General features: G+C 45.1%; 2 protein-coding genes across 3 annotated transcripts; both read right to left on the reverse strand.

Annotated features, from left to right (window-relative positions):
* Window positions 1-36,878: 36,878 nt before the first annotated feature.
* Window positions 36,879-99,152, reverse strand: ZNF652 (zinc finger protein 652). 2 transcript variants are annotated; one of them, XM_055327494.1, is made up of 6 exons: window positions 99,034-99,152; window positions 56,008-57,179; window positions 52,957-53,104; window positions 52,485-52,600; window positions 51,884-52,028; window positions 36,879-42,134 (listed from the first exon to the last, which is right to left on the reverse strand). In XM_055327494.1, the coding sequence occupies exons 2-6, from the start codon at window positions 56,914-56,916 to the stop codon at window positions 41,623-41,625; spliced, it is 1,830 nt and encodes a 609-aa protein (XP_055183469.1). In that variant the 5' UTR covers window positions 56,917-57,179; window positions 99,034-99,152; the 3' UTR covers window positions 36,879-41,622. The 2 variants fall into 2 exon arrangements, with proteins under 2 accessions (XP_055183469.1, XP_055183478.1); XM_055327503.1 differs by lacking the exon at window positions 36,879-42,134 and adding an exon at window positions 45,840-46,573.
* Window positions 99,153-132,919: 33,767 nt separating this feature from the next.
* PHB1 (prohibitin 1) lies at window positions 132,920-144,124 on the reverse strand. The gene is made up of 7 exons (XM_055334078.1): window positions 144,063-144,124; window positions 142,307-142,421; window positions 140,593-140,754; window positions 138,265-138,407; window positions 137,983-138,099; window positions 135,389-135,484; window positions 132,920-134,067 (listed from the first exon to the last, which is right to left on the reverse strand). Exons 2-7 carry the CDS (start codon window positions 142,392-142,394, stop codon window positions 133,855-133,857), a joined length of 819 nt encoding a protein of 272 aa, XP_055190053.1. The 5' UTR covers window positions 142,395-142,421; window positions 144,063-144,124; the 3' UTR covers window positions 132,920-133,854.
* Between the last annotated feature and the right edge of the window lie 55 nt (window positions 144,125-144,179).

Here is a 144,179-nt window from a genome sequence, read left to right on the forward strand (position 1 = left end):
CATTTCACCTAGCAGGGCACTCCAGGGTTATCCCCATTCTCCTACAAGGAAACTGAGGCTCAGAAAGACCAGATGAGTTGTCCAAGGTCATCCCTGGGGACATCCTTGTCCCCAAGGAGGCACTAGATTCAAATCAAGATCCTGGTGATTAACATCCTTTCAACTATTTCCAAATTCACTAATGGGGCTGGGGTGGGCAGGTAACTTTCTGTGGCGGCCTAAGCCAGTTCTTACTATCCACCTCTTGCCTTCCAGCCATGGGAGGACCAAAGCTCATGGGATATTTGTGCAAAGTGCCTTTGTGGAATAAATCTAGAAACTCCCAGGTCCCCCTACACTAAGTGTTTCACACAATCCTACCTCTCTCTCTCTCTCTCTCTCTATCTATCTCTCTCTCTTTTTTTAAAAAGATTTTATTTATTTATTCATGAGAGACACACAGAGAGGCAGAGATACAGACAGAGGAGAAGCAGGCTCCACGCAGGAAGCCCGATATGGGACTCGATCCTGGGACTCCAGGATCACGCTCTGAGCCAAAGGTGTAGATGCTCAACCGCTGAGCCACCTAGGCGTCCCTAATCCTACCTCTCTTAAACTTTCCCCTCTTGTTGTGCCAATGAACACAGTTGGACAGTTGGACAAGATGAGTGATCAGCCACATGTCTAAAGACAGGGACAGGAAGGGAAGGGGAATCCTACCCCCCACCTCCTCCTGGCCCCCAGCAGGGTGAGGCCTCTGCTCAGCACTCAGCTGCAGAACTTCCTCTCTTCCTGTGGGGTTCACCTTAGAACTCCAGGCAGTCATTCTGGCAGAGAGCTTATGGGGTCATCTGAGGTGACAGAGACAGGAGTCTCCAGTGAAGCCTGATTCAGGTGGCCAGGAATGGGGCTCTCAAGCTGGCCTTGACAAAGAGGGTGTGAAGGTTTTGGTGTAGAGCCGGGGAGGCCAGGAATTGGGACTAGGGACTCTGGCTCTCAGGCCTGGTGGGGGGTGGGGGGTGCAAGGCTGAAGCAGGAGGGGCAGATGGCCTCGTTCCTCCCTACACTCCACCTAGGGAAGGACGATTTTCTATCGGGTCCATAGTCCCCACAACAACCCTGGCAGATGGTATTAGTATTCTTTTTTTTTTTTTTTTTTAGTATTCTCATACCAATGAAAAAGCAGAAGCGTGGGGACATTAAGAAAGTGCCTTGCCCAAGGACGCTGTGTAGCAAGTGGTGATCCACCCAGATGTTCGGGTCACGACTTCTCTGTAGGAGGCTTCAGGGACCTGTTGACCACACAGGTGGGTTGGCGCAAGACGCCACGGGGACTGCCCCGTTCGGGCAGTTCTGCAAGTTCTATTGTCATTGCTCTGGGTCTAAGGCCTTGTGCTGGGGCGTAGGGACCAGAGCTGAATAAATCCCCTTTCAAGTCTCTCCTCTCCTTCCTAGACAACAGCCGCTAGTGTCGATGGAGTGCTCACTGTGTGCCGAGCAGTGTTCTAAAGGCTCAACTCGGGGGATCCTTGGGTGGCTCAGTGGTTTAGCGCCTGCCTTTGGCCCAGGGCGTGATACTGGAGTGCTGGGATCGAGTCCCATATCGGGCTCCCTGCATAGAGCCTGCTTCTCTCTCTGCCTGTGTCTCTGCCTCTCTCTCTCTGTGTCTCGCATGAATAAATAAATAAAATCTTAAAAAAAAAATAAAGGCTCAACTCTCTTCGTTCTCACATCAACCCTATGATCTCTTAGTTCCTCCATTTTACAGATGAGAAAAAGGAGGCACAGAGTATGTATGTAATTTGTTCAAGGTCCCAGAGCTCGGGAGTGGCAGAAGCAAGATTTGAATCCAGGCAGTCAGCAGCAGAGTTTCATTTTTAACCAGAACATCACGTGGCCGGCCTCAGAAGTTTCCAGAGTTTTGAGTTGCCCTTCTCTGTGGATGGGACTTGGCTGCCCCACCCCGACCCTGGTTCTTGGAAGAATCTGGCAATAACATAGGTGGAGGTTCAGATTTTCAGAGCTGCGTCCCGTCGGTAGCTGTGGACAGTCTCCTGCTCTCCTGGGCAGCCCTGCAATGCGGTATTCCTTTGCACTTTCTTTCATTCGACAGCTATTAACTGTGTCAGGTGCTGGGAGATGAGATCTTGAAGAAGACACAGACCCTGCCCTCAGGGAACTTCCAGTCTAGAGAGGAGACGCAGATAAGGGAACAGGCCTTCCCAGAACTGTGTCCGAGAACAGCGAACAGCGGGCAGATCTGCTGTACCTGTGACTACCAGGGCAATTCTGTCTTGGACTTCAGTGGGTAAAGCAGCTGGGACCTGGGATACCTCCGGGATAAGGAGGAGACTCATAATTCAGGGGTCAGGTTCCCCTCCAGCCAAGATGCTCCGTCTTGACCACTCTCCTTCCTTGTCCCACCCTAACTTCTGGTCCTGCCTGCTGCTGGCTTCCACTGTCCTCTTCCTCTACACCCCCTGAGCAGCCTGGAGACACTCCAGAACCACTTTCTTCCCACCCTGTATCTTTTCCTCCCTGCCTTCCCCAGTCCAGCCCATCTCCCACAACAGACTCACCCAGACAGAGCTGTCCACTGTCCCCCTCCAGTAAACCGCAAGGATGAGGAGTCATGTGGCAGAGAGACACATGTCTCTAAAACATGTAAAGACGAGGTGCAGGGGCGCCTGGGTGGCTCAGTTAGTTCAGTCTGCCTTAGGCTGCGCTCATGATTCCAGGGTCCTGGGATCAAGCCCTGCATTGGGCTCCCTGCTCAGTGGGAAGTCTGCCTCTATTCCCCCCCCCCCCCAATACTCTCTCATTCTCTCTTGCTCTCTCTTAAATAAAATCTTAAAAAAAAAAAAGAGAGAGAGAGAGAGAGAATGAGAGAAGTAAATGTGCAGACATCCTTTCTACTGCCTGGCAGACACAGCAGTTGGTCGAGAAAGTCCAGAAAGTCACCTCCTCCCTGCCCTGGGGTCACCTTTGGGGACTCAGAGAAGTCCTTGAGATCTGACTCAAATCCCACTTGCTGGAATATTTCCTCTCATTTGTCTTCCAAGGCACCCTCCTGTGTAATGGCTTTCAGAGACTTAAAATCTGCCACTCCGTTTCCTCCATTTTTTGCAAATGTCACCTTAAAGAGAACAAGGTGATTTTGCCTCTGCCTGCCTCGTGTCCCTGGTTATTTCTTGCATCCCTCTTCCACTCACAGTGTGTAACAGCCTTCTTTCTGGCTTTCAAATGTGCTACCACAGGCCCTTTGCACTTGCTGTAGCCTCTTTCCAGAGTACTTCCCACCCCATCCATGGTTTCCCACTGAGTTCAGGGTTATGCTCATCCATCTGTCACTTCTAAAAGGAAACTTGAGCTGCCCAGACACCCTCCCTTTCTTCTTACACACCTCCACAGCACCCTGGGCTTCTCCTAGCTGATTGAGTAATATCTGTACCCATAAGACTGTCAGCTTGGTGAGTATAGGAACCATGGTGTCCCCAGCACCTCGTGCAAGCCTTGATCTGGAGTAGCTGCTCAAAAAGGATTTGTTGCCTGAATTATTGTAAGCCTCTCAATCTAGGCTACTTGTGTGGGGTGTGGCCCGAGGCCTGGAATGATGGCACAGCAGGCTTCCAGGCTTAACTTGGGCTGTCTGACTGGGGGTATGCTAACAAAGAAGGGCAGGCAGCTCAAGGTGTTTTTACAGCTTCCCTTGAGCAAACAGCCCCACAGAGGAACCTTCTATCCCCAAGGCAGGTCTGTGCTGATGGGAGCTGGACAGGATACACTTTCAGAATAGGACACCCTCAAAATCAGAGTCCCTTGTGTTTTCAGTAGGCATCGTAGTTTACAAAACACTGTTTGTAATGCACATTCTTTTCCTGATGAGGAAAATGAAGCTGAAAGAGGCCAGGTGACAAGTCCAAGGCGAAACCTGAGTGCAGGTCCTTTGAAACCAGCCAGGCTTTTTTTTTTTTTTTTTTTTTTTAAGATTTTATTTATTCATGAGAGACACAGAGAGAGGCAGAGACACAGGCAGAGGGAGAAGCAGGCTCCCTGCAGGGAGCCTGATGTGGGACTTGATCCTGGGTCCCCAAGATCAGGCCCTGGGCCGAAGGCAGACGCACTTAACCACTGAGCCACCCAGGCGTCCCCAGCCAGGTTTTCTGAGCCAGTTGTATGCTCAGAGAAGACGCGCTGCCAGCCAGCAAAGATGCCAAGATTCTGGCCTTTAGGGCCCTTATTTGACGCTTTTGGTCTTTTCTTATTCATTCATCCATGCATGAGTGCAGGCATTCATTTGCTCAGGCAGCATGGGCTCTGGTCTTGCCTTCACGAAGGCCACAGTCCAGAGCTAGCGTCGTGAAGCAGGGGTCCTTCTGTGAATGGCCTGAGCTTATTATGGATACTTTTTTGTGTTTACATATACGTGTGTGCATTTTTCGTGTAAACTTTCAAAAGGTTCCGTGACACCACCTATCCTTCCCTCCCCTCTTTGCAAACAGTTTAAGAACACTGGTGTGATACATGCTCAGTATAAATGGACAGCAGCCCATGTGCCATCAATCTGTCCTGACTGTTTGCGTGACTAGGGCCCCGACACGTGATCATCTCTGGCCCAAGTGATAAACCTGGTGTCTGGACCACATGAGTCATTCGAGGCACCGCCGACCTGGGACAGCTGCTCTCAGCCACTGCTCTGGGGAGAGAACCCTATAGAAACACATACATGCGCACACACACAACACCCCCAGCTCTAAAACTGTTCCTGACTCCAGGGAGATACTTTGGTTTTTCCCTCCAATATTAGTAACACACAGTACTGCCCACAATGGCGACATTTACTGAGGGCCTGTGTGTGTGTCAGACTCTGTGATGCCTACCTCCTCTTTTTTTTTTTTTAAGATTTTATTTATTTATTTGAGAGAGAGAAAAAGAGCTAGCAAGAGCAAGAAAGCATGAGTGGGGCATGAGGGGTGGGAGGCAGAGGGAGAGGGTGAAGCAGGCTCCCCACAGATCAGGGAGTCCAATGTGGGGCTCAATCCCAGGACCCTGAGATCATGACCTGAGCTGAAGGCAGATGCTTAGGCAACTGGGCCACCCACGTGCCCTTCATCTTTTTTTTTTTTAATTTGTATTTAAATTCTAGTTAGTTAACATCCTTCTCATCTTTTTAAATCTCCATAGGAGGCCTCTGGGATGAGGAACTTGTCCAAGGTCACCCAGCTGGGGAGAGGTGGAGGTGGGCATGGGGTGGGGTTTGAGGAAAGCTGAAGGTGCTTAAGATTCTTCCCAGCGGTCAGGGCTCTTAGGTCCCCATGGGTATGAAGCCCATTCTGCTGGAATCATTCCTACCTTCATTCTTTTCTATAATTTCTCGAGCATCTTCTATGTGCCAGGGATGTGTGGAGGATTGGTAGCTGGCCTCCAAGATGGCTCCGATGATGCCCACATCCTGGTGTCCACACCCTCCTGCAGACTCCTCACACATGGTACCAGCATTGTTCTGAGTGACCCGTGGCTTTGGGCAGAAGCAAAGGCACAGCTCTCCCAGTGTGGGTTATGACAGACTGAGCTTTGTCTTGGGTGCCCTCTCACTCTCTTGCCTGCCCCCTTTTGGGGGTCACTGACCCAGCTGCCATCCTGTGGGCAGCTCACAAGGCAGGGAACTGAAGCCTCGGGCCAGCAGCCAGTGTAGGCCTGAGCCTGTCAACAACCACATGAGTGAGTTTGGGCACAGCCCCTCCAGCCCTAGTCAGGAGATGACTACAACCTTGAGGCTCTTGGCTCTTGGCTCACGGACACCATGGAGATAATAAACACAGTTTGAAGCTGCTGAGTTTTTAGGGTGATCGGTTACACAGCAAGAGAGAACAAGAGATACTCTGTAAACACAATTGCCATGGTTCTCACATTCTATTGAAGGAGGCAGACAGTGGAAGGAAGGAAGGAAGGGAGTGGGGGGAGAGGGAAAGAGCCCAGCATGTCAGATAGCAGGAAGCACTATGAAGACAAATAAAGCAGGGAAATGGCGGGGAGGGCGGGGGGAAGCTTTGATTTAAATAGGGTGGCCAAGGAAAGTCTGACAGACAAAGGGCCAGGTAAGCAAAGATCTGAGGGAGTGAGCCTTATAGAAATCTGAGGGGGAAAGAATGTCAGGCAGCACGAACAGCACGTGCAAAGGCCCTGAGGTGGGAGCATGTTTAGATCATGTGACCCACCCAGAGCACAGACTGTGTATATTTGGCCACTAGATTGACTGTCCTCACTAGGCCTGTCTTTGGCCATCTCATCCTATGGCCCCCAAGAGTGGAGAGGTGGCATACTGAGTCCCCACTGCTCTCGTTTTCTCCCTAGAAGGCTTGGGCCCTTGGCCTTGGCTCCATGGCTATATTCCTGGGAGTGGGTCTCATGTTCTCAGGAGATGGAAGTAGCATGATGTGGGGCAAATCCAAGTGAGACTGTAGGGCAAGAGAAATGATGGAGGAAATACAATTTGGATGCAGAAATACTCCAATTTCAAAGGTCCTCCAATAATGCACAGGGCTAATTGGTAGAATCATCTAACTGCAGCCTGTTGCTGTAATTGTAGGTTATTCTTTGCCATTTACTTTTTTGGAGCAAGCAAAATACAAAGTGTGTCTCTGTGCCATAGTAGAAGTGCCCAAGGCTGCCCATTTGATATGCACACCTGCCTTGGTTCTTTTGTTTTTTTTTTAAGATTTTATTTATTCATTCATGAGAGACACAGAGACACAGGCAGAGGGAGAAGCAGGCTCCCTGCAGGGAAGCCCAATGTGGGACTCATCCCGGGACTCCAGGATCACACCGTGAGCCAAAGGCAGATGCTCAGCTGCTGAGCCACCCAGGCGTCCCCGCCTTGCTCCTTGATAACAGATTTGTTGCTTGTAAGGGACCCATGGCCCGAGGACTGCTTCTTTCTGGGGCCTCTTCTTTCTCACCCCAGGGATGCCTGCCTTGTCCTATAGCACATCCTCAGCCCCTCAAGACTCCCCACAAGCGGGCCCACAGCCATAGCAACCGTATTTTCCAGATCAAGGTGGGCAGCCCAGCAGCAAGCCTGAAGTTATAAGTAGAGGACAGAGGGACAGGACCTGAAAATGAGGCTTTCTGGGCACAAAGTAGCAAATACCTCTCCAAGAGACCCACTCATCCTGGGGGGGGGGCAGAGGAATTATTCATTTGTTCATTCATGCCTTCTTTCAACAAATTTTTCGTGAACCTACTGTATGCCAGGACTGGGCTTGGTGCTGGAGAAACGATATGAGCAAGAGTTCCCGCTCTGGGAGAGCTTATAGTCTTCTGGTGAGACAGCCAGGTGCATCAGCAGGGGCCTGGTGATTCTGGCAAATATGGGAGGGACACCCATCCTAGTTCAAGGGGAGGACCAGAGAGGAATATATATGTGTGTTGATGTCAGGGGGAAGGTTCCATGAGAAGGAACTTTTTTTTTTTTAAAGGTTTTATTCATTCATTTGAGAGAGAGAGAGAGAGAGAGAGAGATAGTATGAGCAGTGGGGAGAAGCAGAGGGAGAGGGAGAAGCAGACTCCCCGCTGAGCCGGGAGCCTGACACAGGGCTTGATCCCAGACCCTGGGATCATGACCTGAGCCAAAGGCAGACAACCAACTGAGTCATCCAGGAGCCCCAAGAAGTGGCTTCTAAGCCAAAACCTGCAGGATGAGTAGGATTTAGAGGAAGAGGAGAACTGTGTCCAGGCAGGGAGAGAGCTTGTGCAAAGGTCCTGAGGCAAGAGAGGTGGTAGAAAGAACAGAAGATGGAGGGTCTAGTGAGCTTCATCCCTTAGGGCCACCGGGAGCCACAGGAGGTTTGGAGCTAGGGATCGACACAATCACGGCTGTGTTTCTGAAAAGATCACTTTTGTCGCTGTTATTGACTGCGCCTCCTTCTTTTCATGGCCCTGTGGCTGAGCAGGGGCCTGTGAGGAGACCACAGCCCAGGCCAACCCAGTTCTCAGAGTGCTGGCAGAGCTTAATGGCAGGCTCTTCTGTTTTCTGCATCCCCACCTCACCTCAGCAGACTTCGGGGTGAGGTTCGGAGCCTGCTATATTGGGCTCTCGTGGGTGAGGGCTCCATCCCGCCTCTGTCCACACTGGGCCGGCTTCACCCCGGATTGAGGGGTTATTTGTATCTTCAGGGTGGCAGGGCCTCCTCCCCAGAGCCGTGGAACCCAAGATAACAGGGCTGCCTGGGAGCTGTTTATGAAAAGGCAGCCCGGGAGGGGGTGGGCAGGGCCTGTGGGGCGGCGACTGCTGCCACAGATAGTCGGGGCGGGGAAGGCTCTAAATTACAGCTCCCAGAATAGAGGGGCCCACAGGGAGCGGCAGGGCATCCTACCAGGGAAGTGCTGGCGGCCCTCCAGGCCAGTCGGGCTCCAGCCTGTGGGCAGAGGCGGGGTGGCCACGGGGCCAGTGGCGGTGAGGTGGAGCCAGGCGGTGGCCCCTGGGGGTTGGGGGAGAACCAGCCCCGTGTGACCTTCTGGAAGGGGCGAGGGTGCTGAGCGGAGGACAAGGCTGGGCTGAGGGAGGGGCTGCCATCTTGCGGGCCCCTGGAAGAGACGCCCGGCACACACCTCTGCGGATATTTCCCAGAAGTGGGAGAGAGCCTGTACAAGTGACAAGCATGGCAGGGACCACCGCGGCAGCCAGTCAGGCCCTGCTCGGAGCCATGACAGACACCGGTGCGGGTCACTCTCCCCGGTCCCCCGTTAGAAGTCCCATTTTATAGATGAGGACACCGAGGCCCATGGAGTCAAGTACGTGCCCCGTAGAGCTAGTGAGCGAGGAATTAAGATGGGAGCTGAAGTTTGTCTGACTGGAAAGCCCCGGCTCAGAGTCAGGGCGCCTGTTGGAAGCCTTGGTCTCCCCCGGGGCTCGGTTTTCTCCTCTCTCGCCTGGATCACAGCCTCTTGCTCTGGACCAGCCTCCCGGAGCTCTAGGGATCACAAGGGGGCACTGTGGTGTGCCGGGAAGGGCTTCAGGTCAGAAGGCCTGGCTGAACTGTGTGATATCCCCGCAGGCCTCTGGTTCCTCATCTGTAAAATGGGGATGATCATAGGTAACTCATAGGGTCGTCTGAGTATCTAATGAGAATAGACACGCTTGGAAGCATTCGTATCTTTGGAGGCAGATTGTAAACTGGGAAGTGCCACATTTCAAGTGATTAGTAGTATGTGAAAGCCCAATACTTAACAAAGGCAGTGAGTTCCGGTTCACTAGGGGAGCTCGCAGGGTCTCCAAGGAACATCCTCCTTTACTTAATTTTTTAAATTTATTTTTATTTTTTTATTTTCAAAAATTTTAAGAAGATTTTATTTATTTATTTATTCATGAGACACACAGAGAAAGAGAGAGAGAGAGAGAGAGAGAGAGAGGCAGAGGGAGAAGCAGGCTCCATGCAGGAAGCCCGAAGTGGGACTCGATCCCAGGACTCCTGGATCACGCCCTGAGCCAAAGGCAGACGTTCAACTGCTGAGCCACCCAGGCATCCCTACTTAATTTTTAAAAAGATTTTAATTATTTATTTAAGAGAGAGAGAGTATGACTGGAGGGGAGAGGGGGACAGGCAGGCTCCCTGCTGAGCAGGGAACCCCATGTGGAGCTTGAGCCCAGGACCCTGGGATCATGACTGGAGCTGAAGGCAAACACATAACTGACTGAGCCACCCAAGTGCCCCTAATAATTTTTTTTTTTTTAAGATTTTGTTCATTTGTTGAGGGGGAGGAACAGAGGAAAAGAGAGAGAATCTCAAGCAGATGCTGCACTGAGCTTGTAGCCCAATGCAGGGCTCAATCTCATGACCCTGAAATCATGCCCAGAGCTGAAATCAAAAGTTGGACACTGAACCTGCTGAGCTACCCAGGCACCCTTGGAACATCCTCTTTAAAATGGGGAATCATGGGGCACCTGGGTGGCTCAGTTGGTTAAGTATCTGCCTTTGGGTCAGGTCATGATCCCAGAGTCCTGGGATCAAGCCCCGCATCGCATCACATCGGCTCCCTGCTCAGCAGGGAGTCTGCTTCCTCTTCTCCCTCTGCCCCTCCCCCTGCTCATTCTCTCTCTTTCTATTGAATAAATAAAATATTAAAAAAGAATAAGATGAGGAATCAGGGATGCCTGTTTGGTGCAATCTGAGAAGCTTGTGACTCTTTTCTTTTTTTTAAAGTCAATTTTCTGAGAATGATTTTTTTTTTAAAGATTTTATTTATTCATGAGAGACACACACAGAGAGAGAGGCAGAGACATAGGCAGATGGAGAAGCAGGCTCCCCACAAGGAGCCCGATGTGGGACTCAATCTAGCATCCTGGGATCATACCCTGGGCCAAAGGCAGATGCTCAACTGTTGAGCCACCCAGGTGTCCCAGCATGTGACTCTTGATCTGTTGGTGGTTAGTTCAGGCCCCATGTTGGGTGTAGAAATTACATAAATAAATAAAAACTTAAAAAAATAAAATAAAATGAGGAATCACCACCTTTGTTTATCCCTGGAAGATATTCAGTTTTCCTATGAGTTGTAGCTTAAAGCAAGGCACACCTGCATTTACAATTTTTTTTTATTATTTCCTTATGTATGTATATGTTTATTTATTGATGAGGATTTGCTGCCTTGAGACTGTATTTCTTCAACTGCTGTACCCAAGGCACTGATTTTCAGCTGAGGCTGAGGACTGCGCCCCCTCCCCCCATCCCCAAGTTCCCAGCACCAAGTGTTTTCTGGGCCAGGGTGTCTCAATAGGGAGACATAGGTTTGGGGTGGATGACCCTTGTTCCCAGGCTACTGCTGGCTTTCTGAGCCTCCTGCCTTCCCAGGTGGCTTACTTAACTGTTGTGCAAGATCCTCCGGTCTGCCCCAGGGGAAGTGCTGCAATGAACCTGAGACTGGAACTTGCTGATTCATCTGGGGAGCCAAGGGCAGAGTAAGGGGACTGAGTCCTGGAAAAAGAGGTGATACCTTGTCTGGCAGCCAACCCAACACTCCCCTCTTGCCTGGCTGCTTTCTCTCTCTCTCTCTCTCTCTCTCTCTCTCTCTCTCTCTCTCTCTCTCCCTGGCTCCATGTCTCTGGTGACCACACACCAGGCAGGGAGCAGCTCCCTTCCACCTGCTCACCCCCAGCCTTGTGGAGTCCCCTTCCAAGGTCAGGTCCTCCCCTCTCCCCATAGGAGCTTGACATCTGCCCTGCGGGGCTGCTTCAACTTGGCAGCTATGCCCCCAGTGAGGTTTATAATCAGAGCAGTTAGACTGCTCCCGGCCTGGTGAAATTGCACCAGATGTAGCTGGTTCCTACCGCTGTCCACAGAATCACAGCTCCTGGCTGACACGAGCATCCGGACTATCCTGGGGAGCTTACTGTGGAGAATTACCAAGACAGTCCCTCGTGCAGTCATTCATTCACGCATGAGTGTTTACTGCATATCTACCGTGTATCTGGACCTATTCCAGGCCCCGGGGGCACAGACAGTTTTGCCCTTTCCCAGCTCACATCTAATGGGAGGAGCAACCAAGCTGTCAATATATGGAATGCCAGAAGGTGATGTGTGTTCTGGGGAACTCCGAGCAGGGAAGGGTACTGAGAGGGAGGGAGGGATGGGTGATCCTTAAGGGCATTTGGAAGCCTCACTGATGAGGTGTGAGGCACAATGAGGGAGCCAGCGGTGCAGACAGCTGGGGAAGAGCCTTCCTGCATAGGGAACCAGCAGTAGGGGGCACCTGGGTGGCTCAGTGGTTGAGCATCTGCCTTTGGCTCAGATTGTGATCCTGGGGTCTCAGGATTGAGTCCTGCATCGGGGTCCTTCTGCATTGGGGTCCTCGGAGGGAGCCTGCTTCTCCCTCTGCCTGTGTCTCTGCCTCTCTCTGTGTGAATAAATAAATAAAACCTTTAAATTAAAAAACAAACAAACAAACAAGCAGCAGGAGGCCAGTGTGTGCAGGAAGTAGAGCGAGCTGGGGTAGGGGTGGAGGTGCTGGAAGGATAGAGGTATTGTCTAGGGAGAAGCAGGTTTGAACGATGGAAGTTCAATGCTGTGAAGATTTGCCTAAATACTTTTTTTTAAAAAGATTTATTTATTTATTCATGAGAGACACACAGAGAGAGGCAGAGACGCAGGCAGAGGGAGAAGGAGGCACCCTGCAGGGAGCCAGACTTGAGACGGGATCCTGATCTAGGATCCCAGGATCACACACTGAGCCAAAGGCAGACACCCAACTGTTGAGCCACCTAGGCATCCCGATTTTCCTAAATTCTATCTCAAGTCTCTCAAGCTAGTTAGTTTAATTAAGGTGGGCTAAGGGTTCAAGTCTTGATATGCTGTTTCTTCGACTCTGACCTCATCTCCCATCTCCAGGGAGAGTGGCTGAGCTTCCCCTGGAAGGCAGTGTTTCCTGAGTTTCTGCCCAGCTCCTGCCTTCTTTCTGCCTCTCCCCTCCCCGCCACCCCAGTCCCCCTGCCCCCCCTTCCCACCTCCCCCATCCAAGCATTCAAGGATGATCTACCTGCCTGCCCACCTGCCTCTACTCTCCCCTAGCACACACCTGCCTAATATCCTTACCACCTCTATGTCTTCTCTCTCTGGCTACACTAGAGCACAGGCAAGCGGGACAGAGTTTTAAACTGTGTGGAGTTTATTGCACTGGGCAGCACAGAGGTCTCCATAAATATGCCTGAATTGATTAGGATGTGGATGCTCAAAGCAGGCCAGCTCTCTTCTTGGGGACACAGGGGCTCCAGGCAGCTTCTATGTCTAGCAGCACTCCTGTGGGCTTGAGGGACATGAGGGGGGCTGGAGGAAGGAGGAGTGGGTTCGGGGGGTAGGTATTGGGGGGCTCACACCTGTGCTAAAAGCTGTGCTGGCTTTGCTGATTCCCTTCTCCCTCCTTGGATGGATTTGACCATCTGCATACCAAGTTCCTGTCACTTCTAGGATGCCCTGCAAGATGGGACTGTTGTCTTTCAACCCCGGGGTTCCCAGGGTGTACCACAGGGGCAGCTGTAAGGCAGGAGAGGCTCCGTGAGTTCCCTCTGCCCCACTCTCACTCCAACAGGGGAAGGAACTCTGTTTTTATTTCTTTTGCATGTGTGTTTCCCTGGATGGTTTCATTTTAGAAGAGGATTTCCTTCTAAGGACACACACAACACACACACACACACTCACGCACACAGATTCTGCAAAACATCCACGTAGCTGAAAGTGATAAAAACCCCTGGCTCTAGAGCTGACATTATTTGACCAGGTCTGGCCTCAGCCTCCTCATCTAGAAATAGGAGGAACATATAGAAATATTTCTCCAAGCACAGGATGGTAGCTGACTCGTTTCCTCAGAACAGTATTTTCTGATTTCAATGTTTGTGACCTGGGAGCAGATACTCTGATGATTCTGACTCAGGTAATCCGTACGCCATGTCTTGCCAAACATGGCTTTTACAGAAATTCCTAAAAAAGCATGATTTCTAGAAGGATATGTAAGGCCCTAGTAAGGGCAGTTACCTCTGGGGGAGGAGGGGCGGTTTGGAAGGCTTGAAGGTGGGGGAGGCAGGAAGACTTACCCCCACCATCTTCTCTCTTGTCCCCTGTGAATTTTGTGCCACATGCGTGTGTTGTTGAACCGCATACATGTATAAATCAATGGTAGTTTATTAGAAAAATACATTTAAAGTGCTTAAAGCATTATTCAAGCACAAGGTGAAAAACAACCACCCAACACCCCAAATATAACCCTCCTTTATTCCCACTGCAGATTGAAGCGGAACCAGAGGGAAAGCCAGCAACTAGTTCCTGAGGCCTTTGGGAGGACAGGGTGACCCAGCGATCTTGAGAGAACGCGCCGGGGGAGTCACCCAACCAGCTCACCCAACCAGCGTCTCCTTCAGGTGTAGCAAAAGATGGGCGAGAGGGCTGGTGAGTTCTGAGCTATGCATGTTTCCCTTGAGCGAGCTGCCAGTGATGGTTGAGGTGTTAAAGCAACAAAACAAACCAACAAATAGGCCAGGACACCAGGAGGGGAGTTGCTGCCTCCCACTGGAGTTGGGCTGTAGGCTTTATAGAAACTGCCTTGAGGGGTTGTGCTACCCTGTGTGCTGAGCGGGTGCCCACCTCCAGTGTCATTTCCTCCAAAGCACAGCCCACATCTTGTTGGTCCTGTGTGTCTTGCGCCCCGTGCCCCATGCACGTGCCTGAGAAGGCTCCCCGCGGCCTTTCCAGGCCTCATGGTGCTGCTGCAGCCATGGCACCTGCCACCCAGCAGCTGACAGCTTACATGCAGCTTACATGCAGCCTTTTCCATTCCAGCTGGGCTTCCTGTCACCCTGCCAGACAGGCCTTATCACCTTCATCCAGAAATGAGGGAATGGTACCATCTCGAATGTGTACTCTTGGCTAAGTCACTTCACTTCTCTGGTTCTGTCATCTGTAAAAGGGGAGCTGTTGTTTCTGATTTAGCCACATGCCAGGGAACACCTGAGAATCCAGGGGTTCAAAGAGGCGATGTGGTGGTTGGAAGAGGTAAAGGAGGGGCAGAGATCCAGTTCAAACCAGCTTCTGAACTGGAATATTTCTACAGCCCCATCAGCCTGGGGAGGTGGCCACCACTCCTTATATCACACAAGGTGATGTGGAGACAGTTGGAAAGTGTTGATAAACTCGCTTATTTTTTCTCTCTAAGATTTTACTTAAATCAATCAGAGAGAGAGAGAGAGAGAGAGAATATAAGCAGGGGGAGCAGCAGAAGGAGAGGGAGAATCAGACTCCCCACTGAGCAAGGAGCCTGACATGGGGCTCCATCCCAAGACCCTGGGATCATGACCTGAACAGAAGGCCGATGCTTAACCCACTGAGCCACCCAGGCGTCCCCCCCCCCCCACACTTATTTACTCTTGTTGCTTTGGGCATTATGAGGAATTTGTTAGGAGAGAGGGACAGGCAAAGGCGTACCTTTATGCTTATTTAGTGACCTTTTACTGTGTACTCCCGTGTGCATGGGTGCTGGGCAGGCAAGTCTAAGTATGATACAGAAAAAAGGAAGAACGTTTAACTCCTTACGGCCGGCCCTCGCCTGCCGAGAAAGTATCCAGGCATATTTCACAAGTTAGAACACTCATGTGGCCTTTAATCGCATTTATTAATGAGAACATGGGAGCACTGGTTCTCAGGGAGGGAAGCAGGGAGTGGTGGAGCCCCGGACAGGTAGGAGGCGGAGGGTGGCGTCATGCTACAGGAGGAAGGCGAGGAGCCCAGAACACGGTCCGGTCCGGGGCCTGGGTCCTCCCTCCTCAGGCGTGGAGACCCTTGAACCCTGCCGTTTCCCCACCAGAGGGTGCAGGCAGAGGAGGAGGGCGCTGGGCCGGCCGCTTCTGAGCCCAGAGCCTCACCCTGGGGGAGGTGACGGTGAGGGTTAGGCCTTCTCTCCCGTCTGGTAGTTCTGTTCGGTTCGGTTAAGTTCTCGTCCTGCGTTTCTGGCCACGTCCCGTCTCCCCTCAGTTTTGCCACCTCCAAAATGGGGTCACGGTCGGTGCCGCACCGCCGCTGGGCCGGGGTGGCCCAAGAGGATCAAAGGAGAGGAGCGCCGAGGCCGGCTCCTCCCCGCTCCCCCGGGGCCGTCCCAAAGAGGCGTCTGGAAGCGGCGCGAGCCGGCCAGTCTGGGAGGGAAGCAATCAGCGTCCCTCGGACGGGCGGGGGGGGGGGAGCAAGGCGCGTGTCGCACGGACACCCCCCCCCGCCCCGCCCCCGCCCGCGGCCGCTCCTCCCCGCGCTCGGATCCGGCTCCCCGCCGGGCGTTCCCCGCTGCCTGGCGTGCGGCCCGGAGCCCGGGGCAGGTCACGTCCGGGAAGGACTGGCCGGGCGGCGGTGGGGGACCCGGCGTCCGGCGGGCAGCGCCTCCCCCACTCCCCCGGCCCCGGGCACGCCTCTGCGGGCGCCACGTCCCGGCGCGGGAGCTGTCCCCGCGGTGGGGGGTGGGGGGTGGGGTAGGGGGTGGGGGCCTCCCTCCGCTGCCCGGCCGCTGGAGAGCTTGTCTGGGACCGCGGGACGACACCCCGGGGCGGAGGGGGAGGGTGCACGCCGGCCCACAGAGGGACCCTGCCTCGTTCAAGGTCCCCGCTGTGAGTGAGCCAGCGCCTGGCCCACACCTTTGTCGCCCCGCCTAGGGCCCTTTCTCCCACACCCGGCACCCAGCTTCAAATTAAATCAAATCCACCCTTGCGCTAAGGACAGCCAGACTTTTTGCCAAGAGTGGTTTGGCTAAATTAGTGAAATGCCAGGAAAAAAAATGGAAGGTTTCTAATAAAAGCCGTCTGCACAGGCAGGAAAGTTCTGAGTGCTCACCCACTGGCTCCAGAGATCACCTGCAAGCCTGTTGCAGGCTGGCAGCCTGAGACCCTCCTCCCCACCCATGATGGCATTTCCTTGCCTGGTACCTGGAAGGGGCAGATAATGCCCAGCTACCTGATTTGACCCATGCTGCCTGTGTTTTTTTCTCTCCCTTTAGAAGCTGGCAGGGGCTGGGAAAGTGGGGATAGGAGACGGACTAGACTCTTCTACTGTCTCATGCCTCTAGTTAGGGTTCTTGCATTTTACCCAAGGCAGATCTCACACTGTCCCCTGATTATATTTAGACGTCCCATAGTTCCCAGTCTTTCTGGAGGGCTAATTTAGCTATCGTCCAAACATACTTGGCACAATCTCAAACCGCGCCAAGGATGACCCTCTGCTTAAAAGTCCCACATCAAAAGTAGCTCCTCCTAGATCCTAGATCTGCCCTGCCCCTGGACAGTTCAGTGAGGAAACGGCCAGCTGCCCCATAGTGGTAGGTTACACAACTTAGCTTGGTCAAGACTTTCTTGGTCAGAGTAACGCAGAGAGGGAACTGAGAATCCCAGCTCAAAATCTAGATCTCCCTCAACATGTGTGTGGTTGAGCAAATCATTCAACCCCTCTAAGATATCCTCTGCCTCCATCCCCACTCCCTGTTTCTCTAACAGCATCTCATCTCACAGCATGATGACTGATCTTAAAATACGTTCGAGTGACTGGTCCACACTCACAGAAGGAAGAGAGGCCCATCTAACCTCCCCACCCCATCCATGTCATACCTATGTGTATAATGAATATATATAATTCTGTGTCTCAGAGATCTGCTTGAGGGTGTAGGAATCCTGTCTTTCGCCTCTCTCTGCCTCTCAGCTATTAGGGCCCAATTCTTGAAGTGAGCCTGGGGTCACCACAGACTTTTAAATAGGGAAGCCACGTTCACAATCATGCATCTTGACTCTCTTTTTGAGATTTTATTTAATTATTTGAGAGAGGGAGAGAGAGAGAGGGAGAGAAAGAGAGAGAGCACACACACAAGCGGCGAGTGGGGAGGCAGAGGAAGAAGCCGACTCCCCGCTGGGTGGGAGCCCCGTGTGGGGCTTGATCCCTGGACCTGGGATGATAACCTGAGCTGAAGGCAGACGCTTAACCAACTGAGCCACCCAGGTGCCCCCACTGACCTTCTCATTTTGAAGTGATTCCGTAATTATTAATTTGTATATTGAGTACCTGCCATGTGCTACTGCTGAAGACTGTTCTCTTCACTTAGGCTCACAGTGGGAGTAGGAGACAAATAAGTCAGACACTAGTTATAAACAATGTGAGAAATGTGACAGTCATGTGCAGAGTGTGGGAGGGACCAAGGAGGGACCAGCTGTGCTTGGGGAAGAATTCAATACACAGAGGAGGTGATAGCTGAGCTGGATTTGAAGGATAAATGGTTGGCCCAAAAAGGTACGTTGGGATAGAGGCTGAGTGAGGACAACAACCCTGTTTGTTTCCTGGGCTGGCTGGTGCTCTTTCTACACTTGGTCACTATTTCTATCACCTTGAGATGACTCGCTAGGAAATCTGAAGACCTGAATTCCCAGCTGCCTGAAGAGGAGCACCCATGCAGTAGTCTGGAAAAGGCCATGATGATGTTCAGCCTTGACCCCGCATCCATCAGCCAGACCAGACCAGCCTGGACAACAGAGGAGGACAGTCTCTCAGACAGACAGGCCATGCCAGGCAGCAGTGAAGATTTGAATCTTTCAAAATCTTGGCATAGCCTGGAGGGAACCCAGGGTCTGGTTCTGTTTTTCCTGGATATGGAGAGGAAAGGTAGATTCCATTTCTTTCTCTGCTTGCAGGCACCAGAAGTATAGCCTGGTGAATCTGAACAGTGGATTATTGGTTGTCTGTGTGTGGCTTTTCCACTAGTGGAGAAATTGTTTCCCAGACTTCCTGGTCCCTGCCATCTGGCATGGGGTACTCAGAGGAGGAAAATATCTTAGTACAAGACAAACCCAACTCAGAATGGCAACTTTCTGGGTTAAACATGCAATTATAGAATGAATATCCAAAAAAATTAAGTTGGAACCTATTGGTTTTTTGGATCAATCTCTATATTGCTTCCTCTCCTTTAAAATATGAATGAATTAGAATTTTTACATTGTTTTATTTTATTTCTGTTAAAGATTTATTTATTTATTCATGAGAGACACAGAGAGGCAGAGACATAGACAGAGGGAGAAGCAGGCTCCCTGCGGGGAGCCTGAGGTGGGACTGGATCCCAGGACCCCAGGATCACAACCTGAGCCAAAGGCAGATAGATGCTCAATTACTGAGCCAGCCAGGTGGCCTGAATTTTTACATTATTTTAAAAGACTAGAATATGAGCATTGGGTGTTATATGCAACTGATAAATCACTAAACTCTACCTCTGAAACTAATAATACACTATATGTTAATCAATTTTAAATTAAAAAAAGGTTGGAAATAAGAGAAATATGCAAGCAAAGGGATGAGCAAGGAGTGCTTCAGGGAGATCCTGGAACTGACTTACTGATGGGCATAGCCGCAGCAAGGCCATGAACTTGCAGTGTGGCTTAGTGGCCACTTTGCTCCAGGACTCAGTTTCCTTACCTATAACATGAGAGCCAAGATCCCAGGACTCTGGGATCATGACCTGAGCCGAAGGCAGACGCTCAACCGACTGGGTGTCCCTACAGAGTTCTGACTCTTGAACCTGTGGCTCACTGCCTGATTTATTCCCCTGCTGTGTGGAAAACAGTGTGCCCTGGTGACTGTATTGCACATCAGTCTAGAACACCAGGGTGAAGGAACGTGGTGAGGGTGGAGACGGAGAAGCATGTGCTCAGGGCCCAGACCTCAGTGAGTGTGTGCAGAGGGAGCATTGGGAGGGTGGTCTCAGGGACAGGCAGAGGGGCTGTAGGACGTGGTGGTGGGGTGGCCCGAGGGAAGCCGGGGAAGCAGAAGGGCTGGAGACAGATCTGCCTGTTGCTGGTCATGTGGTCTTGATGGAGCCTGATCTCTTGTCATTCCCACAAATCGTGGTTCAATTTGCGAGGTGGCTCTTGGGATTCACCAGAGTGGGTCCCCCACTTCGGGGGAGATTTGAGATTCTTCATCGTTGGTGTCTTGAGCTGAAGTCCCCAGCTCTCTCTCTGACGACGTGTCTCCGGGGTCTAAAAGCTTGGATCATAAAGAAGTGGAAAAACCCAAAACCCTTGAAAAGGGCACTGTTCTTTCACTCAAGACGGTGGGTGTGAGTTCTAATAGACCCAACCCAAACATGTCACATCATCCCCAAATACATAATTCCACTAATTCTCCTTGTGGTAGGGATCTGTGCAGAAAAATGCCTCCCCCCCGCCCCCCAACCACGACGAGGAAGGTAAATAAAAGAGTCTTAATTTGTAACTAGCTCATGTTTGAAGTTCTAATTTTGTAGCTTTCCAGGGCGAGCATTATTCTGTGGTCTAAGATTGTCTGGGATCTTATTTGCTACCCTGTTATTCACCTCAGCCGGCCTACATTCCTGTTCTTTAAAAGTTCTGTGGCTCTAGGCCTGCATCAGGCTAGCATTTTCCCAATGAGTTCGATGGATTTTAATCCACCACCGTTCTGGTCTCCAGCAATGAATGTCCTCTCACCTGGGCCCTGCAGGAGACCTAGCAAAGACCCAGCTGTGAAATCAGTGCACCAGTCAGAACAGCTCAGAGCCTTCCTAAACGGATTTTCACAAAGTCACAACTAGAGAGCAAGAAAAGTAATTTCCACACACGGAATACCCACTGTTCTCATTTTTCAGTTCAATATTGCCGACTCCGGGGGAGCATCCCTCATTACTCTGACTGGTCAATCTATCATTCCTCTGCTTCTGACGCCCTTGAGGCGGTCACTTCACACATGAGGGACTGCTGGGGGCTGTGCTTCTGCATTCATCTTGTGGCAGGCCCCTGTCCCCCTACCCCAAACATCAATGCCTGTCCATTTACCCAAGGAGGTGTGTGTCGGGGGTACTTCCCAGCAAAAGTCTTCTTTGGCTTGATCTGTGCCCACCCACTCAGATTGGCCACACTCTGTGGGTACCATTCCTGTCATCCACTGACAACAAAACCAAATGTGACTTACCTACCATTTGTGGTTATTAACACTGCGCATTAGCCAGCAGCACAGAATCCTAATCTGCAGGGTTGTGGTCCTGCATGGTTTTCTTGCCTGGTCTTATCTTTTACATCAGGTGCATATTAATGGATACCACACTACGGGTTGTTGGGACAAATTAGCTGTGGCCTTAAGCTGGGTTCCCTGGAAATGTGATTTGGGAATAGGAGGCTTACTGCTCACTCCACTACTACTTTTTTTTTTTTTTTTTTTTTTTTTTTTTTTTTTTAGTTTTTTAAATAAGTCCTCAGATAGTGATGCTGGCACAGGCCCTGTATCACTCAGGGCTCTACCAAAGAAACAGACCAGGAGGAGGTATCTCTCTCTCTAGCTGTATTTTTATCTTCATATCAATCTGTATCATCTATCTCTCTGGAGATTAGCTGCAACGAACCGGCTTGCACAGTTTTGGGGACCAGCCAGACAAACCCAAAATTCAGCAGGCAGGCCTGCAAACCGAACTCTAAGGCAGGAGGGAACATGGAATTTGTTCTTTAGGAAAACTTCAGTGTTGATCATAAGGCCTTTCAACTGATAGGATGGGGCCCACCAAATTATCAAGGATGTTCTCTTTTACTTAAAGTTAACTGACTATAGATGTTTTTTTGTTGTTGTTGTTTTGCCTTTTTTTTTTTTTTTTTTTTTTGACTATAGATGTTAAATAGCATCACAGCAGCATCTAGATTCACATTTGGCTGAATAAGGGTGCTTTAGCCTAGCCAAGTTGGTACATGGAACTAACCATCACAGGCCCTGTGGCAGGAAAGGCAAACCCATTCTTGGAACACATGTTGATTACAGTCATGGTTAATTGTTGCCTCATCAATTGGAAGGTATCCAATCCAATCAGTTGTCATCAAGTGGCTAGTTGATCTTTTTGAGGGATGGTGATGCCATATTAGGGGCATAGCATTGGTTTCTTCTTGAGAGATTGGTTGATAGTAGTACTCTAGATGAATTGTGGTGAGTGGGAGCTCATGCTAGTTGGCCCAGTTATAGCTTTCATTAGTTACTCCCACAGATCTCCATTCATGCACTTGTTGAGTGAGCACTGGGCTGACTGGTGACAGGGGCTGGTTAATGTCAGTTGGCCAGTTAGTCTACTTAGTTGTGTAAGTGCATCCTCATGGTAGATGCCCTCTGATGGGTATGAATGTGTAATAAGATCTTCACATCTCACGCCCATTCCCACAGGCCCATCCTCATGTCTCTTTACCATGCCTCTTTGCTCCTGATCTTCTAAATTTTGTTTCTCAAGCCTCTGGCCAACTACTCAAGCCATTTGCTGCTATCCATGTCTCTAGTATATTCTTACCTGGGGCTATTTTTCTTTCCACACTTAGTGAGTGTCCAGGTGTACTGCCAAAGCTCTACCCACTGGGAGGTTCCCCTCACTGCTGTTTTTCAGGATCACCCAGAGTAGGACAGTAGTGTAGGCAACATCTATTCCCAGCTTACATCCAGGAAGCCAACCCATCTATGAACCAAGCTCTGTGTTTTTACCCTCTACTTTCAGATGATTGTAAAGGACCCTCCACCTCCACTCCTGCTCCCGAGTAGCCATCACATGTGTAAGCTAAAGAGAGGTACCAGTGTCATAGTGGAGGATCGCATGGGTGGGGGGCCACATGGTTATGTAGCAGACTCACACGTCTTACTTGTGTCCTCTGTTTTTGCCCAAGTTCACTCCTGGAATATATTCTTTGCATCTCCGAGTGCTGCTAGACCCATGTAACTTTATGAATTGGTGGGTCTGACTGAATTGAGTTCGTGAGGGAAAGTTCTGGCTGCACGAATACTGATGGCTCTGGTCAGGTGTTCTGTTTCTATCAGGATCCAGCAGCATTCCAGCAGCTATTTTGCAAAAGGTTTCCAGTGATCTTCTGCAGATGGCATGGGCCCGTGTCTACATAATTCTAATGGGGCTTGCCATAATCTCCACATAATTTCTTCATCGATGCCTCTGATGTTACAGCTGTGTGGCCCTTCCCTGGCAAGTGGTAGGCCTGCTTACACCATGGTCCGGACCTGCTGAAGGACCTTTCCCATTCTGGACCTCACTCAAAGTTGGCATCCCTCTGTGCCATCAGCTATACAAGTTGAAGCAGGATTACTCAAGTGTGCAAAGATGCCTCCAGGATCCAGAAAGGCCTACCGGACATTGCACTTCTTTCTTTCAGGGGGAAATGCAGGATGAAGTAATGTGTCCTTTATTTTAGATCCCCTGAGTCCCTGGACTTGTAAACATTTCACTGGCACCACAGGCCTTACATCTTTTTTTTTATTATTATTATTATTTTTTTAATTTTTATTTATTTATGATAGTCACAGAGAGAGAGAGAGGCAGAGACACAGGCAGAGGGAGAAGCAGGCTCCATGCACCGGGAGCCCGACGTGGGATTCGATCCCGGGTCTCCAGGATCACGCCCTGGGCCAAAGGCAGGCGCCAAACCGCTGCGCCACCCAGGGATCCCTACAGGCCTTAAATCTTAAGGCTTACTTTCCACCCTCTAGAGTACAAGTGTCTTAGCAAAGCCTCAAAATACTTCCCACTTCTAGCCCATCCAGTCTGATTAACATAATGTCACCAATGCAGTGGATCACTGTGATGCCCTTTAGGATGTCAGGTAGGTCCCTTGGGACCATATTATATCAGAGTGTGGGAGAGAGGTAACACAGGTAGAGGGTAGGGGGGATTAGACCATTATGTATACTTTTATCTGTCTAAATGTAAATTTTTCCTGCCTCTCCTTGGCAGGGATGGAGAAGAAAGCATTCCCCAGAACAGTGACCACAAACCAGGTACCCAAGGCCACGACAATCAGCTCTAGCTAAGATAGCCCATCTGGCACGGCAGTTTCAGCAGGCCTACTACCTGTTAAGTTTGCAGTGGCCCATTTGAGGCTCCTCGGCTCTGTCTGGTTTTTGAAGGGGCCAGACTGGTGAACTTAACGGGGCAGTAATGGAGATTACCACTCCTGTCTTGTTCTTTTTTTTTTTTTTTTCTGACGCATTCTGTTCATCAGCTCCGCAGCTCTCTGCAGATCAGCACCCTTCCGCCCTGCCCCACATCTGACATGGCCACTCATGAGAATTGAACTCACCTGCTTCTGATGCTGGCTGCCATCTGGCCTCTATTATGTAAGGATCCTATGATCCCCATTGCCGTTGGGGAGTCTAATCCAACCTTATGCCACTTTACACCCACACCCCTTGATCCAAGCCCGTACCCCTGTCCTCGCTCCTATGGGTCCAGAGTGGCAGGGTCCTGCAACTTCAGGATACAGAGTCTTGTGTCAGAGTCCAGTGAAGAGACAGAAACCACGCAGTCCTCGGAAGGGGAGAGTTTAATATGTAAATAATGAAGTCTAACGGAACTGGAGTAATGGAGCACTGGCTAGTAAAAAACAAAGAGAACTCAGAAGTATATAAGAACAGCAGATAAAATGACCAGCCATTGGCCCTAATGCTGAGATAGAGCCCTTAAGTGGCCTCCCCAGGACTGAGACCTAGATCTCATTAAGAAGACACAGTCATGGCTCATCAGATGATGGCAGGAAAGTCGTCACGCTGAGCAGATGGGTCTTGCAGGAAATTTGCCCTGCAGAACTCCCCAAAACTTCCCTCTAGGGTGCCTGGAAATCTCTGCATGAGGAGATAGATCACTGGAGGGAGTACACACTGAAGTGCCTGAGGGGAGTGCTGGGGAGGCTGTTGGCCTCTGGGTGCTGCTGACTGCCAGGTCTTAGAACCAGACAGTGGATAAGCTGCCCAGGCTGTGGAAGTCAGATGCTGGAAGAAGCTTCAGGAGCTTGCCAAGAGTTTCACTGTAAAATGAGGAAGGGAGCCCCTTTCTCCTGCAATGAAACAAAAATTGACAACTGGCCCAGTCCTTTTCTTCCTTTAGAAAGGCCAACATTTCCCTAGCTAGGTTGTGACTTGACCCTAGTTACTGGTCTGGTGGCCAGGAGAAGAGGTGGGGTAGATATACAGAGAGGTGGACCGGCAACTGCTTTCAGCAAGAGGGGAACATTATCCTTTGGCCAGGAGGGGTGAACCACTTCTGGCTTCCCTGAAGGTTATAGGCGATCTGGAACTCACTGGACCCAGATGTCCCCGTTACAAATGTCAGAGTCCCACCCTTGCCCAACCAGACCCCTGACCTTGCCATAGTAGGTTCTCCGTGGATAAAAATTCAACCTTATCTGGAGCTCTGCTACTTTTATAATCAGGTTTTGGGCTTGATATTCAGCTTTTCTGCTTGCTGGCTGCAAAAGATGAGAGCTGCTCCTTATTTTGCCAAGGCAGTTAGTTTTCTGTTGCTGCATAAAAATGACCACAAGCAGGGGAACCTGGGTGGCTCAGTCAGTTAACCATCTGACTCTTGGTTTTGGCTCCCAGCTCATGATCTCAGGATCGTGGGATTGAGCCCTGCATTGGGCTCTGTGCTCAGTGCAGAGTCTGCTGGAGATTCTCTCCTTATCCCTCTGCTCCTTCGCTTGCTCATATGTGTTCTCTCTCTCTAAAATAAAAAAATAATATCTTTTTTTAAAAGATTTTGTTTATTTATTCATAAAGACACACACAGAGAGAGAGGTAGAGACACAGGTAGAGGGAGAAGCAGGCTCCCTACAGGAAGCCCGACGTGGGACTTGATCCCCAGTCTCCAGGATCATACCCCAGGCTGCACGCGGTGCCAAACCGCTGTGCCACCGGGGCTGCCCAATAATATCTTTTTTTTTAAAAAAAATGACCATAAGCAGCTGTTTAAACACCCTCCATTGATTATCATGCAATTCTGTGGGTTAGGAATCTGGGCAGGCCGGACTGGGTACTGCTTGGGATATCAGGTCAGCTGTACCATGAAACACAGCATTATCATGGAAGTAGAATTTCATCCTAGTAACAGGTTTCAGGGATTACAGTGTGGAATCTTGGGGGGCCACTTGTAGACTTCTGCCTACTACAGGCCTGCAGATTCACATCCCTCCCAAATGCAAAATACATTCACCTCCCTCTCCAGGTTTCCAAGAATCTCATCCTGTTATAGCATCAATTCAGAATCCAAAATCTCATCTAAGTATCCTCAGCTCAAAAGTCCAAACTTGCATCATCTAAATCAGATATAGATGAGTCCCCCTGAGTATAGCTTCTTCAGTGCAGCTCCTGGACACAGTTCCTCTCCACCTAGGGACTCATGAAACTAAAGAATTAGTTAGTTACATGCCTCCAACACTCCCAGTATATGGGGTGAGGGAGGCATAAAAACAAGTCATATTCTGGTTCAAAAAGGGGAAATGTCACCACTCTGAAGAACTTTGAAAATCAAGTTGAGGAAACTCTATTAGCTTGTAGGGCTTGGGAATGACCCTTCATGGCTCAAGACTCTGCTCTCTGGGCTCTTGTATCCACCCTCGGAGTCACTCTTCCTTTCTCGTGAAAGATAGCACATGTTTACTGCATGTTTGGTCAACTTGCTTTCTGTTAGTAAAATTTGGGGAATCCAAAAGCTTCTTTCAATTTCTACAGTCATTTTTCAATTCATCTGCACAAACTTTCTCCAGGTATAAAGTTTTCAAGAACCCATGGGCTTTGCATGGAATGTATGGGTATCCGTTCATTAGACAAAAGGCTCTCCCACAGACCTTTCTGGGATGATCTCTTCTCTCTATTTGACTTCTGCTGAGAAGGCTAAGAGGCAACACCCCCTAAACTTCCTTGAGCCCCCCCCCCGCCCTGGTTTGATTGAGATGATGAAGAATACCCTTGATATAAATTGAATTGTGTCCCCCTCCAAAATTCATATGTTAAAATCTTAACCCTCAGAACTTCAGATGATGACTTTATGTGAAAGAGGGCTGCTGCAGAGGTGATTAGCTAAGATAAGGTCAACCTGGAGTAGAGTAGACTCTTAATCCAATATGCCTGGTGTCCTTATAAAAATGGGAAAGTTGGACACACACAGGGGAGCGCCATGTACAGATGGACGCAAACAGGGATGACACTCCAACAAGTCAAGGAATCCAAAGATTGCCAGCGGTCCACCAGAGGCTAGAAGAGAGGCATGCGGGGATCCCTGGGTGGCTCAGCGGTTCGGCGCCTGCCTTTGGCCCAGGGCGCGATCCTGGAGTCCCGGGATCGAGTCCCGCATCTGGCTCACGGCATGGAGCCTGCTTCTCCCTCTGCCTGTGTCTCTGCCTCTCTCTCTCTCTCTATCTGTGTCTATCATAAATAAATCTTAAAAAAAAAAAAAGAAGAAGAAGAGAGGCATGGGACAGATGCTTAGCTTTGGAAGCAACCAACTCCGCTGACACTTAGCTCTTGGTTTTGTTTTTTTTTTTTTTAATTTTTTATTTATTTATGACAGTCACACACACACACACAGAGAGGCAGAGACACAGGCAGAGGGAGAAGCAGGCTCCATGCACTGGGAGCCCGACGTGGGATTTGATCCCGGGTCTCCAGGATCGCGCCCTGGGCCAAAGGCAGGCGCTAAACCTGGATCCCCACTCTTGGTTTTGTAGATGAGACAATACATGTTTATGAAAAAAGCCACCCAATTGGTAGTATTTCATCGTGGCAGCCCTAGCAAATCAGTACAACCCTTGACCTCCTGTGACTGGCCTTTGTATATTTCTCAAGTTTCAGCAAAAGGTCATAGAGGCACATACCTGAACTTATCTCTACACCAGTGTTCGGTGGACATTTTTGAACTTTAGTATCTTTTGCAGTCTGGATAGGCTGAGAATTTCCCAAATCATCACGTCCTGGTTCCTTTTTTAAGTTTACTCTCTTAATTTTTTTCCCTCTTCTTGCATTTTAATGTAAGCAGCAAAAAGAAATCAGACTTGGTCTAGGAAATCTCATTGAAAACATCCAGGTTTATTGCTTCTAAGTTCTGTTTTGTACGTAACCGCCAGACACAATCCTGCTAAGCCTTCTGCCACTACGTAACAAGAATTGCCCTTCCTCCAGTTCCAATAATGTACTCCTCACCTCCTTTTGAGTCCTGACCATCAGTGTCTTCACATGCGGGCTTCAGGGTACAGCACAGGGAGCACAGTCAGTGGTATTGCAGTCGTGCTATGTGGTGACAGGTGCACTTGTTGGTGAGCGCAGCATAGTGCGTAGACTTGTGGAATCACTAGGTTGCACACCTGAAACTAATGTAAACTGTGTGTCAAACCTCATTCAGTTAAAAACAAGACACAACAAAACACCAGCTACGGCAGAAGCAGCTGCCTGGCACGGGATGTGAAATTATCCTAAAGCATATGGGATGGAAGAGGCAAGTTCATTCCTTGTCATCACAAAAGTCATTGCAAGGACAGTGGAGCACCCGAACCGATCTGCTATTGTTTGGACAAAATGAGAAATCTTTGTTTTTCACTTTACAAATATATATCTCGTAATAGCATTTGCCATGAAATTTTTTGTTACAATTTTTTATCAAAGATTTTTTTTAAAAGTCCAGGTTTCCGCTAACAGTCTGCTCATGGAGAATGAGCCTGTCTCTAAGGCAGTTCAGGGTCGAACTTTTCCTCATGTTCTTCTGACCAGCAGTGTCTTTAACATACATATTTCTACTAATGGTCTGTTCAGAGCAATCTAGGCTTTTTCTAGAAGCCCAGAATGCTCCTCATAATTCCTGCAGCCTCCACCCACTGCCCGATTCCAAAGCCATTCCCATATTTTTAGGTATTTGTCATGGCACTCTGCTTCTAGGTACACACATCTGTTTTTATTTGCTGTGTAGCAAATATCACAATACAGTGGATTTAAACAACCCGAGGTCCCATGACTTTCACATTTGCCTTCCATTGGTAATTAAATGTCAGCCACTCATCATCTTTCCCTGCTGTGTCAGTGGCACTCACCAATAGCCTTCAGATTCTGCTGTCCTTAGAATTAGTCCTCCCCTCGACCTCTCAAAAACCTGTGATATTGCCTTCTCCCCACACCAAGTGCATCCCCTTCTACCAGTTCCCCACTAGTGAAAGTTTGAGCAATCGCACCACTTCACAAAAGCCTGTCAGTTCCACCTACCACTAGTGATGGGGTCAGCAGCAGCAGCTGCCCAGCGAGGGTCCGAAGTCCCATCTCGGACTCTACTTCCCCAAATCAATCCAGGCACCAACTCTATCAGATCAGGCTCCTTAGGAACTGACTTGAGTGCTGAGGATCAGAATCTGGAGAGGGCCTCAGATGAGCTCTGTTGGCACAAAGACTCTTGAGCCTCAACTCTGAAAGGGGGAGAATCTGGGTGGTATCCCACAGCATCCACTATAATTATTGTCTGTATCTCCTAATAGCTGGTATTTGTACTTTGTATTGTCTATTGCTGCTTAATAAGTTACTCCCAAACTCAGTAGCAAAGAACAGCAGTTCATCATTCCACAGTTCCTGCTGGCCAGGAATCTGAGCTCAGCTTAGATGAACATCTCTGGCTCAGGTCTCCCATTAGGTCATCAAGCTGCTGGCTCAAGGCTGCTGTGGCTGGCAAGCCCACTTCCAAGCTCACTCACGTGGTTGCTAGCAAGCTTCTGTTCCTGGCCACATCCTCCATAGGTGGCCTGTATTTTCATGACAGAGCAGCTGGTGATTGGAAAGAGAGGCCACGCCCAGTCTTTTTGTAACTAATCTTGGAAGTGACATCTCTCACTTTGGTCATATTCTATTCTGTAGAAGCAAGTCACTGAATCCAGCCCAACAAAAGGGGAGAGGACCGCACAAGGGCACGAATACCAGGAGGCGGGGATCACTGGGGCCATCTTGGAGCTGCCTGTCACAGACACGACCTGCCAGACACTGAGCTCAGCATTTTACCTGCATTGCTTTATTTAACCCTCACCATGACCTTAAGGAAACTGCTATTAATATCCTCTTTTAGCAGATGTGGAAACAGGCTCAGAATGGTTAGACAGCTTGCTCACCACCACACAGACTACTGTGTGGGAGAGAGAAGATGGAGCTCAGATTTGCCTTTGAACAGCCTGCGTTTCTCTTTTACTACAAGGTCTCCCTCAGTAACATCTCCAGAAGGATCAAAGTTGTGGCAGAAAGTTGGAGCTAAATAGGGTGTCACTATGCTTTCAGTGCCGGCATGGAGGCTGAGAGGTGCCAATCAGGGCTCTGAAGCCTGGCGTTCCCTAATGCAAGAGGTTCAGGAACCAGACTGGGAACACAGAAGAACAGGCCAGAGGACTGGCTGGAAGGGAACTCTGAAAATCAACTGTGGACATGGGGAAACCCTCCTTCCTTTTCAGTTTGCAGATGCTAAGTATGGACTGTAAATGGGGGGAGAAGGAGCCTAAAAACAAATGAGCTATAACCAGTATTCAGGTGTGGCCAGGAAAGGTTAAGCTTTTTGCATAAGGAACTGTGCAAACTTACAAGCTTTTAGTAACTAGTTTGACCTAAATCTGAGGGCTGTTCTAAGTTATCTACTGCTGTGTAAAAAAAACACCCCAAATTTTAGTGGCTTATTGCAATAATTTACTGCTAGTGATTCTTTGGATTGGCTGGGTGGTTATTCTGCTAGTCTCACTTGGGCTTCTTTTTGTTGTTGTTGTTGATTTTATTTATTTATCCACTAGAGACAGAGAGAGAAAGGCAGAGAGAGAAGCAGGCCCCACGCATGTAGCCTGACGCGGGACTCGATCCCGGGACTCCAGGATCATACCCAGAGTTGAAAGGCAAACACTTAACCACTGAGCGACCCCCACTTGGGCTTCTAAGCACACATTCGATCGGAGGGTCAGCTGAGCTGAAGGGTCTGCGATTTCCTCACCCACATGTGTAGAGCCTAGCAGGGACAGCTGGGACCTCTCTCTCCACACAGGCATTATTCAGTAGTCTAGCCTGGGCTTCTGGTCTCACTGGGCAGTCATATTCCAAGAAAATAAAGGCAGAAACCACATGTTATCTTCAGGCATGGGCTCCAGACCTTGCACCACATTTTTGCCATTCTACTGGTCAAAGGAGCCACAAGAGAAATCCAGATTTGAGTTGAGAATGACTACACCACTAACTGGGAGCTTACTGGGAGGAAGGTTGGGGACACATGATAATAGAGTGGGGACACAAGGGTATGAGACTCATCCAGGGTATTATTCCTTTTTTTTTAAATTTTATTTACTTATGATAGAGAGAGAGAGAGAGAGAGAGAGAGAGAGAGAGAGAGAGAGAGGGGGAGGGAGGCAGAGACACAGGCAGAGGGAGAAGCAGGCTCCATGCACCGGGAGCCCGATGTGGGATTCGATCCCGGGTCTCCAGGATCGCGCCCCGGGCCAAAGACAGGCGCCAAACCGCTGCGCCCCCCAGGGATCCCCCAGGGTATTATTCCTATTTACAGTGGAGATCTTGAAAGGGAGTTTATCTTTGAATTGTCATGAAGTACAGTTGACCCTTGACCCACATGGGTTTGAATTGCATAGGTGTGGATTTTGGGGAAACAGCACAGTACTGCAAATGTATTTTGTCTTAACGATTTTTTAAAAAAATATTTTATTTATTCATTCATAAAAGACCGAGAGAGAGGCAGAGACATAGGCAGAGGGAGAAGCAGGCTCTTTTCAGGGAGCCTGATGCAGGACTTGGTCCCTGACCAGGATCATGCCCTGAGGCAAAGGCAGATGCCCAACCGCTGAGTCACCCAGGAGTCCCTCTTATGATTTTTTTTTTGTAAAGATTTTATTTATTTATTCATGAGAGACAGAGAGAGGAGAGAGAGAGAGAGAGAGAGAGAGGCAGAGACACAGGCAGAGGGAGAAGCAGGCTCCATGCAGGGAGCCCGATGTGGGACTCGATCCTAGAACTCCAGGATCATGCCCTGAGCCAAAGGCAGACGCTCAACTGCTGAGCCACCCAGGCATCCCATCTTATGATTTTCTTAATAACGTTTTTTCTCTAGCTTACTTTAAGAATATAGTAAAACTGTATATACAGTATATATATAAAATATATGTGAATCGACTGTTATCCGTAAGACCTCCAACCCACAGGCTATTAATAGTTAAGTTTGGGGTGCGGGAGTCAGAAGTTATTTATGGATTTGTGATTGCACGGGGGGGGGGGGTCAGCACCCACAACCCCCATGCTGTTCAAGGGTCAACTGTAGTCCCAGTTACTCTCGTACTGGCAGTGAGGTGCAGGCCCCAGGAGAAAGGACCGCAATGTGCCTGTACTTTGAACCATTTCCACTGCAGGGTGCTGGAGTAAGCAGTGGGCTAATCTGTGTAGGGAGCTTCAGAGTTGGGATCTAGTCAGGATAGAAACATGGAAGGCTTAAGATGTTGGAAACTCCAGTTACAACTAATTCTGTATGAAAGTGAATTCAGGCTGCTGTTGGAATAAAATAATACACATTATACACTGCTCTAGAACAGGATTCTTCAAATTGCAGGTGGGACTTAATGAGATTCATCTTGAATTTTTAATTCACTTAAATAAATATACTTATAGATCTGTATATTTGACTAGCTAAGTAATGAGAAGACACATTTCTTTACTATGGGTCACAGTCAATGTTTGAAAGCCACTGATATAGTATATGTTGAGGTGGGGGAGTATCTACATCTACAAAAAAAAGTGTGTTTAGTTCATGAGTCAGAGTTTCGAGATGATAAAGAGCAAGAATGGTAATTCTATGATTTAGGACAGTTTTGTACCATTCTCTGAGGCCTTAAACAAAGGGAACTTGAACAGTAAGATTTCTTTCCTACATCCTTCTACTCCCTCCTGGAATCCTCCTGCGGGAACAAAACAGGGTGGATCCCCCGCGGGAAAGGCTTGTGACCCAAAACAGTTGATCTTCCAGTTGGCCAAGGTTATAGCTCTGAGGGGAAGCCTCACCCAGCATCTCACTACCTGACGCTGTATTAGGTCATTATTTGTTTATTGTTGAGTTTCTTCCACTGGGGACATGAGCTCCAAGAGCACAGGGTCTCCCTCCTGTTTACCGCATGAACTCCCAGTGGCTAGATCAGTGCCCAGCTTATACTGGGCACGCAATGAACATTCGAGGACGAATGAATGGGGGTAGGTGGAGGAAGAAGAACCTCAGCCCAAGTGCTGTAATTTCTGATCCTTGCTTTTCACCAAAGTTACTTTGGTAATAAGCTCTTTCCATCTGGGCTTCCTTTTCTTCAGACTGCTTTAAATCTCAACATGATCTTCTCCTCAAATACTGTTTTCCAGGGTATGTTCAGACTTTCACTCAACTGGACAGGGTAGTGTTTACCGAAGCCAATAGGCACTGAGGCAAGCAACCCCGGCAGATGAGAACCAGTCACTTTAACTGTGGCCTGCAGACCTGGAACCATGTCGTCCTTCAGATGGAGGTCGGAAGTCGGAGGTTGTTGGGTTTGTGACCTGGGCTGGACCAAAGGCCATGGATGACAGCAGATCAGGACTGTTTGTCTCACTCACGGGGGCGGGGGGGGGGGGGGAGGGGGGAGGAGGGGGAAGGACAATTCGCTGAGCAAGGAGACCTCAGAATGTCACTGACAGAGGGTGAGGAAGAAAGGAAGTTAAGAAAGACACAAAACAGATATGTTTTTTTTTTTTTTTTTTTTACTTTGAACATTAGCATTAAGTTTGTTACCGTACACATCCAAAGGCCCAGCATGTCGGAAATATCATGAAGTGGCACACCTTGTACCAGAGTCTCACAAGAATAAAATAGACAATGCTACATCGAGTGGTTAAAAATACACAAAAAAAGTAGTTTTAACAGTCTATAAATTTTTTATACTTAAAATCATGATTGAGTTGAAATAAAAAAAGTGCATTTCAATTGCTAAAAAAATAATATTGGTATAGTTAACACAAGGGGAAAATCAGTACGTTGAGGGATCTGACAGGATGCTGGAATAGAGATGACTCAGGGAAGCTAGGCTAGCTTGGGGATTCAGGGGGAGTTTGGTTCTGCCTCACCACAGCTGCCTGGGGCCAAGAGCTCTCCTCTCCCCCGTATCTTCCCCATCTGAAGAGATCCCATCTTACCTACCTGTCACCTCCCCAACTGAAAGACTCCTCTAAACTTTTTTTGCAGCAAGAGAGGTACCTGCCCTTACGCGAGTCCAACTTGACCTTCAATTACGTCTTCGCAGAGGTAGGAGAGGGACACTGCCCCCTTCTGGACTTGACACGAGTACCCCAGCCGCATGGTCTTAATCCTTGCGACCTAGCAGGCGGAACAGGGACCAAGCAGCTTCTGTTTTGTCAAACTCCTTTGGACAAATGTTCAACATTCAACAACAAGCTTTGTAAACCTAACGCTAAACGATTCCTGGCAAGCAAACTGGATTTTCTTTTCTTTAAGAAATGAGGAAAAGTGCAAGTGATTTCAGTACTGTTGGGGAAAACAAAAATAAAAACCAACAAGTTACACCTGACCACCTGTTACCTAAACCAATCACAGCTTCAGTTTTGCTGTCGAGTGTGGGAGTGGGTCAGACTTGGCCAGGCAGGAAAAGGAACCAGGCAGAGATTCGGTAAGAAGGCCATTCCAGGTGCAGATGCCTCTTGCCTCTACAGGGTAAACGGTTTCTATCGGGTGTTTGCCCCCAGTTACTACTGACCAGCCAGCCCCTTGAGAGGAAGATGTTGCCGTGAGAACAAACCTCGTAGTAAGGGCACCAATGAAGGTCATGGGCCCCAGGACAAGTCCTAACCCAGGACTTGCTCCCTGGTGTACCAGACATCCCCTGGAGCAGAGGTGAGAGACACTTCCTCCTTCAACCTCCAGTCAGCCCTGCTGCTCTTGTCCCTCTCAGAGATGTGATCCCCCTGCACTGCTGGCGGGATGTGTAAGAAAGAAGGGCTGCCTTCCTGCTCTGCACTTCTGTGCCCCCAAGGGTGGGGCTTTCCATCTCAGGGCATCATTGTTTAAAGCGGATAATTAAGATGCGGAACCCACAAGGACCTGTGACCGCTCATCAATCTTTGCATCCTGAAGGCTGAGCAACTACTGGACTTAGTAATAAAGGAAGATGTCTTAAAAACAAAGATCTATAAATAAGCACTGAGCCAAGAGAGGATAGTCTATGAGAAACTTTACAGCAGGATCTTTCAGTTTGAGAATGGAGAAGCTAAAGTACTTTGTTGCTCTCTTGTGGACAAAGCCAGTACTGCTGATGGAAGAGAATCACACAGCCCTTGACAAGAAAAGAGTAAGAGGCATATTGAAACTAATGGAAGATTGAGAGGGATTCATCCGCTTTTCAGAGGCTGCAGATATATCCTTTGGGATACAACTTTAGAAGTAAACACCAAAGTCATGCCACACAGTCTCTTTCTTTTTCTGTTTTGGAAAAACCTAATGAGTTGGATAATCAAGCTCAGAAAGGATATTTCCAGGAGTGTAAGAGATTCTAAAATAATGAACTTTCAAATGCAATTAAACACAGCCTTGAGTCCTATGCAGGATGTGATGTGACGTCTCTGTCTCTGCCCTTGTGATCACCTGGTCCCTTTTCACCTGTAAAAGGCAGGCAGGGAGGAAGCTGTGTTCGCTCAGAGGAGATGGATATTCAAAAACAACTTGATTCTTTGGCACATTTGAGTCAGAGATTGGCTCTCTGGCTGATCAAAACCAACGAATGTGAGCATTAAATTTCCTTTAGGACTGAAGCAAAATTCAGCTTCCATCCCTTTCTGCCCTACCACCATTTTTTATGCATCCCCCCAAATTGTTTCTAAGTAATTTGTAACCTCTCTGATCTCACTAGAGAAGCTTGAATATTGTGAAATGGACCCAGACACCTCTCAAGAGCAATGACCCTTTGATACCTGCACCAGGTGTGCCCTATTAGAGAAGACCTGAAACACGCCAACAATGAGTCTCAGGGATGTGGCCCATCCAGGTGAAAGCCTGCCATGCCTCTCCCCAGTTGGCTGTACTGCCTGTGACTTTGAAGAGAAGCCATACATTTCAAAGCAGAGACTTTAGGTAGTCAGTTACAAGGAAAGAGGCAAACTTCCAGGCCAGTAACGGGGGCTGTCAGGGCAAATGAAAGTGAAAAAGTATTTAAAACACAAAACTCTTGTTGCTTATTTCTGTAGTCTACTTTTTGCATTTTGTAAGCTGGTCTTTAAATTCCAAAGAGCCAGGGAGGCTTTCAGGTGTCTTGAATGTATTCATTACCAAACATAACCAATTCTCATAATTTTGCACTATCTCATCAAATAACATACTGCTGCTAGACAAAAGGAGTTAGGAATTTATTAACAGCTGCCTTCATAGACTCCCACTTTGTGTGGTTATTAGTCTTGAAAACCTGAGTATTAGTATTATTAACTTTAAGAAAAAGGGACATGGCATTTTTGGTCAGATAGGAAAAATTTCTAAGACCAAAATACTCAGTAGCTTTCATTTCCTTAAAAAAAAAAGAAGAAGAAAGAAAAAAAATGCAACCCAATTTCCTCATTTTAAAGAGTTCTTTTTTCTATTTGTTTTCAGCTTTGGAGGAGAAGTGAACAGGAGGCAAGAGACCCGCACAACAACACACACATCAGTATTGACTGTGAAAGATTAGCCGACTGCTACAATGATTTATCAATAAGGTGCTCATATCACATGGAGAACACACTGCAACCCCTTTTTATTACATCCTTCATATATTATGTATTAGTCATACTTTAAAAATTAATGAGAACAAGTTAGAAAAAAAGTTAACTGGAAGTTTCTGAGGGACAGGAAAGAAGGTAACTGGAAATTTCTGAGGGACAGGTGGGTGAGAAAGGAAGAAGGACAGCTAATAGACTTCTGATACACCCAGAGAGCAATTTTAAATTCATTGGACTAAACTAGAATTATGGGCACAATCTTTTGGAACGTTCCTGGAAGAGAGAGGGCATGTAGGAGCAGGGCACAGCAACAGCAGCGTTCAAGATCCTTTAGTCAGAAAGGAGAGGCATTCAGGGAGACCCACGATGCGGAGATGATATCCAAGAGAAGTGTTCTGTGACTTTAACTTTAAAGGAACATCTCACTTCTGGTGAAAGAAAAGAAAGTGAGGAGTAAGGATAAAACCTTTCATCATTAGTGATTTAATAGGTCAAGAAATAAGATAGAAGCAAAAGTGTAAAACATAATCTACAAGTGATGTAGGGAGACAGAACAGGTGTAGGTCCAGAATTCACATCCAAGGGTCTAGCTAGTTTGTAGAGCCCAACCAACTGGAATAAAGGTGACTTCCAACACTTCAGGAGAATGAAATAAGCCGAGGTAGGATTTAGACCAGGGAAAGAATGTTTCCGGGATGCTGGCTTTTTGAAGGCACTCAAGAACAGAGTGAAAGATGGAGCTGCAGTGAGCTAATGGGGAGTTGTGGGGTGGTGTGGACTCACTGATCTGTCACAAGGAAATAAACACAACTCCAGGAATGATGTGACAATACATATATTATCGAGTAATACACAGAGTAACAAGGTAGTAGAAATCCACTTCATAAGTAGTTTCTTACAACAAATATAGCTTCTACTTAGGGAATAAGAAAGAGAAGTCTGTTTTCTGGATATGCCATTCTGCAAAACAGCTGTGATTTAAATCAAGAATTGGATAAACGGTACACTATCTGGTTCTTTAAACAAATTTACTGAAGCAAAAGCTTCAAAGTTGGGACAACCAAGGAGTTTGCTTTTCCTTTGAATCCTGCAAAACCTATCCTCTAAGACAAAAAGATCTGATCATAGAGTCTATAAAAAGTCTAAAGAGTATAAAAGTATAGAACTATGAAAGTGGACATATTGATGGCAACTTTTATGGCTTCCATAGAAAGTGTGGAGAGGATCTCTGGTTTGCTTTATCGAGGTAGTGTCCAGGGCTGGAAGGCCATCGTTATTTAGTATAAATGCTACAGATGACAGGAGCAGGGTAGTTCGGTTGTTCTTATTGCATAAAAATGCCACTGTCTCTAGTGGCTAATGACCTTTCATTCCTGAAAAAAAAAAAAAAAGATCTTTTGGGAAATTTCCTATCTTGGTTTAGACAAAGAGAAATTAAAACCCAGTATTTATCTGCTCAATTTTATCGTCTGAAGAATTCTAAACAAGCTGGTTTTTGTAATGGTAGAATAGTTGATAAAATTCTTAAATGTAACTTATCCCGTTTTCATGAAATACTTCCCACATAGTCTAGAACAGCACTGAAATGTTCATCATATGGATCAGCAATGTAATAAAGGTTGTCACTTCTATACAGTAGTTCAAACAGAAGGGTTTCCCTAACTTTTGTTTTCTTCCTTCATCTTCCTCTTCTTTTTACAAAAAATCCCACCTACCATTCTGTTTCACTGCCTGAAATCTGCAAGATGGGGAGAATAAGTATCATTGGCAATGGATTTCTATCTCTGCCTGATCTTCTCATAATTTAAAACCTCCAGTGACATAAAAATTAAACATATATATCCATTCGACAAACGTTAAGTACTGAGAAAAATTTCAAGAACTAGAAAATTCAAAGTTGACAAGCATCTCTTTAGCGTATTTTGCCTTCAGTTAGTATATGAGGGACAATCAAATTATAGGGAGCCTTCTAACCACTATGAAAAGGTACTTCCAACAAATATAGTTTCTAAAAAGGTGGTACAACCATGGTAATGTCATGCTCAGTCATTAATTTAGGACAATTCATGTAAATGGTAAACTGTGAAAGTAGACATAACTGATTTGCAAAGATTTCTTTGAACTTCCATAAAGTCTTACATGGAGACTCCCTGCTTGCTAAAAATAAGAATCAATTCACAAATATACGCAGAGATGAAGCTACATGGCTTTAAACTGCTCATCTTATTTTCTTCATTCAAATTAAAAAAAAAAATCTAACTCCATATGAGCCTACCTGCCTCAATTGAGAAAGCAGCAAGCAGCCTTTCGTTAAGGCTAAGGAAGAATTTAAACTTGAATGACCAATCTATGAGAACAGAACAGAAAAAGAATAATAAAAAAATGCAATGTCAATTCAAGAAAGCCCTTGAGAACTTTCCTTGAGTAAGACTTAACCCTACCAGTGATAAAAGCCTTTGAAGAATGGTAAAATCAAGTAATGAGAAAAAGCCTCAACTGGATATCTATATAACGCTGAACTGCGGCCTTTGTTGTCTTTAAAAGACGAAGGACAGGTAAGGGCTGAGCACTCAAACTCCCCCGTTCTTTTTTTCATAAATGGTGAGCAGGCATGAAGTTCTGAAGTAACAGGTTGCTGTACTCTATGTCGGAGGGAACATACCACAGAATGCAACTTTCTTCTTAGTGAAGGACCCCAATCAAATTTCCAACCCTGAGTGTGAGTCTTGAGCGTGTTAAACCTGATGCACATATGTTTAAGGCTTAATCCTGTAGTTGTTGTATTCAGAAGCATGAATGTTGCGAATATTCTTAATGCATTTCATTATTTATATGTGATAGGACACTGGCGAGGAGTCATTATGTTCTGAGCAGTGTTCCTGAAGACCACAAATCCCAAGTCAGGGAAGGGATATTTACGTAGGGGGAAAAAAGAAACGAGAAGTTTCCAGATTGTTCCATAATACGTTTCACTATGAACTGTATTATGTGACAATGCTGATTTAAAAAAAAAATCTTTTTTTGCTTCTGTTAAGGGTGGTGGTGATTATTTGCTTAATACTTGTTTTCCTATGTAGTAGGCATTTTCTTATGGCTATATTCACTTGGATGAAAAATCAAATAAGACTACCTGAATTTTCCAGTGTATGATTATAGTACACTTCATAAAATGGTTGATTTAATGGTCTCAAGACTAGAATTCAGAATTGCTGCCCAATACGGTAAGTTTATGTAGAATAAAATAAGGTACTATAGCCAATTAACTAAGCTGCAATTTACATCTTTAAAAAAACCATTTTAACATTACAGGCTTGGCCATTGAATAATGATATCTCTACATGAAGGTTTACAGCCATCTACAAACTTGTCATGGAATGGGAAGGAGGCTGTGGAGTTAAGGGGAAGCAGCCACTAAAGAAGTAACAGTCACAAACAAGAAATTAACTTTCCTTATTAGTTTGGGTACCTGGGTGCAAAAACTGTATACAAAGATTTAAAATAATAACATTCTTTAGAAATTACATCCAAAAACAGGAAGAAAAGTAGGTCTTGAGATACTTTTATGCCTCATTCCAAAAATTTTCCTATGCTCATTACAGAGGACGAAAGGCAGTAATTGGAAGGAAAAAATGAGGAAATTTTCAACCAAAAAGCTAGTAGAGAATGTGATATTTACAAAATAGGGACTTGACCTCACTTGAGAGTTCCGTTTTTTCCTACCACAGAGCTAATCAGCCAGAAAAGTGCTTGAAGCATATCTGCACATTTACTATTAGAAATTAAAAATAAATAAAGCCAGGGTTCTGATTTAGGCAACGATCTAAGAGCCTGAGGAAAGAAGAATGAAGAAATGTCCACATTAAAACACAGAGGAAGAGGGAGAAAAAACAGACCCAGCTTTGGAACTCAATTCTCTGAGATGAAAAAAAAAAAAAAAAAAAAACAAAACCCACAATTTTTAGCTATATAGAGTCTGGAGAAATCTAATCAGTTAAATATGAGCAATAGGTTAGCCCTTCTAGTCAGCCTTTTCTATGTAAGCTCCTGATTGATCATGCTCTTTTGAAGCTTCTCAAACCTGAAAAAGTAACTTATCTTAACGGTGTTAGAGATGCTGCTCTCTGCCTGTGAACACTACTGTCACATAGTTATCTGCAGAGAACAGGGCAGCACAATGTAGGAATTTTCTTTCCCTTGCTACAATTTAAACTGTGATAGGATAGTCAAAGTCGTGGATCTATCTATAGGTGAACAGATATTTAAAAGCTCATAGTCAATTTGTTCTCATCCCAGCTCCTCAGCTACTGTCAGCAACATCATGTTTGTGATTTTAGTGTACTATTTTATGTCACAACCATTCTAGGAAAATACAGCAACCTCAAAGCGAGCAGTGTATTCTGAGACTTCCACTTGTCGTTGCCACGGGTGGAACGCAACCAAGCTCTGGGGAGAATGAGAAACGGACACGAGTGAGAGCAAACAATCCCCACTGCTGCCGCCTCCTGATGGGGAACAGCTCTACTCCGATTTTTAATACCTGCAAGCTCTAGGTGACTTCCCTGGGAAAGGTCCAGCTCCCTGCAAATCATCCCATTTAACATGGTAACCAAACCAAGTGAAACATGGAGGACAGGAGCGTGTCAACAAGCCTAATGTGCTGACACACTGAGTGTGAAGCCAAGGTTTAAAAGCTAGCAAGGACTTCGCCACGTTCTGCAAGCCAAGCCTCACTGTGCAGTAAGCTGGTGTCTGGAGATCCTCTCAGATACAGCTAGTCTCTGAAGCACCTTTGAGTGGTACGGATGTAAGAATAACTTTGAACGATAGAAGTTATATGCATCTTTAAGAATCACATTTTGATGATTATAAAAAAATTTTTTTTCCTATTTTACAACATAGGCCCAGCTACACTGAAAAAATTACACCGCTTATTGAAATACATTTCATTTTAGAAACAGACCACTAAAGAAGTCTATACAAAAACTCTAAAATAATTTCTGTAGTAAAATAAAGAGTGCGTTAGGAGAGCTACACAAAAAGAAACTTCCCGTCTTTCTCTATAATGCTGGATATACTGGGAAACGCAGCCGGCTCAATTCTGAAGCCAGCACCGAAAGCTGCAAAGAATTTGTTAACGATACACAGTGATACAATTAATGCTCTGGATTAATCTCACAGCCTTCCCGATTAGTACAAAGGAAACCGGGCCTGTCCCCTCTTTGAGGAGAAGTCCGGAATATAAAAGCAAGCATACCTCATCAGCTGATATGAAATTATAAAATTCCACAAGTCTGAGTATTTGAAATTTATAAAAGTCACCAGAAAATGCACGCATATTGGGCTTTAGTGCCGCGGTTCCCCTGGTTTAGATGACCGTTCCCTCCGTGAGCTCAAGGGTAGTCTCGTTCATTCTTGATGTGTTGATTCCCCAGGACAATGACAGGGCTCCTGGTGGAGGCGGGGGAGAGCCTGACAGCTACAGAAAGGCTCACCGACTCCCCCTCTGCACACTCACACAGGGGCACACGGCTCATGGGGAACTGTGCATGGAAGGAGGTGGGTGTTAATGGTGCTGTGCTGGACTGCTCTTCTCTGCCAGGTGCCGCAGAAAGTTGTCCTCACCCTGGCCTCTGTGATTTAAAGGCTCGCTCTTGAAGAGAGCTGGAGGTGGGGGCAGGTGTGGGACTGGGGGGATAGGAAGGTGGTGTGGGTGGTGAGGGTGCGGGTGGATGTGGAGGTGTGAGAAGGGGTGGGGGATGGGCCGCGGGGGAAGCGTGCTCACAGGGTTCATACTGATTGGCGGGGTGGGGGTGGTGGGGGCGTTCGCCACAGAAGGAGCCGGGGTGGCTGGGGAGCTCGTGAGTGGGATCTGGACGGCAGGCGGCACGTTCACGGGGCTGGTCACCCGGAAGCACTTCTCCTTGTGGGCCTTCAGCATGTTGGAGAAGCGGAACCGCTGGCCACACACGTCACATGGATAGGGCTTCTCGCCTGTGTGAGTTCTGCGGTGCCTCTTCATGTTGGGGCGGCTGGTGAAGCTTTTGCCACAGATTTCACAGATAAAGGGTTTCTCTCCTGAGATGAACACAGACACAAAAAAAAATGATTAACATCCTAGGCGGTGATTATGTGCTCACGCTAGTCCTCATATTTAACAAGGAGATTACCTCTCCTCTCCTTTATGGCATATTATATTCTAAGGGTCAAAAAAAGAGTCTCCCCCAAAGCTGGGACTTAACAAGTAAGAGCAGATAGGAATAAAACTTACATACAACCTACCATCTGGGCATGGTAAAAAAAAAAAAAAAAAGAAGAAGACTCAGGCAGTAGTGATCCTTCACATCTGACATGAAGAACTGTTCAAATTGTTCTCCTGCACGCAAGGCAGCCAAGCCCACGGATGTATCTCTGCCTCTTAAATTTAGGCAAAGTTCGTCTGTTAGCAATTTCTGAATTCCAAGCAAAAGAAAGACTGCTAAAATGTCCTGTGGAGCAAATAAGTCTCTTCGTGTCTACTTGCCTATAATCCTTAGCATGTGGCTTACTTTTTGGTATTGGACTTGGGAAAAGGCTGGATGGCTCATTGTCACCAGGAATCTTATGCTGCAGTGGCTCCCAGTGGGAGAGCTAGTGGCATTTCTGCAGGCAATTTCTTCATTATTTGGGACTACCTGGCATATCTGAAGAACACATGGCATTCCTGGCACCAGCCTACTGACTGCCTCTAAGAGATTCTGACAACCAAAAATGTTCCTACACCATTCCCAAATGTTCACGGGTGTGGGGAGGGTTGGCAGGGGCGCTACTGGTCCTGGTTGAGAAGCACGGATCTATGAGTCAAAAAGGAAACAACATTTCATAATTCTGAAGGCATCTAGACAGGAAATAAGGGCTTGATTTTTAGGGTCCCTTAACTTTCCTTTGGACCACCATACGGTTCCATGCTGTCCACCTGCTTTTCTACCTGGGCTATAGGGGGGGAAACAAAATGGTTTCTTTTTTTTTTTTTTAAATCACTCCTTCATTTTATTTATTTTTTTATTTATTTATGATAGTCACACACACACACACACACACAGAGAGAGAGAGAGAGAGAGAGAAAGAGAGAGAGAGAGAGAGGCAGAGACACAGGCAGAGGGAGAAGCAGGCTCCATGTACCAGGAGCCCGACGTGGGATTCGATCCTGGGTCTCCAGGATCGCGCCCTGGGCCAAAGGCAGGCGCTAAACCACTGCGCCACCCAGGGATCCCAACAAAATGGTTTCTGAACATATACAACCATTAATCATTTCATGCAGATTGCTGTGGTGAGTACCTCTGTACATGTGCTTCAGTGACATATGCTTGCATTTATTAATTCCTTCAATTCTCAGTGTATGTAGCTTGTACCTTTACTGTAACTCCAGCTGCAAGAGGCTGGCCTCACCTCAGTTACCATTCCCTTTCGTTCTAACTGTCCTCACTCTACTCGGTATAAATAATAGCTATGGTGTCTGGAGCCTTCCTGTGTGCCTGGTACCATTCTAACTACTTACATCTATGAACTTTGGTGATCCTCACAGCGACAGCCTGTATGAGGTAGCTGTTGTCATCCCGATTTTACTGACTGGGAAATTAAGAAACTTGCCCAGAATTCTACAGCTAGAGGACAGCCAGGATTTCAAACTGCAGTCTGGTTCCATCCTGAAGTGTGCTTTTGACACATAAAATACAGGCACTTCCCACCTTGAAGCTCTGTGCATCCCTGCGCGTGTGAAGGGAAATAACATCCCTACTGTTCTACATTCTGGGACCCCTCCGTACGCGAGGAGAGAACACCTCTTCACCCATATCGTACTCATTTCTTTTCTCTGCCTTTGAAAACTGACAGTTCCCATTGCCCTTCTTCAGTGGAAGCTAGAATTTTCCTTGCTTCCTCCAGAGACTAGACTGTACAGTCAGGAGGAATTAGTCTTGTCTGTAATCACCAGAACTAGGTTTTAACATATTTTGCTTATCTTTCAGCTTTTCATTATTCATTTGCTGCTGGTGGTAGGCTCTTCACTGTGATTCATATTCAACTTTCTTGATAACTTCAGAGCTCACCCTTTTTCCTTCTTTTTTATCCGTTTCCTCCAATTACCTTAAGAATTTCAAATCTCTGTTAAACAGAATCAACTGAATCAACATGGCATACCCATCTGATGGAAAGCGCCATTAGAAACAGTACTATGGGGGATCCCTGGGTGGCGCAGCGGTTTGGCGCCTGCCTTTGGCCCAGGGCGCGATCCTAGAGACCCGGGATCGAATCTCACGTCGGGCTCCCGGTGCATGGAGCCTGCTTCTCCCTCTGCCTGTGTCTCTGCCTCTCTCTCTCTCTCTGTGTGTGCCTATCATAAATAAATTTAAAAAATTAAAAAAAAGAAACAGTACTATGGAAGTATAGAAATAGAATTACTAACACGAAAAAAATGGGTACAGAGGGATACCTGGGTAGCTCAGTGGTTGAGCATCTGTCTTCAGTCAGGGTGATCCGGGGTCTGGGATTGAGTCCCACATCAGGCTCCCCGCAGGGAGCCTGCTTCTCCCTCTACCCATGTCTCTGCCTCTCTCTCTGTCTCTCATGAATAAATAAATAAAATCTTTTAAAAAATTGACATAAAAAATATGGAAAAAACTACAACAAATATCAGTGATTCTCTCTGGGTAATGGGATGATGAGTGATATTTTATTTTTTATGCTTACGTGCACTTTGTTTTTCTCAAATAAACACGATTTCCATGTATAATTTTTTAAAATTATATTGTTTATTTAGCATATTTTTTCAGAGACTCAGTACTTTTTTTTTTTAAGATTTTATTTATTTATTCATGAGAGACGAGAGAGAGAGAGAGAGGCAGAGACGCAGGCAGAAGGGGAAGCAGGCTCCATTCAGGGTGCCCGATGTGGGACTCGATGCCGGGACTCCAGGATTATGGCCCCGGCCAAAGGCAGGAGCTAAACCACTGAGCAAGCCAAAGATCCCTATATATATATTTTTTAAAGCACACCTAAATTTGACAACCTCTCTAATCCCACTGGGCCTCTCCCTCCTGGACTCCCCATAGTTAGTACTCTTTACTCCCAGCAGCTGTATGGAAACCCAGCCAAAGGACTCACTCTCTGAATTATTAGTCTAATCTGAGCAGACTCTCCACTTGATCCACTTGATTCATTAATCACTTCTCAGGCGCACTAGACCCTGAATTCACAAACAGTACATATTCATTGTAAACTTACTGAAATTTATGGACATTAACTTTTTTTTTAAGATTTTATTTATTTATTCATGAGAGACAGACAGACACACACACACACACACGCACACGCACACGCACACGCACACAGGCAGGCAGAGGGAGAAGCAGGCTCCATGCAGGGAGCCCAACGTGGGACTCAATCCCGGGTCTCGAGGATCAGGCCCTGGGCTGAAGGTGGCGCTAAACCGCTGAGCCACCCAGGCTGCCCCGACATTAACTTTCTGTTGCCTGCTCCAACCTGGACCAAATTTTGAATTTCTAGTCATCGCTCACTTGTAGTCTTCTGGGCTATAATGATTTGCTATACAAAGGCCAAAAACTATTAGAACCTACCTACCACAGAGGCACCTGGGTAGCTCAGGGGTTGAGTGTTTGCCTTTGGCTCAGGTCGTGATCCTGGGGTCCCAGGATTGAATCCCACATCAGGCTCCCTGTGGGGAGCCTGCTTCTCCCTCTGCTGATGTCTCTGCCTCACTCATGAATAAATAAAAATTTAAAAATCTTTAAAAAACAAGACACCTACCACAAATCCACGGATTCAAATTAAAAGTGGGTCCTTTTTATTGCTCAGTAATCTCTTATTCATTTCTTGAAGTCCTACCAAAATTTCTGCATTTGTTGTTCCAGATGTAAGCCTACAGTCCCACTTACCTCTAACTCTCACTACTCATCAGGCCACATCTCCTAATCATACTAATGAGTGATGTTAAGGTCTCTGGGAAACCTCAAGGTAAAATTACAGTGAGGCTGAAACAGGAAAAATAAAGATGTGACACTTGCAACCAACTACCTGCACAATGTCCTACTTTAGGAAGAGCTGGTAAATGGGTTGCTGGAAGATACATGAAAGCTAAGTCTATGAAAGTAACTAGAAAAGTATCTGTATCAACATCAATACATCTAAGGATGTGACCGAACCATTATACACAAAGCTAAGCTGATTGTAAGCAACAGGACTGTAATGAGTCTGAAGAAAGAATGTTACACATGAAGGCAGAGAGTCTATAGGGAAGATAGAAAAGAACAAGAATTTGGCTGGCTAGTTAGTTGTTTGGTGCACTGTTTGGTACAGCGAACAAGTGCTGACTTCCAGTCTGCTTAGTACAAATATCCTTGAGCAGTGATCAGAACTCTGTAGATCTATATATACAGCCGAAACCACTCTCAGGTCTTTAGCCTTAAATCCATTTTGCAAACTGCCTACATAGTATTTCCACTTGAAGGTCCTGTAGGGGTCTCAAAACAAACAAGTGCAAAATTCAATTCATTATCCTACTTAGCAAATCTGCCCCTCCCTCTCCTGTTCTTTATCTTGACAAATGGCATTCGAGATCCAAACCCTGGGACTATCCCTTGATTTCTTTTTTTTTTTTTAATTTTTTTAAATTTTTATTTATTTATGATAGTCAAACACAGAGAGAGAGAGAGAGAGGCAGAGATACAGGCAGAGGGAGAAGCAGGCTCCATGCACCGGGAGCCCGACGTGGGATTCGATCCCGGGTCTCCAGGATCGCGCCCTGGGCCAAAGGCAGGCACCAAACCGCTGCGCCACCCAGGGATCCCCTATCCCTTGATTTCTCCCTCCTGTACCACCTTTATCCAGTCAGTCACTACGTTCATCTGACACTATTTGTGTATTGCTCTCACTTCATCCATTGCCATCACCACAGTCCATATCATCACCCTCATTCCCCTATATTACTGCGACATCCATCTGACTGGTTTTGCCACCTCTTCTCGCTCCCTGTCTTCTAGCCCATTCTCCACATGGTAGTCAGAGTGAACTTTCAGACTTGTGTCACAATCTGTTCAAAGCCCCTCAAAACCTTCCCACTGTCCTTAGGATAAAGTCCAAACTTTTTTACATGGCTTACGGGGTTTTGGGTGACCTGGCACCTGCCTACTGCTTTCCAGTATCATGTCTCATCTCATCATACTTCCTGCCTGGCCACTCTGACATCCACCAAACTCTAGCCAACTTCATTTAGTTCTGTGTACTTGCTATGTGCTCCTCAGTCAACCAGTGTTATGCCTTGTATGTCTAAGCAGCATGTCTGCAAGCCCTGTGAACCCAGCAATGTTTCAGTCTCGTTCACTACAGTGGCCCAATTTAGTAATTCTTAGTAATGTTCATAAATAAATATTTATTAATTCTAAGACATGCATTCCCTGGCATATTGACATCTCTGAAACTGACACATACCTTATACTTGATGGCATGCCATTTTTTATTTGCAGCATTTTATTAGCAGTATACAAATTAAGTTTGTCTTACAAGGGGTGGCTTCTTGGATTTGAGGATGTATGGTACTACTCACCACTAAGATCATTCAATGATCTTCCTCTGTTGTAATGCCCTGTTCCTACCAATCTTCTGATGATAATTTAGCTTCTAATATAGATTTTTATTTAGGCAAAGAACATGGTGACCAAAGAAATAAGAGTTCTGAACCATCTGCCACTCAGCTTTTTCACTGTAAATTAAGAAATCAGCAATTTTATTTATATATCATTAAGACTATTTAACACACATCAATTCCTCTGATCCTGATCTGCTTGAGTGCATGGACACATTCTGGAAGCTGAAAAGCAGACTCTGGGATGGTGCTTTTGCCCTCCTGATGTCCTGCATATCCCTCCATTTTATGACTTGCTATGTTAAATTATATCAGAATCATTAAAATATGTGGTTCTGGAGTCAGACTGCCTTGGACAAGTGATTTAATCTCAGAGCCTCAGTTTCCTAATCTGAAAAAAGATCATAATAATAGGTGATTGTGATAAATTGAAAATACAAGGAAAGCACTTAGAATAGTATCTGGCACATAGGAGACACTCAATGCATTTTAGTACTGCTATGATTATGATTATTGTCACCACCATCACTGTCCCTGGACTGTAAGCTCCTTGAGAGCAAAAACCAGGTCTGAATTCATCCTTGTGTCACCAGGCACTTAGCGCTATACCTGGCACAAGATCAATCAGCAATTATTCTATGTTGAATTCATCCCACAGTCCACACTGTCCTAGGAAACACTGCCTCAGGGCTGGGCAGACTCCCTAGACAAGGTCTGCCTCAATTCTCTTTAACTGTAAAGAAAGAGCCCACTCAATGGCATTTCCTGCGATGGCCTTAATCCCCAACAAAACATATTTTAAATGTGGTTGCATCCAGCCTTAAAAGAGCTATCTCTTTTCTTCTTTAATGCTAACACTTCTTGTATTTTCCCAGGTAGTACTGTCATCCTTACTTAATACCAAGGAACCAGAGACTCACAGAGGCTGTAGTGAATGGCAGAGCCAGGTCTGTCCAACCCCATTAGCCAGCTACTTTCCCCATTTGAGCATTACAAGCAATATTAAAAGGCAGATGACAAACCAGGGGAAAGAACTTTAATACTGGTGGTTTTGTTTTTTAAAGATTTTTTTTAAAAGATTTTATTTATTTATTCATGACAGAGAGAGAGAGAGAGAGAGGCAGAGACACAGGCAGAGGGAGAAGCAGGCTCCATGCAGAGAACCCAACGTGGGACTCGATCCCGGGTCTCCAGGATCACACCCCGGGCCAAAGGCGGCACTAAACCACTGAGCCACCAGGGCTGCCGAATACTGGTGTTAAACAAAGTCTAGTATATGTAAATATACAGAGAGAGTTACTATAAATACAAAAAAGTCAAACACTGTAATGGAAACGTGAATACAAAAAAAGCGCAAGCAATTCAGGAAAGAAAATATACTAACATTCAGTAAGCACATGAAAAAATGTCCAATCTGGGGTGCCTGGGTGGTTCAGTGGTTGAGCCTTTGCTTTGGGCTCAGATCGTGATCCTGGAGTCATGGGATTGAGTCCCACATCGGGCTCCCTGTGAGAAGCCTGCTTCTCTCTCTGCCTGTCTCTGCCTCTCTCTATATATCTCTCATGAATAAATAAATAAAATATTTTTTAAAATTCCAATCTTATTTAGCTACTAACTAAATACAAATTGATACAATAAGAAACCATTTTCCACCTATCAAATCAGCAAGGATTTTATTTAGCACTGGAAAGGGTTGGGGAAATGGGTATTTTCACGCACAGCTAGTAAGAGTGCATGTGGATGTTATCTTGCAATACAAACCACCAAGTCTTAAAAATGTGTACATCTCTTTGCCCTAATAATCCCATTTCCATGAATTTGTCCTAATTGAAAAATCACAGACATCTTAACCACAAACCTGTTTATCACAGTATTATTTATAACAGTAGAAAAATTGGAAACAGAAATCATCTAAATGTCCAATAAGGAACTTGCTAAATAAAATGGAAACAACATCCTTTACTTTATAGGACTATTGTAAAAGTTGCATTGATTATATGAGGCAATGTATGTAAAGCACTTAAGATAGGGCCTGGCACATACGTGCACAATAAATGGTGGTTATTATTACAACAAATTTACCAGAAGGAATATCACCCATTAAAATAATATTGCTGTTAAGGACATGATACAGTAAAAAGGAAAAGCCAGTTACAATAAAGACCCAATTTTTGTCTTATGTCTATATACATGAATACATCAACATTTATACATAGTATCAATCTTTATGTGTATAAAGAAACTATTTTTAAAAAAATGTATGCCAAAATGTTAACAGTAATGATTTTTCAGTGATGATTTTTTTAAAGATTTTATTTATGAGAAACACAGAGAGAGAGAGAGAGAGACATAGGCAGAGGGAGAAGCAGGTTCCCTGTGGGGAGCTCACTGCGGGACTCAATCCCAGGATCCTGGGATCACGACCTAAGCCAAAGGCAGACGCTCAATCACTGAGCCACCCAAGTGCCCCCAGTGATGATCATTTTTATTCTATTTTCAACTTTCATATTTTCTAATATACTTTGGTAAGTATGTACACTCTTTTAATGAGAAGGATATTAGATGGCAATATTTCTTTGGAAGAAATAGGAAATGTTGAGTTTGCCAATTTGGTGAAAGAAGAATATTTAAAATAAAATTTTATTCAACAAATGTGTTAATCACAAAATATATACTCTGGTTTCATATTATGGACATTTAAGGGTCTAAAGAAAGAAGAACATAAGGGAAGGAAGAAAGAGAACAAAAGGCAGAAGGAGGAGGGAAGAGGGAACCGGGAAAGACATGTCCAGAAGACACGCAGAGGAGAGGAGGGGACTGCTGAGGCAGAGGTGTCAGTGGTTCCACGCTCCTTCCAATCATACAGCAAACACTCATGGGGCACCTGCCACGTCCGGATCATTGTGTGTGAAAATGACACAGCTTCTGCCTTCAAAAAAGCTTATTTTCTATCTAGTTCCACAGCTTCCTACTTTACAACAAAAAACGGGATCCTAAAAGCAACTCAGAACTCTTAAATTATAAGAGGAGAATATGTTAATAACTCTGATATATACGGCTGTCCATCCACTTAGGCTTCAAAGTTCTCATTACCCTTTAAGGTGTTAATTTATTTAATTAAACTCCCCTCATGACTCTTCATCTAGACTAATCCTTAAAGTTGGAGGGTGCTCTGCTCTCTTCTCTAAATGGGAAAGAAGCCCACCAGGCAGGCATTCTTCCTTGGATAGGAACCAGGACAGAGTTTCCTCACCTCTAGTTGGGCAAAAAAAAGAGCAAGGGGCTAAGCAAGATAATCTATTGTGGTTCTTTCTAGCTCTGCTACTTTGTGGACTAACAGAATGTAGACTCCTATGGCTAGACTTTATTTAGAAACCTGAAAAATGGCTCATACTGTTCAATTTGTACAAAGACAGCTAATCCCGGAATATCAAGTTAAGGCTGAGATACAACGACACAGTGTTTACAGGGGGAGCTACAAGATTCACATCAATGCTAGGACAAAAACCTCTAAAACACTAAACGGTTAAAATATGATTTAACCTCATCTGATGGGAGTTGTTCCTGAAAAGTGGTAATTTTGGGGAAACCCAATCCAATCAAACTTTAAGCAACTAAGAGGGTATCCTATTTAAAGCAGTGTTCTTCAGTTTTTAAAGTCCAGAAGACTTTCCTTAAAAAAAAAAAAAAAATCAGGGATCCCTGGGTGGCGCAGTGGTTTAGCGCCTGCCTTTGGCCCAGGGCGCGATCCTGGAGACCCGGGATCGAATCCCACGTCGGGCTCCCAGTGCATGGAGCCTCCTTCTCCCTCTGCCTGTGTCTCTGCCTCTCTCTCTCTCTGTGTGACTATCATAAATAAATAAAAATTTAAAAAAATCACATAGGCACATACACAAAACAAGCTGTGTACAATTTCAGAAGATCCTGAGCCCTAAGTAAATAATCCAATGTCTTGAAGGAACCCCCAGTTAAAAGGTCTCACAAATAATCCTTTAAAAAAATGAACAGAGTTATGAAAACCCAATTTTTCAGGATAATAAATCTGTATTTTTATACACTAGGTTTATTTCAAGTCGAATTTGCACTCGGAGTGCAAATATGCGCTTTTGTTTTTTTACATAAACAGACCTACAGGTGATCATCAACAAGTGCTTGAGACATATCTGAACTTTTCCCAAGAAATTCTTACCAGTGTGTGTTTTCATGTGTTCGTCGAAGTACTGCTTCATGTTGAAGTCCTTGCCACACCACTGGCACATGAATTGTTTGTGCCCGATGTGGATGCTCATGTGGGAGCGTAGCTGGTACTTGTACTGAAACCTTTCGTCACAGTTCTGCATTGGACACAGTGGAGATTTTTGAGTGCCAAGCATAGTAGCTTTACTTGAGCCCACCCTTACAAAGTCTCTGAGATTAGGGTTCTTTTCCACACTTAGAACAGTACGTGCTGTGTCAACTATTTGGCTCTGCTGTCTGCCCCTCAGTTATTAACGAAAGGGAAATTTTCTCAAATGATTATCATGGAAGTACACCCAACTTCTCTGGTTTACTGAGAGAAGAAAAAGGATTCTTCATGTGTTATTCCTAGGTTTAACCTAGCCTAAGAGGGTGAGGAGCGTGTTAAAGATGACCTCTCTCTACCTGGCAGTGAGGTGACACATAGCACCTGGAACTCATCTAGAGGGTCTGTGGAAACGCAGCCTCATGCCACACATCTCTCCCTCAGGGCTTCACCAAGGAGATAAAAGCTTGTCCCTAGGCCTGGGCTTGGGGGGCGGCGCATTCCTTACCTCGCATCTGAAGGGCTTCTCTCCAGAATGCTGCAAGGAGTGCACCTTGAGGGACATGCTGCGTTTGAACGATTTTCCACAGGTTTCACATGTAAATGGCATGTCTTTTGTGTGTGCTGCAACACAGAATGCACTACACTCAAAATAAGCCCACAGAAAAGCTCTGACTGAAAAGACTTCTGTCCTGCTGGAAGGTAATTGTGCCATCTGAACTTTCTATACTTTAATTTGTGAGGCCTTAATAGTAACGTCCTGAAGAGAAAAAGAACATCGTCGGGAAAGAACCTGGGGTGGAAGACTGTCCCGTGCAGGTGGGTGACGCTTAGTGAGGACATGCTGCAGTTGGTCTCAACAAGTCACAGTTGATGAAACCAAGGCTGTTCCTCAGAGCCTGCCCGATCCGCAGCATAAAACACACCAAAGGACAAGAAACAATTATAGGCATGAGGGAAAAGCAGCAGGAGGAACTTACCAACCATGTGTTTCCGCACATGAGCCATGGTATAGAATTTCTTCTCACAAATTTCACAGGAAAACTTCTTTTCTGCATATCCATGGACAATCTTGATGTGTTCATGAAGGGACCAGAGTTTCTTGAATGATTTGTTACAGGAAACACACTGAGCAGGATAAATAGAAATAATCTTTATTTACAGGGGCTCACAGAAACCCACAGCTGCCTACGGACTGATGAAATGGGCATGCTTTAGATTCGTGCACAAGAACCAGAATCCAAACAGATGCCAATCTTCCAAGGAGTCCAGATGCCAACATCAACATCTGGATGTTCTACTTTTCAAGATGCATCTTTTAGAGATGCTTTGGGAATATGAAAACAATGGCAGAAAGCCAGACAAAAACAAATGTAAAGTTCCACCAATGTAGAAGACTTGACTACTTTTCTCAGATTAGTATGGTACCAATAGGGAAGAACCAAGTTCTTAAAAATAAATGGATTACCAAGAGCAGCTGCTTCCTACACACAGGTCACTGTGCAGTTAGCAGGTATTTACCAGAGAGTACAAACTAATTTTAAGTTAAAATAAAAATGAGATGAAACACACATTTAATGGTTATAGGTCTGTGGAAGCATAACAATGTTTCCATATGTTAAGAATGCATTTGAAGCCTTCATTAACACAAATTATTGAGATTTTATTATATTTTCCCATATCTAATGTACTCTATGAAAGATTTCCCTCTGGCAGAATTTCCTGTAATTTTTTTTTAAAGATTTATTTATTTATGATAGACATAGAGAGAGAGAGAGAGAGAGAGAGAGAGAGGCAGAGACACAGGAGGAGAGAGAAGCAGGCTCCATGCAGGGAGCCCAATGTGGGACTCGATTCAGGGACTCCAGGATCGCGCCCTGGGCCAAAGGCAGGCACCAAACCGCTGAGCCACCCAGGGATCCCAATTTCCTGTAACTTCTAAGCCATCAGTATCCTCCTCCCTTCCCCTGATGGCCAGCACCAAATCTCTTTACACACATCTATAGAAAACACACGCAATGGCACCTAGCTCCTTGTATTATGAATCACTAATAGTCTACAATATGAGGTATAAAGCATATAAGAATAAAGTGCTTCTGGTTAAAGCAAAACCGTACTAGAAAGTTCTAGGTAGCCACTGACTCTGAAACGTTTAAGGGAACAAGTTAGTTATTCACTGGAAGTAAAGATCTCTGAACATCATGATCACTTCAGGAAACAAGGACTCTGAGAAGGGTGAAAAAAAATTAGCCACTGGTTGGACCTGCTTGAGAGGAAAGACTTAAAAAAAAAAAAAGAGAGAGAGAGAAGGACAGACCTACTCCTACAAGCCATTGTGCCAGGGCAGAGTTTTGATTGTTATTTGTTATTAGGTCACCAGGATTATGAGGATCTATATGTATGAACAAAGCAGTGTTCTTTAGGAATGTAAAGGGAGAGAGAGCTCTTTTAGCAGAACCCACAAAACATAAATGCAAATTTAAGTCCTTACAGTGCATAACAGTGAGGAAAGTCATAGAATGAGGATGTATTAAATGTTTTCTTTCTGTAACTTAACGAATCAAATTTAAGTAAAACATATAAACAAACACGGGTATGTCTGGGTAGGTTCAGTCAGTTAAGCGTCTGCCTTCGGCTCAGGTCATGATCCCAGGGTCCTGGGATCCAGCACCACATCAGGCTCCCTGATTGGCAGAGTCTACTCCCTCCGCCCCTCCTGCTGCTCATGTTCGTGCTCCCTCTCTCTCAAATAAATAAGTAAAATCTTAAAAAACAAACAAACACTCCACTGTATACACCTTTCAGCAATGAGTCATCAGAAAACCCAAGTCTGACCCCTAGGGTGCAGCACCACTTCACACTACCCTTGGCTTGAACTATCATAACCAATTCATAACCAAGCAAGGGCAGTGGTAGTGACTGGAGGGTCTGGGTGCCATGAATTAACCTTGATTACCAAGTGTGTAAGAGATCAAGTCACAACTGATGAATCAAAAAGCAGTGAGTTGTTAGCAAACATAATTTATATTTTAAAAAATCTCTTTAAAGTAAAGCAATATCAATTGTTGATTAAAAGCGAGAGGTAAAGTGAAAAAGGAGCACTCCAGATCAAGCGCATTCCAAGAAACAAACCAAAAACAATTTCATTTTTCAAAAGAAGTCTGGTTTAAATATGGCACAACACAGTTGTATTTTATGTATCTTATGGAGACAGTAATAGGCTTACCTTTTATGAATACTTATTAATATGCATTCACATGGATGAATCAATACAGCTCAACATGATAGAATTCACTTGACATAATAAAATTAACACACCTCTTAACCTATCACAATATAGTCCTTTCAATACATTAGCCTGGTTTGAAAACCACATTCTGTTACCTTAATAATACTGTACAGTAGCATTATGTAACCCTACTGCCAGGTGGGCAACATTTTCAACCAGCTCAGCCTCTGTTTAAAGTTTGCATATTCCCATGGGCTCAGCCTCTTGATAAATTTAATGTTGTCATCTCTCCACTGGTAAAAAGCAAACTCACTCCTGGAGATCGTCCATTTTCACCGGTCTGAGTCATTATGGGTTTTGTCCCCATCAGCTGCACTAGAATCTGGCACCCTTTCAAACCTAAAAGGGGACCTCTCTCTATTCCTGACCTTTACTTGGAATTTCCCACCTTGACAGAGAAGATGCCAGAATGAATTATATATGACATGTCTCACAACAGTGAATCTCAGTGCAAAGTCGGTGTTGACTTTACCTCCCAGGCAATCAATCACCCACAACAGATTCCCCCTTCCAATGTGCCCGGGTTCCCACTAGTCCAGCGGCAGGTGAGTGTAATGCTTTTGAAAGAAAATGTTAAGCCTGGGTTTTGAAAAGACCAAAGCAGGAGCTTTTAGAAAGATAAATCGGTGAAAACTGTCCCTTCGGCCTCTACCGTATTTATTCTCTTGGGCAGATACCAGGTGAGTCTCAACAGCCAGGTTCTATCCTGGAAAGTTTGCCCTCTTGGTGATGAAAAACCTACCTGAATATTTTTTTCACAGTCTGTTTGCTGGTGAAGGGACAGCTCACTTTCCAGGACAAACTTCTTGCCACACTTATCACAAATCTGCATGCGCCTGTGGGTAACGTTCATGTGCTTCTCCAGGTACCAGCGAGTATTAAACACCCTGGGGCACTTCTCACAGGTCAGAGTCTCTTTCTCTTCACACTTATTAGCCTTCTGGACTGGTGCTTTAGGCTCCTTTGCGGCCCGCTTCTTCCGCTTAGGTGGCTCTACGCTCTTCCTACGCCCTCTTGTAGTCCTGGGAGTCGGGGAAGTGGTAGCCGCAGCCACGGAGCCGGCTCTCCTGGTTCTCCTTTGTGTGACAATGGCCTTCTCCGCCGTCTTCTTCTTCTTCTGCCTTCCGTTCTCCCCATAGTCATTGCTGTCATCGGTGGCCTCTTCCTCACTCTCCTCCTCATCCTCCTCACTGCTTGTCTTAAGAACAGGAGTCTCTTTGGACTGAGAAGAGACACCCTTTTCCCCTTTAGATACATTTAACGTTTGATTATTAAGGTTTACCTCCACTATGATCTGCTCCCTTTTGTAAGAGACTTCCTCCTCATCCTCCTCCTCCTCTTCCGTGTCATCAGAATTCTCCCGGTCTTCTTTAACAGCATGCACGTCAGACACTGCTCTTGTCTCCCTGAAATACGGCTGTTCCTCTGTTTCGTGGAGATGTGGTTTGCTCATCTTGGTGTCCACTAACACCGAATAAGGACTTCCCGATTCTCTTTTGTACACTTTGGTGGACAGGTCAAGTTCTTGGTTGGCACCATGATAAAAGGTAGATGGCACTTGACCTCGACGACTATCTTCTTGTGCCATTCCTGCTACATGCGCAGCACGGTTTTCAACCAGCTCTGGACAAGAACTGGCTGTGTGGCTCATGGGTAAGTGGCCCAATTAGTAAGCAGTTCAGACTACAGAGAAATAGCTTTCAAACAGGGTAATTATTACAACTCAAATCTCCCTCCATCCACAAAAAAAAAAAAAGCACTCGAGTGAAGAAAAAGGTATTCCTGGAACCTGTGTGCAATTCTTCCAGTGTTGCAGCACCAAAGCAGAAGTCAAAAGGTTTGGTATTATGGCAAGAGCAGAGCACTAGTGATTTTTCTTTCGAGGAGAGCTGCGATTGACTTGGAGCATCTTATCTACAAAGAAAAGTGAAGAGGAGAAAAGGTCAGATACCACTATTTCCTTCCTACAGCCTATGCACGTACATCCTACAACACAGATGAAGATGATTATTTACAGAGATAATTCTTTATCCTGTTTCAGTGGTCCAGTGTGGGCTATTATTTTACTGGGCTACCAGTTTACTAAACTCAACATGTATTTTGTTAGAATGTAAATTCTAAGATAGCAGGAGTGATCATCTGTCCAGTGCAATGAGATATCCTTAGAGCTTAGCACAGTGCCAAGCACTTGGTAGGTATTCAGTATGTATCCAATGACAAAACAAATAGGTACGATTGCATGGCATCCATTATGCTAGATGCTATAGGACATATTGATACAGCAGAATGTATCATCTCTGTCCACAGGAAATTTACAGTCTTGTCATAAGAACATGGGCAATATGTGAAACACACCACAGCTTGATGCTGGCTGGGTTGGTTTTCAACATCAGTCAGTACCATACCCACCACAGTTAGGGCTCAAAGAACTAAGCTGGCAGTAAGCTAGGCACTGTGGACCAGGGAAATACGACAGCTGATTGACGTAATGACAGAAGAGGCAGAAAATGGCCTTACATAATGTCAAATCTCTGTATAGATGTTTATTATAGATATTACTGGTTTCAGGTTCATTAATTTCAAAGTTGCTAAGTACTTCTAAGTTTGTTCCAGATGTACCTCACTAGATCCACTTGGCAGCTGGGGAATTTTTCATGTGTCAGTTGCACAGAAGTCTAAATTCTAAGAAACAGTAACCATCAGGTTGATATAGTTCCGAGAAAAATGAAACCATTCATTAAAAAAAAAAATGAGAAAGGCACCTAACCTGCCTTGTGACATGCCTCACATTGCCGTTTAGCCAACCACTTCATCCCTGGGTCATGACTATCCCTGCAAGCGCATACCTTGTCCAGCCAGCAGAAGGAAGGACACTAGTATTTACTGAGTGCCTTCCATGTTCAACAGGCAAGGGTGCCTCTTCTTATTCCTACTTAGCAGCCACCACAAGATTTTGGGGTTGGCTTTTTTCAAACATTTTCAAAAAATTATTTATTCATTAGAGACACAGAAGCAGAGACATAGGCAGAGGAAGAAGCAGGCTCCTTGCAGAGAGCCTGTTGCAGGACTTGATCCTGGACCCGGGATCACCCCCTGAGCAGAAAGCAGATGTTCAGCCACTGAGCCACCCAGGTGTCCTGGGGTTGGCTTTTAAACTCATTTTCGATTTTTTTTTTAATCAAAGTGGTCACTAAAAAAAGAAAAGCACACATAGTTGTCCAAGTCGCATACATGGCAAGGTTTGTAGGAAGAGTCCTCCACCTACTCCATCCTATCTGATCCCATAGGTGAGAGACATAAATGTTCTTTTAAATGACAAAAGCAGGGGCACCTGGGTGGCTCAGTGGTTGAGCATCTGCCTTTGGCTCAGGTCGTGATCCTGGGGTCCTGGGATCGAGTCCCACCTCAGGCTCCCAGCCAGGAGTCTGCTTCTCCGTCTGCCTAATGTCTCTGCCTCTCTCTGTGTGTCTCACATGAGTAAATAAAATCTAAAAGAAAAAATAATAAATAAATGACAAGCAGTGTTTGACCCAGGCTGTCTGCCTCCATGGCTCATAGTCTACTTCTACCAGGATGAATGACACTCCAAAAGAATTTAAACTTGGTTGTCCCTGTAACCAAATATCTATTTGCATGTATCAAAATTTCACACCTCATATTTTAAGTAGGAAGATCCTAGTAGCTTTTAGTTCTACTTAGCCTTATTTTGCCTATGCCAAAACTTCTGACCCATGGAACTAATCTAAACTACTACAAATACCATTAAACTTACTCACATTAATTATCTCAAATTAAGCAAGGGAGGAGAGACAGTAAAATTCAATTAACCAGCAAAAGCTAGGAATTAAACAAAAACCAGGAAGACAAAGAAAAATAATTGAGGGGAAATCCTCTGTGGTCATAATTAATATGTTCTTCCCAAAGACCTCTGGGCTCTCAGCCTTTTGGGCACATGGCAGGACTGCATGTTCTGACCCTGTCCTCTCCTCTGTAGTTGGGTGGAGCCCCGGGTCTACTTCTGGATGGTAGTACATCACGAGTAGAAGTGGCATGCAGAAGGACAGGGCATTTTCTTTTTTTTTTTTCTTTTTTTTCTTTTTTTAAATTTTTTTAAAATTTATTTATGATAGAGAGAGAGAGAGAGAGAGAGAGAGAGAGAGAGAGGCAGAGACATAGGCAGAGGGAGAAGCAGGCTCCATGCACCGGGAACCCGATATGGGATTCGATCCCAGGTCTCCAGGATCGCGCCGACAGGGCATTTTCTAACTGATGAGACCTTCTAGACTGCTCTTCCCTCTGCCCCAGGGACCACCAATCTTCAGGATGACAACTGCTATCACTGCTATCAACCTGGGTCCCGGAGTGACTATAATGACCTACAGGATATGCACAGTGCAGTGGATTTTATTTTTATTTTTCATTTAATTTTACACAGAATGTGTTTTTATTTTTATTTTTTTTTAAAGATTTTATTTATTTATTCATGATAGTCACACACAGAGAGAGAGAGGCAGAGACACAGGCAGAGGGAGAAGCAGGCTCCACGCAGGGAGCCCGACGTGGGATTCGATCCCGGGTCTCCAGGATCGCGCCCCGGGCCAAAGGCAGGCGCCAAACCGCTGCGCTACCCAGGGATCCCCAGAGTGTGTTTTTAAAACCTCTGATATCTTGCACTGGTTAGTACTCTAGAATCATGCACAATCTGGCCTTATCCTAGCTGATACAGATGGAATCCAGGAGTGGGGTGCTGCTTCACCCCCAAAAAACTCAAATATATGGCAAAGGCTTAGGAGCTGGTGAAAAGGGGCAAGGAAACAGTTACCGGAGGCTAAAGGGACAGCAACTCTTATTATGCAGTGGTGCAATTATCGGTGAGACTATCACCTATTTATCTCAGAAGATAGAGAACTCACAGCTCTAACAGGAAAATGGACTGTTAGGACAGTGTGTTGGCTACTAGTGGCTGTATCTGACAAATCATTACATGAAAAGGATGGATTCAGAAAAGGACTGATCCGTTTATAATCAGGATTAAAGAAGTTCAGAAAGTCAGTGACTTGGAGGGTTAGAAGAAGCAGATAGATGCTTAATAAAAACAGAGAAGGTCTTGAGCTACAAATGCTAACTAGAATTCAGTCTTGAGGCAGAATCAAGGCAAAGATGTCCACAACCACTGATAAAACCTCCCAATGGACCAAGGCAGTACCCAGTAAAATAGCTTTTCTAAAAGAGACCAAGGAGGAGGTGCTTTCACCAAAGCAGTTTCTTGGTGTATTTTGCTACAAAGCCTATTTCTCTAGTGTGAAGTGGTTTGAATGCTATTAGTAGACGGGGAAATCATGTCCGTGTAACACCAAGGTCCTGTTGGCTAAAAATGATATTTTCCCCTGCAAGTTAATGTTTAAAGGGATCAAGAGAAAGCTTTCTCACAATGAACAAGATAGCCTTAGCAATATATGAAGACCTTAAGAAAAAAGCCGAACATCCTACTTCTGTACTTTCCTTAATGCAAGTAGTGGCTGGGTCAGCTGCTTCATGAACCATTAAACTTTCCATGTTAAATCTGGTGAAGTTGAGGGCATATGTTTCCCCTCCTGTGTTTAAAAAAGTTTTTTTTTAATATTCATTTATTTATTTGAGAGAGAGAGAGCACAAGCACAAGCAGGGGGAGGGGCAGAGGGAGAGGAAAAAGCAGATTCCCTACTGAGCAGGGAGTCTCACGTGGGACTCGATCCCAGCACCCTGGGATCATGACCTGAGCTGAAGGCAGATGCTTAACTGACTGAGCCACCCAGGTGCCCCTAAAAAAGGTTTTTGATTGCCAAAGCCTACACCATTTCATACATCAGATTTTTAATTGTAACTAAATTGGTCTCTATTGTAAGCGAATGTCTTCAAGACCCTAATCTCAGAGGAGGAAACAGTCACCCAGGGGATTAAGTCTGTAAAGATTCAATTGATTGATACTGGGTGCATATGCCAATGGAGATTTAGTATACTTATAGTATATATTTAATATGTTTATTATATTTATAATTATTGTTTTTATTAATGTACTGGTTACAGTGTTTCACAGATTTTGAATGCTCTGCCTCAATCTGATTTTTTCCATAAGCCCCCACTTATTTTAATGTACAATTCTGAAGAATCCAGGAAGGCATATATGACATTATAGGAGAAATACCTATACTCAAAATTATGTCAAGGGAGAAGTATGGTACCACTAAGACAGAGTTATGTAGCAAATTTAAGTATGATTAGGATCTTTTGTGGATGTGGCTAAGGCCCATGTTGCTGACTGGAAACTAATAAAAAGCCAATTAAGTTTTTGAGAGTTGGGATGCCTGGGTGGCTCAGCAGCTGAGCATCTGCTTTTGGCTCAGGGCATGATCCTGGAGTGCTGGGATTGAGTCCCACATCGGGCTTCCTACATGGAGCTTGCTTCTGCCTCTGCCTCTCTCTGTGTCTCTCATGAATAAATAAATAAAATCTTAAAAGAAAAAGTTTTTCAGAGTTATACTGCCAAAAAAACCCTCCAGACTGGGTTAAAAGAGACAGTTACTGTTCAAGACTTAAACTGGTCTCTGGGTTCTCAAGCGTCTATGGCAGGAAGCAGGATACTTGACCATTCCCCTAAGGGGGTATATTCTTCATTGTCCATTTCACATACAACCAAAGATGGTAATAGGAAAAGAAGAAAGGAGGGACCAAGAGGATGAAGCTAGGGAGCAAAGAAAAAAACAAGTGAGCTATTCCTAACGAGCCTAACCAGGGTCTATTCAAGAACATTCCCCAACCCTGAAGAGGGCCTCTCAATGACTGCTCAGAGATTTCAGAATTTCCTAAATATCTATTCCTCCCCCTTACAAATGGAAGGATTTTTATTATGCTGCTGGTAGTCACGACTGCATTTTATATGTGGGGGTAGGGACCATGTGTCAGTTTCTTTCATGAGTCCCTGAGCCAAGAAAAACAACATCTGGATCCAACATCTGCACATCATCTCTTACCATCATCATACCCTTGTGTCACTCAGAGATCCTGGACTTTGAGCTTTGTGCCATGACTGGATAGGCCCTTGGGTTCCCTACCTTGTGAGGGAGTGAGTGTATTTTGCCTATGAGAAACAGCAGCCTGAGTGCCTGATGGACAAAAGGATGGTGCTGTTTATCAAGTACTTCCAGCTGTCTCTCTGGTGGAGGCAGTGGTATCTTCCCTGCCTCTACCATAGTCATGCGGGAATACCTGACTGGTTCTAGCCATGATGCTGTGAAATAAGAGATGTACATCAGTTCTGAGCTATTGTATTTCATTGCTAATGAGAGACCCTCCAGACCTCTTTTCTGTCTTAGGCATGGTGACCAGTAATGTACAAGAACATGGTTGTTCCATCAACCTGCATCATTGAGTGATATGAACAGAGCTTCCCTGCTGATTTATCACGGCCATGTAGTGAGAAAGAAAGCCTTCACTGATTTAAGCTGAGACTGGGGAGTGATTTGTTATGGCAGCATAACCTAGCTAATATAGTTCTTCATGAATATGTACGTGTATACATATTACACGTATCCGCTATCCCAGTCCTCAGCCAGATAGCATGGACAGAAAAATTAAGTCAAAAGTTAAACAATCAGAAAGACAAAGGGCTTAAATTCACAGGGGAGTTCTCTACTTAGTTAGAAAATAAGACCATTCTTTTAAAAAAAATAGGTGCTTTATTCTATTTTAAATGATGTGTACATACATGCATTCCCATATGAACCTGACACTGGTATCTAAGGGAAATTCACAAACATCAATAAACCACACAATCACAACAGAAGATGTAGTCTAACTGTTCACTTTGAAACACACATGGGCTTTCTGCACACATTTTACTTTTCTTCACTCAATTTTGGCACTTTTTATCTTATCTCAGTTTTGATGATAATCTTCCTTTATTCTCTTTCCAGAAGGTTTAAACTATCTCCTAAGAGCATAATCGAGTAACCTTTACAAAACCAAAAGCACATTAGGGAAATTAGAACATTCCATGTTTCATTATCCAACTCTTAATGTGTATGCTACATATAATCTTAACTTCATTTTTTAGAATACTCTCTAGGTGAATACACTGAGCTCTAAGAACCTGAAAGCAGACAGAAGCAGCAAATAAGAAATAGCCCTCATTGATATTTAATGCTGTTTAAATTCATCTCTCTTTGGTATTAAAACAAGTTCTTAGAGATCATTTTCTCCTGCTTCTTAAAATAAATTCCAAACTAAAGTGGGTCATTCTTTAGTGTCTGGTTATAATTAATATTATACAACTTAGGAAAAAATGTGGTATGTTTGTCAAAGGGTATACAAATTGAGAAGCAACCAGTTCTGGCACTCTACATGCTTGACCAGCTACTGGGAAGAAAATACAGTTTTAAGAAAAAAAACCAGGGGCCCCTGGGTGGCTCAGTCAGTGTCTAACTCCTGATTTCAGCTCAGGCCCTGATCTCAGGGTTGAGATGGAGCCCCACGTGGGCACTGTACTCAGCAGGGAGTCTGCTTGAGATTTTCTCTCTGCCCTTCCTCTGTCCCTCTCGGAAAAAAGGGTGGGGGATGCCTGCGTGACTCTAAGCATCTGACTTCAGCTCAGGTCATGATCTCAGGGTCCTGGGATCAAGCCCCATGTCAGGTTCCATGCTCAGCAGGGAATCACCTTCTCCCTCTCTCTCCCTCTGCCCTTCTCTCCACTTTTGTGCTCTCTCTCAAATAAATAAAATCTTTAAGTAAATAAATCTTTAAAAAAAGAATTAGAAAATATAATAGCATATTATAGTCAAGTACAACTTCCAGAATGTGTTTTTCTCATGCCATTTTTCCCCAAGTAGACTACAAACCAAGTTTACATGGTCTTCTAGAATGTTTATTTATGTTTAGTCTTTAAGGAAAAATAACTTTGTTCCCTGAAAAGTTTTAATAGTTAATTTTTGACAAATCCAACAGGGTTTTTTTTCCTATAAAAATATGTATCTATTCATTCTCCTTTTATGTTAAAAAGGCTATTTGGGGCGAGTCTCTTCAAGTTAAATGGGTAACTGTGTAAAACATATCACTCTGCCACCTATGCTTATCCCTCCCACTTGCAGAACCACTTCCATTAACCTGTTTCCAAAGCTCAAACTATCTATGCACTGCCAGACCATGAGTCCTGCTGAATGGAAAGTTTTCTGAAGCGGACAACTATCCATGAGGATCAGGCCAAAAGTACAAACTACCAAGAAATGGAAAGGAACAAGAAGGGAAAGATAAGTGCATATCAACAAAATTCTTCCCCCCTCCAAATTCACTAGGAAGAGTGGACAGGATGACAGTTGGGTCTGTGATAATAATGGTCTGATACTTTACTCAAAGCTTTATGGCTTTTGCAGAAGGCTACTCACTTCTTTCCTATTAGGAAAGTATGTTAGTGATACATCTGCCAAGTGACAACTACTCTCAATGTCTCTGGACAGTCAAATAATAGTATTGAACAACTATATACACTTGAGTAAAAAAAAAAAAGGAGAAATCTGGAAATTTATTTTTTTAAATTTTTTATTTTATTTTATGATAGTCACAGAGAGAGAGAGAGAGAGAGAGGCAGAGACACAGGCAGAGGGAGAAGCAGGCTCCATGCACCAGGAGCCCGATATGGGATTCGATCCCGGGTCTCCAGGATCACGCCCTGGGCCAAAGGCAGGCGCCAAACCGCTGCGCCACCCAGGGATCCCAAATCTGGAAATTTAGAAGATAAAAATCACATCTAGTTAGAGAAATCAGAAAAAGTCTGTGAAAGTCCATGGATTTCAGAGAAGCTTGAATGTATGTATATCATATTAAATGTAATAAAACAAATACACAATTGAGCAAGATAAAATAAATTTAAAATAAGTAAAAAAAACTGAAGTAGGAAAGATAATACCAGGAATCATGATAAAATAAAAGCACAAACCATCTCATACTAAATATTCTATCAGTACTGACAAAAATAAAAATTTAAATATTTGACTTGTAATTTTAAAAATTTTACAAGAATGTGTACTTTATGAAATAACTATTTAATATCTCTACCTGGTAATTAAGTTAAGTTTAAAACTCATGTCTACACTAAAAGCTTAATTGTTTTCTTTTTTTAAAGATTTAGTTTATTTGAAAGAGAGAGAAAGAGAATGAATGCATAAGCAGGAGAAGGGGCAGAGGGAGAGGAAGAGACAGAATCCTCAAAGCAGATTCCTTGCAAAGTGCACAGCCTGACACGAGCCTTAATCCCAGGACCTCAGATTGTGACCTGAACCAAAATCAAGAGCTGACTGCTTAACTGACTGAGCCATCCAGGCACCCCTAATTTTTTTCTTAATACAGTAGATTCTACTAGTCTAAAATGAAATTTCTCTGTGTCCTTGTCTTTTTCTTAAAAAGCATCTCTAAGAGTAAGACAACTCCCAAGATACCTATAGAGGACAATAGAAGTCTCACGACTTAAGATCCTAAACTGCTACAACATAATTTTAGTAAGTACAGTAAGTAAGAATCATTTAGATCTCTCTGATCTTGTTCTTTTATATAAGACAAACTATATTATTATGGCAAAGAATGTGTGACCAAAAAGGCTTAGTGATGGGACCAATAACTATAGTTCATTTTTAACCCAAGTTTTGGTACTGTCAACCGTTAAATGTTACCAATCTATACCTCAGTCTGTCAACATGAAAAGTGGGAGCCATGAAAACAAACTGCAAAACTGAAAGCTCAGTAAATTCTACTCTTTGATTTACTAAGTGTACATGGTATTAGTGATAATAATTTGCATTTATATGATGTTTTACAGTTTGCATAGAACACATTTATCATGTATTTGTTAAACATTTATTAAGTGCCCACTATGTGTTTGGCATTGTAGGAGCTGGAGTCATCAAGGTGTTCAAAGGTCTAAGTAGGGAGGCAGACATGAAAACCCATAATCACAGTACAATGTAATAAGAACAACTACAAAAGACAGCACAGCACAGCCCAGTGGTGAAGAGCACAAACTGAAGCCTGACTGCCTGTATCAGAAATCTGGCTCCAACACATACCAGAGTTAGGAGGCCTTGGTTGAATTATTTAACCTATGTCTCATTTTCTGTATCTGTAGAATGAGGATAATAATTATGTTTGCCTCATGGCGTGTTACTGGGATTAAATGAGTTAATAAATATAAATGCTTATAAGAGTACTAAGCAACAGTAAGCACTGTTCTAAGTGTTCTGTGAATAAACACACTCACCTATACACACAAGATACAAAGGCCGTGTGGAAAAAGGAGGGGATTAACTGGTGTAAAATGTGGTGGATCTCTCAGAGAAGTTTCAGAGATAAGAAAAAGTTGGAGCTGGTTTTAAAAGGACAAGCAGAAGTCAGAGAGATGGAGAAGGGAAGTAGGAAATTTGCATGCAAGAAACTCAACATGAAAAAGACAGGAATGAAACCACATAGGGTTTTGTTTATCTCATTTAAGCATCATTGCCCTCTAATGACTTGGGACTGTTGTTCCTAATTCACAGCTGAGGCTCAGTTTAATAACTTTCCCACTGTCATTGCTGGTTAAGTGATGGAGCAAGCACTAGAAATCTGGTTTTCTCTTTGCCCCAGTTTACCAATCATCTCTTATGAGCTAAATAAAATTACTTCAAAAGATGTATTTAGGCCTTAAACAAAAACATATCTTGAATGACGCAAAGTAAAAAATAAAATTCTAGACTAGTGTTCAAGGGTATAAGTTTTTTTTTATTTTTTTTAATTTATTTATTTATGATAGTGAGAGAGAGAGAGAGAGGGAGAGAGAGAGAGAGAGGCAGAGACACAGGCAGAGGGAGAAGCAGGCTCCATGCACCGGGAGCCCCATATGGGATTCGATCCCGGGTCTCCAGGATCGCGCCCTGAGCCAAAAGCAGGCGCCAAACCGCTGCGCCACCCAGGGATCCCGAATACTGTGGACTTTAAACTTAATGTGTAGGGATCCCTGGGTGGCGCAGCGGTTTGGCGCCTGCCTTTGGCCCAGGGCGCAATCCTGGAGACCCGGGATCGAATCCCACGTCAGGCTCCCAGTGCATGGAGCCTGCCTCTCCCTCTGCCTGTGTCTCTGCCTCTCTCTCTCTCTCTTTCTGTGACTATCATAAATAAATAAATAAAAAATAAACTTGATGTGTAAAGAGCAAGTTACAGATATAAAATTGACAGTGAAAAAAGTTCTGTGTCACGAGATTAGTAGCATACTATAAATGTCCTTCATTTCCAAGGGTGAGCACAAAATCAACCTAGGTTGCACTAGAAAAGCTATGAACATAGCATGTGGAAGTCAACTTTACAACAAGCAAAATCTCAAATGACACACATCACTGGGCCATATTTTAGATAAATATTATAAAGTGTTCTCAGATGCCTATATTTTGTATAGTTGAAAAATACAACTAATTTTAATGCAATCTCACCTAATACAATTTCACATGTCAATTATTTTTTAAGCAGTCCACCTAATCCATTATCTGTAAGAAATGGAACTGAGAAATTCCTGTCACCTTCAGTTTTAAACAAAGCTTTTATAAAAATAAAATTTCACTGTAGTTATTTTTTCACATGCATTTAAATGAGACTGCCATTGTGTTTCCTCAATAATACGCAGGAGAAGCTAGGAGAAAGAGGACAAAGCAGGGGTACTCCTCCTAAGGTACTACCTAATTACCTTCAAGCATCAACAGTCCCCACATCTCAGTAGAAGACAATAAAAATGAATGTGCATTACTCATCACAGTGGCTTAAGCAACCTTAGCTTTCACCCGTAACCCCCTAGGGCCAAAGAAGAAATCAAATACTAAGTAGGCTACACTGCAGGACCTGGATGATCACACAGTATATTCAGAACATCTTTCCATTATTCAATTCACAAACGTCATCTAGAGACAGGAGAATGTAATTTAAACAAAGGAGTTCTTTTTAAAAGAAGAGTAAGAGTTTTGTATTACTGCTATCTTTTCCGTTAAAATCTGACAAAGCCCTGGCTGCAGGAATGCTCAAATGAGATTCTGTACCCTTAAAAACAGTCAGAACATATCCACTCTTGTAGATATATAATCTTGGAAAGTCTCAGTCTAGCCTTGACCAAAGTTGTTTTATGGAATGCAACTAATTAATGCACTAGTCTGTTTTCAAAATGGCTGTGTGAGTACCCTGACCATTATGAACCCTGATATCCTAGTAGCTTTATTAAGAAAAATCAGAGACTAAAGGCCTTGTGAATCATTCTTGTTCACACTGTGGCTCCCTATAATGTAAGCCTTTATGGGAGGCTTATCTAATCTATATGTCTTGTCATGATGACAAGATCATCATGAACTTGAATGAAAAACTCATTCAGAAAATGAAAATAGGGATCCCTGGGTGGTGCAGTGGTTTGGCGCCTGCCTTTGGCCCAGAACGTGATCCTGGAGACCTGGGATCGAATCCCACATCGGGCTCCCGGTGCATGGAGCCTGCTTCTCCCTCTGCCTATGTCTCTGCCTCTCTCTCTCTGTGACTATCATAAATAAATAAAAATTTAAAAAAATTTTTAAAAAAAGAAAATGAAAATAACTGAGAAAGGTCCTCATTACATTCTTATATTTTACAGAAATAAGAATCACAAATATTTTAGATGTGCAAACAACAAATATTTCAAATGTGTAAACAACACCAGGAAATGTTAGAATTTAGACCCATCAAGACTGTTACTATTTTCTAATTAACAGAGCATTTTTTACACTTCAAAAATTTAATACTTGGAAAATAAATTTAACTGAACTAGTCTTCAACCAGCAGTTGAATTCTAAAACAAAAATATTTGATGGTAGATGGGAAGGCCAATATCCTACTTAACCCGGTTTACAGCTTTGGACAAGGCAGCTGATCTCACCCATTCCTTTTTTTTGGAATGTTCCTCACCCGTTTTCACCGTGTCCCCCTGTAAAACTAGAATAACAGTACCCACACCTATATAATCTGATAACAGGCAAAGTTCCCAGTACAGGGGGTGTTTCACTGCTGGCTTCTTTCTCCTTCTTATTTGAGAAACTCTTTCTTAAAGAGGTTGTAAATTATGGGTGGTAGAGCAGAGATTTATGTAATTTTAGTTGGTTGCATGCATTTTTCCATAGTGAACATGAGGTAATGAAGATGAAAAAAAGCAAAAGATAGGGAAGGCAAAGTAAGTTTGAAAAATGAAATATGCAGGGTGCCTGGGTGGCACAATCGGTGAAGCGTCCGACTCTTGATTTCAGGTCAAGTCATGACCTCAGGGTTGTGATACAGTCTCAGGTTGGGCTCCAGACTGAGCATAGACTCTGATTAAAATTCTCTCTTGGGGATCCCTGGGTGGCGCAGTGGTTTAGCACCTGCCTTTGGCCCAGGGCGTGATCCTGGAGACCCGGGATCGAATCCCATGTGGGGCTCCTGGTGCATGGAGCCTGCTTCTCCCTCTGCCTATGTCTCTGCCTCTCTCTCTCTCTCTCTCTCTCTCTCTCTGTGTGTGTGTGTGACTATCATAAATAAATAAAAATTTTAAAAAACTTAAAAAAATTCTCTCTCACTCTCCCATTTGCTCTCTCTTCCCTTCTCTAAAAAGAAATAAACAGGATGAAACTGGCTAAACAGACACATGAAAAGATGCTCAACATTGCTCATCATCAGGGAAATGCAAATCAAAACCACAATGAGGTATCACCTCACACCTGTCAAAAGGGCTAAAATAAAAAACACAAGAAACAACAAGTGTTGGCGAGGATGTGGAGAAAAAGAAACCCTCGTGTACTGTTGGTGGGAATGCAAACTGGTTCAGCCACTGTGGAAAACAGTTTGACAGTTCCTCAAAAAGTTAAACATACAGTTACCATATGACCCAGCAATTTCACTCTTAGGTATATGCTCAAGAGAACTGAAAATAAATGTTCATACAAAAACTTGCATATAGGGGCACCTGGGTTGGCTCAGTAGTTGAGCATCTGTCTCTGGCTCAGGATGTGATCCAGGGTCCTGGGATCAAGTTCTGCATTGGGTTCCCCACAGGGAACCTGCTTTTCTCCCTCTGCCTGTCTCTCTGCCCCTCTCTCTGTGTCTCTCATGAATAAATAAATAAAATCTTTAAAAAAACCTTGCATATAAATGTTCACAGCATTACTCATAATAGCCCCAAAGTGGAAACCATCCAAATATACATGAACTTAACGAATGCATAAAGAAAATGCATATCCATACAATGTCAAAAAAAAAGGAATAGAGTACTGATAGAGTGCAACATAAATGGATCCTGAAAAAATCACCCTAAATGAAGGAAGCTACATATAAAAGGCTACATGTTGTGTAGCTAGCAAGTCCATGGTGACAGAGAGTAGATCAATGAGTGACAGGAGCTGGGGGTAAGGAGGAGCAGGGAGGGCTGCTAATGGGTTCCAGGCTTCTTTTTGAGGGATGAAAATGTTTCGGAATTAGATAATGGTGATGGCTGCACAACCTTGTGAGTATACTAAAAACCACCGAATCATACATTTTTAAGTGGAGAATTATGTGGGAGATGAATTATATCTCAATAAAAAGAGATAAAATGAAACAGACTATCTGGACACAAATAGTCTCAAGGTGGACTGAAAAAATAAGATTATCTGCAAATTGTGATAGTTTACATAAAAATGACATTACTGGATGACCTAGTAGGCCGGAAACGAAGGGCTAGGCTCTAACAGCAGTAATGCAGTGACACTGAGCGTAACTGCCAACATGTCCTACACTGCTGGGCAGGCTATTTCACCTTTCCAGCCCTGGTTTCCTCAACCAGACAGCTAAAGGATTCCCTCCAGCACTGACATTGACTGTGTTGATTATGTTTTCATTCTTTTGTCTAATTCATCTGGTCACTTACTGCCACACAGCCATTCCCAAACTTTTCAACAAGGGCTGTCACACACTCTTCTCTCCACCCCTAAATCTCCTGCCACATTCCCATGGAGCACTGCTTTTAAAATATTGTCTCAGAATTTACATTTAGATCATACTTTTTTATTTCTTACTAACCAAATATGAAAACAGCCATCAAAATGTTTTGTTAGATTGTCTGGCTTTCCCATATTTCCAATGCACTTTTGAACATTAAAATTATTTTATGGGGGGCCTGGGTAGCTCAGTTGGTTAAGCATCTGCCTTTGGCTCAGGTCATGATCCTGAGGTCCTAGGACTGAGTCCCACACATCAGGCTCCCAGGTTAACAGGGAGCCTGCTTCTCCTTCTCCCTCTGCCCCCCACCCCTTGTGCTCTCTCCTGATCTCTCAAATAAATAAATTAATAAAATCTTTTAAGGTAGCTTATGAATCTCCGGTTGAGGATGCCTGGGTTAAGGGAATATATTATGTATGGTCTTGAAATAAGTATAATACAAATGAGATCAATCCTGCAACCTTATCCATGGTATAGGTTAGGTTTTTCCATAAACAGTTTTTCCAAAACTGGGTCCACCACACTTTCTTAGGGCGGAAAGAGACAGGATTACGCTTAACGTCATCCCTTGGATGATTCTATTCAGTCCTTTGCCTTAGTAAGAAAGCATTTAAGGCAAGATGCCCAACAGGATGTGGAAGAAATCCATGAAGCTTCAGATACCGGCCAATATTCATTGCTACCTTTTCCTTTTTTTAATGGTCCTTTAAAAAAAAAAAAAACATAAGTTAAAGGCTGAATGAAACAAAACCAAGTGACAATGCCACAACTGTATCAAAATTAAAGGCAAAAGTGGTGGCATAGAGCACAACTTTACTCCGTAGAGGTATTCTACATTGGATGTTAGTAAAATGACCCAATGGATTCTCTCTCCCTTTTTTGGGAAGTAGAGATGACCACAGAGAAAAAAGGGATGACTTCACCACACTGAGTTATGGTTATGAATCTTCTCACAAGACAGTAGATCCAGCATCTCACAGTCTTGGAAGTGAAGGGACTCTATTTAGTAAAACTGTTACTCAACCCAAGGTTTATTTATGAATGCCCCAATCTCCTGTTTTTCCAAAGAGAGAAATAGCTTTTTTTCCCTGATTATAAAGGTAACAATTATAGTTAAAAAGGGTTTATACAACTAAGCATTTTCTTTTTTTTTTTTAAGATTTATTTATTTGAGAAAAGCGGGGGGGGGGGGGGAGGCAGAGGGAGAGTCTTAAGCAGACTTCCCGCTGAGCACAGAGCTCCATGCGGAGTTCAATGTCACGACCCTGAGATAGGGACCTGAACTGAAACCAAGAGTCAGATGCTCAACTGATCACGCCAGCCAGGCACCCCCAGTAAGCATTTTCTGTCCAATTCTCACACTCTACTCTTTATTCAGAAGCTCTATCATCTATTTATATGCAAAGCATCAAGCATCTAATATAAGGAGAAGATATTTATTTACCCATTCCTTCAAATAATTACTGTTGGCCCTAACCTTCGCAAGCTTAAAATGTGTTTGGAGAGCTAGCAACTATATAGAAAAAATAAGTCGCAACTGCCAAATAAAACAAGTGCTATTTCTTTTAAAGATGCCATATAGGGCAGACTGGGTGGCTCAGTGGTTTAGCGTATGCTTTCAGCCCAGGGTGTGATCCTAGAGACCCGGGATCCAGTCCCACGTCGGGCTCCCTGCATGGAGCCTGCTTCTCCCTCTGCCTGTATCTCTGCTTCTCTCTCTGTGTGTCTCTCATGAATAGATAAATATTTTTTTAAAAAACCAAAAACGCTGCCATATAATTATTTAAAAGAGCAAGAAAGACGTAGGATACCCAGGCTATGGAAGGCTTGAGATCTGAACTAGATCCTGAAAATGGGAGGGATCTGAAAAGGGAGAGAGGAAATTAAAAGACAGTGGAGGAGAGGGCTACGTGAGTAAACTGTCATCAGGAATGAGCACAGTATATTCCAGGGGTGTGGAGACAAAGACCTAGCCAAAGGAGTCTTGCCGGGGATTAGGAGGTGGTAAGGTTGTAAATACAGAGGAGGTACAGAAAATGGAGGGTTCTGATTGCAGGGCTGAGAAATCCATGCAACACCAAAGGTGGCAGAGAGGCAAAAAAAGGAGAATTGACAGAATCTGCTTATAGATGTGATGGATAATGAACAAGATCATAGATGATGTGTGCAATCTGAAATTCCATTCTTCCTTTTTCAGAAGAAAACACAGGTGGGAGAGGCAAAATAAAAAAATATAAATAAGACAATCAGCCTCAAATTCAAAGAGGGTATGTCTTTATCACAGTGACTAGAGAAGTCTTTTGCTAAATACTGCTAAAATTCCTTTACAATGATGATTACTGCCAAAAAAGGTAAGGCCAAACCTTCTTCAAGAATAGAACCATCACCTTACTTCTCTAATCTCATTTCCCTCCACATCATCCCACAAACCCTGTGCACCAGCTTGCAGGTCTACTCAACGTTCCCTGAGCATCCTAGAATTTCTCTACGTCAGGTATCAGTGTATCCTGTCCCATCAGCCAAGAATGCCCTTACCTCTCTCCCTAACAAGTGAACTCCACTGATTTTTCAATATTCAATTCAAACACAATTTATTCTTTCTGAAATTCTCCAACCCCATCATCACTTCTCCTGTATTTATACTCTGCCTCTACTACCTCTAGTATACTTATTCATTCTACTTTGTATAAAAATTGTTTACCTGTCCATATTCACATTGCCAGTGATTGGTTTAGAGGTGGGCCCTTTTTTTAAAAAAAATTTATAGATTTATTAATGAGACACACACACACAGAGAGAGAGAGAGAGAGAGAGAGAGAGAGAGAGAGAGGCAGAGACACAGGCAGAGGGAGAAGCAGGCTCCATGCAGGGAGCCCAACATGGGACTCGATCCGGGGGTCCCCAGGATCATGTCCTGAGCTGAAGGTGGCGCTAAACCACTGAGCCACCAGGGCTGCCCTAGAGGTGGGCCCTTGACCAAGTTTTGGTTAGTGAGATTTAAGTGGAAGTCAGCTGGAAGGCTTCTGAAAAAGATTTCCAAACTATTTATTTATTTATATTTTTTAAAGATTTTATTTATTTATTCATGAAAGACACAGATTGAAAGAGAGAGAGGCAGAGACACAGGCAGAGGGAGAAGCAGCCTCCACGCAGGGAGCCCGACATGGGACTTAATCCCGGGTCTCCAGGATCCCACCCCGGGGCTGAAGGCGGCGCTAAACTGCTGAGCCACTGGGGCTGCCCGATTTCCAAACTCTTTTTTTTTTTTTTTTAATTTTTTTAATTTTTATTTATTTATGATAGTCACACACAGAGAGAGAGAGAGGCAGAGACACAGGCAGAGGGAGAAGCAGGCTCCATGCACCGGGAGCCCGATGTGGGATTCGATCCTGGGTCTGCAGGATCGCGCCCTGGGCCAAAGGCAGGCGCCAAACCGCTGCGCCACCCAGGGATCCCCGATTTCCAAACTCTTAAAAAGCATAAGAAAGCAATAACCACACTCTGCTGGAACTCCTCTTATCTAGATATGATGCCTAGAATGGAGGTGCCCATCTCATACCCATAATGGAAGATGGCCAAAGGACAAAGTAGACATTTCCTAGATGGCAGAGAGGTGGGAAGAACATCCCTGGTGATGTCACTAAACCACAGACTTAAACCAATCCCAGACTGAGGCATCTTATTACTTGTAATGATACATTTTCTCTATTTTAAAATTATTTTGAATTGGATTATCAGTTCCAACCCAAAGCATCCTACTTGTTATGGTTACATTTAAGATGCAAATTAGATGTCTAAGTACAGATATCAAGTAGTCAGGTGGCTCCAAGAATGTGGAGATGGAGAGGAAGTCAGGTCTAGAGGTGAATATTTGGGAGACATCAGCATACAGAAAGAATTTAAATTTGGGGACTGGGAAGACAGCATAAAGAAAGAAAAGAAAAGCTCTGGGGCACCCTCAGGGCAGAGGAGAAAGAACCAACAAAGAAGAGAGGAGAAATTAACACACAGGTAAAAGGAAACAGTAAACTGCAGGCCAAGGAAGTGGGGACATAAACACATTTTCTCAAGAAAGAAGAACTGGTCAACTGTATCAAATGCTGCTAAAGCACTGAGTAAGACAGAGAAAATTGACTACTGAATTTAGTGGCTGAATCATTCCCTAACCTGAAGGCCCCTGGTCCTTTGGAGAGACTCCTTTTCCCTGAAAACAAAAACAAAAACAAAAACAACACAGCAGTCTTGAGTTAATTAGTATACTGGCTCAGGGCTCAGACTTGGGCAGGGTTCTGGAGCTCCCACTCCCTAGCTGAGGGACCTCCTTAACCAGCTGGCAAGGGTGTGATGAGGGAACAGAAGCTGAGGAACAGAGCTGGGGTTGGAGTCAAGACGGGAAAGGTCTGAATTTGGTGTTTAAAGACGGAAGAGACCTGAGTGTGCTTGAATGCTGATGGGAAGGAACACTTCTTAGCATAGGGTCCCATTACAAGAAAACATTCTGCAATTTGTTATAGTGGGAGGTTGGTTTGTTAAGCTTTTTAAAAATTGTGTATAGAGGGATCCCTGGGTGGCGCAGTGGTTTGGCGCCTGCCTTTGGCCCAGGGCGCGATCCTGGAGACCCGGGATCGAATCCCACATCGGGCTCCCGGTGCATGGAGCCTGCTTCTCCCTCTGCCTGTGTCTCTGCCTCTCTCTCTCTCACTGTGTGCCTATCATAAATAAATAAAAATTAAAAAAAATATTTAAAAAAATTGTGTATAGAAGAAGAGATATGATAAAACCTCAATCTTAAGCTCCACCTCATTTTAGAACCTATCAACTAAAAGAAAAGAGATGGTACACTGCAAAAAGTAGTTAATAATAAATAGTAAATGAAAAGTGTCTACTTTTCTCTTAGTTATACTATAAAAATGGTTCTAATGTTAAAACACAAACCGGAAGTACTAAACCACAAAAATCCAGATATCAAAAGCTAAGGAAATCTAGGTAACAAAAGCGAAAGAAATCTATTATACAGCTACCTAAAACCATTTGGAATACACTCCTAAAACAGTCAGTCTTCAATACTTTCTCAAATCTTAAGTATTTTTTTTTCTTTTGGTCTTATCGAAGAAATGTGTTGTCTGGAGATAAGCTTTCTATAAACTTGTGTACAACAACCACATAAGAAAATATTAAAACATTTTTATGTTCACTTCAGGAAATTCTAAAATTTAAAACCACTCCAACTTAAAATATGACCACTTCAAAGAATAAGGGATAATCTCAAAGTTAAGACCAAAACAGCTTTTGATACAAACCACTGCATGTTACAGAAACAGTAACCTAGTTTCATTTTGAGTGTAGTGTTTGTTGCCCTCAAGGGACCTACAACTTTCGAGCAAGATTTTTTCAATAAATGCCAGATAACAGGTAAAGTATGGGGGGGGCGGTGGATTTCAATACATCTTCATGCTACAACTCATCTTAACTCTTCAGGTTAGGAAAGAAAGACCCAATTCCTCATGAACACACACACATCCACTTCACACTGACAAACCTCTGTTAGTTACTGGTGACAAAACACTGAAACTTTAATTCTAGGCTAACCTAACCTATAAAACATGTAGCGATTTAACAATCTGCTTCTAAGGAGAAAAACCCCAAAATACAAAACCCCTCAGCATTACACAAAATTATTCTTGGCTATTTGCTTCCTGGCCCAACAACTGTTCAGTAATAACCTGGGCAGGAAAAGCTGTGAAAAATGTTCAAATACAAAAGGTATTTTTCCACATAGAAATCTTAATTACCTTTCCCCAAAATACAATTCTCTGTATTGAACTGTGAACGACTGTACATGTTTCACTAGGACAAAAATCCCAAACATCCAGGTTTCTGAATGAATAACCTGTTTTAAGACACTATCTGCTCATAAACTCCAGAGAAGTTACTTTTAGGGTATGAAAAATTAATTAGTAACAATACACACTTTAGAGATTTATATTTTAACTGCACTGGAATGTCTTAAAAAATGAGCCTATGAACAGCAAAGGTACGGAGCTCAAGAGGAAGTAAACAGACTCCTGGCTTGCAGACAAATGAGTAGGTGGGTGGAGGAAACATTTATGTGGGGAAGATGATTTTTATATAATGTTTCTTAATCTAAAGAAAACCACAGCTCTTCACAATATATGTACTATAAATAGATGTAATAAAAACTCTGAATAAATATTTACTTGCATGCTTGTTTTGTTTTTTAAATAACTTTTGTCATTACTCAAATCCGATGAGTGGTCAAAATAACCAAGCCAACATGACCAAGCAGGTTGCCCAGAGGCCTGAGGACATATGACTAAATTTAATTCCCCTTCATCTATTTATGTTGAAGAAAAGATTTTAGTCAGTAATGTGGACTCTGACTCCACATATACTTCCTTTACCACAATCAAAGAATTTTCACAGTAATTCACATCAATGCAAATTTTCTATCACTACTTTTGGCAATATCTTTAAGAAATGTGGCTAGGGTGACCAAAAAATAGTTCTGATCACAGAAACATTGTTCAAGTAATCACTCCCTCCTTCCTCAGCTCCTCCCCACTAAAAAAACCACATTTATCTAAGAGTCACAAAGTTCCTGTCAGATAAGTACTAGTCTCTTTTATAAATGGAGGAAACTAAGGCCCACTGGCTAAAAGGTGAGTCAGAGAGATTCTGAAAGAACAAGAACTAGTTGAATATATAACTGCTCTGCTCTTTTCTCCCTTAAAATCCAAGCAGAAGACACATGACCTTGGGGGGGGGGGGCAGTGAAAGGGAGAGGTGGTGGGAAGGAGATTATTTAGATTTTCTCATGTTTTTATAATGAACATGTATTTTTCCTATAACAAACAAAGCACTTAATTCTATACTCAAAAAAATGAATTTATCATACCCATTCAGAACTCAATATACAAGATCATTTAGATGCAAGTGTTAATGAAAGAAAGTTGGGAAAAAAGTGCAATCATAATTTAACTAAGCACAAAAACATTTAGAATCTACACCAAGCTCCCAAATATCAGCAAGCTTTTAGTAATAGTCAACAAATACTTATTGAGTACCAACAATACATGAGATACCATACACATTACTGTGAACATAACAGATATGATCCCTGGTATGGATATTGTCAATTAGTTTATAAGTAGGGTGAGTATATATTCTACTTTGCTGGGAAAAGTCCTGGTTTATACCTTTTTTCTCACAAAGTAATTATTAATAATACCCCTCTCATGTATCCCCCAGTCTGGACAATAAATTATATGGTTATCTATTTATGCAAAAACAAACTACTCTTCCTATATGGTAACATGTTTGTAAAATGTGTATCATTTCAAGGTTTCATCTTTTTTTAAGTTAATTTTATTCCTTTTTATTACACATTAAATTTTCTTAAGTTATAAAAAAGTTATTTTAGACATTCAACTTTCCTATATGTACTTGTTATACAATGAAGTCAAAGACTGGCTTTAATCAAGGAAGAGGAAATCAAAATCTGATTTTATCACATCAAAAAATGTACACAAATAAATCAAATTAATAAAAAATAAAAACGTCATATCTTGTCATAATGGAAAGCAAGGTAGCTATCAAAGACTATGAGGGTGCCTGGGTAGCTCAGTCGGTTGGTTGTCTGACTCTTCATCTCAGCTCAGGCCTTGATCTCAGGGTGGTGAGTTCAAGCACCACACTTAAAGCAGTAATAATAATAAAATAAAATAAAATGCAATTCTGTGACACTGAACATTAAAAAAAGACAAGACTCAGGAGCCAGCCTGATAAGCTCCTAATGGACAAAGATACCACAATTGAGTCATCAATGAGGATTAACAACAGTAGTGGACTGAAACACTGGTCACCTTTAGAGGATGCTAAGAGAACCAATTCATTTGTTGAAAACTGGTAAGTGAAGGGCAAGAATCAAGTATTTAGTCTGTCATTCTTATCAGATCTATACCTTAAAGAAACTAAATACTTGTTGAAGGGAAAATTTTTTATTAGTATTCCAGCTGGGCAGCCCGGGTGGCTCAGCGGTTTAGCGCTGCCTTCAGCCCAGGGCATGATCCTGGAGTCGCAGGATCGAGTCCCACGTCAGGCTCCCTGCATGGAGCCTGCTTCTCCCTCTGCCTGTGTCTCTGCCTCTCTCTCTCCTCTCTGTGTATTCTCATGAATAAATAAATAAAATCTTTTTTTAAAAAAAGATTTAAAATCTTTTTTTAAAAATCTATTCCAGCTAATAGTTGAAGAAGAAATTATAGCATTAGATATCATTTTGCAACCCCTAATGAGTTGATATGGGCAAAGATCCTCAATGGCTGATTAACAGTACCAAAAAAAGAAACAACCAACACTATGTTTCCTGGCAGATCTGTATGCTAGCACCTATTAAATAGCCTTGCCACAAGAAAAACTGACCTTTAATCTGTCAAGCTTGTAGATCTAAAAATTAGTTCTAAAAAATAAAAGGGACTGAGGAACATGTTAAATGACACCACATGGATGCAATCAGCAAAATCCAGACTCTCAGAAACTATACAACAAATGATCTGGATTCTTCAATTAAAACTGCAAGAAAAAAAAAAAGAAAAGAAAACAGAGAAGAAAGGAAGGAAGGAAGGAAGGCCGGCCAGCTGGCCGGCCTGCTAATCACTCTTCTTTGGACCCTAATTCAACATTCTAGCCTGTGTCTGTTGAAAAAACAAGTTAAAAAAACAATTTTGAGTCAACTGGGAAATATAAACACCAACTGAATACTTAATGTTCAAGGAGGTTTTTTTTGTAATAATGGTATTGCAGTTGTCTTTTAAAGAAAAAAAATCTTATATTTATAAATAATAGGGGCAGCCCCGGTGGCGCAGAGGTTTAGTGCCACCTGCAGCCCAGGGTGTGATCCTGGAGACTCGGGATTGAGTCCCACATCGGGTTCCCTGCATGGAGCCTGCTTCTCGCTCTGCCTGTGTTGTGTCTCTGCCTCTCTCTCCCTGTGTCTCTATAAATAAATAAATAAATAAATAAATAAATAAATAAATAAAATCTTTAAAAAATATTTATAAATAATAGAATTTTTAAAAAAGTAATCTTTATATCCAACATGGTGCTTGAACTCCTAACCTGGAGATTGAGAGTCAGATATTTTACCAAGTGCACCAGCCCAGTGTCCCTTGAATTACTTCAAAGTTAATTACAGAAGGGAGTATAGTGAAGGTGAATATATATATATTATATATATATATATATATATATATATATATGAAACAACATTGATCATGGGAGATGAACATATTAGGTTTATCACACTTTTCTTTTTTTTATATTTGAGAATTTCTATAATATAAAAAGGTTTCCCCCCATCCCAAAACAGCACTATCTCCTTTGAAAGACCAAAAACAAGATAATAGGACCCTAACCTGACAATGAGGGAAAAAAACACCAAAATGACTACAATTAAATCTAAATTAAGTTTTTGGTATGACTAAGGAATTATAGAGGAAGTAAAATGTAGTGTGAAAATCCCTTCATATTAGGACTACTGTATATTTTATTGCTGTTTATACAACTTAAACTCATGTTTCTAAAAACTGTAATGCAGGCAATAGGGTAATATTTTTAATTCAATGAAACTTTAATTCCAAATATGCTCACATGTAACGATCAAATATAAAGGAAAAATTAAACATGTTAGAAGTAAAACAATTCACCTAGGAAGGTCACCACTCAGTCAAGGTCAAAATCCATCCTTCTAGACAGTAGCTACCACCATATTTTGCTTTTAATTTTTCAAGGACAGAACAATAAAACTAAATGCAGACCTGGCTGCAGGTAAGGTTGTAGATCTATATTGCTCAAGTGCAGTCAATGTTTCCGCAGGAACTGGCTTGCAAGCTGACTTATAGGTGTTCTCTAGCTGATACACTATACAGCGGGGTCTGCCACTTTTGTATATAGAGGTCCAACTAAGAGACAGCTATGCAAACACAGTGCACACACATTTATAGACACGTAGGTGCGAAGAAATGATCGTTTTAGATGGTTTTCTAAATTTGTCACACTGAGATGACCAGGAGTCTCTTCTTATTCAGTCAGTGTAGTGGTGATGGTGACCAAAAGGGTTTGAAGTGTTTCACTGCACAAAAGTCAGATGTAAACACAGGTGATAAACACGGCTCTCACTGTTAAATAAAAACCCACCTTCTAAAAAAAAAAAAAAAAAGACCCACCTTCTTCCCTTCCTGGTTTGCTCCCTCAATCCTAAAACAGCAAATGTCATGTATCCTCAACTCTAAGCCATATATTTTATTGCTTCTAAATTTTTTTAAGATTTTATTTATTTATTCATGAGAATACACAGAGAGGAGAGAGAGAGAGGCAGAGACACAGGCAGAGGGAGAAGCAGGCTCCATTCAGAAAGCCCGACGTGGGACTCGATCCCGGGTCTCCAGGATCACACCCTGGGCTGCAGGCGGCACTAAACTGCTGAGCCACCGGGGCTGCCCTATTTTATTGCTTCTAATACAAGAATGCTACATATTTTCCTTCAGTTCAAGGATGCTATTGATTTTAAGTTTTTATTTCATGGTCAAGTCTGTGGAAGATCCAAATGAATCAGCTATAGTCTCTGAGCTCCAAAACTCCTGCTCATTTTTGGCTGTTCCCTCTACCTTACCCCACTATGTAATGAACCAGCCAGTCCTAGTTTTACAAATTGCCCTGTCCTCCCGGTTCCATTTGCTAACACAACCTCCCAGTTCAGGCCTTAATCATCTAATGCAGAGGTAGCAGTCTCTCTGACTCCCTCTTTTAAGACACTTTACACAGACATCTTCTAAACTACATTTCCCTAAAGAATTTGATCATGTAACTCCCCAGCTACAAAATCTATTGGTTTCTAAAGCCTTGGAATGAAATATAACTCCTCAGCAGAGCATTCCAAAAGCCCTCCACCATCTGAGCCCCACTTTTTCAGTCTTAGCTCCCAAAGGCCTCCTCTCCTACCTACCGTCCTTGTGCTATTTCTCAAACACACCTTGATTTTCCCTACCTCTAAACATTTGATTATGTTACTCTTTCCTTCTACCTAAAACATTGCTACTCCCCCATCATTTGATTATAAAATTCTAGCCATCTTCCCAGACCTAGCTCAAATGCACCTTCTCCTTTTTCTTGATATCTTTGTTTCCTAGAATGCTTGAGAGTATTTTTTTCATCTTAAAAAAATATGGCATGTTAATGGAGGAAACGCTCAAAAGAGTTCCACTTATTCTGGGAGGAAAGTGATTCTTAAAAATCCACATCTACTTGATGTCACCAATTCCTTCTTCCTCTTCCATAAACCAAACAATTTCAAGGAATGATTCAAATTAATATCATGAGTTTAGATGTCATGGGTTGTCTCAGGAAGGAATCTTTCCATTACCAAGTGTGGAGTGAAAGATATCCAGGTACTTCCCTATTTATAATGGTATCCTGCCTCAAGGCCAGCACGTTTTTCTCACATAACACTTAAATTCTCTCAGAGCCAGTCATTACAGAGTGTGAAACCATCCAGCATATTAGACTGGTGACTATCACTTGTGCTTAACAGACACGTTAATTTCCCAGTAAACAGAAGATGGCTATTTCCCATGTGCTCCTGGAGACAGCAACTCGTAACTATATTGCAATGGGTACCACTGTGCAAGAGTTACACTTTTCCATATTATAGATCATGTTTTTATATGGAACATAGATGGGTGCAGAAAAAATCTTCAAGCATACTCTAAAATGGCCTTGGGGAGAACTGTCTATAAATGTCAAAAGATAACTTTCAGAACTATTATTGTTAAAGATAACTTAAATTGGTCTAAATAGAGATCCAGACACATTATACACGGTGCATACCATGTATCACTAAAATTAATCTATGAATAGATATTCAAGCTCATTTAAGCATAGAGTTTATTTTTTTATTATTTTTTAAGCATAGAGTTTAATTTTTTTTATTTACTTATGATAGTCACACAGAGAGAGAAAGAGGCAGAGACACAGGCAGAGGGAGAAGCAGGCTCCATGCACTGGGAGCCCGACGTGGGATTCGATCCTGCGTCTCCAGGATCGAGCCCTGGGCCAAAGGCAGGCACCAAACCGCCGCGCCACCCAGGGATCCCAAGCATAGAGTTTAAAAGCCTGATTTAGGATGTTTCCAAATAGAAAAGGGATATTAGCTGAAAAACTAGTGAAATCTGAATTAACTCTGGAGTTGACAATAATATACCAATGTTGGTTCTTCAGTTTATGTAAGACTTTAACATGATTATGTAAGGATTTAACAGTAAGGGGAACTGGATAAGGGGTATACAAATACTCCTTCTGCAACTTTTCTGTACCTAAAATTATTCCAAAATTTAAAACTTATTTTAAAAAATTTAAAAAGAGGGTTACTTGGCTGGCTCAGTGGAGCATGTAACTCTTAACCCTGGGGTTGTGATTTCAAGCCCCACATTGGGGGTAGAGATTATGTAAGAACAAACCTTTTTTTTTTTTTCAAATGAAATTAATTTATCTTTTTAAGTTTGAATGACATTTATTTTAAAAATATTTTTAAAAAGTTTAAAATGAGAGCTTATTGGGATAATACAAATTGAGTTATAATCACTTTAATTTAAAGATTTTCTTTAATTAAAAAAGTAGGGAAGCTCCAGTGGCTCAGTGGTTTAGCGCCTGGCTTCCACCCAGGGCGTAATCCTAGAGACCTGGGATCAAGTCCCAGGTCAGGCTCCCTGCATGGAGCCTGCTTTTCCCTCTGCCTGTGTCTCTCTTTTATTGTTTATTTATTCATTTATTTATTTATTTAATTTATTTAATTCATTCATTCATTCATTAGAGAGAGAGAAAGAGAGAGAGAGAGAGAGAGAGGCAGAGGGAGAAGCAGGCTCCAAGCAGGGAGCCCGACATGGGACTTGATCCCGGGACTCCAGGATCAAGCCCTGGGCCGAAAGCCGTGCTAAACCGCTGAGCCACCAGGGCTGCCCTCTGCCTGTGTTTCTGCCTCTCTCTCTCTCTGTCTCTCATGAATAAATAAAATCTTTTTTTTTAAGTAGATTGCTTTATCTGTTTATTTTTCTCCAAAGTGAGATTTTTTAAAAACGGACTTTGTTTTTTTAAGCTTTGATGTTTTAAAACATTCTCGGGGGGTGGGGGTGGGGGTGGGGGGGGGTGGATCCCTGGGTGGCTCAGCGGTTTAGCGCCGCCTTCAGCCCAGGGTGTGATCCTGGAGACCCGGGATTGAGTCCCACGTCCTGCTCCCTGCATGGAGCCTGCTTCTCCCTCTGCCTGTGTCTCTGCCTCTCTCTCTGTGTATCTCATGAAATAAATAAATAAAATCTTAAAAAAAATAAAACATTCTCAGGTTTACTTGGTAAAGACTATCAATTAGCAAATGGGCTGGGTTTTTTTTTTTTTTTCAGCAGAAATCCAGGTACAAACATGTGTACATATGTTTCCTGGCTTGAATCCCAAACTGGCTAACACAAAGGTAGCCTGACTGATGTATGAAATTACCTGGCACAGCTAATTATCTAAGAATGGAGTAACCTTCCATAGAGGGGTTCAGTACTATTTTCCTAAGTGTGAAGTATGCATACTTTTGGATACAGCCATCAAAGAATTCACCATTAAAAGATAATGCCACAAGCATAAAAAGATGTGTATACAAGGGCATTCACTGGAGTATTTATTATAACAAAAGACTTGAAACACAAGTAATGGTACACACAGACATTGGCATACTACGCAGACATCCAAATTATGATATATTATAATTATATTATATTAATATAATTATATTATATTATAATATATTATAATTATATATTTATATTTTATATTAATTGACACAGAAATATGTCCACTTTGAGAGAAAAAAAGACTAAAAAGCAGTATCATGTCATCTGTAAGGACATGGTTTTATATGTCAAACATATCCTTACATATGTCCTTATATATATGCATATGTCAGGATGAGGTGAGGGTGGGGAAGGAGATACTTTATTTCTTTATAATTTTCTGTAATTCTTTAATAGTTTTAAATAAGCATGTATAATTTTTTAGAAAAATAATAAAGCTTCTCGATGCTATATAGAAGTAATTTGTCTCATATTCAAAAAAGGCATTAAGGGCTAGTTCCTAAATATGTAATCTTTAAAAAAAGTGATCCCCCACTCATGACAGGAAGTGGCAAAATATTTGTGATTAAATTTTACAAACTTTAACCCTAGAAAGCTAAAAAATAGTTATATTATAAAAACAGACATTAGCCAAAAGATTACAGGTTGTCAATGTTAATGGTAACATTAGCTATGTAATTTTTGCTTATAGATGTGACACACACCATCACAATATTATGTTTAGCTCCAAAAAAAACTGTAGTTATAAAATCAAGTAATGTCACCATGGATTCTGTTTATGAATATGTATGTTGCTTACAGTATTTTTACTTTAGCTCAGAATATCAGTCAACAGACTTTTGGTGCACAAACATAAATCTGTCCTCTTGCCAAGGATCTCTCTTTCGTATCAATGAATTTAGGAATTCCAGAACTTACAGCACATTCAATACTCCCTATTACATGAGAGACAAGGAAACAAGAGGCTCAGAAAGTTATTTAAAGGACTCCTTTGGGGCGCCTGGGCAGCTCAGTGGTTGAGGGTCTGCCTTCGGCTCAGGGTGTGATCCTGGAGTCCCATGATCAAGTCCCACATAGGGTTCTCCAGGGAGAGCCTGCCTCTCCCTCTGCCTGTGTCTCTGCATCCCTATGTCTCTCATGAATGGATAAATAAAATCTTTAAAAAAATAAATAAAAATAAAGGGCTCCTTTAAGGTCAACAGCTAGTTGGCAGCAGAGCTGGGCCTATCCCCCAGATTCTGGTCATTCGGCTCACAGTGAATTATTTCCATACATCTGTTAGAGCAGCTAAAATAAAAAATATTGACAATATCAGGTGCTGACAAAGATCCAGAACAACTGGAACTTTCACATTTCTGGTGGAGATGCACAAGAGCACACTGGCTCTGGAAGATAGATTGAGATACATACTGCATGACACAGCTATCCCATTCTTATTCACTCTAGTGAAATGAAAACTCACATTCACCCCAAGACCTGTCCATGAATGTTTATAGAGGCTTTGTTCATAATCACCAGAAACTGGAAATGATCCAAATGTCCTTCAATAGGTAAATGGAGAAACAAATTGTAATCCATGCACATAATGGAATATTATTTGGCAATAAAAAGGAATTGCTGATACATACAAAAACTAGGATGACTCTCAGAGGCATTATGCAGAAAGAAGTCAGTCTCAAAATCTTACATGTGGTATGATCCTACCTATAGAACATTCTCGGGATGCCTGGGTGGCTCAGTGGTTGAGTATCTGCCTTCGGCCTAGGGCATGATCCTGGAGTTCCAGGATTGAGTCCCACATTGGGCTCCCTGCATGGAGCCTGCTTCTCTCTCTGCCTATGTCTCTGCCTCTCTCTATGTGTGTCTCTCATAAATAAATAAATAAAATCTTAAAAAAAAGAAAAAAAATAACATTCTCATTTTCAGAAGAGAACAGGATAGAGATGAGCAACAGGTCATCGCTTGCCATGGATGCTGCATGGAAGAGTGTATGGAGGCAAGGAGCTGCAGCAGGGAGGTTTTTCAGGTGATGGAACTGTTCTGTATCCTCATTGTGATGGTGGTTACATGAATCTATAACACGTACTGATATTCACAGAACTGTACACACCAAAACGTCAATTTTACTGTGCATTAATTTAAAACTTAAAACAAAGGCTTTACTCAGTCTCTGGCTTCAAAAGTCCAGAAGTACTTACAGATTTTTTAATTCTATTTTTTAAATTTTTAAATTTTTTTAAAAGATTTATTTACTGGAGAGAGAGTGTGTGTGCTTGAGTGGAGGCAGGGGGAGAGGGAGAGAGAGAGAGGGAGAGGAATCTTCAAGCAGACTCCCTGTGGAGCCAGAGCCTGACGAGGTGCTCGATCTCACAACCCTGAGATCATGACCTGAGCTGAAACCAAGAGCCAGATGCTTAACCGACTGAGCCAGCCAGGTGTCCCTAAACTTCAGTTTTTAATTAACAAGATAAAATGATTTGTGGCCTTTCTTATAAAATCTCATTGTCAAGAAAAAAACATATTTAACTTGGCAAGTTACATAACTTCACTTTGTCTCAATTTCCCTGCTGGTAAAATGGAGTAATAATACACTATCTCAAAGGGTTATACAAGGATTAAACAGTAAATGCTTTGTAAAGTTTGATGAATAACAAAAATACAGACTGTATATGTAACTCTGAAGATAGAAATTAAATACAATGCCAACCAAGTAACTTCTAAGTTTTATCCTTCTGGAAAACCAGGTTCTGATGAGTGCTTTTCAGAGCTGTCCCTGAAATACAGTACAACCCTGGAATTGGATTTTTACACAGAAGTAAACACTCACTACTGAGTCCCTGATAGATTTTTATTCTATAACCATTCTACATAAGCAAATTATTGTCTAAATCAGGGTCAGTGTTAAAGAAGGTCATACTACAGAGTTAAAAAAATCTTTCCCTATATTCATTAATCCTCAGTTCTACCTAACTTAATAAACAGGTAGATAGTGTGTACGTGTGTGTATGTCTGTGTGTACTAAGCAATGGTAGGTGTACTCCCTCTTGGAATACCATAGGTTAAAACACTAGGCAAAATGAGGATTCAACCTCAAGGCTTCTAAAGTTTTTTTTTTTTAAGATTTTATTTATTTATCCATAGAGACACACAGAGAGAGAGAGAGAGGCAGAGGCACAGGCAGAGGGAGAAGCAGGCTCCATGCAGGGAGCCCAACATGGGATTCGATCCAGGGTCCCCAGGATCAAACCCCGGGCTGCAGGCAGCGCTAAACCGCTGCGCCACCGGGGCTGCCCGCTTCTAAAGTTTTCAGTCTTTAAGAATTACCTTTCTAGGGGCACCTGGGTGACTCAGTCAGTTAAGCATCTGCCATCGGCCAAATCATGATCCCAGGGTCCTGAGATGGAGCCCTGCATCAGGCTCCTTGCTCAGCAGGAGCCTGCTTCTCCCTCCCTCTCTCTCTCTCTGCCACTCCCCCTGCTTGTGTTTTCTCTCTGTCAAATAAACAAATAAAATCTTAAAAAAATAAAAAGAATTACCTTTCTACATGGAATAAGGTCATAAACACAATGATTTTCTTCATGCCACATTTCTTGGATTTCTACTTCAAACTTATACCTCTAAGCATAGCTTTTAATTTTAGCACTCTCCCAACCCCCATTTATTTAATCCAGTAAGCATTTGCTTAGCATCTACTTTAATACTTTTTGTGATTTTCAAACTGCCTGACCCACCCTAATTTTGAAAAATGAAATGGAATAAAAAAATAACAGACTGCCTCACAAACAGTAAAGGTAAGTACTGTTTCACATAGCTTTTGTTTCAGGTGTGGGGGGGTATGAATGAAAGAGAATACACGTGACCACATGTGCACTGCTTCTTACTGTGGGTCACAGTCAAAATGCTTAAGAAACAGTCCTATAGGGAATTCAATAAATAGTTCTGGAATGAAAACAACCAATTCTGCAATATTTGGCTTCTGTGGACAAATCTTTTAGTGCTCACTGCACCACCTGATCTTAGAGACAGAAGTCATCTTCAAAGAAAAAGAAAATTTAACTTTCCATTTGAGTTGACAAAAAGGTTCAAGAGAGACTAGGAGGCAAAACAAACCGTCTTTTGGATATTGTTTTAATACTTGACAAGGTGGAATAGATGCAGAAGTGTATACATTCTGGGACACCTGGGTGGCTCAGAGGTTGGGCATCTGCCTTCGGCTCAGGGCATGATCCTGGGGTCCCAGGATTGAGTCCCACATCGGGCTCCATGCATGGAACCTGCTTTTCCCTCTGCCTATGCCTCTGCCTCTCTCTGTGTGTCTCTCATAAATGAATAAATAAAATCTTTTAAAAAATATGTGTATACATTCCTTTTTAAAAAGATTTTATTTACTTATTAATTTAATAATTTATTAATTAATTTGAGAGAGAGAGAGTGTGTGCGCGTGATATGGAAGGAGAGGAGGGGCAGAGGGAGAGGGAGAGAAACACTCTCAAGCAGACTCCCTTGAGCAGGGAGCCTGACATCAGGCCCCTGAGACCATGACCTGAGCCAAAACCAAGTGCTGGACACAACCAACTGAGCCACCCAAGTGCCCCAGAAGTGTATACATTCTTTACCACAACCTGACAGGAAGTAGTAAAGTAAAAAATAAATAAAGAAATAAATAAAGAAGCTATTTGAAAGTAGAAAAAATTTGTACTATGCATGTATATTCCAAATTTAAAACATTGCATCTCTTACCAATATTGTTTAACTTACATTATACAAAATTTAATTTTTTGAAAGATTTCATTTATTTATTCATGAGAGAGACACACAGACAGAGAAACGGAGACACAGGCAGAGGGACAAACAGGCTCCATGCAGGGAGCCCGATGCAGGACCCTATCCCGAGACTCTAGGATCACGCCCTGGGCCGAAGGCATATGCTCAACCACTGAGCCACCCAGGTGTCCCGCATTATACAAGATTTAAATACATTGTATGTCAAACCACCAAATATTTTTTCTCTTTTTAAAGATTTTATTTATTTGAGAGAGAGAGGCAGAGAGTGTGCAAGAGAGCGTGCGTGCACAAACAGGGTGGGGAGGCAGAGGGAGAGGAAGAAGCAGGCTCCCCACCCAGCAGGGAGTGATGCCAGGCTCAATCTCAGGACCCTGAGATCATGACCTGAGTGGAAGGCAGACACTTAAGTGACTGAGCCACCCAGGCGCCCCAAATATCTTCTTTTAGAGGAGAACAAGATATACCTTAGGATTATAAAAATTCAAATATATCTACTTTTGAGAAAAAAAAGAAGTCTTCATGCTGTGTAACATATAATAAAGACTTTTTCTCTTTGAATAATCTTGTAGATAAAAACTATCTTCCAGGGGAACCTGGGTGGCTCAGTTGGTTAAGCATCTGCCTTCAGCTCAGGTCAAGATCCCAGGGTTCTGGGATCAAGCCCCACATTGGGTTTCCTGCTCAACGGAGAGCCTGCTTCTTCCTTTCCCTCTGTTGCTCCCCCTGCTTGTGCTCTCTCTGTCAGATAAATAAAATCTTTTTAAAAAACCCAAAAACTGTCTTCCAAAATCATCTGGTTCTACCCTCTAGGGGACTATAAGCAGTCTATTTTTTAAAAAGATGACTAGGAGCACCTGGCTGGCTCAGTCAGTACAGCATGTGACTCTCAGACTTAGGGTCATGAGTTTCAGCCCCACGTTGCTGGTAGAGCTTACTTAACAAAATTACAAAAAAAAAAAATGTTTTTTAAAGATGACTTGTCGGGCAGCCCAAGTGGTTCAGTGGTTTAGTGCCGCTTTCAGCCCAGGGTGTGATCCTGGAGACCCGAGATCAAGTCCCACGTCGGCTCCCTACATGGAGTCTGCTTCTCCCTCTGGCTGTGCCTGTGTCTCTCTCTGTGTGTGTCTCTCATGAAAAAATAAAGAAAATATTTTTTTAAAAAAAAGATGACTTGTCTGCTAAAGCTTATACTAAAATCAGTTTTCATATTTAAAACCTTATTACAATTTAGACAAGATCCTAGCTTATTTCTTCTCTAGACTAAACTAAATATGACTTTCATGTGTCAAATCTAACAAAGTCAATGCTAAAACTGCTACCTGCCTTGTAGCATCAACTTAGCAAGTTGTTTTATAGCAGTGTTTCTCAATCTCCATACAGCCGATGTTTTAGACCAGATCATACTGTGCACTGTAGGATGATCCTACTGGATGCCAGAAGCACACCCCAGATCCCACTGTGTTAATCAAAGATATCTCCAGACATTGCCCAATGTCTCCTGGAGGCAAAATTGCACTTGGTTGAGAACCACTGCTTTTTTTTTTTTAAGATTTTATTTATTTATTCATGAGAGAGAGAGAGAGAGGCAGAGACACAGGCAGAGGGAGAAGCAGGCTCCATGCAGGGAGCCCAACGTGGGACTCGATCCCAGGTCTCCAGAATCACACCCTGGGCTGAAGGCGGCGCTAAACCGCTGAGCCACCCGGGCTGCCCAAGAACCACTGCTTTACAGGTTTATATTTTAATCATTATTTCCATGTTTGGGCAATAAGAGGGAAAAAAATGACAATAGTGCAAGTACAGCAAAAAAAAAAAAGTGACCAAATGCACTTTTCAATAGAAGTAATGGCGCCCCAGCCATGATTACAGAGCCTGGGCTCACAGGAGCACCTTACCTGCCCCAACTCCTCTCGCCCCCGCTGGGCGGCAGACCCAAGGCACTTCACAATATTCCAAACCAGTTAACTATATTTAAGTAAATTTCTCATGTTGCTATTTGTTTAAAACCTTGGGTTTCCAAAAAGTTTAAGTATACCACAGTTGTAAAAATATTAAGTAAACATTTTTAATAATTAGCAATTCAGGAAGGATTATTATATCATTATTATGAAATGATGCAATGAAAAGAACCATGTAGCAGTTACAAAGACAAATCTTTCAAAATATGTAGCTATTTTTAATTTTTTTATTTTTAAAATTAAAAAAAATTTATTTATTTGTTCATGAGACACACAAAAGAAAGAGGGAGAGACATAGGCAGAGGCAGAGGGAGACACAAGCAGGCTCCATGCAGGGAGCCCGATGTGGGACTCCATCCCGGCACTCCAGGATCACACCCTGAGCCGAAGGCAGGCGCGCCTAACCCTGAGCCACCCAGGCGTCCCTGTAGCTATTTTTAAAAACATTCTCTGTCATACTTAACCCCTCTCTAAGGATAAAAGTATATAGGGTTTGCTCTCAGATGGACTTGGAAATTCTCTTAATACTGTAAAAATCCAAGCTAGGTCTTTAAGAATGTACTTTAAAAAAAATTAAAACTATTTTGCCCCAGCAACTATTTCAATATTTAATTTAAAACAGGACATTAGGGGGATCCCTGGGTGGCTCAGCAGTTGAGCGCCTGCCTTCGGCCCAGGGCGTAATCCTGGAGTTCAGAGACTGAGTCCCACATCAGGCTCCCTATATGGAGCCTGCTTCTCCCTCTGCCTGTGTCTCTGCCTCTCTCTCTCTCTCTCTCTCTCTCTCTCTGTCTCTCATAAATAAATAAATAAATAAAATAAAAAAACACAGGACATTATAATTTCCCTATGGATTGTTGATCAATACTTTTTAAACCAAAAATTACTCAGTGGGTATACATTCACATGGATCAAAAATCTTAAGTACAGAAGAAAACACAGTGAATAGAGCACCATTACTCATGATAGCTCAAACCAGAAATAATCCAAATGCGCAACAATGGTAGAATGGACAAATAAATTATATGTGTACAACTGATTATTATATGAGGGAAAACTAATTATTGTTACACGTGAAAATATGAATAGTATAAACGTAATTCTGAGCTAAGGATACCATACACAAATGAGTATATAAAGCATTCCACTTATACACAGCTTAGAAATTTTTCCACAACAGGAGTTTCCTCATTCTTTTTTGCAGCTATAAAATTTATTCTCTGCATGAATGTACCCTAATTTATTTATCCAATTCTATACTGATACACATTTAGGTTTTTTCCAAACTTTTGTTGAGTTTATTTAGATGAATTTGTATGCTTTTTATGCTAGAAAGAAAACTGTAGGGTTCTACAAGGAGGATCTTTCAGGCAAGGTAACTTCAAATCCCAGCTCTAATAGTATATTACATACAGGAAAAGTCTCTGGGCATCTGGGCTACAGTCTTTCTTTTTTTTTTTTTTTAAGATTTTATTTATTTATTCATGAGAGACACACAGAGAGAGAGGCAGAGACATAGGCAGAGGGAGAAGCAGGCTCCCTGTAGGGAGCCCAATGTGGGACTGCATCCTAGGAGTCCAGGATCACACCCTGAGCCAAAGGTAGATGCTTAACTGCTGAGCCACCCAGGTGTTCCTGGGCTACAGTCTTAAGAGGAAATGGGGAAAAAAACACAGATTCATCTATGCAACTAAGAGCACACACAGACTCTTCTCATCACCTCAAAAAAAAAAAAAAAACAACCAACAAAAAAACCCAAAAAAACCAACACTTCACCATATATTTCAATGTTCAAAGGCCACAGACATTACTTAAAATACATTAAAATAGTACATTTGAAAGGGTGAAAACAATTCATAAGGACCTAGTGTAAGTCTCATTTTGTAAGCCAGGTAGTGTAATTAAGAAGTTGTAGTCCATTGAATTTCCAAAGCTGAATCAAAATTCCAAAGCTGAAAAGTCTAAATTCCAAAGCAGTTAAAGACTCTATTCTTCACTAGCATTAAAGACAAAAGGAATCACCCAACACTGTATATCTTTGTGAAATCCAGTGAAAAGTAAGAACCTTCTGATGCTACATGCCTAGCAAGATCAAGAAATAAGGCCCTAGAGCCATACTCTGCATCATTTCTATTTCTGTTCTCTTCCAACAATCCCTTCTCACCACACACTGAGGAGTTTATCAAGAAACAGACAGAAGCAACCAAATCTCTGCTAGGCCATTTGACTCTAGTAAACCAGAACAAATAAGTTAAAAAACAAATAGAACCCTCCTCCCCAGAAAAAGTTTATGTAGCAAAATGTATTATAGTTGAGAAAAAAAATATGTAGCTCAATCATCTAAATTTTATTTGTTTAGTCAGTCTGGGCTCACACAGCATAAGTGCTCTTATTATTATTATACATGTGGCCGAGATTAATTTTTTTCAAGTGTTCTGCAAAATCTAAGGCGAGTCTAAAACCATTCTTTGCCAATCCCTCTTTATCAGCAATCCAATGCTAGTGACTGATTCCATTGATGGGAAAGCCCCGAGGTGGCTCAACAATAAAAGAAAATAAGGATTAGCAGAGTCCCTTGAGGTAAATCCTAATGCATTACTGATGTGTCTACCTTATCTGAAAAGTCTCTAGGTAACTCTTGTGGGTTCACAGACTTATCACAATGATATCCTACAAAAATGACAGAGTAATTCTACAGGACCCAAGAAATTCCATTTTAAAAGCTCTCTGCACTGAATAAAACTGTATACATGGCCTTGAATCTACTTTCCAAAAGAATCTCTTAAACTATGCTTTAAAGAGGAAAAAAAGTCATATTTTACCATAAAATTACTTTTCAGACTAAAAACAAGGCTAGGGATACACACACACAATCTGTAGGTATAGGCCTAAAGTGGAGAGTTGATAAAATTTGACAGGTAAAGAGACTTTTCTTTCCTTCATCCACCAAAGCAAAAATGCCTAAGGCACTCAAACTTATAACCCTAATAACAGTTTATGATCAAAACCTCAGAAGAGCAATGGGAATTCTTTGGGAGAAAATGTTAAGTGTTTTTTTTTTAAATCAAACATAACTGCTATATAAACAAACAGATTAACTAAAATAAGCATCTGATGTCTTCACTGATTCTACCAAGCACTTTATGGCTTGCATTAACCATGAAAATTTACACAAGGCTTTGCACGTGATTCAACTCTGGACACAGAACTCATTGAGATACGTTAATGTCCTAAAACACCCTTTTCACCACACAAGCTCTGAATAGGCTTGAAACAAGCACAGCCTGTGGGTATCACTGCAGAATCTGGAGCTGTTTTACTGTCTCCACCACGTCCAGCCAGCCATAGAGCAACAAATCAAAGTTCCCATAAGCACGCTGCACCTGCAAGACTTAGGTATGCTCCAAGTCAAATATTTGCAATTTTTTCATCCCAAATCTGCACAAATGAAAGTATGCAGATCACAGCACCAGATCTCTCATTAGCCAAAATGATCTCTATTTCCCACATCAGCCACGTCCTACCATTTATTGAGTCCTTAATATATACATGTGCCAGGAACCATGCTAGCAGCTTGCATATATTATCTCTAATCCCTATAACAAACCCCATTCTACCGTTGAGGTATCTGAGGCCAGAGAGGTCAAGGTGATTTGCCCAATGCTGTAAAGCCAGTAACTGGTGGAGCTGATTCAAATCTTGTTCTGCCTAGCTCCAAAGGCTTCCTGATCCTCCTTCAGCTACATTCACTGACTGCAACACAGTTTCCTTCTATCAAAGTAAATTCAAGTGCTGTCAGAAATAGGGACAGTAGCTGAGAAGACTATCATACCTAAAGCTGGAGCACAAGATCCAAGAGTTCCCTGCAAGGAAATGCAATCACCTCCTTTAGAATAACTAGTTCCAAAGGCAATGGTACAAAATATAAGAGAATCCACAGGGGTTTTTATTGTTGTTGTTGGCTGTCTCTTTAACTGACTTTTTACAACAAGGGAAATGAAACTCAAGAGTATATTCACGTTTTTGTTGAAATTATCTAAAACCCTGAGTAAAGGGTGACTTTTTTTTTAACAGTTCACTTTTACAGTTTACTTCTTCGATAGGCTCCAGACATTCCAAAACAAAATCACATCAGTAGCATTACTAATCAACTTTTTCCCTACAAACTTGAAAAGTATTTTCTTACCACACTACAAGATTACTTCCCATACTTAGAGCAGAAATGGAAACAGCTCTGGGCGTCACAAATCAGATCTTGAGGCCACAGTTGCAGAAAGTAGGTGCTGTTTCCCTTGAGCAGGAGCCGCTCTTCTGAAACCTCCTAAGGGAAGGGTGTCTGAAGAAGAGTGTTGAAGAAACTAAAGCAAGCTGTTTGTATTAATGAGTGAGCTGCTGGCACTACTACTCCTGAAGTGTTTCACTGCCATGCAATTGTTTTCCAGCTTCCAAGCTCTGAATCTGGCAGACAGAATGCTGTTCTCACAGCCATACATGTTATATGATCAGCTGCTCTGTGGTATGTGGGTGTTTAGGTAAGTGACTGGTTACAAGAGGTTCTGCAATATTAAATCAAGGAAGCACACTGTCCCCTGAGATTTTAGTGATCTGTCACTATACTACGCTGACAAAGTAACATATTTGCAACTTTGAAATGGTTTGGGTTTAGGATAGGCAAATAATTTCTGACAGTAAAACTTCAGGCATGACATGAACAAAAAATATAACCTGTAATACAAGCCACTTCAAGCATGTTTATTAGATAATAAAAGATGCAATATTTGCAATCTCAGCATGCTTTCAAACTTCATAGGATACACTGCATAATTATCAGAATAAATGCTATTCTTCGTGTGTGTGGAATAGGTTCTACGCAAGATTCCAAGGCTCCCTTGCCTTCCAAAAAGCTGTTAATATCATGAAATCCTTAGCCTCTCAGAACCCCAAAAACGTTAAAAAAAAAAAAAAAGGTCCCAAAGGATTCCTTAGGTAAAAAATATTGTCAGAACTGTAAGCTCCTGAAGAGCCGGAGACTATGTTTCTTTAATGTCACTGCCCATCACAACACTATCACAAGCTGGAATAAGTCTCCCTTGGTTGAAATATAATCAAACAGCAAAAGCTGGATGCAGAGTGATTTAAACAAGAATAGCTGATATTTATCCTCTGCTTGTTGATGGAATAGTGCAACGTTCATCCCTAGTTCTAGATCCTAAACATGGAGACAGAATTCCCTAACTACAATTAAGATCTTTCCATTAGAACAAAGTTTAAAATGGATAATTCTGATGGCAATGTCATCTTGAACAGAGACATGAAATCATATTTAATAAAGTTGAAAAAATCTGCACAAAGCAGGTGCTCTACTACAGGGATGATAAACCCTTCTTTTAAGAAATCCAATCAACCTCAATCAACACATTATGGATAGGCATCATGAAACAGACCATTGACTTTGCTGTTGAAATTTGCTACATTTAGAATACAGTGCAAGGAACATATATCATCAACTGGTCAAATTCAGACAAATTATTTTGACTCCAGTTTTAACCTTTTCTGAAATTCTCACGTACATCTCCTTTTTATAGGAAGACAGGGAATGATACCTTACAAATACCTAACCTGCTGTAATCAAAGAACAAAACACAAGGAAGGATACATATAATCTACTTTGTTGCTTACTGCTCAGACCAAAGTACTGTAATGCCAATCCTTAAGAAACAAAACTCAAGTTTCCTTTCACTTTTGCATAATATGGATCTCAACCTGATGTCCCAGGACTAGCTTCAAGAGGGGTATAACTGCATACAAAATGATGTGTCCTCACTAAGAGGACCCTAAAGGCTTCCATAATCCCAAAGAAAGGTTAGGAACCACTGAAGGAGACATTTCCAGAATCACTAAAACTCAGAGGTGAACATTTTCAACAAAATTACACTAAAGGTAGTCCCTATCCGAATACATGTGCACAGTCCTGATACAGGCAACCAACCTGCCTGCCAGTCCTAACCATCACAGTGCAGTTGACCACTCTCAAATCAGCCCTAGGCGGGAACATCCCCTGCATTCAGCGCACACACACACATGCCAGCCACAGCAGCTCTTCATTCCTTGAGCAGACACATGTTGTCAACAAAGCATGTGCTAGTTGCCATTCCCAGAACAATACAGGCCTGGCCATCTCTAGGAGGAAAAAAAAAAATACACCTTCTTCCCAAAACATTACCCTATTTATTTACTGTGTCTTGACGATCGAAGTTAAATATTACAACAAAATAAATGAAATGCCCACACACCATTATGTATCCAATCAACTGAGGAAAAAAAAAGCACCACTCAGGTATTACTGAGGGTACACGGGAGATGCAGATCAGGAAAACACTATGATAACGATGCTTGAACATGGGGACAATCAAAGACAGACTCACGCAGGGCCATCCTGAGAACATGGTTATGGAAAGAACCCTTCCCCAAAAGCAGAAGCACATTCCTTTGATTGGCACAAGCCATTCCTGACAATGGATCCGCAATGACAGGGGCTGCTCTGGCAATCAGGAAGTGTGTGTGTGTTGTGGGGGAGGGATGTACTAAATGTGATCAAAGACTGGCCCTCTTCAAAGAAGAGCATATGGGATCTCAAATCGTGCAGACAAGACTTCGAGGATGAGGCAGGGGCATTTATCATTTGTCCAGGAGACATCCCTCTACAATGAACATGTTATGTGCAGATGTAACGGGGGTGTCACTACCTTTAGTGTTTCCCATCTAAGAATCTTAAGTAGAGTCTGATTGGAGGGGAGGAGAAGGTGGGGGGTGGAGAAAGGTCTGCATTACCCTTTGGGGTGAGTGTTGGGCGGGTGTACACTGGATGCATTTTATCTCGGGCAGCACAATACTCCCAGGGGTTGGAGGTTTGGGCGCAACCGCAGGGCCGGGGAGGCAAAGGGTGCAAGCCGCCAGCTGCAGGGCAGGGGAATGCTCGCAGGAGGACCGGTGCAAAACCTCCCTCGGCCCGCTAACCCAGTCAACCCCAGCCTCCCCTCGTGTCTCGAGGCGAGCGGGCTCTCTGCAAAACTGGAGCCCGCCTGGGTCCGGGATGCGGAGGCAGAAGCGGGCGCCCCCGGCCCGAGCTCGCGGCCAGAGGAGTGCAGCGCCCCGGGCCTCCCCGCCGGATGGGGGCTGCTCCGGCCTAGTGCACGCAGCTGCCTCGGCGAAGGGTTAACCCGGCGCCCGAGCCCCGGCCGGCGCGGCGGGCAGCGGGGAGGAAGGGCTGCTGCAAGGGGCGCAGCCGCGACTGTGGCGTGTGCGTGGGGGGCAGGGGCTTCTACTCACCCTGGCCGGCCGCCTCCGCCTCCGCCGCCCCGACCGCCGCCTCGGCGGTCCATCCCTGCGGCGGGGGGCCTGTAGCCGCGGCGCTCGAGTAACAACCGCCGGCCGGGCCGGCCCCTCCCCCCCGCCCAACGTCTGTCCTCAGGGCCGCTCCGCAGACCCGGCCTCGGCCGCCGCCGCCGCCGCCGCCGCCGCCGCCGCCGCCGCCGCCGCCGCAGCGCTACGTGGCCGCCGCTCCGACGTCTCGCGACTCCCTTCCGAGCGCGCGAGGGCGAGCGGGGCCGGCGGGGCGGGCGGGCGGGCGGGCGGCGCGCGGGGAGGGAGGGAGGGAGGCAGGGGAGGGGGTGTGCGTGTGTGCTTGTGAGTGCGGAGCCGGGGGCAGGGAGGGAGGGCGAGCGGCGGCGAGAGCGCGCGCGCGCCCGCGTCCCCCCCCCCCCCCGCCCAACGGGGAGCCGACACCTCCCTCCGCCCGCCCCCCTGGCATCCCGGCCGCTGGGCGCGGCGGCGCGCATGCGCAGCACCTCGGGCCGGCCCCGGCGCACCTTTTCTCCCCGCTGCCACAATGTGAGCGCCCCGCCGCCCAGATAACCGCCGACTCCCGCTCCACCCCCGCCCTCCCCCACTCCGCCCACTGCCGAGCGCCCAGGTAAAGGCGTGCACTGCGCGTGCGCGCCGCTCGCCCTGGGTCTGGGGGCGTGGTTGCTGAAAGGAAGCCAAAACGCCGAGTGGGAGGGAGCCTGGGGCGGAGGGTGCGAGCCTCCCCGAAGTAGGGGCGGGGTAGGATTAAGGCAAGGTGAAGTGAAAAAAGGGGGGACGAAGTGGGAAAGTGGGCCCGAGTGAGACTTAGAAGCAAAGGAGCCTTCTTCGGCTTATGAAGCGAAATGTAAAAAAAATCTTGACTGTGGCCTCTGGTGCTGGAGGGTAGGGTGAGAGACAGAAGGCAGAAATGAAGGAGGCAAAAGAGAAGCAGGAGTGTGTGTGTGGGGGGGGGTGTCATCCGCCGGGGAAATGGAACTGCTAATAAAAACTAGAGAAATTTAGAGATTGCCAGAGTGATCAGAAAAACAAATTTAGAGCCGCGTTTGTTCTGTGGCCAGGAATAGGAAAGGGGATATGTGTGTGTGTGCTTGAGACATTGAGCTGCTGCAAGAAAGGAACCCTCCATTGAAAGTATTACAGCATTATGACTAATTAGCTATTAATCATTAATATAATTAATGGTACTATTAGCTAACAAGGTAGCATTTATCCGAGTTCCAAGCCAAGAGAGGGTGTCCATAATTGCAAGTGCTTGGAGTACAGAGAGGGGAAGTGAGGCAGGCAAGGTGAAGGCCTTAGGGTGGAGAGGACCCAAGACAGCAACTTGGAGGGTCAGCATGACCCTTTCCCACCATAAACCAAACTTCCCTGATGTTCCCTAAATCTTCTCTCCATTGGAACTCCTCGTCCTCTTTCCATTATTAGCAGCACCCTTAACAAATGTCTCTGCCCTAAGACCTACCTCTCTACACGTTTTCAATACAGATGCAGCTACTTCTCTCTAAAATAGCCACTCCTCCCCCTCCCTTAAAAAAATCCCTGTAGCAAGTAAGATGACCTGAATCTGGGATAGGGTTAGGGACAAGATTGGAACTTGATACACAGAAGGGTTCCAGGGCTAGCTAGCTCTGTCCTTGGCCCCTTCCAAAAACAGATGCTCGGTCTTTATTATACTTGGACTCCACACTCCAGGGAGTGTAATTGGGCACCTTTGAGTTGTGTTCCTCAGTAGTGAGTGTCTTCGGTGGATAAACACTAAAAGTGACATCATAATTCAGCAGGTAGAGAGAAATCTTCAGGCAGAGCAGGAGGAAATAAGCATACATAAGTAATAAAAGGAAAGACTTAGGGGTGCCTGGCTGGCCCAGTTGGTAGAGAACGTGGCTCTTGATCTCAGGGTTGTAAGTTTGAGCCCCACCTTGGGCATAGAGATTACTTAAATAAATAAGTAAAGAAATTTTTTTTTTAAAGTAAGACTTAGGGATCCCTGGGTGGCGCAGCGGTTTGGCGCCTGCCTTTGGCCCAGGGCGCGATCCTGGAGACCCGGGATCGAATCCCACATCGGGCTCCCGGTGCATGGAGCCTGCTTCTCCCTCTGCCTGTGTCTCTGCCTCTCTCTCTCTCTCTCTGTGACTATCCTAAGTAAATAAAAAAAATTATTTAAAAAAAAAATAAAGTAAGACTTAGATTTAATGTAAGAAAGAACTACTTGGCCTCCACAGGGGCTGGTGAGCCCAAAACATCTGACTGAGAGGTAGTTTCGCCTCTTTGTGCTTTTAGGACATTTAATCCGTTCCCTACTCTGCCCTGACAGGCAGACCAGTGTGCAGAGCTATGGCTAAAGAAGCAAGGTAACCTTCCAGGTATCTATGACTCTACACCCACAGACCAACCCTCTGAAGGGCTCCTAGTAATTAGAATAGCAATATTATTACCTTCCACCTGAGGAGTGCTTTATGATTTCTGCAGGGAGGTTATGTCCATTATCTCATGAGATCTTCCAACAACCCTGTGAGGCAGGCAGGGCAGGTATTATTCCCAATGAAGGAAATTTGGGCCAAGGAATGTTAAATGGCTCAGTCAATCACTCAACCCAGAAAACAATGGAGGGTTTGACTCTGAAAGACTGCTACATATTCCTGTGGGTAAAAACAGGTAGCCTTGGCATGTGATAGAGAATAATTTTAATGTTCAATTCTACATTTTTATCTCCTTTCTTTCATGTTTTTTCCCCCTTTTCTTCTCTCCAGGACTCTAGGACTTGCCCTTGTGTATCTGAAGCTTTGGTGACCAGTACTTTGGAAGGCCTTGGGCCACAGGGCTGGTAAGGATATCCCAGTTCCTCTGTTTCCCTCAACTCTCCCTTTTCATGCATTTACCCACAGAAGGGGGCTGCCAATCAGCGTCTTCATTTGACATGTCATAAGAAGAGGGCATTTGCCCACAGCCAGACTGCTAATCCCAAGTCTCTCTTCTTTAGCTGCTGGCACGACACCTGACAGTCATTGCAAGCAACATTTAGCACCCACACCTGGCCTTACTGGATGTAAGATCAGGCTTCAGTCATCCCCGGTATTGTGGCCTTGGATTGTTTTTCACTGATTTCTTCATTAAGGCAGTGGACAAAACCCAGTAGAAGCCATTTCTTAAAAAAAGTTTTAGTATACACACACGCACACACACACACACACAGAGGAATATTACTCAACCATAAAAAGGATGAGATCTTGCCATTTATAACAACAAGTGGGAACCTAGGGTATTATGCCGAGTGAACTAAGTCAGAGAAAGACAAATACCATATAATATCACTTAGAAGTAGAATCTAAAATCAAAACAAATGAATAAACAAACAAAAAGTAGAATCAGACCCAAAAATTCAGAGAACAAACTGATGGTAGCCAGAGGGAAAGAAATGAGGGCTTGAGCAAGATGGAGGGAGGGAAGTAGGAGATATAGGCTTCTATTTATGGAATGAATAAGTCACAGGAATAAAAGGCACAGCATAGGGAATATAGTCAATGATGCTGTAAATAGGATTGTATGGTGACAGATGCTAGCTACACTCATGGTGAGCACAGTATAAGGTAGAGAGAAGCTGAATTGCTATGTTGTATACCTGAAACTAGTGTAACATTGTCAACTATATTCAAAAACATAAATAAGTTTTATTTTAAAAATGTGTTTTTAAAGATTTTATTTATTTACTCATGAGAGACACACAGAGGCAGAGACATTGGCATAGAGAGAGAAGCAGGCTCCCTGCAAGACTTGTTCCCAGGACCCTGGGATCACCACCGGAGCCAAAGGCAGATGCTCAACCACTGAGCCACCCAGGTGCCCCTAAATAAAAAGCTTTAGTATAAAGTTCTGCACACTTTGACAGTTCTGAAAACCTTCAAAGATTTCATTTAAATAGCAGCAGACATATATGGTTCTTGGATGGTCTGATACAAGCTCCCTGCTCACTGCATTTCCTCACTCCCCAAACTTGCAGGAGTAAACCCACTGTTAGTGATAGTTGTTACCACCTGTATTTAAACAGGGGTAGTGTCTGTGGCTCCCTGTCACCTCATTAATATAATCCAGTCCCTGTACACTAGACTGGGGGTGGGAGCCCTGGTCATGGGCTCATAGGTTCTCATACTTGCAGTGCTGCAACCTTTGCTCAATCCCTTTATCTTTTACACTTTGTAAAAAAAAGATGGGATTATCTGGCTCTTAGAGTCTTCCAGGTCTGATACCTAGGATTCTATTCTAGAAAGTTGACTTTGTTTGCTAATATCTTGCAATACCACTCCTTTGCTAAGAATCCAGTTCCTATTGTTTAGCCCTTCCTACAAGAAACTGCCCCCTTTACAGAATAGATAAAGCTGGCCTGGACTCTCCTGCTTTATCCACTTTTTCTCTAAGTGATGGTGTTTATAGATAGCTCAGAAAGCTGGACTTTTGGCTTTTCTGCCATAGGGCTTGCATGCGTACATGCCCTCATGCAGTGTGTATGCATGTTTATGTCCAATCTTAAAAGGATTCACTTTCAAGGCACTTTCACTCTGTGCCCCCTCACTTCCTACCACCCCTGCTTGAATTCTAGTGATGAAGCAAAATAAATGCCAGGGTGCCCTAGAAGAAAAAGAGAAGACACCCTAAAAGTCCAGATCCATGAATGCAGCTGTTTTGGTTGGGGATAGAGATGAGGGAGGCTATTGGGATAGCCAGTGTCCCTTTGGTCAAAGCCTGGTTTCAGCTGCAGCATGGCCTGGGGCCATCATTTGGCTCATAGCCCCCTACAGCTATGGTCTCTGTACATCAAAATGCATTTTGTAATTCTTTAAAAGCCATGTTCATGTGACAGTTTCTACAAATATTTAGTCTACATTACCTCATTTCATCCTTCCCTCAATGCTGGTAGATAGGAAGGGCAGAAAATGATGTTTCCATAAAAAAAAAAGACTATTTATTTGATAGACAGAGAAAAAGTGAGCAGAGGAGGGGCCTGGGAGAGAGAGAGAATCCTTAAGCAGACTCCGTGCAGAGCTTGGAGCCTGATTCAGGGCTCTATCCCACAACCCTGAGATCCTGACCTGAGCCAAAATCAAGAGTTGGATTCTCAGGATGCCTGGGTGGCTCAGCAGTTGAGCGTCTGCCTTCAGCCCAGTTCGTGATCTGGGGTTCAGGGATTGAGTCTTTTTTTTTTTCTTTAAGATTTTATTTGTTTGTTTGTTTGTTTGTTTGTTTATTTATTTATTTATTTATTTATTTATTTATTTATTTGGGGGGGGGCGGGCAGAGGCATAGGCAGAGGGAGAAGCAGGCTCCATGCAGGGAGCCCGAAGTGGGACTTGATCCTGAGTCTCCAGGATGATGCCCCGGGCTGAAGGCACCGCTAAACCGCTAGCTCCCCCCGTCCCCCCGCCGGGCTGCCACAGGATTGAGTCTTGAGTCCTGCATCGGGCTCCCTGCATGGAGCCTGCTTCTCTCTCTGCCTATGTCTCTGTCTCTCTCTGTCTGTCTCTCTCTCATGAATAAATAAATAAAATCTTAAAAAAAAAAAAAGAAAAGAAAGTTGGATTCTCAGCTGACTGAGCCACCCAGGCACCCCCTACCCATTTTCTTTTTCTTTCTTTCTTTCTTTCTTTCTTTCTTTCTTTCTTTCTTTCTTTCTTTCTTTCTTTCTTTTTCTTTTTCCTTTTCTTTCTTTTTCTTTCTTTCTTTCTTTCTTTCTCTTTCTTTCTTTTTCTTTCCTTTTCTTTCTTTCTTTTTCTTTCCTTTTCTTTCTTTCTTTCTTTTTCTTTTTCCTTCTTTCTTTTCTTTCTTTCTTTCTTTCTTTCTTTCTTTCTTTCTTTCTTTCTTTCTTTCTTTCTTTCTTTCTTTCTTTCTTTCTACAGCAAATAATAACGAGGCCTGGATTTTAAGGGTCACATGGCCAGAACTAAAACCTGGGTCTCCAGGATCCAAGTCCTGGACTTATGACACTGTGCTGCAGCCCTTTGCTGGATACCATACAAATCAAAATGAACAGAACAGATGTGATCTCTGCTCTCTGGAAGTTTGGACTCCAATGGACAGCCACAATTCAAGCAAACATGAAGGGACAAAATTATTCACAGTCAATTCACATATGCCAGTAAATAAGTGAGTTAAATAGATCAGGAAAGCTATGTTTACTTGGTCTACTTTTTTTTTTTTTAATTTCTTGTTAGAAAGGGCAATGTTATTGAGGCTAAAGTCTTAGGCTCATCCTATCCTAACTTGGTTTGCATATGAAAAAGTACTGTAGTAGTGCTGCAGGCTCTTTCATTCTTTTGGCTCTTTGTCTTGCACACGGTTTCAGCTTTCCCGGAACATATACCAAGTGTCACACAAGGTGGGTCTCAAGAATCATTACTATGAAATTATCTCTGCCCTTAAGTGACGTCTTCAAACCTTTTCCTAAAGCAAAAGCTTCCATTCACTCTGCCTCTACCATCTCTACTGTTGGAAAAAGGACAGATCCACTCAGTGCCCATCCTATTGTTAGAAGGCCTGAGATTCATCTTTATCCAAGTAAGACAGCCAGTTAGGACAGCGCAGAAGGGGACTTGGAATTTGAGGGGCATTGGTATTATCCCAGAGAAGCAAGGCCACCACCACCTCACCTGCAACAGCTTAACTTCCACATATTTAAGCCAAGGCAGAGAGGACTTAGGTTACGGAATGTGGGCAGCTGAGGGCAGGAACCCCAGCGGGAGAACATCCTCCTATCTGGAACTATAGCAGCCCAATTCCTCCCCTGGGGGTTCTGCCTTAGGGTCTGTCTCCAGCAGTGTGATCTAAAGTAGTTAGGTCCGAATTGTGTTTGAGTCTTTAAAGAGGCTCTCGGATTCTTTTAGGCAGCGTGCTTAATTATTGTCTGTAATTGATGTGACATGTGCCCCAGAGGCATGCACTGAGGTCCAATTGAAGTGATGGTTTTTTAAAAATTGGAATTAATTAATTAAAGAAGGCAGCTGTACTGGGCTGTGAGTTAATGCCAAGCTCTGTAACCCTAAACCAGCCAACCCACCCAACCGGCCTCACCACCTGAGGTACAATCCTGAGGTTCTCACGGAGGTGGGATGGGAGACCCAGGAAATGAGGGCTGCAAAGGGGGAAGTTGGGTGAGGGGGCTGTGAGTCAGGGGACCCTCTCTTAACTTTCATAACCCTCAAAAATCTCGAGAACTGTTTGGGTACCAAAAGAAGTGTGTGTGAGTAGCTAGGGAACTGCGGAAAGGGAAGACAAGGTTCAAGGATGTATGTGAGATGATGGGGAGGGGCAGTCAAGGGGCAGAAGGGTGTTTGGGGCTGGAACGGGATGCGGGGGAGGAGCTGTTGGCAGGAGCGAAGCAAGACAGACCTGCTTGGGTAAGGACTAGGAAGACTGGGGGTGGAGAGGACCCTGTGGGTGGAGCTCAGAGGAGGTAGGGCCCGGATGTGGGGGCGGGAACATGGAGCCTGGGGCCTCTGGCATTCAGAGGAAGTATTAATTAAACCCCTGACCTGAGGTGGTTAACAAAGCTGTGGCAACTTTTCATATGAGTTGAGTTAATAACAATAATAACAATAATAATAACAATTAACGATAATGAGACCTTATCTGCAGCAAGTTGTTCCTAGAGCTTTGTAGGCATTAAGTCATTAATTCCCTGGCCCCTCCGGCCACCTTTTTCTGGAAGTAATGGGAGTCCAAGAGGACACAGACAATCTTTGCGCTGTTGGGCCTGTTGCCACTGGCTGGACAGGTTAGTTCATTTACAAAGGGAGAAAATCCAAGGTTCTTTAGGGCTTCATGAACTTTAATAAGCTTTTGCATTTTTTTAGAAATGGTATTTAAACGGGATGAGTACAGAAATGTAGAACTCAGTCACCAGAAATGCCTAACCAACTTTGATGTGAAAACTCGATCCCAGGACCCCGGGATCATGACCTGAGCCGAAGGCTCAACCACTGAGCCACCCAGGTACCCCTGATGTGAAAACTCAAGTCCTCCCTGAGAGCATCAGGTTGAATAGTGTCTGACAGTGGAGAGTGACCTGGGGATGACCAGGAAGTGACCTGGAAGTGACCAGTGACCATCTGTGAAGCCCTAACTAGTGGCAAGGCTGAGCCTCTGCTGCAAACAAGGTAAATTGGAGGACTTCAGGTGGCTACCCTCCACAGACCAAGGAGGGAAATTTAGAGCAAAGACCCAAGGCCAGTAAAAAAAGGAGGGTTATCCTACATTGGCTGGGGGGGGGAGGGGTTCACATGGGACTGAGCCTGGGAGCCAAAGCCTTGGGCATACCTGAGTGCCAACAATGACCAGCTTTGTAGATTTCAACTGTTATTTCATTTTATGTGTTTCGCATAATTTGAGTACTTCAAATTATATGCACCCAGTCCAAAGACAGGCTTTCATTTGCATCCCATAAACCGTGAGAGTCATCATCATTCTCCTAGTCAAGATCAAAGACAATTAGACCTTGCATTGTGCAGCACATTTTTAAACAAATAATCTCAATATACGTAAACAAGGTATCCTGGTGGTCTTTAGGTTTTTCTCTCCATTAGTAAAGGAGACATGTGAGATCCAGAGCAGGAGCTGAGCTTGTCTGAATCTCAGAGTTGAGCAGCAGAAGAATCTGTGTTCATGACAGTGAAATAAGAGGGATGAGACCTCATTCTCCTGACCTTTGCTATCCTTCCAGAACCATAGCCTTCCTTCCCTTTCCCGTACCACTTCAGAAAAAGTCACCTGCAAGTACTAGAACTTTCAGAACTTTGAAGACTGCATCAAAGAACATACAGTAAAGTGTTACACGGTGAAGTTGAGAAGAGAATGTTCTGGTTAACAAAATAATCTGGTTAACAAAGTAGTACCTAACACTTAGTACTAAATACTAAAATAATCATTGTTTATCTGAAGTTCAGATTAATTGGTTGTCATATATTTATTTATTCATGAGAGACACACACACACAGAGAGAGGTAGAGACAGAAGCAGGCTCCATGCAAGGAGCCCGACATGGGACTCGATCCCGAGGCAACACTAAACTGCTGAGCCACCCGGGCTGCCCGGTTGTTTTATATCTTATCTGGCAACCCTACTTGTAGGTAAACTGCTGGGAGGTTCATATCCAACAACAGGCAGGAAAGAGATATTTCACATAGAACTAAATGGTCATTTCAGAGATCTCACAGAAGAACGCTTAAGACAAACTGTCATCAACTCTTTAGTATTATCCAACACCCAGACAGAAACCCAGCATAAAATGGGAACAGATCAGGGGAGCCTCTATCCTTCATGTCTTTATGCCAACAGAGAGGAAGAAGCAATGTTCCACAGAGCAGTGTGCCATTCCGAGGAGCTGCATGTTTCCTCTGGTCCTGAGAATTCCCTGGTGCTTGGATACCTCCTTCCCTATTATGCAGATGGTCCTGGGGGAAATGGGCCCCCTAGGGGGCTAGGTTTTGTTTTTCATCACATTGACTATGAATGGACTTTTCTTGATCAGGTCGCTATTCTTAGCACTTAACGAGCACCAAGGTGTTCCCAATTTGTTGAGTGCTTTCCACTGTCCTGTTTCACTTCTATTATCCCATATAATCCTTCCTACTGCCCTTTTATGGGAGGCAGTCCCATTTTATAGATAAGAAAACTGAGGCAGAGAGAAATGAAGTAGGAAATGACTCAAGGTTACAGAATTCTTTCACAGTGGACTCAGGATTCAGCCCAGATTTAGACCTTTGAGCCTGCTGTTTTAACCATGAAGCCTAAGACCCCAATTCAGTCACCCCAGCCTTCTGCTCAAAATTCTTCAATGGTTTCTGTGGTAAGCAGAACCATGGCTCCCTAAAGATGTCCGTATTCTTTTTTTAATTTATTTTTTATTTTTTATTTTTGGAGTCCAATTTGCCAACATATAGCATAACACCCAGTGCTCATCCCGCCAAGTACCCCCCTCAGTGCCCATCACCCAAGATGTCCGTATTCTAAAGATATCCACATCCTAATTCCTGGCATCTGTGAATATGGTACTTTACTTGGCAAAATGGACTTGGCAGGTGGGGTTAAGTTAAGGATCCTGAGATGCAGACTTCATCCTGGATTATCTAGTGGGTCCAGTGTAATCACCAAGGTCCTTAGAAGAAAGAGACAGGAGCATTAGAGCCAGAGAGGGAGATGTGGCATGGAAGCAAGGGTCCGAATGAGGTGAGTGCCAGCTCTGAAGATGGGAGAGGAACATGAGCCAAGGAGTGTGGGCAGCTTCTAGAAATGAGTAGGCCAAGAACTGATCTCCCCAAGAGCCACCAAAAGGAACACCACCTGCCGACACCTTGATTTTGGCCTTGCCAAACATGTGACCACCAGAACTGTAGGATAATAAATCTGTGTTGTTTTAAGCCACTACGTTGGCTGTAATGTGTCACAGCAGCAGTAGAAAACTAATACAGCTCCCCATTACTTACAGGGAAATGGGAGCTACTCTCTAAGGCATTTAAGGGCTTTGGGTTATCTGCCCCCCCTCCCCCTGCCCTCTGCCTGCCAAGCTTTCCATGCTGAACTTCTCTAGGAGCCTCACAAGGTCTCTCTTACTCCCCATGCGTTTGCATGTGCTGTTTCTTCCACCTGGAACACCAGCTCCTCACTTGTTTGTCTGGCAAAGTTCTCATCCTTTCCATCTTAGATCAAACAATACCTCCTCTGTGGAGCCTTTCCTGGGGCTCCTTTCCTGCATTTCATATGCACTCCCATTAAAGGACCTGTTTTTCCCTCCCTGGACTATAAGCCATTTGAGGGCACGGGATCTTTCTCCTCACCTTTGAACTCCCTTTGTATCCTGCATGGTCCCTGGTATGTGAAATAAAGGTCCCTAGAGACTAGAGCTTTTATCCTGACCTGCACCTTGGATGTGCTGCAACCCCTCCAGCCGCATCTCTCCTTTGATAACAACCACTGGGGGAGACTTCCCATCCCTCCCCTTCCCTCCCCTTCCTTCCCCTCTCCTCCCCTCTCCTCCCCTTCCCTCCCCTTTCCTAGTGAGAGATGAAGAATGAAGGAAATCAAGCATGGCAGTATTTCAAATTCAAAAAAGAAAAAGGCACAAATCGGGGTGCCTGGGTGGTTCAGTCAGTTGAGGGTCTGCCTTTGGTTCGGGTCATGGTTTTGGGGTGCTGGGATCAAGCCCCGCATTGGGTTCCCTGCTCAGTGGGGAGTATGCTTCTCCCTCTGCCTCTAATCTCCTGCTTATTCTTTCTCTCTCTTTGTCAAATAAATTAAAATATTTTTAAAAAAAGAAAAAGGCACATATCAAAGTTTTATAATAGTCCCATCATATCCACAGTGTAAAATGCTTCTTCTCCAGGTCTCGATTTCTTCAGCTGGAAAATGGATCTAGAGACAAGCAGCACAGGGACAGGAGCTGCAGTGGCTTCAAACCTCATAGTATCCCCCCACCCCCACCCCATCCATGGCCCTGCTCTTCACTCTCAAGTGAATTCCCAGGTGTTGGTTGCTGGAGATCTTGGGGGAGCCTTTCCCACATTCTTTGGTTTCATGGTTTCTCTGTAATAGGCACGCCAATGTCGGGTATCGTCTTGAGCAAAGGTTTCCCCACAGTCACTGCATTCATGTAACTGAGTTCCGGAATACTGAGTCAGATGCGCCTACCGGGCCTCCAAACTCACCTGAGGGCTCTCCCATGGACACATCAGATACAAAATTTCTTTCCAGCAGGAATTCTCTGATGTTGTATATGATGGTTACTCCACCCAAATAAAGGCTTATTCACATTTATTACACTTATGAAATTATTCCCTGTATGAATTCTCTGATGTTTAATGAGAAGTAAATGGCAAATGGACGTCGATAAAGGCCTATTACGTACCCAGCCCTGTGCTCAGTGTTCAGAAGGAATTCAAAACGTAAGGAACGGCCTCCGCTCTGTAGAAGTTTGCAACCTGGTTGAGGAGACAAGATTCGTGTGCATGAAAAAGCGGGGGAACATGAGATGCTGTGTAATCATACCAGGCTACAGAGTTTAATGGAATTAAATGAGAATTCAGAGAAAGGAGCATTTGACCAGAGATTAGGGAAAAGATGGCATGAAGGATGATGCTAGGCTTTGGCTCCACCTGAAAGGATGATAGGGCTGAGGCTGGAGGACAGAAGAGGAAGGAGTTTGGGATGTGGCTTTAGAGGGATGAAGACATACTTCTGTAGGAACTCACTGGTTTGGATTCTGGAGGAGAGAGGGAGAGAGGGATGGAGGGAAAGAGGGGGGGAGGGAAAGAGGGAGGGAGGGAAGGAAGAAGGAAGGAAAGAAGGAAGGAAACTCTTTTCCAATATAGTGAGTTGCTCCTCCATTTTGGAAACTCCCACAGATTTACATCAATAAAATTTGAAATTTTTTTTTCTCTACTGCTTTTCTTGTTTTAGACCTCCAACCACTTTCACTTTTACTGGGCACACCTAAAAAGGAACCCTCTAGCACTACAATTTATATGCACGGCCCTGTCCCCCACCCATCCCCAGCATTCTTGGGGCCCATTTCAGTTCCTTGACCCTGCATATCACCCCAGGTGACAGAGGCACCAAGTAGGGAGAAATGGTCACCCAGGAGAGTGCCCCAGGCAGACACCCCTCTCCAGCCCTTCTGACCCTCTGAAACAGTCCCACCTGGGAGGTTGACACTAAGAGTAGAGTCATCGAATCCAAAGGCTTTTTACTTATGTCGGTTTTATAGAAGATTTTCGGGAGCATTTGGAGTAGGGAGCACTTTATGACTCCTTGTTTTCTCCATTCTGCAGAGGGCGGCCGACAAGCAAGAGGGTGGAATTTGCAGTGTCTGTCTCGTCTGGGTGAGACAGTTGGAAGACGTTTCTACCAATTATAGTGGTTAAACACTGACTCAACAGCCAACAACCTCATGAGGTGTCAGAGCCTTCATTCATGGACAAGTTTCAAAATGAGACAGGATAGCACAACCCATCATGGGCAGTGCCATCAGAGAAGAGAGGAGAGTGGATTTCACACACAACAAGGTGGTTGTTTTCTGGATGGATCTCACCTCTCAGTGGGGGTGGTGGGGGGACAGAATGGGGGCTGGTGCTTTTTTTTGGGGGGGGGTCTTACCACGTGGACATCCTGTGGGAATATTCCCCCCTCCTCAGCAAGATACACTCTGCTCTGTGAAGAATCCAGGCCGGAAGTACAAGAGATCTATGAAGCTGCCATGGAAGTCCAGCCCAGACGCTCGGGCCCTGGGTGGCCATCCAGTCTGACCACACACCCCCTACTTTCAGCATTGGTGTCTGTCCTCCCTGAGAGTTCATGGGCTCCCCCAGGGCAGGAGGCATCCTAGTCACATCAGAGCCAGCTCAGTACCTGTCACAGTGCCTGGTACACAGCTGCCGTTCAGTAAATGTTTGCTCAATAAATCAACTATAAACTTGGAAATAGTTCCCTTAAAGAGCTCCTCGCTCTTGTTCAGAAGTAGAGTTATACTGCAAACGCTGGTGTGCTGGGGATGGGAAGGGACACTGTTGGGTAATAATAATAATAATAATAATAATAATAATAATAATAGTTAGAAACACGTGGCAGGCCTTGGGAAAGAGCCCAAAAGTTCACATTGTATCTGCTAAACAATAGGGAGCCAGTGCAGGTTCTTCGGGTCACCCACAGGAGCAGGCAAGCAGGTAGAGGCTTTAACAGGCTACATTTGGCCTGGAAGAGGGTAGGGTCACCAAAGAACAGTGCCTCTTGGAGCATCCTGATCACTGTGGCAAGCTCAAGAGCTGACTTTTGTGGCTGGAAGCTGAATGGTTTAGCTGGGTGGGTGTCAAGATGAGCGCAGTTCCCATGTGAATGTGGAGAGGTGGCCGTTGGAACAGCAGAGACCAGTGCAGTCACAGCCAAGGAGCGCCAGGGAGGAAGAAGATGCCTTGGGAATTCTGGTATCATATTCTTTGGAGTGGAGGTGAAGCCAAAAGGGAAGATTTGTCGTTCTCCAGAGAGAGTTTCCTGAGGACAGAGGACATGTCTTTTTTTTTTGTTAGTTTGTTTATTAATCTCTACACCCAACTTGAGACTCAAACTCACAACCCTGAGATCAAGAGTTGCCTGCTCTTCCAACTGAGCCAACCAGGGACCCCAGACAGAGACCATGTCTAATGTATCTACACTCACAGCTCCAAGCAGAGTGCCTTGCACATAGTAGCTGCTAAATAAACACTTGATAAAGCAATGCTTGGCTGGTTGGCTGACCCAGAGTCAGCCACTGAGGATCTGAGAGCCTGTGGAGGCCCCCAGGAATCTCGGCTCCAGATTCCTTGGTCTTTCTTCTGTGTCATCTCACCTCTGTTTTAAGCCAAAAGATGTTCCCAAAGATTGCTACTCTCTAGGTGGACAGCAAATAGCAGAGAAGGTGACTCTGGCAACTACAGGCTGAGTCTCAGCCTGCAGCTTTTCGGGCCACGCCCTCACTTCTCTGGGGGCTCCCAACTGCTAGACTGGGTCCATGCATTTTATAGGGTCCCGCTCAGTCCCCCACCCAAGCATCAGGTCATCATTCACATTTTCTTCCAGTCTTTCTCCCTTTGATCTCATCTTGGCAAGCAGTGGCATGTCACCACAGGAGCCCAGGGTGAACAAATGCAAACACACACACACACATGCACACACACATGCACACACACACACACCACTTTCCTTGTCTCTGAGCCATTGTCTGTCCCTCTGCCTATAGGCCTGGCCCATCTTTACAAGACTGTTCCCCTCCTGGGATGCTGAACATGGCCTCTGATGTGAGAGCGCTGGGCATTTTGCACGTCTGCAGTGCTGGCCTCCCTCAGGGGGTTGGGAAGATCCACCCATATGGCAGGACCTTCCAGGGAGACGCGAAAACAAGAGCCTGACCTCATGATGCCCGCAGCATCTGGCAAGGAGGGTACCCACTCTGCTGTCCTGGCCACAGTCCAGTTCTCTTTGCTAGAATCTACACCTTCCCTGGCTCCCCTCCAAGCTGACAAGATCTGCCCCAGTTGGGGAAGGATAAGCATGGCCTAGTGAGTAGCGGATGGGAGGGGAGGGAGGGGTCTCTGCTATAAGACCTAGGTCAAGTTCCCCTGTTCTGTGACTCAGTTTCCCCCTTGGGAAATTCTGCACATGGTTCTAGGGTTAGGAAGCTGTTCAGCACTAACAAGTTCCCTGAACTCACGGGGGAAGAAACCTGCAGTCTTGTAGTGTTCCCTTGCAGCCAGGATCCGCCCGCCCCGCCCCACCCCGCCCCAGGAGGCCTCACTAGCTGATGAGGCTGGGCCAGCCAGGCAGGGTCCTGCAGGATGAAAGCTCGGAGAAGCCAGAGCAGGAATAATAATGATAATCATCAGCTGTGGCGTCTTAACCATCCAGGAATGCAAGGCCCCACGCCCTGTGTGCCTCACACCCCACGACATTCGAAGGGCTCCTCTCCCTTCATTTTATTGCTGTGATCCCACACTCTGCCATTCCCAGCCCAACCCATTTGGGTTCCCAAGGAGTGCAGTCCAGCCCCTGGTTCATCCACCACCCAGGTTCCATGGGAAGATTTGGCTCAACCGGACCTAAGCCAGCAGAGGCTAGAACGCCCAGCTACTCCAGCTACTCGGAAACTCAGGCTCCGGGCTTTCCCAGAGAAGCGGCCTGCCGCGCCTGGCCCGGAGCGCTTTCCCACAGACCCATCCGTGTCTGGTCACTGAGAGGTCCAGGAACTTTGCCTGTGTCAATACGACTCTGAATTCAAGGCCTGGTTGGCTCACAGACTGACTCGCTAGAGGACCATGGGCAAGCTTTGCTTTGACTTCTTTGGGTTCACTGCCTTGCCTGCCCCCAAAACTTTCCAAGACTCCCCCATTGCTCACTGAAGATGAACTCTGGATCTCATAGTCTAGCGTGTGGCTGTTTAAAATCTGGTTCTAGGGGATCCCTGGGTGGCTCAGCGGTTTGGCGCCTGCTTTGGCCCAGGATGTGATCCTGGAGTTTCGGGATCGAGTCCCATATCGGGCTCCCTGCACAGAGCCTGCTTCTCTCTCTGCTTGTGTCTCTGCCTCTCTCTCTCTCTCTCTCTCTCTCTCTGTGTGTGTCTCTCATGAATAAATAAATAAAATCTTTTTAAAAATCTGGTTCCAATCCACTTTTCCAGCTCCACTCTTCTTTTTTACCCACAAGATGCCAGCCGGAAGTAACTACTCACTGTTGCTTTTACATATCCCATGCTTTTTCATTTGGGGCTCCAATCTTTGGGAAATGTCATTTCCTTCATCTACACCTGGCCAGACCCCACCTAAGCTTCAAATGTTTTTATTTTTTATTTTTTTTAAGATTTTATTTATTTATTCATAGACAGAGAGAGGCAGAGACACAGGCAGAGGGAGAGGGAGAAGCAGGGAGCCCGATGTGGGACTCGATCCCGGGTCTCCAGGATCACACCTCAGGCTGCAGGCGGCGCCAAACCGCTGCGCCACCGGGACTGCCCTCAAATTTTTTTAAATTGAGATTTTATTTTATTTATTCATGAGATAGAGAGGGAGAGAGAGAGAGAGAGAGAGAGAGAGAGAGAGAGAGAGAGAGAGAGAGAAAGAGAATCAGGCTTCCTGCATGGACTCGATCCCCGGTCTCTAAGATCAGGCCCTGGACTGAAGGTGGCGCTAAACTGCTGAGCCACCTGGGCTGCCCCCCAACCTAGCCTTCAAAGCCCAAGCCAGAGTTGACTGCCTCCATGAGTACGCCTGATCCTCATCCCCCTTTGGGACACTGGTTCCTGTTTGTGTGAAACTCTCAAGCTCTGGTGCCCACCTCCTGTGGTGCTTGCCTGCATATTTTTAAAAAAGATTTACTTATTTATTTATTTTAAGATTTTATTTATTTATTAATGAGAGACACACAGAGAGAGGCAGAGACACAGGCAGAGGGAGAAGCAGGCTTCATGCAGGGAACCCGATGTGGGACTCGATCCTGGGTCTCCAGGATCACACCCTGGGCTGAAGGTGGTGCTAAACCGCTGAGCCACCAGGGCTGCCCTATTTATTTATTTATTTATTTATTTATTTATTTATTTATTTATTTATTTATTTAAAAGAGAGAGAGAGCAGGAGAGGGGCAGAGGGAAAGGGAGAGAGAAACCCAAGTAGACACCGATCTGAGAGAAGATCCCGACATGGGGCCTGATCCCATGAACTCAGAGATCACAACCTGAGCTGAAAACCAGGAGTCGGCTACTCAACTGACTGCACCGCCCATGCACCCCGCCTGCGTGCATATCTTAACTCACCCCGTGGATCATCACTGTGCTGAAGTCCCATTCAGCTCTGTATCCCCATGTGCCTCGCAGAGCACTTTGTACACGAGGCACGCACTCAGTAAAAAAGGTGTTGGACATTAATTGTAGCCGATAATCATCCCCACCCTGTTAACTTCCCCCACGCAAATGTGCTTTGAAAAAGTAAAAATAATTATTTTAATAAAAAAGGGTATGCTTGTGCGTTCCCCCCAGCTTCCTCTCTAGTGGGGTGTGAGCACCCAGGTCTTTCGTGAAGACATAAGCTCCAAGGCTTTGGCTCCAGGGCTGACCTGTGGGATGCTCTCCCCTGACCAGTTGCCTGCCCATCCAGTATGACCCTGCATCTTGCCCAGGAGGAAATGAGCCCTTCCCTCCTCAGAGAATGGCAGTCCCACCCTTTGGGAGCCTCAGTTTTTTGAAGCCCCCCCCCCCCAACCTCCATGCCCCATAGGACTTACACATCAGAAGGCCCCCTGGGGTCATGAGTGATGAATGGTTGGATGTGTTTAGAGACCTCTCACCTGGATCCTTGTTAGAACCCTTGGAGCGGTGTTCACCTCTGCTGCCTATAGTGTTGTTAATAATAGTAACATGACTTCAGCCACGCCTTGTAGTTACCGAATGCTTTTCTCCAGGGAGATCAACTAATCTTTGCCTCCAGAAGGAAGAGAGGGACCAGGGCGATGAAAGAGAAGTGAGCCATTGCGGCCATGCTTTGAATATAAGCATTCTTTGTTCTAAGAGGTAAATGCAATGCGTAGTATTGCAGATGCATAGAACTGATAAAGTAGGAGACCAATTCATGCTGGGACCCGAAATGTGTGACTTCAGAATTTTTGCCCAACTCAAATCCTGTGTGAGATGACAAACTCTTGGGCTGAGAAATTACATCTCATCAGTGGTAGGATTTGAGCATGCACCCCGAGTATGTGTTCAATTATTTACAAGTTGTATTTGTGGCCGACTATCAGTAGTATCTCAAGACAATGTATACTTGGGGTGAGGTTCATTTTTAACAATGGTAGAAGAGTAAGGCCACATTTCTTTCATTTTTTTTTATTTTTTATTTTTTAAGCAAGCCCCAGTATAAGGCTTGAACTTATGACCCCGAGATCAAGAGTCACATGTGTTACTGTCTAAACCAGCCAGGTACCCTGGTTAGTTCACATTTCAATATAATTGCTGATTACAAATTACAAAACAGTTCTGTGGCTCTCTTTATGTCAGACCTGATCAGACTTTTGCCGTTTTCACATTGTGATGGGTGCTAACAAAGAGCTCGTGTGAAAAGCTCCAGCTTTGCCACTTTTTCTTGTGCTAAATTTGGAAGATCTTTACCTTGAGGTTTCTTTGCAGGAATCTCTCTTTTCTTTTAAGATTCATCCATTTATTTGAGAGCGAGTCAGCAGGAGAAGGGGTAGAGAGAGAGGGAGAGAAGCAGACTCAGGGGGGAGCCCTGTGGATGTGGAGGGTGGGTGGGTGGGTGAGGAGCTCAACCTCAGAACCCCACCCCCAACCCAAGATCATGACTCATGACCCCAGCTGAAATTAAGAGTCGGCAGCTCAACTGACTGAGCCACCCAAACACCCCCAAGAATCTTTTTAATTCCCCCCCAGGTCCATTCTGTGAAGGTTTAGTTCAAATTAGATTATAGAATCCACAATGTCATTTAACCAGGTAACGTAAATCATGATACTCTGCAGTTTTTCAACCATGATCTATAAACAGTGAGGGAGCTTTGTCCACCTCTCCAACACACTCTCTTGCTTCCCCCAGGAGACCCCATGGGGTACACATGGCCCACAGCTTGGTGTCCAGCCCTATGTTAGAACAACAGTGAAGCTTCCTTGACTCCAGCTGAAGGGGGCTCTCGTGTAATCCCCCTCTCATTTCTATCAGCACATGTACTAGGTTGATGATCTCCAGGACACTCCTGGGTCTCTCAGCCATCTCAAGGTCAATTCCAAACTGTTGTTGTAAAGCCCATGTCTCTCCCTTTATTCCCTATGTCCCTTAAGGGCCTCACTAAATGCTTAGTTGTACAGACTAGAAACCACAAACCAGTCCAATGTCTAAGGGCCCGGACCATTGCTGGGGCCCTTTAACTGGTTGGCCTCCCTGCCACTATGCACTTCCTTTCATTTACCCTCCCCATTTTCTGCCAGAGAAATCTTTCAGGTACACAAGTTGGATTTGGGTCTCCCCTCTTCCTAGCCTCTCCATTTGCCTCGTGCCGATAGGAGAAAGTTATGAACTCTTGGCCTAGTGTTGCGAGGCCAGGACCACTGACGCTTCCAAACTGGTCACCCCTAGCCAACCACCCAGGAGCTGCCAAATACCATGTTCCCTCTTACTGAGATAGCTTTCCATGTTCTTTCTTCTCCGCCTTCTTTTTTAGAAATTTTACTTATTATTGTTTTTAAAGTTTTTATTTATTTATTCATGAGAGACACACAGAGAGAGGCAGAGACATAGGTAGAGGGAGAAGCAAGTTCCCCGTGGGGAGCCTGATGTGGGTCTCGATCCCAGGGCTCCGGGATCACCACCTGAGCCGAAGGCAGATGCTCAACCACTGAACCACCCCAGTGCCCTGCCTGCTGAATTTTATTACTTAACCTCCGAGACCGGCACTCCTGGCAGCTTCCAAACACTGAAGACCGAGAAAATGACTCCACCTCTCTGCACCTTGACACTCGATCCGAAACTCTCTTGTGTATGCTGAAATGTGATGGTTTAATTGTCTGTATCCTCCCTCTGCTGTTGGTTCCTGAACACTTGGGCACAAATCTTTCTCTCCCCCCCCCCCCCCGCTCCTCTTCCCGCTTCCTCCTGGCCTGGTACAGTGGCAGGCTCTCTGGCAAGGGCTGTTTCACTGACCTGAGGGGTCAGGCACTTCATTCTCGTTGTCACCTGTACTGCCTCCTATTCTAACCCCCACCCCTGACCCTGGGTACTGTCCTGGCCACCTCGGGTCTGTTAGCTCACTTAATCCTGACCCCGGCGCCCACCGTAAGGTTGGCACTTCCGGTGTCCCCATTTTACAGATGAGGAGACTGAAGCATGAGGAAGCCTCCTGACGGTCCTAGATCATGCAGTCACTAAGGGGCACAGCCGGGAGTCAAACTCTGCCCCCTGGGTCCAGAGCCCCGGCCGTGACCTCTAGGGTGAGAGTCAGCGCCCCGGCCGTGACCTCTAGGGCGAGAGTCAGCGCCCTGGCACGAGCTCGCCCTCACTGCCCTCGACCGAGCAGCTGCCGGTCCCAGGCTGGCCGGACGCCCTCCAGCCCTGTGCAAGGCTGAAGGACTGGGGGCTCAGCTGGGTCTGTCCCCACAAACCTGGCAGGCACCGCTATCTCCCTGGTGTCCTTGGGGGTGGCCCTCTGTCTGCTTCGCTCCATTCCCGGGCCAGGGCTCTTTGGGGAGATCTGAAAAGTGGCCTCAGCGGGACCGCACCCCTTCTCTCTCGGGCAGGGATGCTCCCCTGCCCACCGGCCGGGCACCTGGAGGGCGTTCCCCACCTGTCCTACCTGCTCAGCTTCCGGCCACTAGTGGCAGCTCATTCTCCGGCTCTGTCTCTCCTGCCTCCCGCGCTTCCTTCCTGTTCTTTCTCTTTATAACATGAGCAGGTATTTTTAGCCTGAGGTCTGCTCACCTCTCACTGTCCGGTCGAGCGGACAGGGCTGCGGGCTGCCGACGGCCTGGAGCCCCCCTCCCCTTCCCCACCTCTCCCTCCTCAGCTTCGGGAGCAAACACCCCAAACTTGGCTTGTTGGGTTGAGGTTTTGGAAAGTGTACGGGACACACAGGGAGCCGAGCTCAGCCCCAGGGGATGCTGTGAGGACCACATGCGTTGCTGAGCCAGGCGCAAGGAGCCCCAGAACTGTCGTCCGTCCCTGGCACAGCCACCGGAGCCATCTCCCAGGCCACCTGTGCGACTTGCAGTACTGATGCCCTTTGGAGGCTTTAGGGGAATTTCTGGGAATTCTCTCAGCTTAGGACATGCAACTCTGAGGACTTCCTTCTCCCTTCCCTGCCTCCCTCGAAACTTCTGGAAGGTCTCTCTGCTACCAGGAAGCTTGCCCCCCTTTTTAAAAGATTTTATTTATTTATTAGAGACACACACACACAGAGGCAGAGACACAGGCAGAGGGAAAAGCAGGCTCCATGCAGGGAGCCCGAGGTGGGATTTGATCCCAGGTCTCCAGGATCACACCCTGGACTGAAGGCAGTGCCAAACCGCCAAACCGCTGAGTCACTGGGGCTGCCCACAGGAAGCCCTTTGTGCTCCTAGTTCTCCTACCTCTGCCCCCAGCCTGGCCCACCAATCATTCTCCACTCTGGTCTCCCCTGCTGGTCTTAGCCCCCACCCATCTCACCTCACAACTTAGGCTTCTCTGCATCCTAGGAGCTCAACAGAGAAACTTTTGTTTGGAGCCTCAGCAACTGCAAAGGGGAGATAACTGGCCTTTCAGGGTTTTGTCGTAATTGTTTGTTTTGAAGTTGGGTTTCTGTACCCAGCTTTCTTAAAAAAGAGAACAGTGGTAACTAAACAAGTTGGTATCAGAGATTTTTTTTTTTTTTTAAACAACTGACAGTGACTCACTGCAGGCTGCTGGGCCCACGGCTAATGTTCTCTAAAGTAAGCGATAGTCTTAATGATGGCCCAGGGCACTGCTGTGTCCTACTGCACACTCTGAGTCACTGCCATGGATCAAATAGCTTCAGCCTTGTTTTTACGTTGACCGTGTTTTAAAATTCCTTAAAAACAAGCATCCCAGTGCAACGTACCACTGATTGAAAATCAGGGAACAGATTTTCCACGGAGTCTAGTGGGCCTCGAGGACTTGCTGTTGAGACAGGATATCTGCACCTTTCATCTCTGGCCTCCGTCCTGGCCACACCTCTGCTTCATACTCTGGTGACTGTCCCCACCCTTCTGTCTTGTTCAACTGTCCCAGGGTCCCAAGTAGTGAAGCCTTCTGGCCCCACTGTGAGCTGTGGCTGCAACCTTTTTTCGTCTCTTTTGTCCCTCGCCTCCCTTCAGGAGTTGGTCCATCATCTGGTCTACAAACATTTCTTGGGTGTCCCCCTTGGGCAGAGAGAGCCATGCTGGGCGGGTACTGGGAGAAGGCAAAAGAAAGTATGTCAGTGTTGCCTTCAGGGAGAAAACTCTCCCACCACAAACACCAGGATTGCTGCTTACTACAGGTTCAAGAAAACTCCATCTCAGAACAAAGCGGTGTAGGGGAGTCAAACATGGTGGGATTTATCAGCAAAGGCTTCCCAAAGGGGAGAGGTCTGAGCTTAAATTTGACTCAATATGGCTGTCCCAGCTAGCTGGGCACAGAGGAGCACAGAGAAGGGGAGCCCATTCTGGCAGTGGGACCCAGAATTCCCCTGTCACCGCTGCCAGGAAGCCGCCTTGTGAATCCTGAGCTGCCCCTTCCCCTCTGGGCTAACAGGCGATAAGGACAGGGGACCAGCCCCAGCAAGGAGGAAGTGGACTGGCTTCCTGTTTGTTTGTGAATCTCAGAGCAGCCCTGTGCAACCATGAACACCAGCTGAGCAGAGCAACCAGCTAAGCAGAGCAATTTTGGCCTGAGTGAGCCAAGAGTGCCAGGGAACCTATCCACCAACCCAGCAAGCCCTCAAACAGCCGGGAGATGAAGGGACTGTATCCCAGGGTGGCAATGCTTCAGATGGCTAGCCCAGTAGCAGTTATGGCAGCTGAGCAAGGACAGGAGGTGGAGTAATAACTTCCCTAAAAAAGCTAGAGTCACACATTCATAACACAAAGCCTCTGGGCAGCTTGTGTGTGTGGAGGTAGGGGAGTGGGGCTCAAGCATTACCATCTCCTGACCTCAAAGATTATTTCCTAGGACCCTGGGCACAACTCTTCCACCCTCTAGGGAAATCTTGTACAGAGATCACCGATCACCAGGTCCTTTAAAGCAATCAGGCAGCATGCACAGTGGTTTTGTCTGCAACAGCAAAATACATGAAAACCACCACCAAGTCCTCCAAAAACCAACTGGTGACAACAAAAAATGGTAAATCAATAGCAGAGAAAATGCTGTAGCCATTCAAAAGAATGGGGTGGATTAGTATGTGCTACAGTGGCAAGATGTCCAAAGGTATTTCCATAAATGAAAACTGCAAGGTGCAAAACAGTGTGATCCCTTTTGTGTAATTAGAACAGCAGAGGACATGTTCATATAGGCTCACAGAATGCATGATTTTTCTTCTGGAAAGAAATTTAAGCAACCTGACAGTGGTTATTTTGAGGAGAGGACCTGGGAGAAAAGTGGTGGGAAGGCTTCACTTTTCATTATTTATCTTTTGGTACTGTTTGCATTCCTTAGTAAGGCTTATATATTTCAAAAATACTACCTATGGGAAACGGAATTCTGGTCCATTCTGTTTTCTTCTTTAGATGTCTCGGTATCATTTAAAATAAAAAAGGATTGGGTTGCCTGGCTGGCTCTGTCACAAAAGCATGCAAATCTCCATCTTGGGGTTGTGAGTTTGAGCTCCAAGTTGGGTGTAGAGATTTCTAAAAAAAAAAAAAAAAAAAAAAAAAAAAATAATAATAATAATAATAATAAACTAAAAAAGGTATTGAACCACTAAGTATTATTTATTTATTTTTTTTAAATTTTTATTTATTTATGATAGTCACACAGGGAGAGAGAGGCAGAGACACAGGCAGAGGGAGAAGCAGGCTCCATGCACCAGGAGCCCGACGTGGGATTTGATCCCAGGTCTCCAGGATCACGCCCTGGGCCAAAGGCAGGCGCCAAACTGCTGCGCCACCCAGGGATCCCAGTATTATTTATTTTAAAAGATTTTATTTATTTATTCATGAAAGACAGAGAGAGGCAGAGACATAGGGAGATGGAGGACAAGAAGGCTCCATGCAAGGTGCCCGATGTACAGCTTGGTCCTGGAACCCCGGGATCATGCCCTGAGCCAAAGGCACACGCTCAACCACTGAGCCACTCAGGCGTCCCTAAGTATTATTTTTAAGGCAATTTAAAGATTCAGGCAGGGGCACCTGGGTGGCTCAGTTAAGCATCTCCCTTCAGCTCAGGTCGTGATCTCAGGGTCCTGGGATTGAGGCCCAAGTCAGTCAGGCTCCCTGATCAGTGGGGAGTATGCTTCTCCCTCTCCCTCTGTTTTCTCGTTCTTTCTCATTCACACTCTCTCAAATAAAATAAATAAGTCTTAAAAAAATAAAAGAAAGAATCAGGCACTATGTATTTACAAAATGAAGCAGGTAGAGCTCAGATCACACATTCTCCAGGAAAATTTATGGGAGAATATGGGAAGAATGTTTTGCTTTCAGATCTGTACACATCAGTAATGGGCAGTGTCACCAGTCCTTCATTCCACTCTGGGGACTCCTTACGGTCAACGTTTGAGTTGTCTCTGGCTTCCTTCCAATCACCCCCATTCCCAGTTTCATTCCCCGTTTCATGGCTTCATCATTTAACTTTTGACTCAAATCAAACAATAAGGAGGAGAAATCTGAAGGGAAGAAGAAGACAATATAAGTAAGGCACTTAGATACACACATGACCCAATCACCTGCCATTTGGACTATGTTGTAGGAGGCTCTGAATAAAGGACCTGTGTCTGATTCATCTTCTAATCCCAGGACCGTGAACAGTAGGTACTCAACAATCATTGGTGGATGCACGAATGGAGCTACTTGTGGAAGTAGTACTTGTTTTCCGCAGGTCTGTTTGCTCCTCCTTATGAGTGTTTTGAGAAATTGGAAGGAAACTCCTGGAGCCCCAGAAAGAGAATCTGATATCTCCCTTGTGTTTCATTAATTCATTAACAACTGGGTGAGCTCCCGGGATGGACCTCAGTACCCAGCTCCTTGGGAGCCTCCTGGGTTTAAGAAAAAGGTAAAGCTGAGCTGGGTGGCAATCTCCCACCTGGCAAAGAGGTGTAGCACCAGTTTGGCTAGTGGTTGGGGAAGGACACTTGGTATATTTACAGCCACAGATGCCCCAGGGGTTGTATATCAGGAAGTCACCTGCAAAGGGTCACCTCGACCTATTTACTTATCCTCAGAGCTGGCGCTGACAGCCTGCTAGTCTCTTCCCTGAAATCTTTTTCTGAACATCTTGTACTTGGCAAAGCTTGGCACTTGCCGCAGCAGGCAGGTTGCTGCCATCTGGTGGAGAAGAGAGGCCATAGCCTTCCCAGGCTGGCCTGAAAACAGAAGGGAGATGAGCCTCTGACAACAGCTTCCAGGACTGTGGATTTCAGTCTTTTGCAGCCATGGAACCCTTCCTTCAAATGACAGCAATGACTAAGGGCTTCCTGTTAGACGGATATATTCACTGCTCTGGCTGTAGCAGGGGAGGGAGGGACTCAGACCCCCTCCACCGCCCCCCGGAACCTGCTTGATACTCCTGCAAGCTCAGTTGCTGTCGTTTTAAGGATGAGGAAGACGGAGCCTTGAGAATATGAAGTGACTTGTACAAACAGCAGCATCTCAAAGACTAAAGCACAGAGTCCCTTCAGCTGAGGGCATGATTCCAGGGTCCTGGGATCGAGTCCCACATCGGGCTCCCTGCATGGAGCCTGCTTCTCCTTCTGCCTGTGTCTCTGCCTCTCTCTGTGTCTCTCATTAATAAATAAAATTTAAAAAAATAAAGCACAGACCCCTTGTACAAAATGCACTTGGACATTTGCCTAGCCGACTGTACCCTCACCCTCAAACAAAGGCCGAATGCAGCTTCCTGAGTGCTGGGTCAAGCCACCTATCCCAAGACATCTGGGTTCCCCGGGAGGAGGAGCCCCGAACCCAACTCCTCCTGCATCTTCTTGTTTGAATCAACCTGAGACCAGACCCATGATGGCCCCTCTGTTCCTTTCTCAACAGCCAGCATTTTTTTTAAAGATTTTATTTATTCACGAGAGACACAGAGACATAGGTGGAGGGAGAAGCAGGTTCCCTGCAGGAAGCCCGATATGGGACTCAATCCTGGGACTCCAGGACCATGCCCTGAGTGGAAGGCAGACACTCAACCGCTGAGCCACCCAGGGATCCCCAACAGCCAGCATTGAATCAGCAGCACAGAGATGCCCATTGCTCTCTTAGGATTCCAAAGAAGTTTCCTGGTCTCTGACATTGGGAGAGGCAGGCAGTCCCCTAGACCACAAATAGGGAAGGGAATGAGAATATTTTGAGCATTTACTGCACACTGAGCCCTGTGCTAAGCATTTTCACATCTATCAGCTCATTTAGTTCTCCACAACACTGTGGTGTAGATATTCATGTTCTCAGGTTTTAAAAAATATTTTATTTATTTTTAAGATCTTACTTATTTATTCACGAGAGACACACAGAGAGAGGCAGAGATACAGGCAGAGGAAGAAGCAGGCTTCCTGCAGGGAGCCTGATGCAGAACTTGATCCCAGGACCCTAGAATCTCACAACCTGAGCCGAAGGCAGATGCTCAACCACTGAGCCACCCAGGCACCCCTTACTTTTTTTTTTATGTAATCTCTACACCCAATGTGGGGCTTAAATTCACAATCCTCAGATCAAGAGTCACATGTGTGGGGTGCCTTAGTGGCTCAGTTGGTTAAGTGCCCAACTTTTAGCTCAGGTCTTAATCTTGGGGTCTTGAGTTCAAGTCCCTCATTGGGCTCTATGCTGGGCATGGAGCCTACCTAAAAAAAAAAAAAGTCACATGCTCTACTGTGCCAACCAGATGCTCCAATTTCCTCAATTTTTTGCTAAGGAAAAAAAGATGCTTGAAGTCTTTAATTTACCGAAGGTCTCCCAAGCTAATAAATGGCGGAATCAGAATCTAATTCCAAATCTTTCTAATTATAGAACCCATATCTTTCCAGTAAATGGAGTGGAGTTGCCTTCTGGAGCAAGAAATCTGGGAAGTCCGGCCCAGCCCAGAGTTCCACTGTGTCAGTCAGGATTACTGCAGTTCGCTGGCCTGTGGGGCCTCACAAAAGAAAACCCATCGTCTCTGCCTCTCACCTGTGATAGTCTAGCTGAGGAAGAAAGTGTGCTGGTGAAAATGATGAAGACTTCACATGCACTCACCAACCTGTGAGTGCAGCAAATAGGGGTTTACAGGACAGGGGGCCTCAGATCTAGAACACCTAGAAGCTAGAGGTGGGATGGAAAGAACAGTAGACAGAGAGTCTGGAGACCTGAATTCCACCCCTGGCTTTGCAACCTGCATCCTGTGGGACGTCGGGCAGTTCCCCCCAACCCTCCTCACTTACATGAAGTGCTTGTTCCCGAGGATGTGAAAGTCTTCTGCTCATTTCTCTACTGTTGTAATTTCAGCGGGGGCGGAGTCAGACCAGGAAGGAGCCCTGAGGAAGTGAGTTTTGGACAGGATCTTGAAGAGCGGAAGGTTAGGGACATGGAAGAAAGAAATGCTCACACTGAGAGATTGGCAAAGGCAAGCAAGGACAAGAAACAGTTGCTGGCTAGAGATGGCAAGCTCATCTGCTGCTGAACGCTGGGTAGAGATTAGGTTTGGCACATCTGTAGTTCTTTTTTTTTTTTTTTTAGGATTTTATTTATTCATTTTTATTCATGAGAGACACACAGAGAGAGAGAGAGAGGCAGAGACACAGGCAGAGGAAGAAGCGGGCTCCCTGCAGAGAACCCTATGCAGGACTCAATCCCAGGACGCCAGGATCACAACCTGAGCCAAAGGCAGACACTCAACCACTGAGCCACCCAGATGCCCCAGCATCTGTAGTTCTCTTGGGGTCTCTGGTTATCCAGGTTAGATGTGGCCTTTAAAAAAAAAAGATTTTATTTATTTTAAAGAGAGTGAGAGCCAGCACACAGAGGGAGAGGAAAAGCAGACTTCCCACTGATCAGGGAGCCCAACATGGGGCTCAAACCCAGGTCCCCGTGATCATGACCTGAGCGGGAGGCAGACACTTAAGCAACTGAGCTATCCAGGCGCCACCAGGATAGATGTGGTCTTAACCAAGAGACTTCTCTGCCCAATGGCTAAACTCCCAGAGGCCCCTGTTTTTGGGAGTCATTGAGCACTGGGATCCCTTTCATAGCTGTGGCCTCCCATGGCCTTGGAAGGGCAATCCAGCAGCAAACCCCTCCTGGAGGGCAAAGTGGTAGAAAGGAAGTGCTTTTTACCCCAGGTCTGGAGATTCTCAGACCTCTAGGGGACCATCGGGTCCTTCCTTCCTAGTTCCCACCTGTTTGCTACCACCATTCCCACCTTCTGTCTAGTTCAGAAACATTGCAAGCCAAGGAGAATGGTGAGCATTATAAATTTGTGTGCTGGGGCCCCTGAGTGGCTCAGTGGTTGAGCATCTTCCTTTGGCTCAGGGCTTGACCCGGGGGTCCTGAGATGGAGAGACTCTCTGTAGGGAGCCTGCTTCTCCCTCTGCCTGTGTCTCTGCCTCTCTCTGTGTCTCTCATGAATGAATAAATAAAATCTTAATAAATAAACAAACAAACAAACAAATAAATAACCCTGTGCCAGGGCCCTGTGTGACTTCGCTCTCCAGATTGCCAAAGCCTCAGACGCCAGCCAGAACTCTGGTGACAATTATGCCATATCAGACTTAAAGCCCACCCTGAGACTTCCAAATCCCAGGGTTCTTCTCTTCTTCTCCAATGTTGTCCAAGCCCCTAAGTCAGAGCTCAGCAAACTTTTCCTGCAAAAGGAAGAAGAGTGAAGACTTGAGACTTTTTTTTTTTTTTTTTTTAAAGATTTTATTTATTTATTCCTGAGAGAGAGAGGGGCAGAGACACAGGCAGAGGGAGAAGCAGGCTCCATGCACCGGGAGCCCGACGTGGGATTCGATCCCGGGTCTCCAGGATCGCGCCCTGGGCCGAAGGCAGGCGCCAAACCGCTGCGCCACCCAGGGATCCCAAGACTTGAGACTTTGCAGGCCGTTTGGGGTCTGTTGGAACTCTCCAGCCCTGTGTGTGAACATAGCTATATTCCAACAACACGTTACTTACAGACACTGAAGTTTGGATTTTACATAATTTTCATGTGTCACCAAATTGTCTTTCTTTTTTGAACCTTTCCCAACCATTTAGAAGTGTAAGTAACTGTGGGGAGCCTGCTTCTCCCTCAATGTCTCTTCCTCTCTGTGTCTCTCATGAATAAATAAATAAAATCTTTTTAAAAAAGTGTAAATACCACTATTAGCTTGTGAGCTGTACAGCTGGGCTGTACTTAGCCTGCAGGCATGGCTTGCGAACCCCTGCATGGTTTGCAGCTGATTCAGCCAAACTCAAATGGTCCGAGCCTTTGCTCGATCCTGGCTTTTCCGGCTAAGATGGCTTGGCTTAGCCTTCAGGGGTGACACCAGCTTTCAGCTCCCCGACAGTGGCCTTGTTCTTTTGGCTTTTCGCTCTCTTCCAAAGTAGCTTGAGTGGAGGGTGCTGGAAAGATATCCTCTCCCCCATCCACCCAGGGACCCCACAAAGTTGTTCTCTTTCACCTGTCAGGTGGGTGTCCCACTCCAGGACAGCACATTTCCATGTTCTCTCTTCCAGCTCTGGGCACCGGGCCTTGCCAGAGCATCCTGGCCTCTACTAGCTCGGGCAGGCCTTGCGACTTTTTTCTTGTTGAATTCTTTTTTTTTTTTTTTTTAAGATTTTGTGTATTTATTTTATGAGACACACAAGAGAGAGGCAGAGACACAGGCAGAGGGAGAAGCAGGCTCCCTGCAGGGAGCTCAATGTGGGACTTGATCCCAGGACCCCAGGATCATAATCTGAGTCAAAGGCAGATGATCAATCACTGAGCCACCCAGGCACCCCCAGTGTTCTTTTTATAAAAGGAGACCTTATATGCTAGGAAATCTGGGGCAAGTCAGCCAGAAGTGAATTCCCGGGAAGGAGGGATTTTAAGTTGGGCTCCAGACAGCAAGAAGGACAGGGATTGAAGGAGGGAGAGTGAGAGGAGTTCCAGACAGAAGCAGGAGAGCCTGAGCTGTGGGCATGTGGCAGTGAGGGGAGGGGCCCACCCAGAGGCCATTTGAAGCAAGAGAGTGAGGACACTGGGAAGTCAGCCCAGGTGGCACATGAGTGGGGGGATTGGTGTACTACATCCCCAGCAACTGATCCAGATGAGCTTTAAGGTAACTTAACAGGATGGTGTGGGAGGAGAGCTCAGGGGCCTGGCTTCCCACCGTCCATGCAAACCTCAGTCCTGTGCAGGTGACTCCTCCATCTGTTTTTTCGACAAACACTCAGAAGCTCCCACCCAGAGCCAGGCATGTTTGACTTGAGGGAAAGATCAGGGGATGGTTGGGGGAAAGCAGAGGAAGGAAGAATGTTGAACCACATAAAGGTCCTGCCCTTTAAAAAACGTAGAGTAGGAGAGAGAACACACGCACACACATTACAACCCAATGAGGATAGTGCTAAATGCCTCATGGGAATGTGGATAGGAATTCAGGCAAGGTAGAGGTAATGAATAGGGGGCAAAGGGGACTGCGCAGTCACATTCTATGGAAGAGAAAATATTGGAGGATGGCCTATCTGGACCTGTGATGTGTGGGGGAAGGGCTCCTCAGGTTGAAGGGACCCTGGGTAAAGAGGATGCAGGCAAAATATGGGGCAGTGTAGACAAGAACTCAGTTTGGCATAAGTTTTCAATGCGGGGGGCGGGTGTGTGTATTATTGGCATTACTTGGGGGCAATTCTTCATAGTATGAGTCTGTCCCATACAAAGTAGGCCTTGTAGCATTCTGGCCACTTCCCCTGGTCCTCCCCTAATGCCAGAAGCTGCTGGCATTCTCAACACCCCCCAGCCCACTGGAGCCACTAAGTAGGTTTGTGAAGGCAAGCAGGAAACTATAAACTCTTGGATTAGAAAGGTAGCCAGCGGGGATCCCTGGGTGGCGCAGTGGTTTGGCGCCTGCCTTTGGCCCAGGGCGCGATCCTGGAGACCCGGGATCGAATCCCACATCGGGCTTCCGGTGCATGGAGCCTGCTTCTCCCTCTGCCTGTGTCTCTGCCTCTCTCTGTGACTATCATAAATAAATAAATAAATTAATTAAAAAAAAAAAAAAAAAAGGGAAGCCAGCGGTAGCCAGACCATGGAGGGGCTTGAATACCAGGACAAGACCTTGCCCTTTGGGAAATGAGCAAGGAATGGCCTCTGCACATTTTCCAACAGGGAGGAGGTAAGATCCGCTTTAGAAAAATGAAGTTTGGAGCAATGTGCAGGATGAATGGAAGGCCTAAGAGGCAGAGAAATCTGTTACAACCTCTTGAGACCTTTTCACCCAAGTAATCTTCAGTCAGGGTGGGCTGCTTTGCTAATTATTGGTGGATGTCAAAGGTCAAGGGGAAGTCTTACCAGCTTGTCACCCTGCTGATTGCTGGGATGGCCTAATAGAATAGCATTTGCTAAATCAGGATTTGACTAACATTCCCTTTGCCTCTTCCCACCTTTCAAATCAACCCACCTGGGGATGCAACTCCTCCATTGGTCTACATGGGCAGAATTTGTGTAAAGCTAGCAGAAGTAAGGAAAAGGCAACCCATTGAGAATCCTTCTCTCTCCTTCCCATCCAGGGTCCACTGCCTTCTTAGTAAGTGACCTCTCAGTGTTGGAACAAGGAAGCAATTCAGGCTGACCAAAGAAAGGAGGAAGGCACTCCCTACTCTGGCCCTTCCCCGGCCAGGACAGGACATGGCTTTTGATCCAAGGCCCAGAGAATCCCGAGCTGATAGAGGCCCATTGTGGCAGCTTCTGAAGAAACCTAGAGGCCGTCAGGGGCCTCTGGGGCTGAGGAGCCAGTTAACATCACTTGAACATTTACGGGAAGAATTACTTGGAGGAAGTCAAGGCAGAATGAGGCCCCTGGGCTGCCAGTGGCATCACCCACAGCAGGCCAGCAAAAGGCCAACCCAACAGGAAATGGCAGGCAGGCCAGGAAAGGTCAATCCAGCAGGAACCTGGTCTGTCTGCAGCTCTAGAAGGGCTGGCCTCGAGGCAGAGAGGACCCAAAAGCTGTGGAGGGCTCCCCTGCAGGCACCTGGAGGAAACCCAATCTCTCGCCTAGTGCAAGAAACACAACTGCTCTTTTTTTTTTTCTTCCCCACAACTGCTCTTTCTAAAAAGGGCCTAGAGGGGATCCTTGAGTAGCTCAGCAGTTGAGTGCCTGCCTTCTGTCCAGGGTGTGATCCTGGAGTCTGGTGATCAAGTCCCACATCAGGCTCCCTGCATGGAGCCTGCTTCTCCCTCTGCCTGTGTCTCTGTCTCTCATGAATAAATAAATCTTTAAAAATAAATAAATACATACATAAATCCATAAAAAGGGCCTGGGGAGGAGGGTGTCTCCTGCCCTGCCCCTTGCTGCCCTCCCCCCCCAACCCCCCACAGGGGTGTCTAAAGCAATTAACAGCAGGAAAGGAGGAAGGTGGCAGCGTGGAAGTTATTGAGAAATTATGCTCCCTGCTCAGGTTTTTGTTGTGCTTTGAGTACAGGCACCTCATCATTTGCAGGCTTTGCTGTTCTTACAGCAAGGAACAAGTAGGAAGAGACACTCTGAGATAAACGGTGGCAGGGCAGGTGAGGGAGTTGGCTACACAGGGGTTCACGGGTGCCAGGACCAGGCTTTGGTGGGAGATTTAGCCAGGCCCATAACACTTGTCTGAGTGCTCCAGGAGGATGGATTAGACACACCCCTCACCCCCACCATCCCCGCTGGAAGGCCCTGGGAGGGGAGCAGGTGCAGGGATGGGGGTACTGGGTCCCTGCCTTTCCTGGCTGACCCGTGGCCCTCACTTGGGAGTAGGGGTTGTGAATCCAGATCGGAGACCAGCCTGCAGAGTCCTCTTAAAGACTGTTTTCCTCAGCCAGGGGGTGAGCCCAGGAATCAAACTGAGCGCAGAGATTAAAGCATAGTCCACCGGAGTGCTCACTGCACTGCTGTTTCCCTCTTGTTCCAAAAAGGATTTCAGGTGGGTGATTGGTACATTTCTCAGTGGTAGGTTTGCTTTCCCTCACCATCATCCAAAACCCATCAAGTTGGCCCCCTCAAATGCCAAATCATTTCTACATCAAGGCAAAACAGCAACATAAACCCACGTCAGAGCACCTGGAGCCATTCGGTGACCATCAAAAATCAAACTGGTGTGCCCCAGAAGCAACTGCACACGCATATCCTGTGCCATTCTCTCCCCTCCTTTGAGGGGTAGGCATTACTGACAAGGTGGTGGGCAAGTCCACAGCAACCAGTTAGAGGAGTAGTGGCACCAAAAGCCAGAGCAAAGGTTAACTCATCTCCATTCACGTGGCATCCTAAGAACCCATCTCATGACAAACCTCACCCAACACCACGGAGATTTTCTTCAGGCTGGGGCGGATCTGGAACACAACACAAAGCTAGGTTTTCTGAAACCAAAGCATTTTCTACCTTGCTGGAGGCTCTGTCCCAGCTGGCGATGCAAACACGTGCACACAAAACTGCTAGAATGCTCTGTTCTGATCCCAGGGCTCCCATGAACAAGAAAACAAACCCCCAAGACTGAGCTGGAAGGTTCTGGGTGTCATTTATTGACAGCAGTTTACACACATTTTTTTTCTTCCCACGGCCATTTCCTTCAAAGCCCAGGCACAGAGCCCTCTGGAAGGGCAGTCTCTGAACAAGGGAGCCAGGAACGCAGGACGCACACGTCTTTGGCAGGCGTGTTTAGACTCGGCAGGATGCAATCCTTCAAGCTGGAATTCCGTCGGGGATTTTGAGACACTGAGGTGGGGGGTGGAGAGGAAGTCTTCAGCAGGACTCAGGTCAGCGTCCAGGCTTGCCTGCTCACTCTCCAAGTCCATCCCGGCTGCAGGACTGTGGGGGGCAGCACATCAGGCCCACCCACCTTCATAGGGGCAGACGCTTCAGTCCATGCCCCGCTGTTCACACCTGCTTCCGCTGGCCCCACAGTTAAGAGAGAATCAGCCTTATGGTGAGAGACAGATTACTTCCTCTCTGACCCTCCCGGCGGCTCTTCAGCTGGGTCTGTGAAGAACCCCTGGGAAGCACAGAGACCTGTACTTCTGGTTCAGGGGCGTGTGCCGTCTTCCTCAAATCTTGCATGGATGACAGGCTGGAGGCTATATGCGTGCTCAGGCCAACCACTGAGTTCCCTGGCCCAGCGTGCAACAGCCCTGCCTCACCTGCCAAGCGCCAGCACCTAGGCTGAAGTGCCAACCGGCCCTGGGCTAAGTAGGCACTTGGCAGTTTGGGGGGGGGGGGGAAGATGGTGGATCAAAAAGTGGATGGAAATAGGAACAATGAAAAGGCTTCATCTGATAGTGATTAGAGATCTGAAGTGATTTCACTTTTATTTCCTTCACTTTAAGCCAATCATGAAATTTCACAGTGATTTCTGGGGTGGGGGCAGAAGGATGGTGGTATAAAGAGTCGTCAGGGCTGTGGGGGCCCGAGGACGGGCAGGCCAGGCAGGGCTCACTGAGGCAGCTGCAGGAGCACAGACTGCCCAGCCGGCAGGTAGGTGATGTTCCGAGAGCGTGAGAGCTGGTACGCGATGTCCTCTGCAGCCTCCAGCTTGCGCAGCTCGATGAGGCCGTCGCCTGCTGTGGCGAGCGAGTTGGCAATCAGCTCAGCGGCCTTGGAGTCGCCCTCGGCGGAGATGATGGCCGCCTTCTTCTGCTGCTCAGCCTAAGAAGCGGGGTTGGGGGAGACCAAGATCACACCTTAGGGCGCTGGATGGCAGGCAGCGGCCTTGGGAGGACCAGGCTACACACCCTCATGGGCTCCTGCGGGACTCTGGGACTCTACCTCCGCCTCTTCCAGACTGAGCTCAACAAGCACTGTCCACCCACCGCTCCTCTTTCCTGCAATGCAATGCCCGCTTCTCTCCAGTGCAGGGACGCATTTCTGTTGGCTGTGCGAATATCTGCCTTATTTCAAAGTCCTTGTTAACACTAATGGCAATCTGGCTCAGCCACCTTACTCTGAGCCAGGAGGATCCAAACCGAAGAAAACAGGAGAGAGAAAAAAGGTAGGATCCATCCTCAGGCTCGCCTTTCCCTCAGGTCCCAAGTCAAACACACGTGTTTGAGGAAACGGAGCAGCTGAGGAGCAGCAGGCACATGTGATGCTCCCTGGAGTTGCCCCAGAGCTAACCTGGTTCCTGACCAGGAATCCCAGCAAGAGAACGAGCGCTCTAGGCTCTCCCTACCCCGTATCAATAGGATGCCCTCTCTTAGCAAGGCACGACTTGGTCGCAGGAGGAGGGTACAGTAGCAACAAATGTTAACTGAGCAGCTATTAGGTATTCCCAGGTACAATCTTAGACATGTTCTAGGCTCTGGAGTCAGGAGACAAAAGAAAAAACCCAAGAAAGTCCCTGCCTGCAAAGAGTTTACATTCTCTAAAATTAAATGTTGGCCACTCATATATTGCTCTTTTTCCTGCTTCAAAGGACTAAGGGTTCCTGGATTAGAACGAACCCGAGAGAAGCTAGTAGTGGGGAGAAGGGACAGCAAGAAATGAATACACTTTTGCAGAGACCACAAGACCAGGCTGCTATGCAAATACATCGTGTCCCATCACACTCTGCCACATCTGGATGGATTTAGTGCTTGAAAAAAAATCCAGTGACGATAGCGCATCTGGTGCAACGTTTGATCCTTTCCCGCTGTCAGCTTTCACTGTGTAACTACGGTTAAAAATGATTTCTCAGTGAAGCTGAAAATATTCCAGGAGAAAACATTTTTATTTGCAGGAGAGTGTTTTTGATCTTAGGGAAGTGGAAGAAAAATGACCCTTCGGTGATTTAGGAACATAACTTCACATATCCCTGACTAGCCCCCAAAGACTCTGGAACCAATTGTAGGAGTACGGTCCCTACCATCCCCTTCCGATGATCCCGGAAGAAGAGATGACAGATGATGAATTTCCAGGCCACCCAGCAAACCGGGAGGCCGAGCACAGGAGAAAGGGGAGAGAGGCTCCTGCCATCTGGTTGAACGCTCACCTTTTCCACCACAAATCTGGCTCTCTCTGCTTCCTGCTGAGCCACCTGTTTGGCTTCTACTGCTTCTGTGAACTCCTTCCCGAAGGTCAGATGCGTCTAAGGGGAGGGAGAGTGCGCGAGATGAGGCCGTGTAATTGCTCGGGTAGTACTGCTGCGAGGCCCCCATGGCCGCTGGACGGAAGAGGCCAGGAATGGCTCTAGCAGCTGGAGGCCTCTGTGAGGCCAGAACACCCTTCCACCTACACATCCGTGTCCAAACTCAGTTCACACCCCAGAAGCCTCGGCTCCCCTCACGTCATTCTATCGTCCGCAGTGTGGAGATCTCAAGCAGAAAAGAGCCCCTGGGCACCAGAAGGTACCTGCTCAATCGACCACCTCCCAAGGGGAGGAGACTGTGGGTTCTAGGGGTTCTAGGACCCCTGCCTCTAACTAGAGCTCATCCAAAGTCCTTTGATGGCCTGTTCGGAGCCTCCAGAGAGGCCAGATGGAAAACTGAGCCCCTGAGAGGGAAAGATACAGCTGGTTCTCAGGGATTCTAGGGCATGATGCTCTCTGCTTATGGCTTAACCAGTCCACTTCTTTCTCATAGCAGCCCCACCACAAAACAGGAAGAGGATGAGAGACGGTGGAACGCAAATCATGGTACTCCCCATGTGTGAGTGCTTCTGGTAAAGGGTTTAAGAGGGAAAGCAGAGAAAACAAAAAAAAAATTAAAAAAAAAAAAAAAAAGAAAGCAGAGAAAACTATTGCTTAGGGTGAGGGTTTACAACTCTGACTACCCACAGACCTTCCCTACTAACATACACCACTGAGACTTGGCGATAGTCCACAGTGACAGTGGAAATGGGATAGAGCTCAACTCCTGATGCCTGGTCTAGAGCAACTTACTCATTTATCCAACTTTTTATTAAAAAGGAAGAAGTGAAGGGAAGGATAGTATTGGTTTTGCTATCAAATCCATTTGCCTCCTCTCTCTTCCCTGACCCTCCCAAAGTTTGCTTTAAAAAAAAAAGAAAAGAAACATAAGCAGCTCAAAACTTCTCAGGAGTAAATCCTAGTCTGTCTTCCACAACTTTTATCATGCCTCACTCTTAAACTGCAGCTGTTCTACTTTGCCTGTCCCATTTCTGGACTCGTGTTCAAAGTCTGGGGAAGAAACTACAGTCCTGAGAGTGAAAAATGAAATGTGTAATTAAGAATTTCTGGGATCCCTGGGTGGTGCAGCGGTTTGGCGCCTGCCTTTGGCCCAGGGCGCGATCCTGGAGACCCGGGATCGAATCCCACGTCAGGCTCCCGGTGCATGGAGCCTGCTTCTGCCTATGTCTCTGCCTCTTTCTCTCTCTCTCTGTGTGTAACTATCATAAATAAATAAAAATTAAAAAAAAAAAAGAAATAAAGTTTCTTTCTAAAAGGGCCAGGTGAGGGCAGCAAATTCCCCATGAAATCTGATTTTCTTCTCATACCTCTTAGATATGGTTTCTTGTGGTCAGCCCACATTTCCCCAGAATAGAGTATGTGGTTAAAGTCTAGCAAAATGCCAAGCTTCTCTGTAGGTTTTTACTTAGCATTTTCTCACAGTCAACCTGTTTAGGTTAACAGTGAGTGGAAGAGCAGCCTGAGGAATTGCTCGTTAGAGCCGAATGGCTGCAGCCTGGCATCTTGCCAGTAGAGGGAGCCCATAAGTCCTTCTGCGGCCGCCACAACCACTACCGCTGGCGACCACTGACGTGAGGTGGAGCAGCACCCTGCGGGTCAGTGCTGGGTGTTATGGAGCAGGACTGTTTAAACAGCTGCACAGATGCTGTAGGGGGGAAATGGTGCCTTTCCCTAGAGATGCACAGGAGAACCAACAGGAAACACTCTACCTCACTACCTGAACAAATCACTCCAAATGATTTTTCCCAGAGAATCCAGAAACACGACCCCTTCCTCTCAACCTCCTTGATCTGAAATGCTATCCTGCCTGTATTGTTTTCTGTCTGAGTTATGGCATTCAACGTCCTATAAATATATACACTCTACAGTCTCCAGAGGCTAGCTTACACCTCAGAGATGCCCCTTGCCCCTCACACCAGCTTTGGGGGAGTAGAACCACTCATTTACACTCTATCACCTTTCACCAGGGGTTTCCAGAGGTCACTCTGCTGAGCTTCAGACTGTAAGTGTTAGGAAATTCCCAGGAGTCAGGCTGGGAGGTCTGCACCAGGGAAGAGGACTGTCTGAGTCCTCTGAGTCCTCTCTAGCCTCCTCAGGCAGTTTCTTCTTGCATCAAACAGGGCTAATGACATTACTTCCTAGCATGCTCCAGAGAACACACTCATAGCATTGGGAAGGTGAAAAATCTAGTGGTCAAGGACCCTAAATCAGGTAGGGTTAGAAGTCAAAAGAGAAATGTGTGTGGTAGAGGGGAAGCAAAAGAACCTTCATCTGAAAACAAACCCAAGGAGACTGCCTCATAGTCAAGAAGTTTCCATGTTTTGAGTCTCACATCTAGGAAAATAGAAGGCAGGACCATTAGTGTCCACACAGAAATGGAGCCAAGCACCTGAACAAGAACCACAGCCCCTCCCTCCCAGGCTCCCCAAGGATCTTACCAAGGACACGTCATCCAGGATGAGCCCAAAGGTTGCTGCTCGCTCTGTAAGGTCATCGCTCACCTGTCTGGAGACCAGCTCTCTCTGGGTGATCAGTTCTCCAGCATCAAAGCGAGCCTGGTTCCAAAGAAGGGCAGAGGAGCCAGTCAGGATGATGACGAAGCCGAAAGGCCAGGAAAAGTACTGCATGACACATGCCAACCTACCCACTGCCACACTCTTCCTGCCACCTATCTCTTAGGGTCTGGGCTCTAGGCTCCAGGCTGAGGCCCTGTCACTCACCACCACCGACTTGAGGATCTCTGTAGTGATAGATGGTAGCACCCGCTCATCATAGTCCTCCCCAATGCTGGTGAAGATGCGAGGAAGCTGGCTGGCGACTGGTCGGAAAAGGATGCGCAGGGTGATGTTGACATTCTGTAAATCTTAGGGTAGGGGACAAATGCTGGAGTTACAAATTAAAACCACAGTGGGCTTCCAGATGACCTCTCCTATGCTAAATTTGCTATAATTTGCAAAGTAAAGTTGTTGATTTTAAGACCCTAGAGGGCAGGAGTCCCTATGCATGGCTTCTGTGCATAGGGACTCAGCAGAGCACCAGAGTTAAGAATTCTTAAAGGTTTATGGTGAAGACAGCTTTCAGTAGGTCTTCTCCTGCTGCTCTGATAGAAGCAACACAGCTTACTTGTCTGATTTGTACCATGGGATGTTTGAAACAGCATGTTTTAAGAAAACAAGCCGATACCAAGAATATTTGGTGAAGCCTTTCCAAGGCCCCAGTCAGAAGTATGTCTTGGAGAGGTTATCATGGGTCCAGCAGAAACAGTTCACTCTGGCTGGACCAGCAGTCCAAAGGCCTGGGCTGCAGTCCTACCCTGCTGTTTACTAATTATGTGACCTAAGACTTAGCCAATCTCAGCTTATTGCCTCCCCCCACCCCCCTCTGACATTTCCTGGTGTCATCTGCCTTCCAGGAACATTGGGAGGAAAGTGAAGGAGAAATGAGATATAACAGCACCATGTCAAATGTGCAACAGATGTTAAGGGGTTATCAGACTCATCTGGAGCATGCTTCTCATTACTTGTCCCAAGCAAAGGAGAAGGAGGAGGGTGAACGACATTAATTACTTCCCCTGGCTATTCAGGCCTGCCTGAGGCTAAAGCACAGTCAATGCGCTTGCAGTCATCAAAGATATGGACCAAGTGTCCACCGCATAGTTCTGAACCAGGCACCCAGAAAAGTGCGAAATGCAGACACACTAGTTCCTGATTTCTGGAAATTCGTATCAACAGTTTTGAAGACGAGGAAGTAATGTATCCTTACAACAGTTGTAAAATAGCAGGGAAAGCAATCCTGAAGAGGCACCAAGTTTAGAACTATGCTTTTCAGTTAAATTTTTATTTTTCTCGATTAACCTCACCCCACCTTTGATCTCTTATGGGAGGCAAGCCAGACTCCTGACGGGCCAGGAGCTACAGGCCAGGTTGCACAATGCTAACTTACCTGTCCCCTTTTTTGCTTGACACGCATCTCTTACTAAAGTCCCAGCTCAAACTAAGTTCCTCCCAGGAGCCTGTGCGGCCACCTGTGGGGGCTAATTGCTCTCTTCTCTGCTTCTCTTGGCCCCACATCCTTGGCTGTAGAACTCACTTCAATTACTATAACTCCTTGTTCACTTCTACATCGCTAGCAAAACTGAGCTCCCAGAGGCTCCTGCTTCAGTTATCTTTGAACCACCCCCACCATGCAACCCAGCACAAAAGCAGGCATGGTCACTGTAAGCACACATCTTCCAGAGAATAGCACCAAAGGCATCAGATGTTAGGGAGATACTTAACCAACATCTACACAACCCTCGCATCTTGCTGCACAGAAATGTCACTGAGTCCAGTGTCTGCTAATCCGTTTACTGCCTGTGTACCTCTTTGTGTAGGACGGTGGGAGAATGGGGACGGCTCTTCATTTTAGGCTCACTGGGAATACAGTGGCATGTCAGCCATCAGGAGACTGCTCTCAGGGACTCAGGTCCCTGCCTATGAGACAACAGGGTGAGAGGTACCCGGGTGGCTTAGCCAGTTGAGCAGCTTACTCTTCATTTCAGCTCAGGCCATGATCTCAGGGTCATGGGATCCAGCCCTGTTCTGGGCTCCCCACTGGGCATGGAGCCTGCTTAAGATTCTCTCTCCCTCTCTGTTTAAAATTAAAAAAAAAAAAAAATAGAGATAACAGTGTGAGGCCAGCACGCTGGAGACAGAGGCCTCGGAGAACAAGGCAAAGTGCAGGTCGGCAATGAAGGCACACAGAATGGCTGGTGCCTGGTTTACATAGTTACTCTGGGGTATGAGAACTGACAGGAGGGTGCAGAGGCACTTTTAGATTTCTTTGAATCTGGAACACTACATACCTCTTGAAATACACTTCTGTGTGTTTCTCTAAATGTGTACAGCTGTCTGTGCATGTGCCTTAAACACATATTCCTATGAACCTGTGCTAAACTTTTCTAGGAAAAATATGCAAGGAATTCTTATTAGGTGAGGCTCAGCTTTTTCTGGATCCTATAGCAACCCTTTCACACACTCTACTTTGTGTGACCCACACACAAGACTCACCTTTGCTACCAGTGATTACTGGCACATTACGTGGTCGAGAGCGGCAATCAAAGATAATAGGTTTCTGTACCCAAGGGATGAGAAAGTGAGTCCCTTCTCCTACCACAATGTCCTGTACTCCACGGAACCGGTCAAAGATGACAGCTCTGTGGCCAGCATCCACTAGGAATGAAGGATAATGACAAGTCAGAAAAATCCCTTCACCTTTTAACCAAAAAGCCTCTCTTTGAAAACTCCTTGGTGCTTTCCGATTATTTATTAACTCTCCCCTCTCCTGCTGTCTTCTCGTACTCTAAATAGCTACAAAACTCAGCAATCCCCTCCTCCTATCCCAATGTCTCTCCAAGGACTCTGGTAATAGGATCTATTCTTCAGCATCCTTTCTCCTTGAAACAACCTGCTGCTGATTTTGATTAACTATCCCATCCTCCAACAAATCTTCAGGAAATCACCTCCTAAAACTTCCTTCCAAAACTCACCAAAGTCTTCACCATTACCACATTCCATCCTGGTTCCAATTTAAGCCAGTGTTCCCAGAAGAAGCACCCTCACCATGGAAATCCTAAAATGCAGAAGGTCCCACTCTTTCCAAGAGCTTGGTTTCTCTCAGGTTTTAAGGGATTATAGAGCTGTTCTTTTGATTCAGAAAGAAATTAATGGTGGTGACTACTGTCTAGTTGTGCAGAGTGGCTACAAAGATAGCACAGAGCACAGAGCTGTGCCACTTAAACCAAGTAAGCCTTTCTTGTCAGCTGCTGTCTCTGCCTTATTAGACTTCAGAGTTGCTCCAAGTTATCTTCACTCTGAAAAGTAATCTTCCTCTTGCCAGACAGTCACACGTGAGGCAGATCAATCTACTGCTGCTTCCCAACCATGAAAGTCAGAAAATATGAGTTGGAAGCGGTCTTAGAGGTAAAACCAGTTCAGTCTTACTGTTTGACCAAAGAAGAAGCTGAGATCTAGAGAGAGGGAAATGGCTTGCCTAAGGTCACAGAAGAAAAGTCAGCTTAAGCTCCTGCCTCACTGTTAAAAGCTGGGCAATGGGCAGCCCAGGTTGCTCAGGGGTTTGGTGCCACCTTCGGCCCAGGGCATGACCCTGGAGGCCTGGGATCAAGTCCTGCATCAGGCTCCCTGCATGGAGCCTGCTTCTCCCTCCGCCTGTGTCTCTGCCTCTCTCTCTCTCTCTGTGTTTCTCATGAATAAATTAAATCTTAAAAAAAAAAAAAAAAGGCTGGACAATGCAGGTATTTTGTCTGGAATGATCCAAATGCAGCAGAGCAAAAGTTCCTGCTCAGGTAAGGTCACCAAAGGTGACCACACAAAGCAGAAGGGGATACGTGAGATCTCCATTTCAGCTAGCCAGTGAGATTATTTAATCTATTTAATTTAGCCAGCAATTATTTAATCCTCACACCAGTGAGATCCTGACACTGTGCTGCAGCATCATTTCAAACCTGTAAGAACAACTGGGAATGTTTAACCAACAAGTAGGCTGGGAAGCTCTTTGGGAAGAGAGGCTGTGAGAGAACCAATGGCTACAGGACAGAGGCTCAAGTGACAATGCAACCATATGGTGTGGGATGGCAGCAGGTGATCCTTTGGGTCACAAACATATTCACAGACAGTGGTGGCCACCAGGAGTGTCACATCGGCTGTACAGGCCAATAGAAATCCTCCGACAAAGGGCAGTGACCCCCTCCCCCCAGTGCCTCACCATTATACAAGGCAGAGTTCACCACTCCTCCTGCAACAGCTAAGGCCAGGCCGAACTTGCCAATGGACTCAAACACTTTGGCAGCCATATCTCCTTCTGCTGGACCCACTCACACCTATGGGATAAAAACAAAACAAACAAAACATCTTGATCTCAAAATTCTAAAAGAAAGCCCTGAGACACCATATTCACTTCTCAAACTGGCTATTTATTTCCCCACTTTTTTTTTTTAAAGAATTTATTTATTTGACAGAGAGAACCACGTGCACAATTGTGCAGAGCGGCAGTCAGAGGGAGAGGGAGAAGCAGGCTCCCTGCTGAGCAGGGAGCCCAATGCAGGGCTCGAACCCCGGACTCTGGGATCATGACCTGAGCTGAAGGCAGACCCTTAACCAACAGAGCCACCTAGGTGCCCCTATTTCCCCATTCTTCAAAGCTCTAAATCTCGCATGGAGGGACATCTAATAAATAACTCTACAGCTTGGAAAAGTGCAGTATTAATTCCTCTGCTTTCAAAATTTTTCCATTTCTTTCTTCTTTTTCTACCACTAAGGAAAAGGGATCTGGGGCACTTGATTCAATAACAGGAATGAGGTATGGGCTTGCTACCCACGGAGAATTTCACACCACACTCAACCACCCTTCCACTTCCTGGACAAGTGGGCCCCAAGACGAAGGTTGTATATGGTAGGGTCTGTGCAATTCTGGTTTGGAAAAGTAACTCAAAGAATGTGCTACATGGTGATTCCAACAGCATAAGTGACACTAGCAGCTACCTTTAATACCAGGAGGCAGTCTTCTAATGGCAACTATTTAATCCTCACACCAAACCCTATGAAGCAGGTTATGACAGATGAGGAAACCGAGACACACAGCAAACTTAAGAGATAAGCGGAAGATCACAAAGCCATTTCGTGGTGGAACCAGGACTAGAACCTGGAGGTCTAAGTCTAGGGTAGGTTTGACTTAACTCCTCTCCATACTGTGTTTCTCCGCTCCAGTATTAGGAATGACCTGCCATGGGGCACCTGGGGGGCTCACTGGTTGAGCGTCTACCTTTGGCTCAAGTCATGATCCCGGGGTCCTGGGATCCAGTCCCGCACCAGGCTCTCCGCAGAGAACCTACTTCTCCCTCTGCCTGTGTCTCTGCTTCTCTCTGTGCGTGTCTCATGAATAAATAAAGTCTTGGGAAGAAGAAAAAAAAAAAAGAATGATTTACTATGATGGTAGCAGGATCTGGGGAGCATCCTGGGACCAAGATATCGGAAGAACCAATGGGGCAAAAAGGCTCTCCAGAGTTGCACTGCAAGGGAGAAGCCGGGAAGAAGTGGGAGGGCGGGGCCTAGGTCTCGACGGACCTAACTTCAAGGTACTCCCGCACACAACTTTATTAATGCCCCGCCCCAGCGTCGTCGTCCACTTAGATTCAAATCCTCCCCCCTCCCTGCCTCTCAGATCTGAGGCTTTCTTGATCGCTCCCGGTGTACTTCACTGTTCCTAACCTGAGGCCAGGACACACAGTTCGGACCTCTCAGCTTTTCCATTTCCAACAGCTTCTGGATTATTCCTCACCCCGCCCCCAAGCACGCCTCCTTTACACGACGCAATTCCTGGCTCGTCCCGGGCTCACCCCCCTCCCCTCCGACGCGAGGCAGACCGACGCACGCATCCTGCCCGCCCAAATTGCGAATGGGAACGCAGAGCGGAGCTGCAGAGGCGCCCGAACACCAGCCGAACGCGGTCCCCCCATTCTCACCTGCTTCCACTCTGACCTCCACATGAATTCCCCAGCCACACGTACCGCGCATGCGCTGGGCAGCCCCCTTCCCTTCCCCGCCCCCCTTCCAAGATCCGGGCCTCCGATTGGTGGGAA

Source organism: Nyctereutes procyonoides, unplaced genomic scaffold (genome assembly GCF_905146905.1).
Source record: "Nyctereutes procyonoides isolate TBG_1078 unplaced genomic scaffold, NYPRO_anot_genome, whole genome shotgun sequence".
Classification (NCBI taxonomy): Eukaryota; Metazoa; Chordata; class Mammalia; order Carnivora; family Canidae; genus Nyctereutes; species Nyctereutes procyonoides.

Excerpts from the sequence above, each read along its gene's own strand:
- ZNF652 (XM_055327494.1), bottom strand. The coding sequence starts at position 56,916 with ATGAGCCACACAGCCAGTTCTTGTCCAGAGCTGGTTGAAAACCGTGCT. Across the intron at positions 52,601-52,956 it reads TGTGCGGAAACACATGGTTG|CACACACAAAAGACATGCCA; the intron begins GTAAGTTCCTCC and ends TCTGTGTTGCAG. Across the intron at positions 42,135-51,883 it reads ACACATGAAAACACACACTG|GAGAGAAACCCTTTATCTGT; the intron begins GTAAGAATTTCT and ends TGTTCATCTCAG.
- PHB1 (XM_055334078.1), bottom strand. The coding sequence starts at position 142,394 with ATGGCTGCCAAAGTGTTTGAGTCCATTGGCAAGTTCGGCCTGGCCTTA. Across the intron at positions 140,755-142,306 it reads GAACTCTGCCTTGTATAATG|TGGATGCTGGCCACAGAGCT; the intron begins GTGAGGCACTGG and ends CTTCATTCCTAG. Across the intron at positions 135,485-137,982 it reads TCCTGGATGACGTGTCCTTG|ACGCATCTGACCTTCGGGAA; the intron begins GTAAGATCCTTG and ends CCCTCCCCTTAG.